This window comes from Alligator mississippiensis, chromosome 8 (assembly GCF_030867095.1).
Source record: "Alligator mississippiensis isolate rAllMis1 chromosome 8, rAllMis1, whole genome shotgun sequence".
Lineage (NCBI taxonomy): Eukaryota > Metazoa > Chordata > Crocodylia > Alligatoridae > Alligator > Alligator mississippiensis.
The window spans coordinates 35,443,027-35,563,689 of record NC_081831.1 but is presented as its reverse complement, the minus strand read 5'-3'; the positions used below and the strand labels follow the sequence as shown (position 1 = coordinate 35,563,689).

General features: G+C 45.4%; 1 protein-coding gene across 15 annotated transcripts; it reads right to left on the bottom strand.

Moving 5' to 3' along the window:
• Nucleotides 1-12,123: 12,123 nt before the first annotated feature.
• Nucleotides 12,124-103,992, bottom strand: ZNF185 (zinc finger protein 185 with LIM domain). 15 transcript variants are annotated; one of them, XM_059732623.1, is made up of 36 exons: nucleotides 103,751-103,988; nucleotides 80,252-80,365; nucleotides 79,853-79,897; nucleotides 77,145-77,220; nucleotides 73,448-73,583; nucleotides 69,987-70,031; nucleotides 69,292-69,330; nucleotides 68,300-68,374; nucleotides 67,449-67,523; nucleotides 66,618-66,698; nucleotides 65,351-65,434; nucleotides 64,100-64,138; nucleotides 63,167-63,250; nucleotides 59,825-59,902; nucleotides 59,007-59,087; nucleotides 57,268-57,336; nucleotides 54,288-54,377; nucleotides 52,301-52,384; nucleotides 45,323-45,427; nucleotides 44,566-44,661; nucleotides 43,938-44,036; nucleotides 42,909-43,004; nucleotides 40,070-40,168; nucleotides 38,928-39,050; nucleotides 37,141-37,233; nucleotides 32,210-32,299; nucleotides 31,809-31,910; nucleotides 30,531-30,677; nucleotides 29,628-29,723; nucleotides 29,245-29,343; nucleotides 27,931-28,032; nucleotides 21,348-21,416; nucleotides 19,233-19,313; nucleotides 18,660-18,762; nucleotides 17,916-18,014; nucleotides 12,124-17,079 (listed from the first exon to the last, which is right to left on the bottom strand). In XM_059732623.1, exons 4-35 carry the CDS (start codon nucleotides 77,167-77,169, stop codon nucleotides 17,916-17,918), a joined length of 2,784 nt encoding a protein of 927 aa, XP_059588606.1. In that variant the 5' UTR covers nucleotides 77,170-77,220; nucleotides 79,853-79,897; nucleotides 80,252-80,365; nucleotides 103,751-103,988; the 3' UTR covers nucleotides 12,124-17,079. The 15 variants fall into 15 exon arrangements, with proteins under 15 accessions (XP_059588606.1, XP_019337438.1, XP_014465432.1 ...); XM_019481893.2 differs by lacking the exon at nucleotides 79,853-79,897 and having other exon boundaries at nucleotides 29,245-29,340; nucleotides 103,751-103,990; XM_014609946.3 differs by lacking the exon at nucleotides 79,853-79,897 and having other exon boundaries at nucleotides 32,210-32,296; nucleotides 103,751-103,974.
• Nucleotides 103,993-120,663: the final 16,671 nt, after the last annotated feature.

Here is a 120,663-nt window from a genome sequence, read left to right as displayed (position 1 = left end):
ACTTGGGGGAAGGTTAAGGTGAGAGAGAGTTGAAGTGTAGGGAGTGAAAGTTGCCAGAACCAGGATTAGAACCAGTGGACTAGAGAGAAGCTGGCTGGGGAACTGAGGGTTGGGGTTATTTAAGGTCAAGTGGCTCCAGGGTTACTCAAGGTCACTGGTGCAAGGGGAAAATCCCGGTGGCAAGGAGGAAACAGCCAGAAAAGAGAGAGAGGCAGAAACCTGGGAGCTTGGGGCTGGAAGCCGAGGCAGAGAGGTAAGAGATTGGGGCTAGAAACTACCACAGACAGTAGAGGGAGTGGGCAGATAAGTGGTGGCAAGGAAGAAACAGTCAGGAAACAGACAAAAACCCACATCGGGGTTTCAAAATAACAGGTTTATTAACTAGACAACACACTATACAGCCCCTGAAGTTATTGGTTCCCACACACACACAAGCATTCACAATGGCATCAGGAGAAAGAGACTCAGTGGAAGGGTTGGAGTCCAGGTAAGGAAGAGAAACAGAGTCCAAGTCCTTGGCTGAAGGGAGGGTGGGGGTGATAGCTACCTCTCCAGGCTGGAAAGGGGTCCTTGTCCAGCAGGTGTTGTCCAGTGGGGGGTCACTGGCAGGGCCTCTGGGTGGATAGGTGGTGTGGCATGGTGCTAGTCCAGATGGAGAGGATGCCCCAAGGAGTCAGTCTTCACTACCCCTTTTTATGGGGCAGACTACCTCTGATCTCCTATGAGGAGGGCCTGCCTAGGCAATGTCAGTCTTGATCCAGAGGGTTCCAGGTGTTCTTACTGAGCATGTGCAGCCTCAGCACAATGGTGGGTTGTCTTATCTTTTGTTTCTTGAATGCTGAGGGTGGTTCCAATGGCTGGGTCATTGGTCCAGGTATTGGTGTTGATGGTTCAGTCATTCAGAGGGAGCTATTTTCAGATCTACTGCCATTGTCTCTCAAGCACCCTCATTCATCCCCATTCATTCAGGAACCAAGTTACATAGGAGGGGTAAATGTGAGTCATAGGTTACACAACGGGGCATGAAGAACAAGATGGAGACTTGAAAAAAAATGGAAACTTGACATGACTTATGCTAACTTACATATGTAGGCCTAAATTATATAGTACCAGCAAAACAATAATATAGAACAGTAAAATCAATATAAACATAATAATTATACAATATAAAGAAGGAGAAAAAACAAAACAAATACAACTTGTTACCAAAATAAAATGCTGAAGCTTATCCTATGTCTTAGCTCACTTATACTTATCTATGGGGAACAGAGAGGGAGAAACAAAGTCAGAAATGGTTGGGGAAGGGGAGGGAATGCATTAAAAAAAAAAAAGAAAAGAAAAAGAAAAACTGGGGGTTTTGCTACAATGCCTATAAAGAGGCTGTGCATAAGAGGTATAGGTTGAATCCAGATCATTTCAGGAAGAAGTTCTGCGGAACTGCCCCACAGCTGGGAAAGTCTATGGCTGAGTTCGTGGCCCAGTTGTGGGAGTCATTCCTTAAATAGGTAGAGGGAGCCCAAGCTGACAGAAGAGATAAGGTGCTGGACCTTATGGTGCAAGATCAATTCTATTTCAGGTGCTCTCAGGAGATTAAACACCTAGTCAGGGATAGGGAGCCCAAATCAGCCAGTGAAGCTGCCAACATTGCTAATTAGCTGTTGAAAAATCGAGAGGGGCTGGATGGAAGGCCTTCCCACTTTGGGAAGGACCAGAAAGGGTTCCAAAAAGAGGAGAAGGGAGAACCAGTCCCAAAATGGGAATTTGCCCTCACCTGTGGAGTGCAGGGCGGCCCTGGATTCAGCAATCCACCCAGATTAGATAGCAAGCGTTGCTTCAACTGCAGGGAGTCTGGTCACTTCAGGACCACCTGCCCAAAACTGAGCAACCTCAGTAAACCTATCAACTGAGCAACAGCTATGCGCAAAGAGAAGAGAATCCCCCTAACTGGGGCAGCCAGCTGACCACTGAGGGAACTGATGTTCCCCAGGGATAAGCTAAGAGATGGCCCTAGAGTGGGCCTGGTCAGTCAGTGGCAGAGGAAGTCAAGGCTCACAGGGAGGAGTTAAAGGAGAGCCCTGTGAAGGAAGGGGTACCCCTTGGGGAACCACTGGAGCTCCCTGCTGATTGCATAGCTGGGCAGGAGGAGTTTTAGCAGGAGGTTCTAGCAGATTCCAGCTTGGAAAAACTCTGACAGATGGCCCAGGAGCAAGAAAGAGTTAACCCCAGATAAGAGAGGACAGGTAGTCTGGGATAAGGGACTCCTTTATCTGCTATGGGTACCTAGGAACCATGCTGTATCCTGGGAGCCCTATTGCCAGCTCGTGGTACCACATAAATTCAGGCGACAGCTGCTCACCGTGGCTCTCAGTCTATCCTCTGCTGGTCACCTAGGCTCACCAGCAGCGGCTGGCAAACGTTTATTGGCCCAGATTAGCCCAGAATGTGACGGATTATTGGAGATCATATGAAACATGCCAGCGGATGGGCAAGAGTGGGGATAAGAGAAAAGCTCCCCTGCAGCCCCTCCCTATCATTGATCAGGTCTTCCAAAGAGTGGGATAGACATTGTGGGCCCTCTGAGGCATAAAACTCAGAGAAGGAAGCAAGGTATCTTAAGCCTTGTGTATTTTGCAATGTGGTACCCAGAGGCAATTGCCCTAGCCCAGGGGCTGGCAAAATATGGCATGTGGGCCATATCTGCCCCACCAACTCATTCTATCCAGCCCGTGGGACCTCTAAAAATTTTAGAAGATAAAACTTTATCTGCCCCTGGTTTCCTGTCAAAAATGACAGGCGGCCAGCGACAGCAGGACCCAACGGGAGCCTGTGCCTGAGCAGCAAGGCCAGCCCAGCTCCATCCCACCCCCAGCATCCTGCCCCCCCCCCCCCCCCCGCGCCCAGCCCCCAACTGGAAGCGTCCGTGGCTTTTGGCCTTTTGACTCTGGAGCGGTTCTCCCTCTCCCTCTGTCCAAGTGGTAAGATAGGATGGAGGGCAGGGAACCGCTGCAAACAGCCCAGTAGCAAGGAGCCCCATGGTGCTTCCTGGGATAGGCTGAAGCCAGAGCAGGAAGCAGCAGGTGGGAGGACAGAGGGAAGCAGCTGCAGTAGGGGGGACACGGGGTGTGGCAGAGGCTGCAGGGAGTGGCGCGGGAAGTGTCGTGGGCCGCAGGGAGTAGGGAGTGGCACTGGGAGTGGCACGGTGGGGGCCATGGTGAGCAGCACAGCAAGTGGCAGGGTAGGTAGGGAGTGGCATGGAAAGTGACAGGGGCTGTGGGGAGTGGAGTGGGAAGCAGCAGGAGCCACAGGGAGCAGTGCAGAGAGTGGCAGGGACCTCAGCAAGTGGTACAAAGTGATGCGGGCAGCAGGGAGCGGCGTGGTGAGCAGTGGGGGCCACAGGGAGCAGGGAGTGGCATGGGCTGTGGAGAGTGGCATGGGAAGTGGTAGGGGTCATGAGGAGTGGTACAGGAAGCGGCGGGGTCTGGAGGGAGCAGCATGGTGAGTGGCGCAGGATGCGGAGAGTGGTGGGGGCTGTGGAGAGTGCTGTGGGAAGCAGTGGGGGCCCTGGGGAGTGGCACAGAGAGTGGCAGGGACTGCAGGGAATGGTGGGGGCTGTAAGGAATGCCACAGGAAGTGTCAGGGGCTGCAGGAAGTGGCAGGGGCTGTGGAGAGCGGCACGGTGAGCAGTGGGGAGTGGCACAGGCCGCAGAGAGCAGTGGGCAAGTGTGTGGGATGGAATACAGGTAAACGGTGGTGGCGGGGGTGGGGGGAGGAGCCCGTGCAGGTGCCCTGGGACCAGCAGGGACTCAGGGTGGGGCAGCAAGAGCGCAGAGACTGAATGTGGGTCTGCCTGGCTGCATCGTGTGAGGCTCACACATGCTAGAGCTGCATGTGTTGGAGCCAGCACCCCAGCCCTGTCTCTTTCTCTCTCTCACCCCACCCACCGTAACCCCACACCCTCCCACAGGCCCCACCCCAACCATATACCCCATATCCCTCCACCATACCCACACCCCACCACACACACACACACACTCTTCCCAACTGCACCCCACCACATACACCCCCTTACTGCCCACACACAACATACAGTAAGACTGTATTTTGAGCTATTATGCAGTCACCTCTAGATGCACTTCATAAACACATAAATCAGTACAAAAATATTTTAAAATAAAATTAAAATAAGTTATAGTAGATTTTTATTTTTTTTGTATATAATTTGGGAATTTTCTGGTTTCAAGATTGCAGCACCCTTCCTCCCAAAAGGAGTACTTCTGGGGCAAAGGGAGGGACTTACAGTAGCAAAGGTCAAGGGTTGGGGGCAGGACTTCCACTTCCAATAAGGCAACTGGGGGGGGGAGGGGAACTGTCAAGGGGTGGGGCTACCCATGAGGCCCTCAACAGCTTCCCAAAACTCATTAAGTGGCCCTCCACCTGAAATAATTGCCCACCCCTGCCCTAGCCTCCATAGAGGCCCCCGTGGTCACTGATGCCCTAACGAAGAACTTTTTCCAGTTGGGTTTCCCCTCCAAGATCTTGACCTACAGGGGTGGGAACTTCCTAGCAGAGATGATGGAGCATCTGTGGAAGTGTTGTTGAACACCTCAAGACTACAGCCTATCACCCACAGACCAATTGGTTAGTAGAGAGGTTCAATGGAACCTGGAAGAGTGTGCTGAGGGTTTATGTGGACTCTCGCCCCAATGACTGAGATGAGCAGCTTCCACATCTGTTCTTTGCTTACAAGGAGGTATCCCAGGAGTTTTCTGGGTTGTCGTCCTTCGAGTTGATGTTTGGGAGGTGAGTCAGGAGCCCCCTTCATCTTATGAAAGAGAAGTGGGAAAGGAAGATCTCCTCCTCCAAAATATCTGTGGTAGAGTATGTGCTAGGCTTTCACCAGAAGCTGGCTGATATGATGAACATGGTGTGAGACTCCCTGGCCCAGGCCCAGGAGAAGCAGAGTGTTTGGTATGTCAAGGGGGCTAACTCGTGTACCTTTGTGCTGGGGGATAAGGTTATGGTTTTCCTGCCATTAAAGTCAGAAAAGCTTTGGGCAGTTTGGGAAGGTCTTCATATTATCCAGGACAAGTTGGATGATGTGATTTATGTTGTTGCCATGAATAAGTCAGGTAAAAAGCCTAGGGTGGTACATGTAAACTTGCTCAAACCTTACTATGACAGGAATGATGTCATACTTTAGATTTCTTCTGCTGATGAATTCCCTGAGGGACAAGAGGAGCCAGTCCTGTGTGCTGATTGGGAGGGGGAGGCAGGGGTAAAGGAGCTTCCCCTGCCTGATCATCTTCCCCCTCAGGACAGCAAGAAGCTGTAAAGCTCTCTGAGACTTTGAAACAGTGTTCTAGAACAAACTAGGTAGGGCAGACCTGGCAGTATACACTACAGACACTGGCAGCCATCGCTCCATCCATTCAATGCCCTACCCAGTCAACAGGAATGTGCTGGAGGAGATAAGATGTGAGCTCACTGACATGCTAGAGCTAGGGGTAATACGGCGTTCAACAAGTCCCTGGTACTCATCTGAAAGCAGGATGCGTCCATCAGGATCTGTGTGGACTATAGGCAGCTGAATGCAATCACCACCCCCAACACTTACCCTATGCCCAGGATGCACTCCCTGCTCAACACCCTGGGCCAAGCCAAATTCATTTCTACTCTGGATCTATCCAAAGGGTTCTAGCAGATGGCACTAGATCTGGATGCTACGGCCAAGTCTGCCTTCACCGTGCCTTTGGGACTGTTTGAGTTCACAGTCCTCCCTTTCAGTATAAACACTTCTCCTGCCTCCTTTAAAAGACTTATTAATAACTTGCTACAAGGATTTGAGAAATTTGCAGTGGCCTACATCGACGACATTGCCATCTTCAGCCAGGACTTTGACTCACCCCTGATTCTTCTAACCACTGTACTGGAAAGGATTACAGAGGCTGGACTGACAGTGAAAGCAAAAAATGGCAGTTGGCATTGCCTGAAGTGGTGTATTTGGGACACCAGATGGGTGGGGATGCAATCACCCTGATGTGGGACAAGATCAAAGCCATTAGAGACTGGCCACCCCCACAGACTAAGAAACAGGTCAGAGCTTTCCTCGGCCTGACTGGGTACTATAGAAGGCTCTTCTCCTCCTTTGGGGCCATAGCCAATCCCCTGCATGAGCTGACAAGACAGGCACACCCTGATTGGGTAAGCTGGGTGCAGGAATGTCAACAGGCGGTTGACTCCTTGAAAGCTGACCTGATCAGACAGCCGAAATTGAGGGCACCTTCTGCGTGATCACTGATGCCTTGGACAACGAACTTGGAGCTGTGCTCCTGCAGAAGCATGAAGGGACATGACACCCAGTGGCTTACTTAAGCAGGAAGTTGATTCCCCACAAGTGAAACCTATTGTTGGTGCAGAAGGAGTGTTTGGCAATCATCTGGGCACTGAACAACCTGAGGCCTTATATGTGGGGACAGCAGTTCGCTGTCCTAACAGACCATGCCCCATTTCAATGGCTGCAGAGAATTCAGAACACCAATGCCAAACTTCAGAGGTAGGCATGGCAGCTTCAGGAGTTCAACATGAAAGTGTTAACATAAAGGGATGTCAGAATTTGGTGGCAGACTCACTGTCCTAGAAAAGACTTTGGGTTACAGTCAGGAAACACAGGACCATCCCAAAGTGCTCTGGCACATGAAAACCTCAAATGTTCCTTGTGTTTTATGTGTATAGTCAAAATAGTTAGTTCTATGGGTTATGTGGTTTTCTTTTGTAACGAAAAACCTTCCTAGACATCGGGACGCCAGTGTCCATAACCCTGAAAAGCAATGGGCACAGGCTTTCGAAAAAAAAGGGGGGGTGGCAACGTGAAGAAATCCACTCCCCCTGTCTCTACCCCACAGCTGGGTCAACCCAAGCAACTTCTCTCCCGGTTTTCTTCTTGGTTCAGGCTGGTCAATCAGGAGACCTAGACAGATACATACTTAGGGGGAGGGGGGATTGCTCTCTTCCTTCCAGTGAGCATTTTGAAAGCAGCAAGCAAAGGCCCAAGGTGTTTGCCTGGAGATTTACTGTAAGTAAAAACCGGGAAACTAGCCTGGAGTTAGGAATTTTGTCTAAGCCAGTCACATCTTAAAAGGATCATTGTGTCCAATTTTTGTAAAGGCTCATGCATTTGTTTCCTCAAAGTGTATTCTGACTTCCTTGTTCTACCTCCCCCCCCCCCCATCAATAAAGGTGTCAAGTTACAGCTTGCCTTGTTGTGGTATTGTGCAGGGGGAGAGAGAGAGAGAAAGGGTTTGCACTCCTTTGCTTGGCCAGTTAAGGCTGTCTTTTTATTTTCCTTCAGTCCTACCTGATGCTATCTATCTTGGGATGCTTTGGGCTGAACAAAGCACCCAGAAATATTACTGTGGGCAAAGCAGCCCCAAGGTTCACAAGGTCTGTGCGCCCCAGGCTCCACAGAGCCCTACCAGAGACCAGTGCCCAGGTGGCGGCAGCATTACCAAGCCTGCAGGTGTTCTCCAGGAAGCGAGTCAGCTGGCTGTAGGGTCCCTGCTGGAGACTCCCAAAGCATGGTTTTAGACCTGGCAGGCTGGCACAGTGAAGGCAGATGGCTCTGCGTAGTAGTGCCTCCTAGTGTGCATGCCACAGCATGTGCCTCCCATGCCCCCTTCCTCGGGAGTGCATTCACCGGCAGGGTGCCATCCTCCCCTGCCACACCTTGGATGAGTCGCCTATGGCTCTGTCCTGCTTCCCCAGCCAAGCCCTGCATTCTTGTCCTGGCACCGGGTCCCATGCACCAGCTTGGCTGAGCAGCTAACCCCAGCCCTGCCCTACTCCCTTCCTCCCTCACCATGGGGGCCTCAATATGCCCTCTCCCCCATAGACGTACCTGGAGGGAGCTGTGGGAACTGCTCTCCATGCTTCCTGCACACAGCTGCTCCTGCCTGATCACCCTTTTCCCAATCCCTGCAGCCCCAAGCAGCCCCTGGCAAGGCTGGAACTCTGCCAGCTTGCAAGGGGAACCCACCATTTCCTACTTTTTTCTACTTTAAAGGAAAAGAATCTGCATTTTTCCACAACAAACAGAAAACCCAGATCCGTGTATAATCAGCTGACACTGTTGAGTGTCTTTGTGACCCCATTTTTAGGGCCATGCGAGTCTTCAGATTGTGCTTCGGATCCAGTGCCGCTTTGGATGCAGAAGCATCCAAAGCGGCATGCCCAGATTGAAGTACAGTCTCAGGCAAGCATCCAAAGCAGGTTGGAGCATCTGAAGTGCTTCGGATGCACTTCGGATAGCTTGACTTACAGTTAGAAGAGGGAGGGGGAGCAGGGGAGGGAGGGAGGGAGAGTGGGGGGGCGGGGAGCAGGAGGGAAGACTGACATGTGTAGGTGGCCAGTGAGAAGAATTTCTCCCTGGCTGCCTTTCCAATGGCAGGGTCTCTGGTGTGGGACTAGAAACAGCATAAAAGCCTCTGTTTGGAGGCATGCTGTATCTGTTCCCAGCTTGTTCCCTGTCAGCAACTGTGTGACGGAGGAACACTCAGACTGAGACTGAGATATTGTGGCTTCCTAGTTCAGCACTAGTTGAACTTGCTTGCTCCTTTTTCTTGTTACAAAGGAGTGGGTAGCTTACCTTATCTTAGCTTAGTTATTCTATTCAATTATTATTAGTATTACTATTCAATTTATTTCTTTGAATTTATATTTGCTCTTTTTTTTTTTGGAAACTTTGAAAAAAGAAAGGTGTGTTTTCCCTGCCAGTGTGATCTATCACTGTGCAGGTAGGCACAGACTGCTTGCACACACACACACAGACACACAGATACACAGACAATATAGAGAAAAATCAGATATTCATAGCAGAAGAAAACAGACAGACAGCACACAATTTTTACATAAACCTTAACACTGAAGCAAACAATCAAAGAAGAGGCCAGTGCATGCACGTAACAGAGGGAATAAAACACGCAATACAAAAGGGTTCACACACACACACAGACCTTTTGCAGCACAGGAAAGATAAATATGAAGCGTGCTGGAAAGGCAGGTGCCAGGTCTTCTGACAGGGGAGGGAGAAGGGGTAGGCAGAAAGCTAGAGCTGCAAGTCCCCCCGCCCAACACAGACACATTGTATTCCCAAGCTGCCATGACATCAGTGCTGCCAGTGGAAGCAAGGAGGTGGGAGCAGTGTCTGCACCTGACGTCCCTGAACATGTACCACCTCTGCTCAGTCCAGAAGTGGACACCAGAAGTGGAATCATCATCTCCTCCACCCCAATTTCAGCTGTCAGCGTGAGCCTCCCACTGCCAGAGGAGGAGCTGGAGCTGGAACCAGGGATGCTGAGCACGCTGGCTCAAGCAATTCTGAGGACTGAGGGGGAATCAGAGTTTGTGCTCCACACCCCTCAAGTTTCCCCTAGACCCAGGTCTCCTCCAGAAAGCAGCACCTCGGAAGAGGCTGCGGTTGTGGAGGCAAGTGGCTCAGCTGAGGCAGCTCCTCCTGCTCTTGAGCCTCCGTCTACTGAGAAGGGGGAAAAGGCAGGATCCTCACCATCGACCCAGAAGCGGGGGAGTAGCGTAGCGTGGGATCATTTTGAGGTGGCAGATGATCCCAGGTTTGCCATCTGCCAGCACTGCCGAAGGCACATGAGCCGTAGCAAGGACATGAGACACTTCTCCACCATGGCAATGCTGCTGCATCTGGGAAGGCACCAACCCCTTGCCCTTCTTCCTGCTCAGCGTGGCACCAGTGCAAGTGTGCCAAAAAGGAAGTCTCCCACTCACTCCAAATTCCCCTTTACCCCCAAAGCAGGGGCAGGCCACCCTGGATTAGTGGGGGAAAGGTGGACAGAAAGGGGGGCGCGTTCCCAAGGCGAGCGAGATCACCCAGAGCATTGGGGACATGCTTGCTCTGGATAACCAGTCCTTCTCCCTAGCTGCAGATGTGCAGGCGCTGGTGAGGCAGCTGAAGGAGAGCATCAGGAGACAGCTGGATCCTTTGCGGTCTAGTATGGTCCACATGATGGTGAGCATGTGCGACCCGAGGGTGAAGGGAAGCATGTGCACTGGCAGCCCCCAAACCCTTGATCACTGGATGCAGGTGCTGGTGAACAAAGTCAGGGAGGCCAAAGTGCAGAGGCGAGGTGATGTGGAAGAGGGGGATCCACTTTCCCATGCCAGCACTCCCAGCACCAGCTATGGCGCCAGCACCAGCCAGTTTCCTCCACACCAGCCACTGCCAATGTGGGCCATGGGCATGGCTTCAATGCTGGGGTCCAAATGCACCAGACCCCAGCCTTGGGCAGGTAGTGCCAAGGCTTTGGTAGCTACCTATCTCACTAAGGATGTGGAGCCACTGGACTGCGACCCCTTGGCTAAATGGGCAAGCCACAGCCAGATGTGGCAGGATCTGGCCACGGTTGCCCAGCAACACCTGTCCTGTCCACCAATCAGTGTTCCAAGCGAGAGGGTGTTCAGCATTGCTGGGGATGTCATTCCCCTGCCAGGATGAACTTGGAGGTATGGGATTGGGGCTATGGGAAAGGAGGGGGCCCCAGGTCCTGGGCATGACCACTAAAACTGCACCCTGCCAGGGTAGGGAGGCCTGGTGGGACTGCTGGCAGCACAGCAGCCCCGTAAATGCCAGGACCAATGATCCCCTGGTGAAAGGCTGGGTAGGAGGTGCCATAACCTCCAGCTAACGTACGCATGCACAAAGTCCTGGCTCAGGAACGCCCAGACCTGTCACGTCTTTGACACGCCTGACACTTGCTGGTTGCTGTGCAGTTGTGAGGCTCCTGGTGAGCTCAGCTTAGCTGCCCGGGATGCCAGCTTTAGGGTTGAAAACCCCTTTGTCAGGCTGAGGAAGTACCTGCAGTTGGTCCTGGATGGAAGGAATAGTAAAGAAGCCAGAGGCTGGCCTGACCTGCAATGCAGGCAAGAAAACCAGTGAAAATGGAAATGGAGGCTTGTGCGGGGAGGGAGGGGGGGGAAGGCAGGCGGGAAAGGGGGATGTAGCAGTGCAGGTAAAATTGCAGAGATGCCTGGGGTGTCAGATGCCCGGCAGGTCGCAGCGTGCCAGAACTCCACTGTGTATATTGAGTCCATGAGTTTCTGTACCTACTACCTAGGAAGCTGATGAAGTGCAGTTCATAGGCCCAGCTCTGAAAAGTTGTTTGCATTGTAATTTGTTCCCTCTCAGGATCAGGCCTGAGAGACTGGAGGCAGCGTTTTTTGGTGAGGAATGTGCCCCCACAGGTAGTTGGGTTTTGTTGTCTTTGATAGATTCTAGTGTGCAGTTTGTGGGGGTACTGGAGACAGTTGGCAGGTTTTGTGTTTTGAGCTGTAGGAAGTTGGCTTCAGTTCTGGTGATGAGGGTAGGTGCTTGTTTGAATGTACAAACTACTTTTCAGAACTGGGATGCAGTTCCCCTCAAACCCCTGCTCCTATCCTTTTTTGAAGCTTGGCAGGCTTCATGCTCTCAGCAGAGGCTACCACCCCTGCAAGCTGCACCCAAATTGGAGATGAAATAAGAAAGTTATAGATATTTAAGTGATCCCCCATTATAGCCTATAGCTGGATCTCTGAAGCTTCAGAGCCACTTTGGCCGGATTGGAGCTCCAGATCATATCACTGCCATCCAAAGTGGTCTGATCTGAAGCCGGATCGGATTGATGCTGACTCGCACAGACCTACCCATTTTTATTGTTGCAATCCCAAATGGGTCAGGGACCAATTGAGAGCATAATCTGTGGTAGACTCACACTCCTTTCTATACATTGACAATTATTTTTCAAATGGAGACTGCATGGAGTTTGGAAGGTTTGCAGCAAAACTTCTAATTTAGACTCCCCTGACTCGAAGGCAGCAGTGAGTTTATAGGGCAGTGTTTCTTCCAGACACAAGTAGCATGTGGAACACCAGTCTACACATGTGTTGAGCCTTTGTGACATGTCAATTTTGCCATCTCCTCTGAATATTTTCCATCTTAATTATTTCTACTCCTCTTTCTTGAGGCCCCACCCTTCATAAATTAGTGAAGAACTTTATTGATGGTAGTAGCCTCAGGCTTTTGAGAGAAAAAAATCCACAGTACAAAAAACAAAACAACTCCACTTTGCAACAAGAATGCATTTATATTCTGATGCAGATACATAAGTTACACATACTACCTTACTGTTTATTAGAACTGTACATGGAGTTTAAACAATTGATATAACAAATACAGTAACCAACAAAGATAAAGTAACACATATGATAAAAGCCTAGATCATACACATATTAGGAACTGTGGAATTAGTTATCATATTAGTTTTGCAAGTTTTTTTTTTCCAAAATGCATTTATAATCAAGTGTCAAGTGACACTGTATTTTAAATAAGCTCCTTGGATCTTGAGAATATAAACCTTGTAATAGGTGTCTTGCAACAAGAATTGTGTCCTATAATACATCTACTTTGCCAAAGCTGCGATACCAGAAAATCCCAATCAATTAGTATATGTACTATTAAAGAACTTCAGGCTGAGATTTTCAGCAGTGCATAGCAATTTGGGGTACCCAATCTGAGATATCTTGCAAATACCTGGATTTTCAGAAGGTGGATGCTGCTTTAAGAGCTTTCAACTTGGACACCTCAAAACTGAGGCACTCAACATCATTAGTCATCTTTGAAACCCATGCCTTTATGACCAATACCTTGAGCTCCTCCTTGCTTTAAGAATGCATTTCAATGCACCCTTAGGGTGCATCCAGACACGCACACATGTGCATTTCAATGGGGACAAATAGCAACAACACATAGTTGTGCCACTGCTACTTGTCCCAGGGGTATGCCCCTGCACGTGTGCTCTAGCACATGGCAAATTGCCCCCGGTGGGGTAGGGGAGGATGAGGTTCCAATGGAAGCTCCACTCATGGAGCATTTTGTAGGGGCGTGGACAAACATACTTTTTAGCTGCTTTTATAGGGGGGGAAGAACTGCTGGTCTGGAGGGCACATCAACTGTTACAATGTAACTGTTACCTTTGCCAGGTCCTATAGTGATATGTTTGCTAAATCACCCTAATTTAGATTGAAAGAAACAGGGCTAATGCTATAGCACAGTGGTCTCTGACCTTTATAAGCTGGAGACCACTTCTGGAATTTAAAAGGAATGGAAGGATCTACCCTATGCCGCTGCCACCCCCTCCCCCCCCGCCCGCCCCTCCCCAAGCAGGTAAGTCTGTGAGGAGGGAAGGCGAGGTGCAGATCAAAGCAGAGGGAGAAAAAATTATTTGGGAGCAAGCCTCAGCAGGTAAGTCTGTGGGGGAAGGGGTGGGGGGAGGGGGAAGATCAAGACCCCAGCCCTAGCCCTACTCCCTCTCTCACCTCTGGGGCCTCGATCTGTTCCCCTCCCCCCCGCCAAATGGTGGTGAGCAGGGAGCAAGGTTGGAACAGGGTCAGGCCCTGCACAGCCTGGGTTGGGTGGGATGGGATGCAGCCACGAGTGGCTCATCTGGGGGGTACGGGTAGAGGGGGGGACACACATCCCGGAAGGGCACGGGGTGGGTGTGCCCCCAGAACTGCGCAGGGCAGGGCAGGGTACAGCTGCCAGCTGAGGTCAGGCTGTTCCCAGCAGAGGTTGGGGCTGTGCAGTGGTGGCGGCAGCACTAGAAGCGAGGCTACAGGGGGCTGCAGCCACCTGAAAATTTTCTGTAGTGCCCTCAACTCCCGTCCCAGTGCCACCACTGCCCAGTCTGAGTGCAGGCCCCAGCCTCTGCTGGGAACAGCACTGCCTCCCAGCCCCAGCCAGCAGCAGCAACCTGCCCTCTCCCATGCAGATCCAGGGAACATGGCCCTCATGTCCTCAGGGGAAGGAGGGTGGAAGCAGTGTTGGGCTGTTCCTGCTGGAGGCCATGGTCGGGCTGGGTGGTGGAGGTGCTGAAAGGGGAGTTGGGGCCACTACAGTAAATTTTTGGGTGGTTGCAGGCCCCCAGAGCCCCACTCCCAGTGCCACCGCCACCACGTGGCCCCAGCCTCTGTCGGGAACAACCCAGACCCAGCCCACAGCTGCAGCCCACCCCGCCCTACCCCATGCAATTCTGGGGACATGTGCCCCCCCGGTGCCCTCCCACCCTGTGCCCCCTGGATGCGCTGTTTGCAGCTTCACCCCACCCCATCCCAGCTGTGCATAGCCTCCTCCTGCTCCAGCCCTGCTCCCTCCCTCACCCCTGCTGCAGCCACCCGTGCTGCCACACATCGGGGTGGGGGCACATGCCCCCTGATCTGTGCATGGCAGATGTGGTTCCTGCTGTGAGCTGGGTTTTGCACCCTGAGCCCCACCACAGTTGGCCCAGGAGCAGCCTGATGCCACATGTGTCCGGTCACTGGGTGGGCAGGGGAGGAGGCTTAGCCCAGGACAGGATGCATGTAGCATTGGGCTGCTCCCAGGCCAGCTGCAGTGGGGCTCAGGGCACAAAGCCCAGCCCACAGTGGGAGCTGCCTCTGCTGGACACAGATGGGGGGCAAGTGCCCCCTGGGGCCTCCACTTGGATGCACACAGCAGTGGGAGCCCTCCTCCCTCTCTGGATGAGCTGCCCAGACTCAATCCTCCCACCACCTGCCCAGCCAAGACCCCATTTACTGGGCTGCTCCTGAATCTGTCCCTCACTGCAAGGGCTTCGATTTGGCCTCCACCCCTTCCCCCACCAACTGATGTATTGGACATGCATGCGTGCCCTCAGCCCCCCCCAGCCCAGAATAAACGGGTCAATCCCAACTATCCAAACGGTGACCACTGCTATAGCAGTTTTTCTATCAGATCACTACAGAATCCTGCAGATGTAACAGTTACATCATAACAGCTTATATAGGTATCATTTGATATCAATACTATAGTTATGTCTATCTCTGTCTATATAAATCCCCACACCCCTCCCATCTGCCCTCACACCCCACAAACCACACACACACACACACACACACGTGTTGCCTGCACTGACTGCAGAAGAGGACGTGTTCCAGAGCCACACTCCCAAAATGCCACACAACTCCCCCCAACATACCCTGTGCCCCCCCCACAGCCACACCCTCTTACTAACTTCCCCTACCCTAAACACCCCCACACCCTCCATCCACACACATACACCCCATACCTCACTATACACCCCATCACACACTCCCACACAATATAAAAGACTAAGAATTTATTTTGAGTTATTATGCAATCACTTCTATATATAATATACAAACACAACTCATGATAAAGTATTTTTTGTAATAAAATTAAAATATGTTATAGTAGATGTTTGACTTTTAGTGTATGATTTGGTTTTTTCTGGTTCTAAGATGGCATCCCCCCACCCCCAAAAGGTAGGGACTTTTGGTGGCAAAAGTCAGGGGCTATGGGTGGGACATCCAGCCCTAAGATGGTGGCCAGGGATGGGGCACCTGTCAAGGGGTGGTCTACCCATGCAGCCCCTGACAGCTCACCAAACTTCATTAAGTGACCCTCTGCCTGAAATAATTGCCCACCCCAATATAAGATCATAACTTAGTCTGGTTAACAACTGACAGAGATGCCTGAAATCAATAGAAGGTATTGTTCTATAGAAAAGACTAAATTGCTAAGCATTCATATATATACCAGTCTCCATCACTCACAGCATTACATGGTTAATAATAATTTTTCAATTAATGCTTTTGCCATCATGTTTCCACACACAAGCTATTATATGACACAGGCTCTAGATTATTTGCTTTGCAGCTATTTCTAATGTTTTCTAGGATAAAACAATAAATCTTTGGCTGTACTTGCAGCTATACTTCAAGGCAGAAAGCATAACTTTTGAGGTTTTGGTGTTGAAGAACCCCAGCATAGCTCTCAACCTTACAAAGCTAAATGGGGGAGCTAAGATTACAAGAAATCCACATTTTTTCTGGGTGTGTCTACATGTGCATTAATGCACATTAAATCTAGTTACCTCCACTGTGAGGTATTCAGGCTAATGAGCCTTACCCTGGCTTAATGCATACTAACTAAAGCATTAATGCACATTGGCCTATTTTAATGCACATTATGTAAAAAGCATGGTTTTTACATGATGCTTTAATGTGCATTAAAATAGGCTAATGCACATTAAAGTGCATGTGTAGACATACCACGTACATCTGTTGTAACTTTTTGTAAGTCAGTATTTATGATCTAAATAAGGTACAGTAATAAAAAGAGACATTCAGCAGGTTTAGTAAGCAGAGGTAAATTTAGATTTAAAATAAGGGACACCCCCTGTAAAGAAGGTCAGCTGAAAAGCACGGTCCCTTGGCATGGTCAATAAGGCAATCAGAAACCACCCCCTCAGAAATCAAACTAGAATTCCAGGTAGAAAAGAGTGCAAGCACTCCAAAACCTTGAGCACACATGCTTGCTGAGGATAAAATCAACTGGGGAGAAGGAGAGGAAGGGAAATTAAAGCTGACATATGGTTAAGGCAAAGCGAGTCTGCAAGTGCTTCAGAATATTTCTGACAAGCAAATGGAAGGTAATCAATACTTGTAATCAGAATATGGGAGTGAAGTAAATAGACACTGGATTCACCTGCATTTTGGATCTTTCCAAGGCCCTGAGCTTGGCCTTCTACACCCTTAAGATCTACAAGTAGCTTGTTTTATGTCATTAGGTTCAAACCAGGATGTAGTCAACTTGTAAAAATCAAACAAAAGAATAAAAAAGGAATAGCAGTTTTTGAGAGCCATAAATAGTTTCTGCCTGATTTTTGTAGTGCTGAGTATACACAGATCCTATGGAAATGAATGGCAGCAGGAGGTGCCATTTGAAGAATCATGGCACTTAGCTGTTGTAGATGACACTGCCTTTTCTTTTTAATGTTGGCATTTGTATAGTGTGCAGCAAACAAAATAAAACTAGTGGCTGTTCAATTCATTCATTGTGATGAGGTGACAACAGAGAAAAAGAACTTCAGGAAAGTAGGGAAAAAGAGGTTTGCTATCTTAACAAGTCGAGAACTGTTAGGTGCATTCTGACATATACTGTTGAAGTCTTCCAACTGGCTGGCTCCTACAGCTCTGTAAAAACTAAAAGCAAATAGAAGGTGAGAACAAGAACTGGGTACAATACAGAAAACTGCATTACAGAAGTCAGTGGAGCAGATGAACATTCAGGAGTGGGATGCCACAGTTTGGCTAGTCACATTTAATCAAAAGTGACAAATAAAGCAGTCATGTATGTAGTAAAAAATTACAGTCATTGGAGAGAGAAGGAACTTTTTTTTTAAACTGTCACTGGAATGGCAGAGGCTTCTGATTTTATCTGATGGTCATGCCTTGTACTCCAACTGGCAAGCAAACAAAATGAAATAACTGAAATGTAGTTTCTGGCTAAAACACAGTGCAGTGCTTTGCACTTAATTTTTTCACAAGGCTTTTCATCTCAAAGGATCCCAGTGATCCTTGGAAACAGGATTCACTTCACCCACCACTGAAGTGCTGCCACCTCCAAGATGGAATGTAACAGCTGCTTAGCAGTGCACAGCAACATTAGATGATAGTTTAATAAAGGCACCGTGGAGGAATATGGTATCCTGTTAATACTGAAGCAGAGTAGCAAGGCAGAATTACTACTTGAGACAGTAAGCACAGCAGCTTTATGCTTGGTTTTATCAAATAAGACCTAGATTTCCTAGTTACTGGAATATAACCAGAAGAGGCAGGCCCTTGTAATGCAGATCCCAACCTAACTTTCTGTAGGTCCTTCACTGTCATTAGTCGAGTGCCTGCCAGTATAGATATACAAGGACATACTTGGGCTGACCACAGTCTTGGTTGCTCAGTGCTAGGGCTCCCTATTCTATGAGCTCTCCGTGTGCTACTGTCCATCCAGTTATGCTAACCTTAGCAAAGGTGGCACTCACCTAGAAAAGCTTCTCATAGCATTTATCACAGTGGACAATGTCACGATGAATGAATATTTTGTCCAGGAGATCTCCCATTGCCTTATGGCAAATTCCACACTGTGAAAACAAGCACAGGCAATTGGACAGGGGACAAAGCTCTATTTAGAAGAATATGTATGAAGAGGATAGAGAAATAAGTCGTAGTCTCTACATTTTAATGGTGGTGACAAATGCCAAGTTGAAAGCCCTGAATCCTAAACTCTTCTACTTCTATGAGGTGCAGCACAAGTCAGGTTAGTTCAGGTTTCCCCCACAGACCTGGAATTTCACCACACTGATCTATAAGCATAAGAGAAGTAGAAGAGAAGCTCTGTAAAACTTGAGAGGTGCTAAGTAGTTTGTGCAGTGGGATGGAGTTTGCCAAAAGACAGTTCTAGTATGTGGACTACAACAGGTAGGGGGAGAATTCATAATGAAAATGCCAGTATTCAATCCAAATGATAACACAAGAATATGTTTTGTCTATCATAAGGTCATCCAGAGATCAGAAGGTATACTTGTGTATACTGTCAAAACCTGTGGGAATGTGAGCTCCTAGTCAATGGTGGACACAGATCTCTTCACCCAAATGGAATACAGCATACTTTTACTTTGAAAGTTTTTAAGCAAATGCCCCAAGATTATGTCTTCACCCATGAGTCCCCTGCAGTTACTTTACACACTACGAAGTGGAGAATGACTGAAAGGAATAAGGTCCCTTACCCTAAAACAGTATTCATGACAGCAAATGTTGAGATGCTCTATCATTATCTTAGGGCAGTCTCGGATCTCACGGCCACAGTATGTGCAGATTCTATCAACTGCCCTGTGGAAATGGAGAAAAATGTACTTGTGAATCACCTTACCATGATGCCTCCATACCACAAGCAGTAGCAAAGATGGTTTTGTATCTAACACCAGCATTACCATTTCTTGTGGCCGTCTACCTCTGCAGTATGAAAGTTGATGTATATCTAGATATCAACTAGCTGTGCCAAGGGACAATACAAAAGGTAAAGGTGGGATTCCATGATTGCTAGAGTTCAAAGTTACTTCCAAAGCAGCATGGCAATGAGAAACACTGTTTCAATACTTTTTCTATGCCATTATGGTCAATGCTCTTTATTCTCTGACCGCTCTAACATTTTTCAAGGGAAGCTGAGGAAAAACACAAGATTCCTCTGAACACCTACAGATATTACAAAAATTACAGAAAGATCATGTACAATAAAGTCATAAAGAATACTTCTGTATATTGGTCTACTGAAACCATTCTGGTATAATTCATTGTCTTACCTTCTTGGGGCACCACTGTGTAGGTAGCAGGTGTTACTGTACCTTGCTCTCTCTCTGTCAGTCAAATCAACTAAGCTGCCACTGAAGAAGAGAGGAAGAGAAATACCATTGCTTGACAATGTTGTGTACAAGGAATGGTCCAAATGGTTAAATGAGCAGTGCAGGGCATCCCCAAATTCTGATTGGGGATGCCCTGCACAGTACTGCTTTGAGATTTTCTAGCCTCCTGCTCTTTTAAAGAGGGCTGTTCATTACCAACTAAAAATCAAAAGGCCTTTCCATAAAAGTAAGCAATGTGCTGGTTAGAGCCAGTGAACTTTCAAAGGAGAGTGAATCTTCTCTTTAGCTAGAGAAAAATACTGCATAGGGGACAACAGCAAGCTCCTCCAATCCATGCCCTGCCATCAGTGGTGCTCAGATTCTGACCCAAAGCACCACTTAGTGGTAACAAAAGATAATTTGGGCTCCATAGTCCACTCAGGCATTGACTATATTACAAAGTTCTGCCTGCATAGCTTTGTTGAAAATATGACAAAACCAAGCTGGCGAACCCGCGGGTGTGGACACAGCTCAGCTGAAAGATGATGGTTTCTGCTGGAAAGGCTTCTGTCATTTGAGGTACCTTGTGGCTATCTATTGACAGAAAAACTGCTAGCAGAACTGTCTTCAGAAGCAGGTTCTACTACTGTAGTTCTGCAACAACAGTTACAATGGCAGGATCTGCTTTGTGTAGATTAAACCTCCGTATTGCACCAGTGGAGCTAAATATAATAGTGAGAGTGCTAATCATAGAATCATGGAAAAGTAGGGCTGGAAGGAACCTCAGGAGGTCATTTTGTCCAGCCCCAGGCACAAGGAGGGACATCCCTATTCAAACCATCCTAGCTTATCTAACCTATTTCTAGAACTACACAAACAGCCTTGTTGCACAACTACAAGGCACGTAACGCAAAGGCACAAAGAATATTCTAACCTGCCACAAGGAAAGCAGTGGGATGAGGACACTGTCAACATGCTGCCACTGCAAGGGTTGTTAAATACTCTTGAGAAATCCAATTACGGCATATGATATTATGACATGAACATCTATGAACTGGACCAAAACCACCATCTTATTTTATACTGATCACCACGCAGGAGCAGTCTCAGCTCTCATGAACTAAGGGGCACAACTCTTTATGCCAGTTAGGCCAAGATGTTATACATGTCCTAAAAGCTATTTTAGGATATCATTGTTATTTTTATTCTATATAATTTAAAGGGCCTCAGACATTCTCCACACAAATAAGAGACATAAATCTCTGCCTCAATGCTTACCATTCATTGAATAGATCAGGCATTTCCTAACACTTCAGCTGCCTACTTTCCTTGAAAACTTTACTGTTAGAAATGCTGTGGTCCTCTAAGTAAATATCTGTGTTATTTCCAAAAATAGCACTGCATCTATTTGAGGGCATGTCACTGCAGCAGCTTTATGCATCCAGGCTCCTAAGCATTCCCCCTGTCCATATGCTACTGCCCACATGCTCCAAACCTGGAAATGCACCAGTGAGGCTACTCTTAGAACCCACCTCTAGTATGCCTGAGGGCATCTCTGGGGACTACCTTGAAGTAGTTGCATTAGTGTATTTCTGGGCTTGGAACATGCAAGTGGGATTGGATGGATAGAGAGCATTAGGGGATGTCATAACTGCGTCAGTGCCAGCATGGTGTGAGCATGTCAGCACAGAGGCCTGCTTTTGATATCAGACAAGCTAGAGGTTGATAACTAGAGTCCTCAGCCACAGCAGTGTTACAATCTGAATGAAGACAAAAATCACAGCAGGCAGGCATCTTAACAGGATGTTAATTGTTTCTTTGGCTCTACGAAGTCTAGGTTAACTGAACAAAACTTAACACGTGTTGACAGTTTAGGCTTAAAAAAAGGCAGTTTTACTCTCGAGTGAAAACCCACAAATACCTCCAGTTTTCTCACTGAATTAAACAATTTTTAAAAATATGCAATGAAATGCAGAGGCTTGGGAATTTAAGTATGACCCTTTCAGAGATTACCCCGATGGAGTGACCCAATTCATTCTTCACCCTGCCGAGAAGTTAACCAATGGCACCTCATACCTCGTGTAGCGTGGAGAGGATGAAAACTCACTGCTGTTCACATACTCCTTCACAAAGAGGATCCCTTTGCTAGAGAAAGAGGGAAACATCTATATCAATGGAGACATGAACTAAGCACTGTGAAAGTACAAATGTATGTTCAGGTTGATGTATATGTGGTGCACATGCATGCATGTACATGTGTAATAGGGGTATGCGAAGCAGGCCCTATTCAATTTGGATTTGGATTCAGCCCGAATCAGGGACAGTGATTTGATTCATTAATTCAGATCACTATCCCTAATTTGATTCAGCCAAATCCAAATCTGAAAATTCGATGCTGATTTGGAGAATCAGCAATTTGGACACAGACACAGCTTTAAATGTTTTTGCTACATACCTCTAGGTACCAGCATGGCTTGTGAACACTGCGATGGTGGGGCGGATGGAGTCCCACAGAAGTGTGGGCAGGGGGGCCTCCATGTCCTTGGTGGTGAACCCGGAAATACTTCTGGTCCGCTTCTGGGTCCACTGGGAAGTGCATTGGGGGGCCCCCCAGTGCCCCTCCCCCCCCCCGGCACAACGATCAGCTGCGGGGGGACCCAGGGTGCCCCCCTAGACCCAGGAGGCACCAGCCACTGAGCCAAGCGGGTGTGGGGGGGCCCCCCAGCAGACCTGGAAGTGGACCGGAAGTACTTCTGGTCCACTTCTGGGTCTGTTGCTGAGCATGCTGGGGAGCCCCCCCACGCTTCTGTGGGACACTCCATGCACCCCAGCATCGCAGCACTCATGAGCCACCTGCTATTTAGAGGTATGCAGAAAAAACATTTAAAGCCGTCTCTATGTCCAAATCTCCAAATCTTTCTGAATCTCTCCAAATAGATTCAGAGGGTCCCGATTCGATTTGGAGAGATTAAAGGATCCTCTGATTTGATTCAGATTTGGAGATTCAGCCACCAAATCAGGCTGAATCTCTGCCGAATTGAATCAGGGACCCAAGCTTCGTACAGCCCTAATGTGTACCACATATATCCACAGCAAGGGGGAATGGCTGGATGCAGCTGCTGTTGGATTGCTATGGAATTGCAAGCACCATTGATAAATATTGAATATAATAACTATAAAACCAAAGTCTAATGAAGTACATCAAAAAGTCAGATTAACAAGTGGAATGTAATAATAATGACACAATTGTTGCATCTAGTTTCATCCAGTTTGGCGAAGACAGAACCACCACTTTTATATGATATAAAGGTTTAATATGCAGGGAAAGATAATGGTTATGCCCTTTAACATGACACATTGTCTATTTTAGGATTACTCAGACTGGCTGTTTTGTCATTGAAAGACCTATATTTTTATATATTGCACACTGATGGTTGTCTATTTATTGTGCTGCATTATCTATTTACTGTGCTGAAGAGAAGAGAATTAGTCGCCTTTGTACCCATTCCTCCCTTTGAAATGCTATTTTTAGAATGACCTGCATACCACCTATCTGTTTGGAACTCTGTCAGATCCTCAGTGAGACATCATGCCCACCAGCTTGCTTCTAGGAGAGCAATGAACAATGGGAAAAAAAAACAAACCCAGAAGCTGAGTGCAAGTGACCTTTTTCCATTTTTTTTTCATCCCTGCCTTTAGGCTATGAATAATTCTTTCTTTCTATGTGAACAAATGACATGTGAGCACAAATGACACAGCTCAGAGCAATCCCAGCCAGGTCATGAGTGGTTACAGGGCTCTGGGAGCGGGGCTCATGGGGTTGGGGGTGCAGGTGTTTTTTTCCTTGATCCTTCCAGTTATGGGGCACGGGCAGAGGAGGGAGAGATGAATTGAGGCAGTAAACAGAAGACTGTGGCACTGGTGCCACTGTCAAGGCTTCAGTTTCTGTAACCACAGCCCGCTCTTCAGAAACAAAGGCAATGGTCTGTTGTGAAGAGATGGCCTCCACATCACTCCACTGGGGAAGAAGCTCTTCTCAGTCAGAATGGCTGACTTGCTCAACTGGGCTTTAAACTAAGCTTGCCAGGGGGTGGGTGGAAAACCATTGGAGCAAGCTCACCAAGCATCAACCGCAAAACCAGCAGGTTAGAATGCTTAAGGGAACCCGCTCTTACTCCACCCCAGGAACAGAGATTCTCCATAGGTACAAAGAAGCCTAGGGCCTCCAACGGCACACTTACATACTGTACACTAATGCTAGGAGTTTGGGGAATAAACAGGAGGACCTGGTCCTTCTGCTAAACAGAAATGACTATGATCTCATAGGGATCATGCAGACCTGGTGGGACTCCTCCTATGACTGGACACCTGGTATAAATGGCTATACTCTGTATAGGAGAGATCATGCTGAAAAAAGGGGCAGGGGTATAGCTCTCCATGTAAAAGAGAGATACACATCCCTACAAGCTGAGATTGGCACCCAAGGAGGACAACTGGAGACCCTTTGGGTTAGAATATGAGAAGAACATAGTGAAGGGAATACAATGGTGGGAGTCTACTACAGGCCTCCAAACCAGAAACAAGTGCTTGACCAAGAATTTGCCAGGGAACTGGCTGAGGCTACACACTCTCGGTGCATGGTCATCACGGGAGACTTAACTACTCGGACATCTCATGGGATGAGCACTTGACCAAATCCGATTGGTCACAAAGCTTCTTTGCATGCATGGATGAGCTCTATCTGTCCCAAGAAGTTTATAGGCCAACAAGAGGCAAGGCACTGCTGGACCTGGTACTGGCCAAAGAGGGCGATCTAATCAGTGATCTAAGAATCAAACGGAAGCTGGGTGACAGTGACCAGGAGTTGCTCACTTTCACTATCCATCGCAAAGCTGGCAAGTCCTTGACTTTAGGAAAGCTGACTTTCATAAACTCAGAGGGCTTGTTCTTGAGGCCCTGAGAGGCCATGATTTGACAGGGAGGGGAGTTCATGATGAGTGGGAGATCTTTAAGGAAGCAATCCTAGAAGCACAAGGGGAGTCCATCCCCACCCATAGGAAAGATGGTAAATGGGCTCAACAACCCCCTTGGCTCAACAGGAAACTCATGGACCTTCTACATCTAAAAAGAGAGGGTTATAAAGGATGGAAGACAGGAAACACCACTAAGGAGAAGTATACTGAACTGGCCTGCACCTGTAGGTGTGTGTGACTGGTGCCTCCTGAATCTGGGGGGGCACCTGCAGAAGCTGCCAACAGCAGCCCTGTTGGGGGGCACCAGCCCTTCTGACAGCATCAGTGTCTGCTATTGGGGGGGCCCCCCACCAGCCCCATCGGGGGGGCACATGTGCCCCTGTTCATCCCTTACCAGTCGCCTATGCCTGCAGGGAAGGAACTAGAAAAGCCAAGGCTACAACTTAACTCCATCTGGCTACACAAATCAAGGACAATAAAAAGTCCTTCTTCAGATACATGGGGAGTTGAAAGAAAAACAAGAGCAACGTTGGACCCCTGCTAAAGCAGCTGGGGCAGCTGACTACCGACACCCAGGAAAAAGCCAATCTGCTTAATGATTACTTTGCATTGGTTTTTCACCAGCCCAAAGGGACCACCCTGCCTAACATGATGTGGGATGACCAGGGTGAAGATGAATATATGCCCACCATTGGCATTGATCTTGTAAGGGAGCATCTTGAGAGGCAGGACCCCCATAAATCAGTTGGTTCGGATAAGTTGCACCCAAGAGTGCTAAAGGAACTGACAGACATCATAGCGCAGCCACTGGTGAGGATATTTGAGAACTTGTGGCACTCAGGCAAAGTATCTGAAGATTGGAAGAGGGCCAATGTGGTGCCCATCTTCAAGAAAGGGAGGAAATAAAACCCGGGAAACTACAGGCCATTCAGTTTGAACTCAATCCCTGGGAAGATTTGCAAAAAAATTATCAAAGAAACCATTCTTGGCAGGCTAACAGAAGGCAACATTCTGAGGGACAGCCAGCACGGGTTTGTTGTGGGCAGGTCTTGCTCGACTAATCTCATTTCCTTCTATGACCAGGTGATGTATCACCTGGACAAGAGAGAAGAGGTTGATGTCATATATTTGGACTTTAAAAAAGCTTTTGACCTGGTGTCCCAGGATGTCCTCATGGAAAAATTGGGCAACTGTGGCCTCAACTACTCCACAGTCCAATAGCTGGAGAACTGGCTCCGAGGTCAAACCCAAAGAGCTGTAGTTGACAGAACAAAATCAACACTGCACTCGGTGATGATTGGTGTCCCCCAAGGCTCTGTTCTTGGACCTGTACTCTTTAATATCTTCATAAACAATCTGGACACTGGTGTCTAAAGTGGACTGGCCAGGTTCACTGACAACACCAGACTTTGGGGATGAGTCTCCACACTTGAGGATAGGCTGGTGATCCAGGCCAATCTCTGTAGGTTTGCAAGGTGGGCGGATGAAAACCTGATGGCATTCAATATGGAGAAATGCAATGTGCTCCACCTCAGGAACAAAGATCTGCATCACACTTATAGGCTCGGCAATGCTACACTTGCTAGCACCATGACCAAAAGAGACTTGTGGGTCACGATTGACCACGAGATGAATATGAGGCACCAATTGGATACTGCAGCTGGCAAAGTGAACAAAACTCTAGTTTGCATCTACCGATGCATCTCGAGCAAGACCTAGGATGTCACTCTCCTGCTGTATTTGGCTTTGGTGAGACTGCAGCTGGAGTACTGCATCCATTTCTGAGCTCCACAATTTAGGAAGGACGTGGAGAAGCTTGAAAGAGTCCAAAGGAGAGCCATGTGCATGATCAGAGGGCATGAGAACAGGCCTTATGAAGAGAGGCTGTGAGCTATGGGACTCTTCAGCTGGGATAAGTGCAGAATCAGGGGTGACTTGGTGGCATCCTATAAGTACATAAGAGGTGTGCATCAGGATCTGGAGGAACACCTGTTCATCAGAGCACCCCAGGGGATGACAAGGTCCAATGGTCACGAACTCCTGCAAGACTGTTTTAGGCTGGGCATAAGGAAAAACGTTACTGTCTGAGCCCCAAGTCCTGGAACAAACTCCCCCTAGAGGTGGTGCAAGCACCTACTCTGGACTCTTGCAAAAAATATTTGGATGTTTATCTTGCTGGGATCCTTTGACCTTAGCTGACTTCCTGCCCCTTGGGCAGGGGACTGGATCCAGTGATCTTATGAGGTGCCTTCTAGCCCTAGCGTCTATAAAATCTATTAAATAAAATCAAGCTTTGTTATGGAAAGAACATTTTTATTTTGCATAGACACTCCCCAGGGCAAGTATCTCAAATGAGGTGTCAGTCCTTATACAGTTATTGTTCTGTTAAACAGCATAAGATTATGCCAGCCACCCCCAAACACTGCCCAGAAGAGACCCTCATTAACATCTTGCTAAAAGGTTGAATTTGCATAAAATAGAAGGTAAGGAGAGAAAACTATGGGTTTCAGCATGTAAAGTTGTAGTGCAGCCACTTGCATCTGGATGGGATACAGGTAAGGGCACACATAGGTTCCACAGAGTGTATTTTGGCCTCTCAATGAATTCTGTAGCCTGCATAGACTGTGTCCTTTTCCTCAGAGAAGCAGTGCAAAGGAGCTAATTTTAAAGGAGTGAGCTGTGAATGAAATGGAATTAAGAGTATCCCTCCAGGAACCCCAGTCCAGTAATGAAGAGCAGGAAGGCCTGCATACTAGATCACTTCCTTGTTTCATTTCATATTTCATGGATCATGAAGTACTTATTAGCTAAAGTAAACATAAGAAGTTCAATCTACTCACTGGGTCAGATTCTAGCTTTATCTTCTCCTATATAGCTTCTCCCATAGCTCGCAGCCTCTTTTCATAAGGCCTGTTCTCATGCCTTCTGATCATGCACGTGGCTCTCCTTTGGACTCTTTCAAGCTTCTCCACGTCCTTCCTAAATTGTCTATCTAAGGGTATGTCTAGGCTGCTCTTTAGGGTTCTAAGGGTATATCTAGGCTGCTCTTTAGGGTTAACCGTGAGTCATTTTTAAATAAGCCATGTGAATCATCCTTCTCCATCTATATCATATCTCATAGTTCACAAAGCTGTCTATATTATCCTTCTTGTTTTTTAGTGCAGCACTGAGATATATCCCTTATGGAGCCCTTCCAAGAAGTAATCTGCAGACTTGTCTCTTCCTTAGGGCTTGTCTAAACTTACAGGCAGTAGAGAGAAGACATGGAATACAGAAGGGATGGAAGTCAGAAACAGGGGATTGTAGGATTGCTGCTGGTAGACTTCCTGCGCTAGAGGTTTGCATGTCCATCTAAGTTTGAGATACTCTTCAGGGGGAAGTGGGCATGGAGGTGGAGTAGTGTTGGGGTCAATCTCACACATCAAATTTCAAAGTTTCCAGGGTCTGACTGGATTTTTGTTAAGGTGAAACAGGTAATTACAGTGTCAATGACCTTATGGCTGACACTAATGATCAGTGTAGACATAACCTGTGCTGCTGGTACACCTATCCACGTGTCCCATTTTACTTCAAATAGTGTAATTCACAGGACTGTAAAACAGACTGGAGCCCATTATGAAAATTTACACAAGATTCTAAAAAGTGTTCATGATAACAACCACAAAGTCATTCCTTTCCCCATTTACCTTGCAATGTTGGGATCAGACTCACACCTTTTGGCTAACAAACTGCTGTAATGAGAGGTAGCAGGAGAGATGGAGGGCCTCTCACTTGAGTTTGGAGGAAGCCTGGAAAGAGGAGGAAAGTCTAGGAACTCCACAGACCTGAACAACAACAGGAGTCAAGTCTATGTGCTGAGAAGAGGGGACAACTAGGAATGTAAAAATCTTTACTAAAAGTTAGTTAAATTGGACCAGTATTAAGGTCTTCACTTGCATGGACTAAAATGTTCTTTTGTCCTTTGTCACATGTAGCAGAGACTTGACAGGAAGAATTGGCTTCTCAGAGAAGTGATCCTTGGGTACAATTAAAGGTAGATCAAGTAAGATCTTGACAAGACCAAAGATCATGCAGCAACATCTCTGAGGTGGGAGGAGCAGAGCCAGATAGACAACTATACACAGCACTCTGAACAACAGCAATGGGAGAAGAAAATATCTGGCCATGGTCAACAGCATAAACTTTTATCCTTATAAAATGAAAACATTGGGATCATGTGTGTCTGCAGAGAGTAGACAGAGTCAAGGTTGTTATGGTGTCACTAGAATCAACCATGCTTAGCAACCTGTATAGGATTTATGCTTATTTTGCCTTGGACAGATGAAAAGCTGAGTTGACCCTGCCTTCAAGAAAAAATGTGGCTCCAAGGTATCTATGAATCCCATGTCCAATGCCCATACTCATTGCAACCCGCTTTGGGTAAATTGCAGACCAGATACTCATAGTCTACAATGTGTACATCTCATTTGTACAGACTTACTGTCTGTGAAAAACTGTAGAAAAAATTTGGGTTAGGCTATATCTCCAGCTACTTCCCATAGCTCAGAAGACTTCCTAGAGCTAGCTAACACTCAAATGTTAGATTTCTGAAGATAGTGTACTGTAGGTTCCTGATCTTCTGTTGCCTACCCTGGGATTCTTTCTTTTTCCCCATGATCTTTCTCCACGAGTTTCAACTAGCCTTGTACTACACACACAAAGTCCCCATGTAGAATGGCAGTATATCTCCACCAAGCATTGTACATCGGACACCTGTCACAACCTGGTCCCTTGTAGCATTTCCAGGGACAATTAATGTTGATGAAAGACAGCTCTGTGCATACCAGCAGATACCAGTGGTGCTTGTCATTACAAATCAACCCTCATTCACAGGACACCAATCTTTTCACTTTAATTTTTTCTGCTTTGAGCCACTGGTTTAAAATCTCAACTCAGCTTTCTGGCTCCCATCCCAAAGCATTTGCTTTCCTTCATGCCCCATACCAGCCCTATCCTTTTACCTTCTGGTATTGTAGTCTGAGCTGTCTGCATAGAATGGCACCCTGTGACTTCTCTGGGACATGGTTTCAGTGCTCTCTCTAGGATAGGAGTAGTGCCTGCTAAGAAAAAGAAGAGCCATGGTCAAACAATGAACTTTGTCAATGGTGGATAATCTACAAACAATCAAATATTCACTGAAACTTCCCCTCCTCATGTCCCCAATACTGACCTTGAAACCCACAAAACACTACAGTGATTTAAAATACATTTGTGTTAATAGCAATGCACTGAACATGCCTGTTTCAATTCAAAATAGTACCATGCACTTAAGATATCAAGCAAATAAAGTAGTAGGACATGATTTGTACTAACAAATAAGGCTTTCACCTCATTGAGTGCTTACCTTTCCATGGCAGGGTCAAAATCATTGGCCCTGCTGGCAGGTGGGCTCTCATACCTGGTATATCTGGGACTACTTTCTTCATAATCTGGGACAGACCTAAAAAAGCAAAAATTCTAATAATACCTCCCACACCAGTCTAGAAACATTACGGGTCTCAGGTTGATTCACTTATATTTTGGCTGAATAGTGATATTTTAATGTACTTCATGCCCCGCCCCCCCTTCCCCTCTCTCTGCAATTACAGCTAATCATTTGCAGTCCAGAAGCAATGTAAGCAATACCTGCAGGAGCCAACACCAACACCTCCTAATGAAGTTAAAGTTTCCTTGCCTAGTAGCCTGTAAGTGGGTTTGGGTTGAATGTGTTTGGATCATCCAGGGTTCACAAAAAAATACCACTACAACTTTTGCAGTTCCCAGATGCTGAGGAGCTGACCCTGATGTGGCAACCAAAACATTTCAAGCAGTCCAGGATGGATCCAATTGGGGAATATTTTTAAACTGCAGGCAGACCTCTGTTTTTTTCAGATAACGTAGAATTTTCAGAAATTCTTATTCTTCTCTTGGAAGTTCTTTGGGGGACAGATCATGTCTGTACTGCACCCATACTTCACCCAAAGTCTCGGAGGAAGCACAATGGCAGATCCCCTGAATCTATGTCCAGAACCTCACCAGCTACCAGGCCATCCTTCTTCTCCATGTTCTAGGATAGCTGGTCATGCTAATCCACATGTCACTTATCCCACCATGTATAAAAGTGGCTTCCATAGTCAGTTTCACATTTCTATATAATAGTTCCCAAGCCTGGACCAGAGTTAAGTACTTTCAAATTTGCCTTCAGACACCTCCCTAAGCACCTCACTTAGTTTTCCCTGTGTATTTTCCTCATTCCCAATCTCCATACCTTCCAACATTGTATACTGGTCTTTCTAGGTAGGATGATATCCTGTGATTGGGCTCTGACATAATGAAATTTTGTTTCTGGCTGTCCATATGTGAGGACATCACATGATGGGTACTGACAACATTCTCCTTAGAGTAAGAGCTGGACCTGTTAAAGAATTAGAGATACCACAGCCTTTAAAGTCCTCCAGAGAATGGATTTCTTTTTTCTGATTAGTAATTGTTATCTCATTCATATTCTATACTTTCTCCTATGATGCTAGAGTAGATATTCCCTAGATGGTAAATGAATACACAATTAATAGTGTTATAAGTAGTGCTTGCAGTTAATCATATGACTGGGAATAAAGATGAACAAACATGCTGAGGGGGAAATAGTCTTGCCCTACTATTATCATTATTGTAAATAGTTTTATATTACAAGCAGAACTCCATGGCTAACATAGGCAGCCACTTAATTCATAAAAATAACAGGTACCGTTTGCCATCTCCCATTGATATACATATTAAATGCTCTGTTTAAGCTGCATTAAGTTAACTGACTAGTGCCTACAGAAACAGTATGTATTCCGCTGTTTGCGCCTCCTTCTGCCTTCTTACAGAGCAATTGCTTTGCTATTCACAGGTTGCAAAGCTCAATTAATAACTCCATTGCTAGTCAGTTTCAGAGCCATTATTGACAGCCCTGAAATAGACTGATGCTAATCAGTTTCATAGCCCCCTATTAAAAACAGAGACACTGGGCACATCTGCACATGCATTAATGCACAGTAGTTACTGCATATTCAGTTTAGTACCTATAACAACAGGTACTAAACTTAATCTGCAGTAACCAGCACTACTGCATGGTAGCACTGGCACATGCCTTTTATGTGACTATAATGTGCAGTAGACATTCTACTATGCATTAGTGCAGTAGCATGGCTTTTGCCATGATGTGCTAATGTGTAGTAGAACTAGTCTACTGCGTATTTAGTGTTTGTGTAGATGTGTCCATTGACTACCAGCTATTAGTTTTAGTGCTTTGCTCTTTCCTGCCATGTTTGGTGCTACAACCATAAAACTGACAATAATACACAGCACTGAAAGAGGCTGAGATGTGCTACAAGGTTTAGCTGCCCATTGCACATATTAGGCAGCCAGCTTTTTGTCATATGAGCATTTGGAGTTTTTCCATTAACTCTAATACAGCTAGAATTTTACTCAGAGTACAAATCAACGAATGGGGGTGACAGGACATAAGGATTCAAGAACCATCCGTATGGTACTGGCTTCTTACTTTGCTGTGTTCAGATTAGGCTCATTGTGACTCATGGCTCTAGGACTGTCATGACTGGTCCCCGCTGGGGTGGAAAGTCTCTCTTCATAATCTGGGGAAGTCCTGATAAAGAAGGAAAAGGCTTATCATCACCTTCAGCACCTGTTCCTGACACAATTTGCTGAGAAAGTGAGATCAAACAAGGTTATTAAAAATTGACTCCATTAGTAGCAGTGTGTCAATATGTGGTGTGTTACTGCCGTGGTATCTTTTTTTAGAACATCTTAATGTACACCCTTCTCTTCCTAATGGTGAAGAAACAGGCATTTGCACTGTCTCTGTTGAAACTAAGGTGGGACTAGATCATGAGGATACAAGATGTAAACACAATACATGTGTGGGCTTAGTCTCAGCCTCCTTACCTTGACACATTCAAATCAGGTTCATTGTGCTCTACATGTTGGATCTCTGAAGTACAGATGCTGCTTTCTCTAGATGTGGGGCTAGATCTGCTAAAGAAGGAGAGTCATTACAGTCTGCAAATTGTTTTTGATTTTGTGGCAGTGCACCTTTGGGTCTTGGGCATGACCTCAAACTGCACCCTGCTGGGATAGGGATGCCTGGCAGGACTGCCACTGGCATGGCAGACCCACTCAAATACCAGGACCACTCACCTCCCCAGTGAAAGGCAAGTTGGGGCACCTTAATAACCCCAGCCCCCACAACACTGTGGGTAAGGTGGCCAGGCACAGCTATGGCCACCTGAGCCCCAGGGGGTATAAGATCCCAGGAAAGGAGTGGGGGCAGTCATGGCTGTGGCCACCTGAACCCACAGGGGTGAAAGACCTCAGAGGCCCCAGCAGGAGATAGCCAGAAAGGCAGCACATGGGCCAACCCTGATGAAATTGAGTTGTAGGGTGTGAAGATCCCAGTAAGGGGCTAGGATAGAGTTAGCCCTCCATTTGGTGAATTGACTAGCCACTACCCAGGTAAGGGTCATGAGAGAAGCCCAAAAGACTGCATGTCACCACCCGAGGTGTGACTTCAATAAGCCTGATGGCCTATGGGGCTGCTCAAGGGAGCAGGGCAGAGTGAAAGGGGCACAGTATTGTGCGGTGAGCAAGAGACTCTGTGAGAGAGGGTGGACTGCAGGAGGCCCCAGTGAGAGTGGGCAGTATGAGTGAATGAGACCTGACATAGGACTAAGCTGGCCCAGCTTTAGGCCAGGAGCATAGTGATACACTGAATGCCATCTGCGAGGCATGAGCCATGGTGTAGGGGTAGTACAGAGTCATGGATAGTGCCTCCTGGCATCAGGGCATGTAATGGGCAGCCTCCCAGATTTACTACTAGCTTAGTGTAATAACAAAGTCATGGCAGGAGAGACTGGGTGGCCTGCCCCCATGGACAGGTGGGTGGGCCAGCTCGAGAGCCAGCCCTGAGCATGCCCCCTGTCACAGATACTAGCTGGGAGAATCTGACTGTGAAGAAGCAAACTGTCTTACAAAGGATCTGCCTCAGAAATATGTGAGATCCCAGTGTGGCAAGAAGCCAATATACTGCACAGTGATGTGGAAGAGAAAGGAAAAAAAGTATCTGAATTCAGGGTCCGTGTTAAAAACTGTTTCTAGGTTGAACATTTGAAAATTTGACCCTGAAAGAAGAGAGAAAAGATATGGCCTAATTAATATGAATTCCCTGTTCATTCTCACCATCACATGAGGGTTACTTAATCAGTGACTGTTATTGCTGAACTAGTACATCTACATCTAGCCTTACAATGGTAACTTTTCTTAGACTCTGTTTACTAAAGGAATATAAACTGACCATATTGGATACTGATCATAGGAGAATATATATCGTATTTCCTGGCCCACCAAGGAGGGTTTCTCCCTGCTGGAATTACTCCAAGGAGATCTCTCTCTCTCTCTCAAAAATTCTTGTACTTAGTTGGGGTGGCACTTCACAAATATTCATTAGCATTCCCTGGATCATTAGGATTTCCTGACATAAAACGAAGTTCCTTTGCTCTAAAGACTTAAACAGAAACAAATACAGGGAGTCCTCGACTTACATTGTTTCAACTTACAGTGATTCGCACTTGCGATGATGATCTGCCATTTACAACCATGTTATTACTTACAGCACTGGATCCTCACACTTACGGCACGACAGCAACTCAGGCAGCGCTCAAACATCATGCCGTCATGCCGTAAGTGAGAGGATCCAGTGCTGTAAGTAATAACATGGTGGTAAATGGTGGAGCGCTGCAAGTGTGAATTGCTGTAAGTGGCCCTAAGTCTCCCCAAAAATCTCCCCAAAGAAGCCCATCCCATAATCCTGGTGAAGGTGTTCTTTCACCTTCTGATTAAATAAAATTAAATAGCTGATTTAAATATGCTGTTTATGGTCATTTCTATAAAAAGTTGGGCATCAGGCCCTTGGTCAGGAAAGTAACCCCCCTATTATAACATTTTTTCTATGGGAAAATCAGATTCGACTTACATCGTTTTGACTTACAATGCCTTTTCCAGGAACATAACCCACCGTAAGTGTGAGGACTGCCTATATTGCTAGTTTCTATTGGAGAGGATAAAACAACTCAAGAGGAGATGATTACAATAATTAATTTAACCAGAAACATGGACACCTTATATCTAGCCAAATTCAGTTCAGGCTCAAAGTGCTATGTAGCTGTAGGATATTCATATTTGTTTCCTGTGGGTTTGACAGTGCCACCTCTAGACCACGAGTTGGATCTTTCAAAGGAAAGACATTAAAATCCGTTAAGTGCATCCAAGATTTTTTTGGTGCAATCACAGTTAGAAGAAAAATTCCTTGCGACAGTTCTTCACTGGAGAAGGTCAATAAGGAAACACTTGGGAGAATGAGACATAGGGGATTTGGAAGTATTGTATTATGTCATATACACACTTTTTCTCCCAAAATTGCTATGTGTGTTTTAAGCGGGGAAGCTATTTTCTTCACTGTGCATGCCATGCAGCTGCCAGGGTGATTACCAAGATGGTAGAGTCCTGTGTTAACCCTCTCATAGCTATAGCTGTTGACTGAAAACTGTAGGTTGTACCTCAAGAAGCAAGTGAGCTGCTGGTAGTATCTTGATGAGGCTTGTGATGTGGAAAAAATAGTTGATATACAGGAACTTATATAAAGAACTACTTATGGTAAAAGTTTGTACTGCCCTTACAAGAATCTGGGGCTCAGCCAGGTGTGACAAAGTAAGTCCTTTTGGAAACAGTGTTCAGGAAGTGTGGCATCCCAAAAGATACTCTGTCACACCAGCAATTTCCTGCCACCTGCTCCCTCACCATTGCCACCAGTCAGCATTGACTCTGGAAAGATTTTTTTTTTTTATCTTCCAAAATTAGGTGTGTGTTTTATTCAGAGGCATATTGTATGCAAGAAAATATAATAGTTTGCCTTGCAGACAGACTCTTCCATAAATGCCCATTTTAAGCTTTTTTTAACCTTCACGTCTGAGGAATATACTGGTTCAGTCTACTATCAGAGATAGGATATTGGATCAAATAGATCACTAGGGATGTGTCCCTACGATCAGGAATGTGTTCCCTTAGGGACAAACAGCAATGGCACAATATGTGCTGCTGCTACTTGTCCCCAGGGAATGCCCATACCACATGCACTTTGGCGCATGGCATGTTGCCCTGGTTGGGGTACAGGAAGTTGAGGTCAGCAATTATGCTGGCTGCAGCAGCCTTACCTGGGGTCCGGGGAGCTTCTGGGAGCTGCAGCCATGGTGATCCTGCAACAGATCGGCAGCCAGAGCATGGCTCCAGCTGGCCATGGTCTGGTTTTGGACAGCATCCAGTGCCACCATGTGCATCACCCTACTTTTTTTAGACCTGGGTTTTTTTGATCCTGGGTCAAAAAACACCCCCATGCTGCAAATTAGCAGTGCAGGGAATGCCTGAATGTGCAGCATGTGTTGCGTGCAGTGCTGCATATGGGCCTGCAGTGCCATATATTGCAAGCCCACACTTGTCTGGATGCGCTCAAGGGGAGCATCCAGACAATCATACACATGCTGGTACATAAATACCAGTGACACATATTTGTGCTGCTGCTTTGTTTCCCAGGGCATGACACTGCATGTGTGCTCCAGCATGTGTAATTGTCCTGGGTAGGATAGGGGAGGCTGGGGCCAGCATGTGTCCTGGGGGCCTCCCAGGGCAGCAGCAGCACTGATCTGGCTGTACAGGGCCTGACTCTGGACAGCCAGGCTCCATTTCTGGCAGCACATGCTGCTGCTGTGTGTACCAGACCACTTTTTTGTGGCAGTTTTTTTGAAACCAGGATCTCCTGGTGTCAAATTTTGATACCATGGTGCAAGTTAGCAGCACAATGAATGGTTGCACGTGTGCTGCATGCAGTTAGAGATGCTACAAACCACATATGCGCACTCCTCTGGATGTGCCCTAGTAAGTTCTAAAATGATTATTACAATGATCCATTTCTGGTACAGGAAGCTTGATATCCCATGTTAATGTGGAAAGATCTGAAAATAGGATGGATTCCTGCATGGAAAATTAATTTATTTTGGCATTTGGGGACATCAAATCTTAAGATGCTGTTGGTGTTTCTATCCTGGAGTCTTAGTGGGGTAGTTAGTAGCCATTACTTCCTAACTGCTAACACTATTGTGGGTTTCCCATCTAACATGAATAGTAGTACACTTAGTTGGAGATAGTTACGTATAATGTATCAGCAAAAAAAGAAAAATGCTACTTTCTTTTATAACCAAATGTCATATATCTTTTTATAACACAAGGGAAAAGCTATAGAGATCTTTGTATACCAATATCCATATTTCTAGCAAGAATACTAATAGTCACTGGACACATCTATATGAGACGCTGACTGTGTAGTAGCCTGATACTACTGTACAGTAGCATCTTGTGGCAAAAACCGTGCTGAGATGCGACTGCGCAGCAATATTGGCTGCTATGCAGTAGCATCACTTGAAAGGCATTCGTTGGTGCTACTGTGCAGTAACTCCAGTTACTGTGCATTTATTTAGTACTTGCTTATACCAGTAATAAATAAATATGCAGTAACCACTGCACAGTAGCATCTCATGTAGACACACCCAGCAAACGTGACTATTCACTCACTATAGACTCTCACTAGTTTAGGATTTTCTGGCTTGCTGACATGAGAGAAGATATGTTATTTTGGGACTTTCTGTTCTATACTTGCCTGGTGCTAAAAGTTAACACAAGAAACAGGTATTTCCAGGCTAAAAAAACAGAACAAAACACAAGTATGGTTTAGAAAAGCTGCAGTCATGCATTTAGTACTCCTGACTGCTTACTTTGTTAAGCTTAGTTTCTGCTCATTGCCCCCTGTCAACCTCTCATATCTTGTGTCTCTGCTAATGCTTCTCTCTTTGTTAACTGGGATATATCTGTAAAGAAGAAAAAGATAAAGTATTTGGTATTGGAATAAACTTAGAAGTCAGTTCTGAGCATGAAGAAGTGGCTAAATAGGGATATTATATCAGCATTCCAATAGGGAGATTAAGCAATAGCTAATTACAGAGTGGGAGGAGTTATTTGACATGGGCTTTATGTGATGTTTAGTCACCTCTCTCAATTCACTGAATGGGACTGGTAAGCAAGAGATAGGCTTCTCTTACAAACTGTTATGCAAATGGATTTGGCTTGAACTCCAATGACTCCTGTAGAAGCCAGAAAAATTCACACCACAGTACTCTGCATCATCTTATGAAGGCCAATGCATCCTGCATTATCTGGTGTCCCCCTTCCATTTGTTACTACTGCCTACAGGTACAGAAGACTGTACCTGTCTTGCAGAAGACAACACTTGATGACCCTCAACCACAAACCAGGTTTTAAGATTCTCAAATCTGTTTTAAGGCTCCGTTTCTTCCCTTCCAAAATATCTTGCACCAAATGTCTCTTGCCCTTGCATACTCTTTTTGTCATAACTACACCACTGTTCCACCTACCCCTGGGAGTCAGCTTCTGAACACTCCACGTGGGATGAGACCCCACTGTTAATGCTCGTGCTAGTGATGGTGCTGCCCCTGGGGCATGACATGGATATGAGGAAAAAGATCAGTATGACTTCTGGGAAAAAGAGCTGCATTCCTGCTTTGTTGCATTGTAGCATGACAAGAGTAGCTTTCAGGATAAAACTTTTACATTGAAAAACAGGGATGACAAGAAGGCAACCAGAATAGGCTCTGGAATATCAGTGTGTTCAGCAGACTCAACACAACAGGTTTATATAGGGAATCAAAATAAAGGTCAAGATATAGGCCCAGAAAGGGTTCCTATTGGTACATTTGTCTGTATATCCTTTTGGACCAAATCCTATCTTCAGTTGCATTCAAGTAGCTCCATTAAAGTCAGGGGAGATTTAGGGGGCAAGTGGGATCCTTTATAATGGGAAGTGAGAACAAGGAATTCATACTTTATTCAAAGTGGCCTAAAGCATAGCCAGAAAGCTAACTGAAGCACGTGAAGTTCTAAATTGCAATCTGCAGCCCTCACCATTTGAAGAATGGAGGTACTTCTGCAGAGAGTGTGAGAGTCACAACATACATTGCCTATTGGGATAGATCTCCACAGGCAGCCCCTCAGCTGTCTTTGAGAAACAGGCAGTGACATTTTGCTCCACACTGTGAGCACAGGGAGGACCCTGAGGCTTTGGGCAAATTGCCAAAGCAGTCCCTGACCTGGCAATATTTGAATGTCTCTGATTTAATTAATACAAATGACATAGATATTTCTCTCCAACTATAGCTTATCATGCACGAGGCAGGGGAGAGATGTATCTTACAGATTAATTGAATCAGTGAGCAACAGCTCACATCTAGCATCTGATTATGCAAGCTTATGAATCTCCGATTCAGTTAATCTATAAGGTGCGTCTCTACCTCCCCTTCTTCTGACTTCAGAGTAACGCAGGTATCTGCCTCTCATCATACACTGATAACAGTGTCAGCCAGCAAACAAACAGCCAGGGAAAGGTCTGCATTTGTTTATGTACATGGCGCAAATGCAATAAATTAATCCCTGCTATTTTGGGCTGAGACGTAACAAAAGACAGGGGATCCATTCCTTCACTTCTTACTTTGCCATGTTCGGGTCAGGCTTAGCATGCTTTCTGGCAGGTAGAGGCTCACTTTGAGTGTCATTTGTAGCAGGTACTTTCAGATTCTCAGTATCTTCAGTATTGCTCCTGAAACTGGAAAACCTATGGGGAAAAAAAATCAAGAGTGTTTGTTTAAGGATGTGTGAAAAATGACTAGCTTGAACTGTGTGAAAATCCATTCTCAAAGCAGAATCATCAGGCTGGAAGCTGGAAAAATAGTTAGCTAAACCTGAGATTTAAAAGCTGCCCTAGGGATTTAGAAGCACATTTTCTAACTGAAACTGATGCAAGTTGTGCATGTAAATCCCTCAGCTGGACTTCAAAATTTCAGCTTGATATCTATGATCTGTGACGGTTTCAGATGGAATGTACTAGCCACTGAAGCATGTCTAAGTGTCAGATTTAGTGTTGCCATGACTCTTTCACTTGATACATGCTCCCACATAAACACACACGCATTAAACATACAGTCTTAGTAACATCATTGCAGGCCTGGGTTATTTTGGGATAAGTCTCTGTAACCCAAGACGTTCTGTTTTTCCTTGCTGATATCAGTAGGGTTGCAGGATATAAGCGACTCAAAGTAAAAAACTTGCTATTTGACTTTTCTTTAGACACTATGAGCTCCTATATACATGTGCAGAGACTGCTCCAACACGCTGGAAATCCAGCGCGTTGGAACAGACTCAATCAAGTCCGCTGGAGCACAGAAATCGATGCACTCTGGCAGCCTTCCGCGTCATGTGTATCAGTGTTCTTGTACTAAAAAAAAAAATGGTGGCGGGGCACTTTGAAATAAAACACATTTGATGAGCTTTAAAGTGCACCACCACCATTTTTTCAGCGTGGGGATTCTGACACACGATACACAGGTGCTTTTAATTAGCATGGTTTTCCAATTAAAGGGCCCAGTGCTGCATCCCAAAGCGTGTGTAAAAATGCCCTAGTTGAATATTCATTGTCCAAACTTCCCTCCCATGATTCTGGAGTTAAAGTTGCCTATCACAGAGCATCATGAAAAATAAAAAAGCCTCACTACAAAACAATGGGATACTTATATATTTTTGGTTAGGATAGGATGGAAGAATTAGTCAGTCAAATAAAACCTATTGGCTCCCTACCCTCTTGTGCTCATTTCTGCTGTGTAGTAATCTGTTGCTTGAGTCTTCTCCTGTCCTCTCTCTTTGCTAGTGCTTCCCTCTTCATAAGCTGGGATAGAGCTGGCAAAGAAAGAGAAATCCCTTTAATACAGTTACTGTCAGTACCTAAACTACTGGAGGGCTAAATGCAATGTACACAGGAGAATTCAGTGAAGATCCTGTTTCAATAGAAGATATTTCAAGGATTGCTGCTTCATTCTAGGATACTAAAGTTGTGATAAAAGTGCCTAATACTATAAAGCATGGAATGTTTCCCAAGAGGTGCTGAACATCTTCATTTGCTATGGAGTTCAATACCAGAGTAGAGACCTTATCATAAGACAAGTCAACTGCTTGCGTATCACACACTTGGTTTTTGTCCTGTTGTTCTATATCAAAGTAGCTCCTTTCTGATTATACCTGAGCTTTATCAGGATCCTACCTAGAATTCTCTTGATTTCCTGGAAATTAATGCACTTCTGCTTCATGCTCAGTACTGACTTTATAATACCATAAGAGCTATAAATATGTTCCACAGAATTTCTAGTTTAGTGTCCAAATACTGTGAACTTGGAACTGTGAAGAGTGCCAATGAAAAGCTGAAGAGACCTTTACCCTATATGCTGGCCTGCTTACTTCTGACTAAAAGAATTCTTTAAAAGCAGAGGAGGACAACCCCCATAGCAGTAAATAATGAAAGAGGAGGGACTACATACATAATGAGTGATTAGTATGTATTTATGTAACCCTTCTAGCATACCAGTTATGTGCCATGCAGTCATAATACATAAAAACATAGTAAACTGTGACCTGTTTGTTCTGCATTTGCCTGAGACAAATGACAATGACTCGTCCCCTAGAGTTGTCCACTGAATTATGGATTCTCAGATGGTCACCTTGGATAGCTGTGCTTCTGACAGCTAAAACAATCATTTGTACAATGGTAACAGCTTTAACTAATCCTAGCTGGTATATCCCAGGTGCTATATCTTTTAGCCTTGACAAATGAATGATGGTTTTCAGGTCTTCCCAGACGAGCCAATTGTAGGTTTTCCCCTTGTCCTCTGATTTTTTTGTCATAATACCAAATACTGAACTCCTCTTTCATGATCAAACTGAGCATCATTTGCTTACATCTGGCCTTTATAATTGCTGTCTATGGCAGTGACTTTGTTCTCTTGAGAATGAGAGCTGGAACTGCTAAAGAGACGAAAGACATTATGGAAACAATCTAAAGAAATGAGCTCCTTAGTAAAAGATTTTCATGAGAACAGTGTTATAGTATAATGTAAGCGATGGGGAATTAATATAAATGATGAAGTCTCGTTTCATAAAACAAAATTAGCATGGATTTCTTCAGAGAAGAATGTTTAATTTCAAATGTTTATAACGTTGAAGAGCTCAGTGTTTTATTAAAATTTTAGTTTCTTGGGTAGATGTCCACAATGGTGAGAAGAGAGCTTCAAATGAAGGGATATTGGCCAGATAAGTCTGCTATAGTGTCTCACTTCAATGCACACACACTGAACATAGTGTTCTGCACAAAAGGAAGTTGTTACTGTACTCTGCTTACATACATATCAGATAACTACATAATTCACTAAACTGCATAACACAAAGCCAGTTCCAAATCTTTGCCCTTGGCTTACATTACAACAAACACTGATTTCCTGAATATTAGTTAAATGCATAAATCACTTAAGAGCATGGCATCTTTTGGCTCTACTCTAGCTAACTGCATAATAATAAAGGGGAGGCAGCTGTTAAAGGGCCAATACTAGAAGTCTTGAAAGTGATGGCAGCTGGTAGTTTCAGGCAGCAGCAGAGCTAAGGGTGGGTGACCAGGGCATGAGCCTCAGGCACCAATTCATAGAAGGTGCTGCCATACCATGTTGCCAAATTCAGTTTCCCTGTTGCCCCTTTTTGCTGATGCTGGAAGTTAGCAGCACTAGAGGAAGAGTTGGGCCAGGGCCAGTTTCAAGCTTTGGTCATAGGGAGCGTGGACATGAGACATTCACATCTGATGTGGTAGTTTAAGGTGTGCAGAGGTTGTGCTGCAATAGTCCCAGTCGTAAAAATCATGCCTCCCCTCCCCCTGTCAAGGGAGAGGCCACTGCTGCAGAGGATGTGATATTGGTGCAGCCAGCAGGTTAACTGTCCCTCTACTGTAGCTGTTGGCTTTGTAGCCACTGAATTTAGTGCTGTCCATCATTGGTAGAGATGGCAATTGGCATCACAGGAGTGAGCAGCAGTAGTGGCTGCAGTAAAGGGCTGCAAGAGGGTCCCTGCTGTATTAACCCTTTAGCTACTGGCCATGCTGACATCTCCCCCTGAAGCAGCAGTGTCTCCCACTGCTTCAGAGGAAGGGGAAAGGAACAGGGAGGGGTGAAAGGGTGCTGATGAGGGCATTATGACCTCTAGGATGTAACCCCCAGGCTGCCCAGGACACATGCTTTGCTGGTTATGTTTCTGGTTTCAAGACTACAAATGCCACAGCTCTGACAACAGTGGAGATGTGGCATTGTGTACTTAATTAGGATTGCTTATTTAAGTTTAGGTAACTATATACCCTAGATAAGGGCAAAGCCTCTTTTCAGGATGGAGGCTATGCACTTAAATCAAAGATACTGTATGTGATATCTGATTATTTATTGGGAATTGGACAACAGGAAGCATTTTGTCAATCACAACTGTGATGGTGCTTGTTAAGTCACAGTCCCATTTCTACTTCCAAGACTTACTGCTGAGTATCCTATTGCTATTCCTTGCCCTCAGTTTCGCTGACTGGTGACATTAAAAAACAGTCCCATCTCTCCTTTACCTTTTAAGATCAAATTCTTCATCATCCAGATGCACAGGGACTTTGTATCGAACCTCTTGGGTAATAGTGCTGCTCTCTCTTTCAGAAGTGCTCAGCCTGCCAAAGAAGGAGGGTTACTCCATTACATAAAGTGCCTTGGAGACCAAATGGTGGGATTAGAATCTGAAGGGACTAAATCCTTTGCAAAATATTTGCACAGAATGATTCATTTTGGGGGATGTATAGACAATAAGTATGGATTATGGAACCCCCTTGTTAAGCATCTGGGGTTTTCCTTCCCACAGTACTGTCATGATTGTCACTAGTGGAAAGTATCACCCAGAGAAATCTGACCCAGGGTCAGACTAGAAGGGAGGATGTATAAAGGTGCAGTATTTGGAATGAGAAGATATCCTCTCTTCTTAACTCTCCCACACATTTACTGTGTGTCATTTGGCAAGACGCTCTTAGCTCACTATATCTCGGTTTCTTCCTGGGTGAAATAAGGGTAATAAATATTTGTTTATCTCCCACAGAAGATTAAGAGGCAAAGAACATCCCTGTTTGCAAAATGCATCAAAGTTCTAGGGTGCAGGGTTCTACAGAAATAGCCATTATTAGTACTTCTGCTGGAGTTCATAAAGGAATCTCAGCACAGGCACATACCCCCAAGCCTAATTCTAACAAGCATTACATTTGTGTAAGCTCCACAGAAGTCACAGGGAGTTCTGAATGGGCTGGAATGTGCCAAAGATATACATGTAATGGACAGATCATGGAGATACTGTATTGCTCTTGGGAAATAGAAAATCATTTCACTGCAGGATTTGATTTTTGTATTGGATATTGTATGAATATTTGTTGTTTTAACTGACATCCTTGGCAGTGAACTTGGAACTGCAGTATCTAATTGACCAGAATATAATGTTCTGGACTTTCCTCATACTAAGGGGTTAGTAAGTAACAGATACAAGCTTTGGGCAAAAGAAGAACTGAATATAGTGTCAAAATTCATCCCAGCAAACAGGTTCTTGCCCCTTGGCTCCTTACTCTGCGCCATTCCGATCAGGTTCTTCATGTTCTGTGGCTCTAGGACTCCTGTATCTGGCATCTTGGGTGCTGCTTCTCTCCTCATCATCTGGGACAGCTCTGGTAAGCAAGGAAAAGCCCACTTAACTACAACCTCAGAGAGCTGAATTACGTCCTGAACCAGTTCTATGCGCTGAGGACAAAGAAAGATTCTTTTTGTGCCCAGTTGCACTGTTTAAAGGATCTTTCTATGGGGATCATTTCATGGGCTTAATTGCATTTCAATGTACTCATATTTCAGTCACCCTTCAACACCTCTGTTGCCATTGCAACATTGTATTGTAGACCATATCCTCTCCATATTAGTCTTGGTTAAAATCTAAGGGATCTAATCTGTCTAAGCGCACATCCACAGGAGAAAAGAGCCAGAGTGTTAAATCTGAGCATGCAGAGAAGGGCTACAACCCAGACCTTATTCAATGTCTTGCAGCTGGGATGCAGACTTTTGAACAGTTTCCATTATCCCAGTTCTTGACTGATAGTAATAAAAAGACTGAGTCCTTTTATGCCTTTCCAGAGCAGCTGGACTTCACATTTTCCACGGTCTTCATATTCTCTGGTAGATTCAGTAAACCCAGTGCTTTCTTACCTTTTAATATTATATTCTGTACCATTCTGATGTGCAGGGACTTTGTATCTGGTGTCGTTAGGAGACGGAGGGATATCCGCAGACTGTGAGCTGGACCTGTCAAAAGTGGAGAATTATTAAATTGCTTCACTGGTTGGTGAAAGTTGTTCAAGTGGTTCTCAGATGGCATTCATAGGAATTACTGTTAGGAGTAACAAGCCTACACTTTTCAAGCCTAACAAGCCTAGAAAAATAGCAAGTAACTTGAGTTAGAGTACTGATTTCCTTTTAGAAAAGCATTCCTGCTACCTCTACCCGACAAAAATAGAGACTTCTAGAAAACACATGAGGTACTTATGTCTCAAACAGAGCAGCTCCTCTTTTGGTTCCCTCCTCCTATTCATCAAAGACTTTGAAGCCTGCTGATAAAGCCCAGAAAGAATCTCTTAGGGGACTGTTAGCCTGCATGGCTAGCAACAACTCCAAGGCTTCTTCTTGGAGTAGAGTTCCTAACATGCATCTGCGTTTGTCTTCCATCCACAAAAAGGTTAGAATGGTGTCACAAGACCACACTTAACTTCTGAGACCCTTTAGTGGGACAAAGTAAGGAATTAAGACACAAAGTGAGGGACTCAGGAAAAGAAAAATGCTGGCTGTAGGTAGATTAAATCTTCTAGCCTGGTTGATTCTCCAGTAGAAAATCTGAGTAGAGATGATTTATTATTAATATAATCAAATCTATACTCATGGCATGATGAATGCACTCCAAAGCTCTTACCTTGTGAGGTTTGAATTTGTGTCCTCCAGGTGCACAGGGACTTTGTACCAGTGGCACAGCTCAGTTGTAGCATCAGCAGCACCAATCCCATAATGGGAACTGGACCTGCAAAGAGAGAGAGAGATTCATGGCACCTTAGAAGAGAGACCGGTAAGAGTCCAAAGTTACAATATCATTGATAAACAATATATTCCTCTAGCTCCTTTACAGACATGTAACTACCCATCAGCTATATTGTGCACAGCAGACTGCACATTATGACATTGCATTGTTCAAGACAGTTTCTGGATGCGAGTCCAAGAGACAAATGCCAGCATGGGAAAGGAGATGAAGGACCATAACATATTGTGAAATGATGGGACAGAAGGTGGTGGTATGAAGTGGGTATGGGGATTCAAGCAAAGATATTTCCAAATATGTTGGGGCATTCTACAGACCCTAGTTTCTACGCCTACAGATATGCACACAGTGAAGGAGCTGCTCTGTACTCCTTCTGGCTTATTTCAGGGGAGATGATAATGTGTGGAACTTCAGGTCTTTGGTCCAACACTGTATTTGTCTGTTTTATTGCTTGGTCTCTGTAGGAAGCAATAAAGCATATCAGTAAATAGCTTGTTTTGACCTCCTGCTCCTCAGTACCCCATATCCTGCCTTGGTAATCATTTCTTCAATTGTGCTCCATGACACAAATGTTCTTCCCCTCTGACTATACAAGTATTATTGTACTAGAATGCTTCACAGCCACTAGTGGATTTATCTTCACAACAGCCCCATATGGTAGGGAAGTATAATTAGTCTTATTCAATAAATGGTGAATTGAGACAGTAGAATAAGGATATGTCTACAAAGCACATTGCAGCATCTGGGTAAGTTAGTGCTATGATGTTAATGTGACTACACCATTTCTAGTGAGCTATTTCAGATACTTCTATCCGGCACTACCCTAAGTGACTTCCCGAAGGTCACAGAGAATCTGCGACAAAGATGAGAATAGAAATCAGGCCTTCCAAGATTTGTCACAGAGCTATACAGTGCTATGATGACATGATTATATTTTCCAGAGGTAATTAAGGCAACAATGAGAAGATAACAAACATTGATCTGGAAGGGATAAGTGAAGATGTGACAACGTGGAAGGAGATGGAAGGCTGTAATTAAGGTGGTTATAGCCACCCCCATCCCCGCCCATCCAAAGCCTGTGAGACCAGAGAGAAAGAAAAGAGATCACTAAATGTTACTGGCACGGAAATCAAATTCATATGTTGTCCTCCCCGATCCTTTTGAGCTAATATCCCTTACAGAATAGAGTATTCTCTATTCCGCAATGTTGCACTGGCACAATTCAAAACTGAAGGGGGTTTAATATATCACTTCTTTAAAAGCTGCTTTCCACAAGGGAAGAAATTCTGTGGCATGGTTACTAATTAAAATGACAATGGACCTCTGAGGATATCTGAGTCAGGGTCCTCTCCTGCTGTTCAAGTTAAGAACCCATCTGTCATATTCTTTATATCGACTAAAGAGATTGCTCCCAATTCAGAGGCATCAAAGGAATGCTACCTCTTGTCAGAGGAAATGGGATCATGTTTTTCGTCATGCACGGTTGGTCTGGGGATGCTTTCCTTCTTTCTATCATAGGAAAAAAAAGTGACAATGAATGAAGAGACTTCAGTCTTTGTTTTTGTGCCTCCCATTCACCTTCCTATCATTAGACAAGCTCACCTTCAAGAATAGGGTAAAAAACATACAAAGACAGCTATGTAATCAGTTCTTCTAAGTAAAGAGAGTCTGGTTTATTTTCATAGATTCATAGACATTAGGGCTGGAAGGGACCTCGGAAGATCATCAAGTCCAGCCCCCTGCCCCAGGGGCAGGAAGTCAGCTGGGGTCATAGGATCCCAGCAAGATAAGCATCCAAATGTCTCTTGAAGGTGTTCAAAGTAGGTGCTTGAACCACCTCCGGTGACAATCTATTACAAACATTGGGGGCTAGGACAATAAAGAAGTTCTTCCTTACGTTCAGCCTGAAACGGTCATGGAGGAGTTTAGGACCATTCGACCTTGTCATCCCTTGGGGCGCTCTGGTGAACAGACATTCCTTGTGAGCACCCCTGATAAACTTATAGGTGGCCACCAGATTACCCCTGAGCCTGCACTTTTCCAGGCTGAAGAGTCCCATGGCTCTCAGCCTCTCATCATAAGGTCTGTTTTCCTGACCTCTGATCATGCACATGGCTCTCCTCTGCACCCTCTCAAACTTCTCCACATCCTTTTTGAATTGTGGAGCCCAAAACTGGATGCAGTACTCCAGCTGTGGCCTCACCAAGACCAAGTACAATGGGAGAATGACATCCTGGGACTTGCTTGAGAAGCATCTATGGATGCAAGCCAGCATTTTGCTTGCTTTACTAGCTGCAGCATCACATTGAAGGCTCATGTTCATCTTGTGGTCAGTCATGACCCCCAAGTCCCTTTCGTCTGAAGTGCTAGCCAGTGTAGTACTGCTGAGCCTATAAGCATGCTGCGGGTTTTTCCTCCCAAGGTGGAGAACCTTGCATTTTTTGGTGTTAAATGCCATCAGGTTCTTGTTTGCCCACTTCTTGAGACTGTTGAGGTCAACCTGGATTGCCCTCCTGTCCTCAGGTGTGGACACTTTACCCCAGAGTTTGGTGTCATCGGTGAACTTGGCCAGTTCACTTCTGACACCAATGTCTACATCATCAATGAAGATGTTAAATAGTATAGACCCTAGGACAGAGTCTTGAAGGACCCCACTGGTCACAGGGCACCACAACAATTGACTTCTGTCAACCACCATCCTCTGGGTCCAACCACGGAGCCAATTCCCCAGCCAATGAATCGTGGTGAGGCCAAGGTCGCAGTTAGCCAGTTTTGCCAAGAGGTGATCATGGGATACCAGATCGAAGGCTTTTTTAAAGTCAATATATAGGACAATCTCTTCTCCCTTGTCCAGGTGATAAGTCACCTGGTTGTAAAAGGAAATAAGATTGGTCAAGCAAGACCTACCTGCAACAAATCCGTGCTGGCTATCCCTCAGGATGCTGCTGTCAGCCAGACTGTTAAGAATAGCCTCTTTGATAATCTTTTCCAAGACTTCCCTGGGATAGAGGTCAGGCTGATGGGCCTGTAGTTTGCCAGATCCACTTTCCTCCCTTTCTTGAAGATAGGCATGACATTGGCCTTCTTCCAATCTTTGGGCACTTCACCAGAGCACCAGGAGCTCTCGAAGATCCATGCCAGGGGCTGAACTATGAAGCTTGCCAGGTCCTCGAGTACCCTGGGGTGTAAACTGTCAGGGCCGGCTGACTTGAAGGTATCCAGCCTCTCAAGGTGTTCCTTCATGAGGTCAGCATTGATGGAGGGTAAGGAATCTCCCTCACCTTGCCCTGTCCCATAATGGGCAAGGGCATCTCTTGGGACTGGTGAAAAACCGACGCAAAGTGCCCATTTAACAAGCTGGCTTTTTCCTGGGTGCCGGTTGTCAGTTGTCCCATCTGGTTTAGCAAGGGTTCAATGTTACCCTTGCTTTTCTTCTGACTCCCCACATATCTAAAAAAGGACTTTTTATTGTCCTTGATACTTGCAGCTAGTTGGAGTTCCATTGCAGCCTTGGCTTTCCTGGTTTGCTCCCTGCAGGTCTGGACCAGAGCAGTGTATTCCTCCTTGGTGGTGGATCCCATCCTCCATCCTTTGTAGGTCTGTCTTTTTAGATGCAGCAGGAGGTCTGCTAGCTCCCTGAAGAGGCAAGGGGGCTGCTGTGCCCTTTTGCTGCCTTTCCTCTGAGACAGGATAGACTTTGCTTGCGCATCCAGGATTGAGCAACCACTCATCCTGAACTCCCCTCCCCCTTGGGTTGTGGCCCTTTAGCGCCTGACTGACAAGCCTCCTTAGCTTGTTGAAGTCAGCTTTCCTGAAGTCGAGGACTTCTGTATTGCTCACTGACTTGCCAGCTTTACGGCAGATGGTGAAGGTAATCAGCTCATGGTTGCTGTCACCCAGCTTCCCTTCAATCATTAAGTCATTGATTAGGTCGTCCCCTCTTGCCAGTACCAGGTCAAGCAGCACTTTACCTCTCGTCGGCCCATCGACTTCCTGCATCAGATAGAGCTCATCCACCCACAAGAGAAAGCTTTGTGACCGCTCAGATTTGGCCAAGTGCTCTTCCCATGAGATGTCTGGGTAGTTGAAGTCTCCCATGACAACCATGCACCAGGAGCGTGTGGCCTCAGCCAATTCCCTGGTGAACTCCTGGTCAAGGTCTTGATCCTGGGTAGGAGGTCTGCAGTAGACTCCCACCATTGTGTCCCCTGTGCCATGTTCCCCATGGATTTTAACCCAGAGGGTCTCCAGTCGTCCACCCTGGGCAACAATGTCAGCTTGCAGGGATGCGTAGCTTTCCTTGACATAGAGAACTACACCCCCGCCCCTTTTGTCCACTTGATCTCTCCCGTACAGGGTATAGCCATCTATACCTGTGGCCCAGTCATGGGTGGAGTCCCACCAGGTCTCCGTTATCCCTATGACATCGTATTTATTTGCGTTTAGCAGGAGGACAAGTTCCTCCTGTTTATTCCCAAGCTCCTGGCATTGGTATACAGGCACGCCAATGGGGGGCCCTTGACTTGCCTATAGCTTGTTCCAAGGCTGGGGCAGGGGTAGCTCTCTTAAGTGCGTTGGCCTGTTGGCTTTGCAAGGGTTGCTCAGCGGGCCAGCAGTGGCAATAGTCCCCCCATCCCCCGGCAGGCTTAGTTTAAAGCCTGGTGGAGCAGATCAGCCAGTCTGACTGAGAAGAGCCTCCTTCCCAGCAGAGAGAGGTGGAAGCCATCCCTTCCCAGCAGCTCACTGTTTTATATTTTATAAATATAAAACGGTTATATTTTAATAGGTTGTGATTTTGTGAAGAGTGAAGAAGGCAGAATTGACAGTCAGTTTATCCACAGTACAGAAACTTTCATTGCAAGCTTCCATCATGTGCTTCTTCACAAACCAGTTTTGATAGAGAGACAACTTTTAGGAATAACAAGAGAGTTGGTTGGGAATTGCTGGCCCCTCCCTGGCTGAGCTGGTAAAGGGTTAATGCTTTTCACTGTTCTGGAAGGAAAAGAAAATACTGAAAACATTGGTTCTACTAGGCAATAGTTTAGTACAGGGCTTGAAGGGGGACCTGATAGCTGTTCCTCCTAAGAGGAGAAGCCATATAAATGAGTCAAGTCTTTTAAGGTGTGAGTGGGGGAGAGGGAAATCAGAGATATTTCTAGAAAGGAACAGGTATATCTGTGGGGAGGGCAACATTTCATCCATCACCTCTGGGTCAGGGGTATCCTCCCTGTTTATGCCTGGGCCTGCAATCTGCAACCTTCCTCCTTTCTCTTTCTTCAGCAAGGAAGAATCAGGCATATAAAACTACTTTGGGATCTTTCTTGATGAAACATGATATACAAATAAAAAGTTTGATGCCCATCTGATGCTTATTCAAACTTACATAAAGGGTAAGAAGAACAGTGACAAACCACTTTCATTTAGAGGTATCGACAGAACACCCATAACAACAATTCTGAATACAATACTGTAACAGGAGGGCGGACAGGGTTGCTGTGCTCTCCCTTGCCGCCTCCTTACCATGCCAAGCTGCTGACTAGCACCCTCAAATTCTCGCCCACCACGACTTTGATGTCATATATATTTTATGGAGGCTGCCTTTCGTCCTCTTGGCCACAGTTCTCCTGTTATCACTAGTCCCATTCGTGTATTGGGTGTTCTGTGCACCCCAGCCTTATGGACTATGTGTGGCTCCAACCACCCCTGTCCCACGCCCCAAGCCTCGCAGATGGAACTGACGTTGTTCAGTCTCTCTCCACGCCCTCTCTAGCGCTCGGGCCCTCCGCAGCCCCATCTCGCACTGTGCCCTCTCTGGCGCTTGGCAATTGCTGCCCCCTCTCTCTTGGGGACTGGGGTTCTCATGTTGCTGCAGGTCCCCTATGAGGCCTCCTCCATCCCCTCTTAGCCTCACCCAAACTGCCGGTCACAACAACAAACATAACACAAGCCCCTGGGCTATAACATAAATCTAAGCCATCTGGCTCCAACCTTGTTCTCGCCACACCAGAGTTGCTTCATCTGTCCCCAGTCTCAGGCCATACCTGCAGTTTGGTCTCTACGCATTACTCATTCCAGCAGGGTTCCTTCCCCCCTTGGCTGCCAGCAGGGAACTCCCTCCATGGCCTCCAGCCTGTGATTTATATAGGAGCCAGGTCCTACCTCTTCTGGTCAGCTGACTAGGCAGGTGTGGGTCACTAGTTCCCTCTAGTTGCCACAGCAACCGACACCTGAGGAGTTATCCCGGCTCCAAGTAGCAGGCACCTTACTGCCCTGCTACAAATATGTTTCCTGGGTAAGGGCGGGCTCTAAGCAGTACATCAACTGAGAACCAGGTCAGAACCCCATCCTGGTTACATCTCTCTCGCCAGATTGTTGGAATAAGCCTGATTTACTTGAATGATATTTCATTAGAGGGAATCCGACATAGGCATAAGGCAAGTTAAATGGAAAGCCTGATAGACAGAGTAAGGCAATAGGCTAAGGTTATGTGGAGAACAGAAAATCTATTTAATGAAGGACTTTTAGATTTCAAAATTTATTTTAGTTTTGGAGTAAATCCTACAAATGTATGCATTCTCTGTGAAAGATAACTGTGAAAAAATGGTTTGCTCACAATGTTTCAATTTTGACTTTTTATATTAAAATAAGGAAACATTTTCAAAGGAAAGAAGCTACAGTATTTTGTTTCAGAAGTGTTATAATGGACCATTCCATTTTCCTCCTAAATGAAATCTAATTGACATTTTTGCAATTCCATGAAGCATTTCAATTGACCTGTATTTCCTGAAAGCTCCAGAGCACATGTTCCACGAGAAGCACAATGCTCATTTCACTGCAGGCATTTTACACTGACTCTACCTTTGACTTGCAGAAAAGGTTGTGGCTTTGGTAACCAATTCATCCCAGGAGATCAGATCAGGCTCCTCCTTAACCAAGTAATCACTAGGAACAGAAACATAATAAGACTTGACCATATAATATTTGTGTGATAATATAATCCGTCTGAATCTCTGATTCTCTGAATCAGCATCAAATCTTCGGATTTGGCCAAATCGAATCTGGGACAGTAAGCCGAATCAACTAATTGAATCACTGTCCCCAATTCAGGCCGTATCCAAATCCAAATTGAATAGGGCCCGTTTCACATACCCCTACTGTTCATAACAGTAAGAGTATAGTAAAGAACTGTCACGGTATGCTAGAGTATAGCCTACTCTGCCAGACCATAGACTTAAGTTACTGTGTCCATTTCCCCCTTTGCCAATTGTTCCCTATAGTGTATTTTTCCCCTCAGGCTTTATCCTTTCTGGGATCAACTGAGTTCAACTTATTTCCTTTGGGGAACCAGCTCACAGTCTAAAGGGTTCAACTGTTATGAATGGTAGGGGTGTTTGAAACGGGCCCTATTCAATTTGGATTCAGATTCGACCTGAATTGGGGACAGCGATTCAATTAGTTGATTTGGATTACTGTCCCAGATTCGATTTGGCCAAATCCAGATCTGAAGATTTGATGCTGATTCAGAGAATCAGCGATTCAGACAGACACAGCTTTAAATGTTTTTTCTACATACCACGAGGTACCCGACATGGCTTGTGAACATTGCAATGCTGGGGCAGACAGAGCATACCTCAGGAGTTCAGGGGGGGCCTGCGTGCTCAGTGGGGAACCCAGAAGTGGACCGGAAGTACTTCCGGTCCACTGGGGAGCACGCGGGGCGGCTCCCAGCATCTCCCCTGCTCAGCGATCGGCCGTGGGGGGACCCTGGGTGCTCCCTAGACCCATGAGGCACCAGTCGCTGAGCCCAGGGGGTGTGTGGGGGGGGGAGCCCCCAGCACGCTCTCTGGCGGACCCAGAAGTGAACCAAAAGTGCTTCTGGGCCACTTCCGGGTCTGCTGTCGAGTGTGCTGGGGACCCCCCCTGTGCTCCTGTGGGATGCTCCATGTGCCCCAGCATCACAGCATTCACGAGCCACCTGCTACCTAGAGGTATATACAAAAAACATTTAAAGCTGCGTCTATGTTCGAATCGCTGAATCTCTCCGATTCAATTTGGAGAGATTAAAGGGTCCTCTGATTAGATTCAGATTTGGGAATTCGGCCACCGAATCAGGCTGAATCTCCACTGAATCAAATCAGGGACCAAAGCTTCGCACAGCCTTAATGAATGGCTGTGTCACTGAGCCAGTGAGTTAACTGACCATAACCACAAGAAGCACATTCAGACAAGCGCAGTCAATGTGGTATGTGGCACTGCAAAACTTGCTTGTAGCACCATAAACCGGACAGTCTGTTGTTCTCCATGCTGTAAGAGTGTGCTGCCTGAGCGTGCCCTGTGCCCTTTTATTTTTCTGCAGGTTTTTCTGACTCCTGGATATCCAGGGATCAAAAATTAAAAAAGAGCAGAAAAAAATTTGGCTCAGATCAGGCTCAGGCAGCATGTTCTGCTAACAAGCAGAGCCAGGCCACCCGGAGCCACACTGCAGCTGCCAGCCAGGCTCTGAAAACAGGATTGCTGTGGCTGCAGCCCCAGGACCCCAGGTAAGGCTGCTGGGGCCAACAGTGCTCGCCCCAGCCTCCCCTACCACCCCTAAAGGGAGAAGCCATATCAATGAGTCAAGTACTTGGCACACGCCAAAGTGTGCATGGCACAGGTGTTCCCTGGGAACAAGTAGCTGTGCTGGAAAGTGCACCGCTGCTATGTGTCCCTTGGGAAACCAAACATCCCCGTACATCTGGATGTGCCCAAGGGGTGTTCTACAATCGTGCATTTGCTATAATAACAAAACACAGAAATGTATTTATGGATTCCCACTAAACAGATATCAAAGTAGTCTAAACTCTACCTTTTCGTCAGAGATGTAGTAGCTGTGAACTTTTCTTCACTTGGAGGCATTGATTGGGGGGCACTGCTCACACTTTCTTCACAGGTAGAGCTAGTTACAAAGAGAGGTACAATTAACCTGACATGATGTCACAGATATATTTGGTATGTCCAAGGTTCTTACAGTTATTTAAGTTCAACAGAGCAAAGGAAGACTGAATTTAGGAAGCAAGGCCCAGATCTGAAGTCTACCTTTGACACCAGAAGTACCTTTCATTAAGGGGTTTTGCCATCTCAGAACCAGAAAAATATCAAATTATATTCTAAAAAGTGAACATCTAAAACATTCATTAATTTCATTTCAAAAAATATTTTTGCCCTGGTTTACACGTGTTTGTGTAGCATACATAGAGGTGATTACACAATAGCTTAAAAGGAAGTCTGACGCTTGTATATTGTGGGGGGAGGGTATAGGTTTGTGGGGGGCTGTAGGTGTGTGGGTTTCTGGGGTGAGGAAGCATGTAGATGTGTGTGTGGATATGTGGGGTGTGGGTGGGTATGGGATTTGTGGGGGATTGTGTGTGGGGGAGGGTGGCTGGGGTGTGTGAGGGGTGTGAGTGTCTGCGTGCATGGCAGTGCAAGGGATGTATGGGTGCATGTGTATCATGGGGGTGTATGTGGGACTCGCCCTACAAACACACACACACCCACACATGTGCGCATCCTCTGCCTCACCTGCGCGTGCCTTGTGCCCCCGCCTGCGTGTGCATGTGCACACCCTCTGTGCCACTGCCTGCCCCAAGCATAGCCCATCCCAGCCCCCACTGAGCAGAGCCTGGTGTGGCCTCTGGCCACAGCAGCAGCCCGAAGCAGCAGGAGCTGTACACCCGGGGTTCCCTCCAAGGTATGCGCATGATTTGAAAACTTTTTAATGCTGCACACCAGCCCGGAGAGGAGCTGGGCGCAGAGGGTGGCAGAGGCATCAGGGCTAGCGCGGGACATTTACCAGACATTTACTCAGGCAACAGCTCCTCCCCAAGCTGAGGCAAGGCGGAGGTGGGGATGGGGGATGGGGCAGGGGCAGACTGTCTCCTTGTGGCACTGGGGAACTGCACGGCTGTTTTTTTACCTTGTTGCTGCCTCCGCTGCCTCCAGTGTGCCGGGACATTAATTTAGCTACCGGCTGAGTGGGGGAGGAGTTCCTGGCTCTGCTCCTGCTCTGGCCCTGGCCCCAGCCCTGGGGGAGGATCAGGGGGTCCCCAGAACTACATTTTGTAGGGGGTCCCCAAAGATTATGGGCCAGCCCCGCATGTGATTTCCCTCTCATACAAGTTTTACACCACTGTAATTTTCTATTTTTCAATTAAGTCACTGCTGATTTGCAAAGGCACAGATGAAAAGAAAATATGGGCATATAAACACCATAGAAGGAAACCATTGCATATAAGCAGTTCACATAACTTCTAGTGGTGCACAGAACTCTTTTAGTGCTTTCTTTATTTTACTTTTCTTTGGCACAATGTTTGGGTAAAGCTATTTAATTCAACATGTAAGTACCTATAGGAATTTCTTCATCAATACACACTCAAGTATTCAGGTTATGTTGGTATCTGATTTTGTGTGAGGGGAATCAGACCCAAACCCTCTAGCTGTTTGTGACAACTGACAATTTTAACTCTTAAATCTGTTCATGAATGTCTAATACCCCATAAATGCAATACCTTGCTGCTGTCCTTGACACACATTGCAGAGCCCCATCAGGCTTATTCAAACAATACATAAGAGTGCTTAAGCAGAACTCAATTACTATTTGAGTGGTCATATGTTTGTTACACTATTTACAGGACTGAACCAAAGCGGCGCGCTCCTTATACCTTACACCGCTACACATTAGAGGGAACATTGTGTGCACCCTGTCCCACACCCCACCCTGGCTGTGCAGTGCCTGCCCCAGCCCCAGCCTTACTCCCTCCCTCATCACTGGCGGGGGGTCCAGACTGAGGCCCAACTCACCCTAGCCCATGTTCTTGCCTGTGCTCTGCTCCCTCCCTCATGGCTGGGGCCTCAAATCTGCCACCCCGCCCATGGCCCTTTCCACTGCCCCCACCAATTTACCTGCTGCCAATCACAAAAGAGTGAATTTACCTCGCATATAACGAATTTTGGGTAGAAAAGGGGTCATTGCATAAAAACGAATTTGCATATACAAAACCTACATAAGGGGAAACCTTTATCTCATTCAGGGCAGTCCAGCTATGATAAACCTGCAGGTTGTATGTGGCCCACATGGGATTAAGTTGCAGCCCCCAGGATCCTGCCAGGCCCCTGCTTCCTCCATTGCTTATTACACCTGGAGACTCTGGGCTCCCCTTCCCTCCTCCAGCTTTAACTGCCTTCCCCTGCCCCAGCGGGCAGGAAGTGAAAATGTGTTTCAGCCAGGGTAGATGAGGGTGAACCTGGGGCCATGCAAGCATGTGTTGCAGTTGGGGGGACTGGGAGTGTTCATGATGCAGCAATGGGGAGGGTGTACAGTGCAGCAAGGTGGGGTGTCCGCATAGCATGCAGCCTAGGGGGAGCCCATGGCTCACCCAATAGCAGCTCCTCGATGTGAGACTCTCACTGATTCAGTCAATGGGGTATTCAGCCCTCAGTTGCTTAGAAGTTGGACAGTCCTGATCTATTTGATAGACGGATTCAGAATCAGCACTGGAAGAAGCCACAGTAATTCAAGCTCTAAGCACCTCTTCTCTCTGTAATTGGCAGATGCACTCTCACTATTTCCACCAGCAAGCTTTGTATCAGACTAAGTAGGTCCTGAAAAGAGTAAGCCAAATAGGAGGTCTTGTGAGGGAGAAAGAGGAAGGAATAGAAAATCTTGATTAAGTGCAACTCAGCCATTATGAAGGATGGCCTGGGTGCATGACTCTCCAGCAACCACTGACAGGTGCTAGTTCTGAATGTTTTGTGTTAAGCAGCACAGATTATCCTTCATAACTCATTACCTTTTCCCATACTGAGACCTGATTTCTGCTGAGGACTTCTCATTAGGGGCCTGTCTGTCTTCACCATTTCTGCAAGTAAAATGCAATACAAATCAGTCAGAGCAGGTGCTGGAGCAAGACAGGGGGGAGGAAGTAGTTTATTAGGTTTATGATATACACAGTGCAGGGATCAGGTTAAAATGAAAGCCCATTTAGTTTAGGAGACATAAACTGCATTTTTTTGTGCTGACTTCTTAGCTGAAGGAGACAGGTGCTGTTTACTGAGGCCCTAAATAGCAGAGGGCCTCATTATACCTGATGCTGTGAGCCACACAAATGTTGAATGGCTTAGTGTTTTGGAGCAGTCACACCTTCAACTTGGTCAGCATATCTGTGGGAAGTGGCCACACCTCAATGGAACAGGAGCTGGGTTGTGCAGATCTAGAGATAACCCTGCCTTGGAGTTATGTAACTTTGAACTGCAAAACAAGTGTTTTAAGACAGCGTTTCTCAACCCATGGGTTGCAGCCCAAAAGTGGATCGCAAGAATATTTCAAAGGGTTGTGAGCTGCGGCAGGGCAGGGGGTGGTGGGAAGGCACCTACCCCTTCTAGTGGGCGAAGGGGGTGGGGGAGAGTTGTGTGACCAGGCTGGCATCACTGGGGCCAGTGCCTATGGTAACGGGTGTGGGGAGGCCCAAAGATGCTGCTGGGGCAGTAGGAGGGGCCATGACCAGGCTGCCTGGCCCCGTGCAGTAGCCCCAGCCTAAGACCGGGGCAGGGGAGTGCCACAAGCCTCTCCTCCTTCTCCCTCCATCCTGTGCTGGGGCTGGACTTGCTCTACTGCTGCTCACATGAGCCAGAGTTGCCACAGCCACCATGCTCTGGCCTGAGTAGGATGGGGCAGCTAGGGGCCCCTCTGGCAGGGCTGGGGGGGCAGGGGTCTGGAGTGAGGGACACCAGCATATAGTGACATAGCAAGAAAGTTTGGAGCCTGGGGCAAACCTGCAGTGGCAGCCTGCCCTCGCCCTATGCACAAATCTGGGGGGCACATGCCCCCCATGCTTGCCTGGGGATACATGCAGGGGCCCCACACCCTTGCCCCCCAAATGAGCTGCTTGTGACTCTGTCCCATGCCTCGCCCCAACTGAGCAATGCCTGTTGGCGCCCCTTCGCTTTGGCACCTGGGGCAGTCATCCTTCTTGCCCCTCCCTTGCTACAGTACTGCCAGCATGGCCCGGGGTGCAGTGGGTCAGACACCGGCAAGGCCAAGAGGGTCTGGCCATGGATCTTTGCAAATAGGTCCTGGTAGGAAAAAGGTTGAGAACCACTGCTTTAAGACACTTCAAGATGTTAATGTGCAGACAATCCAGGGGTTAAGAGCTCTAGAAGCCACCCAAAATTACTGTGCAACAAGGTCCAGAGCTGCTGGCTACCTACAGTCCTTACTGGCTTTAGTTTGCAGTGTGGGTGTTCTGGGTACTTGCTACCACTTAGCTTATCTTGAAACAGACTCATATCAGAGACATTTAAATTAAAACATTAACTCTTTAATAACATTATAAAATGCCTCCTCAGTTCCCTCTTTAGTGTTACAGCCACCAGACTACGGAATTTATTGTTTCATGACTGCACTGTACCGCAGTCATGCGGCTCACATACAAGCAAATTTTCTATCAACGTGATGAAAACCCAGTCCCATTGGTGGTGTGTTTCAGTTGCTATGTATTATGGTTCAAACAACATAACTTAAGCACTGTACCTGTGTTCAGTAGAACTGGAGCTCCTCAATTTAGTTTCACTCCAGGTTCTGGTTGTTTGGCTTTTACTGCCTGCATCAGTGCTACAAAATAGAGCAAAGAAGACAGTGTAGCTGCCAAGCAAAATAATTCAGCAGTGCAGCTGGTCAAAACTGTTGTGAGCATAAAGGTTTTTTTCTAGTCACATTTTTAAAAAGTAATTTTTCATTTAAAAAAAATTCTGGAAAAAGCTATGCCAATATTAACCATTTTCATTAAAAATTAATTGAAACCATTATAAAAATAATAATTTACCAAATCACTTTATTTCCAGCAAATAACAATTCTCAGTTACCCTTTCAACAATATCTCTGATGACAGAATCAGGAATTTCAAAAAACTCAAGTGAAGGAAAACAGTTCCACCCGAAGCAGATGGTAATAAAAACACATTCAAAAGCTAGATTTCCACCCTGCCCCCCCCACCCCCCACCCCCCAAAAAAAAACCCACAGAAAAACCCCTCTGGACTTTTCAACTCCTTTACTTGGGATAATTTTGGATTCTTGCAGGAAATATGCCTTAGGGAGCCGTGTTTCAGCTGACAGCAGGCAGCCATGTCTCATACAGCTCCCCCTGATCTGGTGAGAGTGCCTCCTGCACAGAAGGAACGTGCTAGGCTAGACTGTAGCACTTTATGCTTGAAATGAATTGGAGGAGTGAATACAACAGCAGAGGCTGAAGGGACAGGCTGGTGTCAGTTATGTGGGTCAAAAAGGCATCTTCTCAGAAGGAGCCTGAGAGACTTCTGTTCTCACAGGTTATCTGAGCTGTCAGACCTACCTCTCTGTGGAAACAGCAGTTTTTGCCCTTGGCTCATTACAGGGAGATTCTGCTGGGCTCTTTTTCACCCTATTAGTACTGATAAAAAATAAAGTGTTAAGAGCTATCTATCTTACAGTTTTGGGACTATCTAATCGTCTTCCTTTACAAAGAGAGGACAGAGGTACAAAGAAGTTAAGTGACTCACTCAAGGTCACCTGCAGGTCTGTGGCAGAAAAGGGAATTGAACCTAGGTCTCTTCGGTAATAATAGGCTAGCAGCCAAAACATCAGATCTTTCCATCTGCAAGCCCCAGGCTTAACAGTGACAGCCTAATAACCAACAAAAAGCCATAATCCTGTAATATGAGACTCATGTGAAGACACCGGTGCCCATGTACATGCTCAATGAAGTTATGTGCAGTTCTGAGTCTTTCAACATGCATCACATTTCTGTCAAAAGTTTTTTATTTACAGAAAATTACTTTTTCAACAAAACAAAATTTGCATGACAAATGCCTGCTGCTACTGAACATTTCCAGGGTCTCACTTGAAAAACCAATCCCTGAACACCTTTAGACAACGACCACTATCTATAAAAAAAATATTTTCACTTTCCAGTCAAGACAGAGTTGTGGTTATGTACCCCAGAGAAATGAAGCTGCATCACAACTTTGTAATGCAAACGCACCTATTTCCTCCCAGAAGATAAAGTCTTTCTGCCTGTCAGCTTTAACTCCTGGACACTGCTCCCTGTCCATGAGGCTTAAAAACCTTGGAGAAGTCAGGAGTGCTGACACCTGGCAACAAGCTTCTTGTTCAAGTGGAAATAAATAACTGAATCCTAATCTGAAAGAATCCCTTGTGAAAAACAGCAGAGTTTTTCCCCTCTGGGGACAGGTGGTGCCTCCCTTTCCATAGCTTTTTTATTCAGCACACCTCCTCTGAAGCCCCAAATCACACCCAACACTTTTTCAATCAACATGGCTTAGATGACACTACCACTGCTGGTCTTTTAACTTAGACAGCACTATTCATTGGGTTCCATGTAGGATGATAAAAGTGCATTGGTCAGTAATGTAACAAGGGGTGGATGAATGGGGCAGCAGCTCCAGTAGGCCACTTAGGTGGGTGCATCTGAAAGGTGTCTGTGGTGCTGTAGCAGCAGCCCCATGCCATGGCTTTTGCAGCAGCAACTACCAGGGCTAAGGAGACTGCTGTGCTCTGCACCAGTAAGAACCAAGGAGTTTGAGTTCCTGGGGCAGGTACCTTTTCCCCACCAAGGCAAGGGAAACCTCTGGCGTTGGTCCCCTTTCCATGAAATGGTGTACAGTTTACACTTTACAGTAAGATGTGCATTTGGTTGGTAGTTTGAAATTAGGGTAAACCTTGCCACTCCAGCAAAGATCAATTTAAAGACAATAAATAGCTTGAATCTTTATGGACAGACTGATTTTATGCTACCACTGTCAAGGTAGATTAATTAAATTTAAAGTCCTACAAAAGGGGACAGTTGGCTCAGGAGACTGGAAATAATAAGATATTGAGTCATTTATTTCTAGATAGCAGGGATAGTTCATCCAGCCACGACTGCTAGTAAAAGAAAATCCTTATTGTCTGACGGCTGTTCACTCGATAGGAGCTTCTTTTGTCTGCTTAGGTATTTATGCCATGTTCATCACTGGGGCTTATGAGCTCTTCAGTGAGATGAGGTCAAAAATGAATGAGCTCCCAAGACTGAACTCTTCTCACATCTTTAGATCAAAAGAGAAACATAGTGTGGGTTTGGTATGAGCTTGCACTGACATTACCCATGTTATAGCATGTCTGTAATTAAATACAGGATGACCATCTCCAGGCCTGTCATTGTAAAACCTTCCAACTCATTTGACCTCATTCATACCCTTGCTCTTTTTCCTCCCATAACATGTTTAGACTGGAGTAATTGACCTTTATACTGGTGTAAAAAAGGAGCAGATGTAGAACTCTGTATTGGTGTAACGTAATTGAATCTAGTGAAGAACTGTCCTAGGAAAAAATCAGGAGTAAAATTACACAACTGTAAATGTCATCTGTCTGCACTGTATCCCAGGATACTGGTTTGCTCAAGGGAAGCAGTCTTTTACCTGCTCCGCACCACTTAGTGGTAGGTGCTGTAATTATTACATGCTGCATGTACTATGCTGGGACACCTATCTCTGTTCTGGATTCTGGCCTAATGTACACAGCTGTAGAAAACCTATGTAAGTAACACTGGCATAAATAAGTAGCATGTGCAGGTGCTCAGTTGCATTTCAGTCCCTTTCTTCTCAAGTTTGCAGATGATATTAAGTTAAGGGGAAAATCAGTCATCCTAGGGGATAGGATGCAGATCCAAGTGAAACTGAACAAGCTGGAAAGGTGGGCAGAGCAGAACTGGTTACAGTTCAATAAGGATAAATGCAGTGCTTCATTTGGGGAGAAGTAACCAGCAACATGAATATAGGTTAGAAGGAAATGTCCTGGCCAGCACGATGGCAGGACCTCAAGGTTATGGCAGATCACAGAATAAACATGAGCTGCCAGGGTGACGCTGTAGTCAACAAAGCTAATAGCATACTGGGATGCATTAGCTGATGTGTCATGAGCAGGGCTGAGGAAGTGATTCTTCCTCTCTACTTGGTGCTGGTGAGACCCCAGCTGGAGTATTGTGTCCAGTTCTAGGTGCCGCACTTCAAAAAAGACATGGAGAATCTTAAAAGGGTCCAGAGAAGGACCACAAGAATGATTAAGGGCCTGGAGGACAAACCTTATGTGGAAAGACTAAGGGATCTGGAACTGTTCAGCCTGGGGAAGAGAAGACTGGAGGGGGGGAGGAGGGGAGGGGGACTTGGCTGTCTATAAGTATGTAAGGGGTGAATATCAGGAGCTGAGAGAAAAAAACTGTTCACTAGGGCACCCCAGGGGAGGACAAGGAACAATGGTCATAAACTGGTTTCAGGTTGGATATAAGAAAGAACTTCTTTACAGTAAGGGTGACCAGAATCTGGAATAGATTTCCCAAGGAGGTGGTGCAGTCCCCAACCCTGGAAGTCAAGAAGAGACTAGACAGACACCTCACTGGGATCATTTGATTTCAGCAGTATTCCTGCCCAGACCAGGGGGGTTGTACTTGATGATCTTTCAAGGTACTTCCAGCCCTTATTTTCTATTAGGAATGACAAATGATGTTCTTATGGGTGGGCCCTTTTGGGGCATCTCTGTCTTAACTGTGATCAGAGTCATATTTGATACCAGACTAGAAGACAAACTAAGAAATGCCTTCAGCCCCCCCCGCCCCCCCCCCCCGTTTCTCCCTTCTATAATCAAGAGGTGAAGACACTACCTGATGTCACCAGCACTAAACCTTGATGAAGCAGCTAAACTCTGACTCTTGTGGTGTGGCATTTCTTCCTCCTCAATTTCAACTCTTTCAGGAAACAAAATAAAAACACGATGATTACATTGTTTCCATTTCACACAAACACACATACACAATTATTTTAGCTTTTTATTTCTGTTTCCCCTTGTGTTGATGATTTTTTTCATCTCAAAGGAAAACTTTGTTTCTGTTCCTTGGAACTCCACCAGCTGCATTATAGGGAAATGTGTTGTTAATGGACTGAAGCCTACGCATTTCTGAATGACTTAGTTTATAAGGTACCACCTTTCCCCTCCTTCTGATGGGAACAAAGCCATTCAAATCAAATAGATGATATTTCACTATTTGTCTGTCACAAGGTAACTTTGAAGATGCCTTCACATCAATTCCAACCTTGCTGGAAGTGTTCTAGGAAGGATCAGTTGGAATCTTAATTTTGGTGAAAATCAGAAAACCAGGAAAATCTGACCACCACTAACTGCATTGTTATGATTATGTGGGTTCTTTATACAGATGTGAGGTATTGACTTTATAGTTAGGGTTAGAAGCATCCTCTTTTCCACAATTTCTTTGTGGGACTGTCTGCTTAGAAAGTTAAAAAAGCAGTGGTGGACTTTTCTGCAGGAACCAGTCTTTCCCGGAAGAGTAAGGGAAGTCAGTCCCTATTATTCTCCCCACATTTTAGGTTTCCTGGCAAACCAGATCATTACCATCAGTCCCTTACTTGACTCAACCCAGTCAGGTGGGCTAACCGTATCTTGGGACTTTCCCTGCTCTCAGTCTGACACCATCTGGAAACTTCAACCCCCTAACACTTAGGAGCAGCCCAAATATTAAGACTATATTTTAAAAGAGCAGCTTCAATATAATTTATGGAGCACATAGCCAAGGACTCACCTCTTGGCAAATAAAGGTGGCAGCTCTTGTGTAGGACTTCTGTAAAAGAGACAGAAGAACAGTAGTTACATGAAATCAGTAGGCAAATTCAGATCCTGTATAGAGACAGTTTTCATGGGACAAATTCAGCTGGGACCTGAAGGGCAATGTTAGCATTTAAACATAGGGCAACTGGGGTTAAGTGGCATTTTGCACAGATTTGGCCTTGACTCAACATGCAAAAACCATGCAATTTATACAGAAGAAGGGTGAAATCAGTGTAAAGTCTCCACAAATATCCACTTCTTATTTTCTACCTTTCTCATAGTGCGTTTTTATTACACATGTGCCTATCCTCTTGTCATATAATATACTTGTTTAGCCCACCAACTGAATTGTATACAGTGCAGTCTACCCTGTCTTATCATCCTTGGGTAACTTAAATTACCATTTATATTCCTGCTCAATTTGACCAGTGTCTATCACAGCAGACTTATTCCTTGGCTCTCCTATTCCTTCCCATGTGCTGACACCCTCCCTGCTGCCTCACTGTACTATCCTGAGTTATACCAGGAGAAAAAAATGATAACACAAGTCTAAGTAACAGAGATTGAGGTCAGTATTCCTGAGAGATCAATCTTACTTCAGCTATTGACACCTGCCATTACTGCCCACATGAAAGAGAAGGATGGAGGAGTCTCATACACCAGAAATATTTTATGCATCCACATATTTACTGCTACAGCTTTTGTTTTTCAGTAGTGTCAAGGGGCTATAACTGAAATGAGGGCCACATCATTCTATGCACTATTCATGTAGAGAGTGAAAACTGTTCTTTTCCCCAAAGAGCTTATGTGAACTGGATCCAAATCCTCCTAGGATTCCAGTTTCTTAGAAAGTGGTTGGGTGTCCCATACTGGTTTTTTACCAATCCTTTCTCTCCTGCTATCTTTTGCAATAATACTGGTTTGGGAAAAACAAGTTGTTAACATTGTTACTGAGACATCAAACCTGAAGATATGGATCTAGTATAGTGTTAAAAAGATGATGATTTTCTTTCCATAAATGTTTTCCCCTCTCTGGTAGGCAGAACTTTTAAGATCTCCAGGGTATGGAGTGCAAGCTCTCATTGGTGTTTCTCATCAAGGGATTCAGGAAATTAATGTTAAGACTCTCATTGCCTTTAATAGTGCTTTGGGTTGGACCATAGCTATGTGGACACTGATGAATAGTTTCTCTTTCAGTCCCTCCAAACCTGCCCTAGAAACTCACCCACTGCTTTTCTTGGCAGCTGACAGGACATAAGCACGCTCCTTGCTAGCTGTGCGCTTCAGCACATTGTTGGCTGCCTCTGTTCTGTAAAGGAAGGAAAAGGACAAATTTTAATGATGTTGCTGAAAGACAGAAAGCAGAGAATACAGAGGACTAAAAGTAAACAAGCCACTGAAGGCTGGTCTCCAACTCTGAAAGGCCAGGCGCTGGAAAGGGCCTAAATCAAGTAAAAGTCAAGAGCAGTAACAATGTTATATCCATCTCTATTCTTTATCTAGCTATGGAACCCAGTGCAAAGATATTAATTACATCCCTTATGACATTTATGCTGTGCCATGAGTGTACATAGAGCTTTGCAATGCATGAAAGGTCAAAAAACAGAGTCCCTATCACAAGGAATTACTGCCCAAGGACACAAAGAGTTTACAGGATGCAGGCATGTGAGGATGCAATATATTAGTACATAATACAACAGAACAAGTACAGAGAATGGGGTATTGGCCTCATAGCTGGAATATTGCAAAGACTGGGTGTCTCTATAGATTCACTCAAAAGGTTCACCGCCCAATGTCGGGGCAGGGGAAGCATGGATGTGTGAGTAAGATGTGGAATTTTTTGCCCACATTGGGCTGGTCACTCTGTTTTTCAATCCTTTCCCTGAAGCAAGGTATTTCTGCTAATCTTACATAAAGTATCAGGAACTCTGATTGTCTGTCTTTGAGGCAGTATCTCAAGAACAACTTCATTATGGAGGAAACACATTTCCTAACAATGATGTGAAAACTAAATAGGGGCCTGAGCTATACAGTTCTAATTTGAAGTATATTCAAATCCAAAAATGTTCTGATTTGAGATCCTGCCATAAGGAGGGCATGGATACTGGTACACTGCTCACCGCACTGCCAGAATATTTCTATGCCTATGCACCATTATTTCCATACTTTAACTTATACAGCCTGCAGCTGATGGGTTCTCTGCTCCCCCCTCACCAGCTAGGAAATTAATTGTGCCATGCTGTCATTTTGAATCATGTCAGGCTTTTAATTATATTTTGTTAGGAGCCCTGCTGCCTGTGGCACTGATGTGCTCTATATAGAAATGTATTATTATTATTATTATTATTACATTGCAATCAGTCCCAATAGCTCAGCTAAAATTTTCATAAGCTTGACCCTTACAGTAATGAAGAGTTATACTCAGCAGGGTCTATTTGCCCCAAAGCCCCACAACCACTGCTTGAAAATAGATCGACTCCAGCAGTTTGTACCTCTTTTTGTGTTCATCTGGACTAAAAGGTAGCTCCTCTTCATCTAAATCTGCTGATGTTGGCTTCACATTATACGCAGCCCTGAAATCCGAGGGAGAAGGGGAGAGGTACATTAATGGTTTTGCTTCTGTAAGCAGTCTTAAAGGAATTGAAAACAGCAGGCATTAAACAACAGATTTTGAAGCAGCCTAGAGCAAGGCAAATGAACAGATTTGATGGTTTGGGGTAAACTTCAGCACAGTACAGAGGGGTAGGATTCATCTACTGTAATCCTCACCATAGTTTGAGAGGCACTTTAATTTCCCATGCACCACAATGAAAACATGCCTTTAGGATTTTCCTGATATATACAGGGCTTTAGCCTCAAAAGATAGGAATGCCGCATGCTCAGCTACTTCTCAGGGATTCTTCAGATCATAGCCAACCATGATCTAAAAAAATTAGGCTGAAATTGTCATGGCTCTGCTAAGGGATTTCTGCATTTTCCTGGTTTCAGGAAGGCCAGCAATACTATGGAGCAAGCTCCCTTTTGTGGGGGGCCTCTGCCTACTGTCCCAGCTGGAGTCGCTAGGGATGGTAGTCACCTCAGGCAGAAGGCCAGTAGAAGGTCAAGGTGCCATGTAAGTCTCAATCAAGCCCTGAGGAAGTACTAGGCAGCAGTTTCCTTTATAATGAAGGGTGCTGGAACAGTTCAGCAAATGGAATGATTGGCCTGACTGGGCATTTATTCACAGGTGGCTTCATTATCCAGGTTACTGTGCCAAGCTATGGCCTGGAGGCAGCTGTTTAGCACTTGGATAAGGAGAGCACTGCTCCTCTCAGTACACTCACAGTTCCTTGTAATCCTCAGTTGTCATCTTGAATCTGGAGGAGACACGGGGGAGGCTGGCACTCTTAGCTGCAGTGCTGTAGACAAACACAGATCAACATCTATTAACATGACACTCATGACCTCTTACCCTCCTGCCAATGTCTCCCCCAAGCACACCTGAGAACATTTCACAAGAAAAGAGTGATCCAGTGGATTCTACCTATGAGTTTAGCTAACAGTGTTCAAAGTATGGAAGCACATTGGTCTTTTAAGGTGTCCTGGGCTGAGATTTGAGATCTAAGCACCTCTGAGAATTATCCTATTTGACCCAGGAATCCCTACCCATCAAATTATGCTACCTTATTTCAAAGACAGATAATGTCCTGGCAGCAGAGACCTCTTTTAACAGTGCTTTCTTTTGGACAATAAAGGGATTAATTCATAGGTGCACTGTGGCTTTCAAGCACTCAATTTACCTTGTTCTGGGAAGAGAGACCCTTCTAAATGATCAGGGTTAGTTCAGTTGTCTTTGCATCACTTGACCCCATCCACAACAATTTGCTAAATTTAGTATAATTATGCAAGTAGTTTCAATTGACCAGAGTTTTGTGTTTTTTACTGTATAAAATATTGTAGGGTTTGTTTCCAGTTTCCTTCACTTTGTCTAATCTATGTGATTATTAACAGGCTTCATCCTATGTGAATTATAGGAGGTGGTGGAAATGAGGCTTTCCTTTAAATAGCCCCCTGTTCCAGAATTTAATGAAGATCCGTGGGAACCCATATACACTGTCCAAAATCAAAACCTGATTCTTAGTGAATGTTGAATAATAGCTCAAGCAGACCTTGACTGAGAACAGGTCAGACAAACCTTTTTTGTGCTCCGTTAAAAGAAGGGGAAGTCATCTGGGGAAGAGTCTTATCAACAGTCTTGGTGAAAACTCCTCTGGCAAAACAGGAGAATGGTAGTTAGTTACCCGGCCAGTTACAGAACCAAGATTAGAGGGAGACCGAGGAAGCCACTTAGGCTGTGGGGGAGAGGACCATGTTAAAGTGACATCTGAATTAGTCTCTCCATTAAAACAATCTAGCTTATAAACTGCAGGACTTTGTTCCCATGGCAGTTATGTGAGTGGCTGTGAACAGCACCAGTGCCTCATGGATGTATAATCTCTGTCCACGACTAAGGTACACTCCCCAGCCTAGCATTCTAGTTAAGCATGATGACCTTATGACTCTTAATGTGTACCAGTACTCACCCAGCACTTTAGGGTGTAGTAGAATAATGGTTAGGAGGTAAATACATCTATTATTTTGGCTAATGGACACAGATGAAATAGGATCTGCTCCCCTGAAAGAGTCAGTTTGGGGGGAGAAAACCCTGCTTTTCCATCCCAGAGTTTTAGTCAACATTGTAAAATCATCTCCCATATGAAAGTCCCATGAAAGTCAGATGGAGGAAGACAGGATTTGTGATCCTGTACGAGACTGTGGGTCCACCATTTCTACTATGAGTTAATACACAGTTCCTCATTGGAAAATGTTGCCCACACTGTCACTGAACGCCAATGCAATGCTCTGTAAGAGGGACAGGGGAATCCCTTTCTGACACCCCCAATGCTAGGATTGTCTATTGCCCAGTTTATTAGATCTGATTTCCCATTATCACGAAAGATGCCATTAAACTTCTCATTAAGCACTGAAACATCTACTCTCAGGGGCTATCCTCTGCCAGGAACCACCATGTCCCTAATCTAAGAGTAGAAGCTCAAGTAATATTGATATTTCCCAAATCTTCCATCTATTTTGTCTACAGCCCAAGTATTTCCTCTCCTAGGAGGACTGAGGACTCTGCATACCAACCTGATAAGGTAACCAGAGGGAGGCTTGGAACCTGGACACCTGCACAGGGAACAGATATCAGTAAATCAAAATTGTCAAGGAAAAGCAGCAGTGGTAATATCAGTCACACAGGGAAATAGCCATAGTATACAAGGCTGTCCGTTCAGCAAGGAGTTCCGATGCTATCCAAAGCCACTAAAGTAGAAGTCCAGTCAAGTGCGCTCTGTGATACATCTTAGAATCACATCTGACAGTTGTGATTGGAAATAACCCTTAATGGTTTCTTTATGGAACAGTGTCAGGACACACTGGTCATGGTTACATGGGATGCTAAATGCACACTAGATTAATTATTCTTACTGCACATTAGCACAGCTTTTGCCATGATGCGTTAATGTGCAGTAGAATTAGTCTACCATGCATTAACATCACTAAAAAGGCCATGCGCTGGCGATTACTGCGCAGTAGCAATGGTTACCACACATTGAATTAGTACCTGTTTTTACAGATACCAAACTTAATGCACAGTAACAACAGCATATTAATGCATGTGTAGAAATGGCCAGTATGTCCTGAACTGAACTTTTTAGAATTAGTGAAGTGAAGAAATCGCTATGACAGTGCCCCCTTAAACAAATCTGCATGCTCAAATGGAGAGGAAAGAGAAGGAAACTGTCAGTGTAGTTAATGTTTTATCTTTTACAGAAAGAACTCACTTGTCTGAATGGCCATTTGCAAAAGGTGACTGTGGTTTAGGTTTCCTAGGGAAACAGGAAAGAAACACCATCAGCTGGAGTTAGAACCCCAAAATATGATGCAACAACATGATAGTCACATAATTTGTTAAACAATGAAGCCTATTGACTCTAGAATCAGGCTGTGTGTGAAACAAAGGAGCAAGCAGACCCATAAGAATCAGGACACTAGTATCTAGACCAAGGTTTTTAGAAGACGCTCATCATTTGAGACTGGAATTTCCATCTCAATTTTGCAGTGCCCAACTTTGCAGAGGCCTGGTTTTTAGAGGCTGGGTGCCCACTACTTTGTAAAAATGAGATCCATTTAAATACTTCAGGCTGGGCAATTATAAACAGAGACATTGCAAATCAGTTGACATCTGAAAATCTTGACTTATTATTATTGATAATAGTACCACATTTGAGCACACAGCATGGACCAGAACCCTATTGTCCTAGGGTTTGTACAAACAGAAACCAAAAAAAGCTTACAATATAAGTAACCAAGATTTCCACCTACCTCACTCACTAGGTACATACTAACGTATTTGTATGGTCCTTATAGCCATAGTTCTGATAGTCTTTGGGTTCAAAGACTGCAGCTGCTCTCTAGTCTTCAATCTGTGGCATGCTCAAAAGTGACTGTAAGAGATGTCCGCAAGTGCCTTCACAGGCATTCTGGATTTGACTCACGTGAGGTGGAGCATTTGGGTAGGGTTTGCTCAGGGGGATCCATCACTGACAGTGCCAGACACATGGTATGGCTGTATCCTTGGTCTCCCCATTATTCATCTTCAGTAGATTTCAGCTTCTCACATGTCAGGGTGAAGTGAAAATGCCCCCTCAAGGCACCATGCTCCCGAGGTCACACATGTTGCTATTATTATTTATACATCCCTGATATGCGAGATGCTGTGGAGGCTAGGAGGAAAGTAAGGACTCTGCCTGGGAAGTCCTGTTGTCTAACTGAGAGACATGGTATAATGAGAATTGACATGAGGCTGTGTAGGGGAAGCAGTAGTAAAACTGATCATGAGTTATTTACAAAAAAAATCGAAAGAGGTGAGGCCTCTTGCTCCTCACCCATCCCATATATTTATGTTGATAGGTCCTAACCCTGCAACCTCACAGGTGCAGGTGGATTCCTGTGTCAGCAGGTGTGTCTATGTGAGATGCTTTACTGTGGAGTAGACTAATCTACTCCACAGTAAAGCATCAGGGTCTACACATGCACACATTTATGGCACAGTAAATTAGTCTACTGCACAGTTAGTTACGATCCATAAATATAGGTAGTAAACTAACTGCGCAGTAGATACTGCACAGTAGTGCATGTCTGGGAAGAAATTTACTCCTGGTCAGCCCCTACACTAGGGGGGCGAAAGGGGACAGGGGATTCCCCCAGTCCTGGCACTATTGGGAGCTGAATAGCACTCGGACAGGGTAGCTCTCTGCTCACTCCGCTATCCTGGTGCTGCTCAACTCCTGGTTCCCCACAGGAGTTGGGAGCTGAACAGCACCAGGGCTCAGGAGCTCCCTGCTTCCCTGGTCAGCCTGGGACTGGCCAGGAACTGTCCTGTTTGGTGGCAGGTCCCAGCCAGCTCTGGGCTGCATGGAGAGTTCCCCACTCAGCCCCAAGGCTGGCCGGGAACTGTCATATTCTGGTGTGCAGCCCAGAGCTGACTGGGACCTGCCCCAGAACGGGACAGTTCCTGGCCAGTCCCAGGCTGCACAGGGAAGTCCTGTTGGGCACAGGGCTTGTCCCCATGTGCATGGGACATGAAAGCTCTGCAGCAGTAGCTGTATCCTGGCCCCATGCACATCAGGCCCCGAACAATGTACAGGGCCAGGAGACAGCTGCTGCTGCTGCAGCTGGCAAAGTTCTCCTGTCCTTGTGTGCATGGGGACCGGCCCGTGCTCCCTGCTAGCTCCTGGGCTAGCACCCAGGGGGAGCAGCCCTGTACCAGGTTGCTCCCATTGGCCACATCCAGATGAGCACGGACATTTGGTTCCCCGGGGACAAGTAGCAGTAGCACACCTTGAGCTGCAGCTACTTCTCCCATGGGAACACCTGTGCCACACATGCTTTGACATGCAGAAAGTTAGCCTGGGGGTGGTAGGGGAGACTGGGGCCAGCACTGTGCAGGCCCCTGCAGCCTTACCTGGGGTCCTGAGGCCCTCCTGGGACTGCAACAGTGGTGTGGCTCCAAGTGGCCTGGCTCTGCTTTTCAGTGGTGTGTGCTACCCGTGTGTTTGCTGCTCCAGTTTTTTTCCCATGGGTTTTTTTGACCCCTGGTTACCCACAGAAAAAAAGGCCAGAGTAGCACACACACAGGCAGTGTGCCCTTTCAGCATGGAGAACACCTGACCGTGTGGTATGTGGTGCTGCAGATGTGTTTGCAGCACCACATACCGCATGACCGCGTTCGTCTGGACACACCCATTGGAAGCACATCTGCTCCCAAGAGTGAGCATTTGTAGACATGATCCTGGGTAGACTTACTGCACAGTCAGCCTACTTCAAATTAATATCACATGTAGATGTCCCCAGTAAGATGCTCTGACCACAGAGCTGGTACAGGGATCTAGTTCTCTCCTGAGCTTGCAGGATCAGGCTGTCTAATGCTTCCTGGTAGCTCAGGTGCTCTAGATGCAGGAGTAGCTTTAGAGATGAGTAGACAGAAAATCAGAAAGTCTCCACTTCTAAGCCAGAGTTAGGTGTGGGCAGCCTGCGACTACCAGGCAGGTCCCAACTTGCTGATATGCTAAGGTTTCTACACATGCTCCTCAGTGTTAAGGTGATAGAAACATTAGCTTTTGAAAGGCTTGTTTGGAGAAGAATGACTTCTATTTGTTTCTGTTTTTAATTAAACAATGTCGTAAATTGGACCTTCAGGGCAAATGGTGCAGAGCTTCACTCAATGCCTCATGCAAAGGGTGAGTAGCTAAAGGTGGCTGTATGCTCTGATGCTGGGGCAAGGGTAAGGCAAAGCTAGCTGTGCCAGTTCCATATCATTTAGAGATTCTCCACCAATGGAATCTGCATCTATTTAAACAAGGCAGCTTTATAGACCCTTTTTGCCTTCCCAGCAACCAGAGAGCAAAATCTGGCCCCATGAGTTCAGCTGATTTTGTTCTGTTTCCTGAAGCTTAACAATTCCTCTGAGCTGCTGGCTCCATGGCTCCCTGGAAAAGTCATTTCTACAGCATTCCCTCCAACGTGCATTTATCAAAAATAAATAAAAGTAATGTGCCTATGTTACTGAAATTCACAGCCAGCAGCAGGACCCTGTAACCTGGCAAGGAGCTCCAGACAGAGATGGGGGTGTCTAGGACTTCAGTGAGTTTGGGGAATGAGGTGTCCTAAAACAGCTCAGTTTGAGGGGGAAGGGAGAGGGGAAAGACAGGGACAAAAAGCTGGCAGGGGTAATCCCACTTACAATGGACTCTTTCTTTCATCCTCAGAATCTGAGTTCGGCGGGTTGATCCAACTCTTGTCCCCTTTTAATGTGGTGCGCACCTTCATCTGCCTGATGATCTTCCTGCGATCTTCCTCAGTAGGTGGAATGACACCATCTAATACCAAACAAGAGGAAATGATTTAGTGGAGGTGGAGGATGGAGGGACTGAATTTGTTGATTAAGGGTAAGAAATCCCACTCTCAATCGATGCAGCCAACAGTCAGTTCAAGTTAAAACAGAAATCAGACTCCATTTCCTATTCTAATAGATTTACAACAATAAGGGAATGTTTGACCCACTCAGACAGACTTTAGCAGAAGGCATTAGGCAGCCAGCAAAGTCAGAAGCAAACTTCAAAGTGGATTTCAGTGTCACTTTACACTGGATATCCTAGTTCATAGCACCCTCTGCTGAAATATATACAACTCATTTGCTTGTGCTCCTGTAAGAGTAGGGTTGAACTTTAATGAATTGTCTTCCTAGAGCAGAACACCAGGAGCATTTAGGTGACAGTCTGATCAAACATTTAAAAGGTAGTATTTCCCTTTGCATCACTGGTATCTATTATGAGTAGTTCTAGCTATGGCAAGTGTGAGACTGGGGAAAAATGTGTTTCTGATTTGCAGAAGTAGCTTGATATTTCTGTAGATTGGGGGTGAGCCAAGTTTAGGATATGCTTTATCAAGGGCAAATAAAACTTATGCATCCTAGGTGTCACCTTTGTCTAGTGTCAGGTCTGAATTAGAGGGAAAGGAGACACCTTTCAACTGCTTATTGTGAGTTTTTGATTACTTATTGTTACTTCAACTACAAATATGATGAAACATGTCTATCTAAATATATGTACAGCACCTAGCACAGTGTGGCTCTGAGTCTGAATGGAGCCTCCAAAAACAATTGCTATGGGTGTCCTATCAGGCTCCATGAGGAAGAATCGTCACTGCTGCAGCCCCAGGAAGCTCCCAGGACCCCAGATAAGGCTGTTGGGGCCAGCCCAGTGCTGGCCCCAGCCTCCCCTACCACCTCCAGGGTAACCTGACGCACACCAGAGCACATGTGGCATGGGTGTGCCCTGGGAACAACTAGTGACAGTGCAAAATGTGCCGCTGCTAGTTGTCCCTGGGGAACCAAATGTCCATACCATGTGTGGACATGGCCATAGGTTTAGACAACCAATTCAGGTTGTCTAAACATCCAGAAAAGAACAGAATGCCACTCTCAGTTTTTATAGTAGTATATCTATATTGCATCTTCACTTCTTTTATTCCCACCCCTCACTTCCACAGTGATGAACGGGCCAAATGAAGACTCGCTATTCATTTAATTTCTATGTCCTTATATGCACCAAGAGCCAATCCCATTTAATCTTTATTATGCTGCCCAAAATAGAATAGAAGAGGTGGGGATCCTCCCACATTTTTTGCTCAATAACCTAATGGTTAGAACACTTGCCTAGGGAGTGGGAGTCCCACGTTCTAGGTCTCCTCCTCACTCCGAAAGGGTCTGATCCTTCATCTCCCATTTCCCAGCTAAGTGCTGTAACACCAGGCCATAGGCTAGGCATTATCCAGAGTGGCCTCCTCTTAAAGTTCACCACTGGGCTGCCAAGCAGGAAGTTATGCAGGGCTAGGAGAGCAAGCTAAAAGGATTGTGGTTCAGTGAGATGACTGCTGCCCTTGAAAGGAAGAAACCCTTGTTTTTGACCCCTTCCAATGGCCTTGCTACACATTGCATTTAATATTCACTGGAGAAAAAGGATAAGCAATAGTGGGGATAGGGACCAGGTCCCTCATTCCAGTGCAGTGCCCATATCAGTGGGCTGCCCTCCTTTTGACTTGCTTTTCTCCAGGCCACATATCTACTTCTCTGTTGGCTGCACAGGGGGCCAGTTTCAGCAGGAGGATGTCCTAGAAAACACCTGACAGTTAAAACATTTTGCTAGGAAGTGGAAGATGCAGATTCAAAACCCCCTGGGTTCACAGACCTAGAACCTGGGTCCCTAAACCCCTGAGCATGGCCTTAACAGTCCCTTGCCTATTGGACTCAGAAGGTAGCAGTATCCCCTTCTCTTCCCACCCCTACCCTTGCCACCTGAGAAGCTCCTCAAGGTTTTTTCTCTGACCATGCTTTCAGAGACTTACACACTGTTAATGTGTATACCTGAGTGATCCTCTTCCACCACAGAGTCTACCCAGGGCCTTCTAAATATAGGTTAGTCCAGAGCAAGCACACCTATACAAGTTAAAACAGATTCTAAAATCTACACTAATGCCCCAAACATCTGTAACACAGCTATGTAAGTGGCTTTTAGAGGCACAAAGATGAAATAGGATTTGGCCCTAAGTCTTCAACCATGACTCCTTGCCTCAAATCTACAGCACCCAAAACTAATCCAATGTGATCTCCTATCTAAGTACTGGCTAGGTCCAGCTCTGCTTAATTTCCAAAGTCTGGTGCAAATGCATGTCCAGCATAGTTGCTCAACTACATCAGGTAAGGGGGTTGGTTTTTTACTTTAAAAAATCATATCAGAAGGGCCCCTAATGTGAGTGCAGTTATACAGCTCAAACCATACTTTGCATTGGTATAACTTAGTTTTTTTTCATTTAGGAATAACTGTATCAGAATATTTACCTTGATAACAGTATAACTGTACTCACAATAGGGAGATGTGCTCGCATAGTTATTTTGTGTGTAAATAAGTCCTTCATGCCAAACAGAAAATAATACTTTTACTCTTGAATATTGACACTTGAAAATAAAGGTGTTACTTTTATAAAAGTGAAAATAACACTTCTCAAAATGAGATTGTTGATTTTTGTTGTTAATAAAATGAATGTGACATTTCACGCTTCACAAAACTATTGTTTTAAGTTGCTTACAGATTTAGTAAATATCACATATGTTAAGATTTTACTTACATTTTAAAGGATCCATTAAAGTTTTGACTGCGGGGGTGAGATATGGCATTATTTAAAAAATGATACCTCACAGTTTGGTATCTAGGCAGATAGTATTGCTGAATGAAATATAGCCCCAAGAAGTTTATTGCACCCTCATTAAGTGAGGCAATCCAAGAGAAGGAGAGTCAGACTTATTTATGATGTAAATTAGTGTAGTGCCTAGAAGTTCTGATAACAGATTAGAACACCATTGTGCTACGTCCTGTACACATATAAAATAGGAGATAATGTATATCTTGTCCCAAAGACCTTTCTGATACAGGGGGAGCACAAGATGGAAATGAGACAATACTGGTTAATGTTATAGGCAGCAGCCCTAGCATATTGCAGGCCTAATTATAACCAATTTTTTTTGAGGAAACCAAAGGTTTTAATGGAAGATTTGAGGAAGGATAACACACAAACTTACTATTATTTTGTTCACCATAAAAATCAGGAAAGGTTGCCAGTTTTCCAGCTTTCTCAGTCTTTGTGGGCATTAGAATTCTAATTCAGTGAAATATCAAACTCAAAGAATTCTGTAGTTAGCTAATGATATTTAATGAATAAAGCTTATCTGAGCAGTAAGGAGTAGGGTATATGGAGTTTCACAAACTAAACAATAAATCAGGCAATCGAGGAAACTGAAATTCATGTCACTGAGCAAATATGATGAGAAAGTCTGAAGGAAGCAGAGAGCTGTTAAGAGGCTTATGCGGAGCTAAAGAGTTTACCTTTGCTGACACCAAGGGACAACATGGCTCTCAACTATGCTTCTACTTTCGTTCCAGTTCAAAGCAATGTGTACACCTGAAAAAAAATGAAAAAGGGAAGAAACTCAGTTTGTTCATCTGCTTATGAATGGTTTCAAATCCAGGTGCAGAGGAGTGTGTTATTCAGTACTGGTAAGGCCTCACCTGGAGTACTGAGTTCAGTTTCCGGTATTTCACTTCAAGGAAGGCATAGACAAATTAGAAAGAGTCCGGTGGAAGGCAACAACGATGGAGCAGCATTTAAAAATGGACCCACCCGAACAGAATGGGTAGAGCTGCCTGGCAGAGAGACAGAGTTTTTCCCAGAGGGGACACTGTAGGCTCTGAGAGCAAGTGAAGCTGTTTTGGAAGCAGCCCTGTTGGAAGTGGGAGGGGTGACCTAACCCCAGCCAAGTTTTGACATAGAGCCCATTAGCAAAAGCCCAGGAAGGGCCCTGAGCTGGGATTGGCTGAGAGGCTTGGATAAAAGGGGAGAGCAGTTTTCCCATGGGTGAGAACAAGAGAAAGAGAGAGAGAGAGAGGGGGCTGAGGGACAGGATGAAGGTCGGATTCAAAGTCTCAACACAGTGGTCCCTCGGAGAGCCTCTGGGAGTGCCCTGCGGAAGCTGCAGCAGAGGCTGGAAGGGGAGTGATACAGTATCTAGTTCTTCTCTCCCCCCCAGGGAGGCTGGCGGCAGGATCAGGCAGGGACTGCTTGTGTGGAAACTCAAGCCTACTTAGACCTGACTGCAGCCCGGTGTGGCCAGGTGAGCACAGCAGAGCTGGGGGGTGGGGGACTGCCCCAGTTTCCCTGATGGGTGAGGGGCCCCAGGGGCAGGCAAAGCCCAGGGGGGGCTGTGTTTGCCAGGGCTGTGAGGCTGTGCGGGACAGGAGGGTTGCTACAGCCTGCAGCCCAGACACTGCTCCCAGCAGGGAAGGGGGTCAAAGGCAGGAGAAGGCTGTCTTGCAGGGATTGCGGAGGAGCCGCTGCTTGCTGCCCAGAGGCCGCTTGTTGCCTGGAGACCCCAGGAGCACGGAGACGGATACCAGTGCCAGGGAGCGTCCACAGACCACGTGGAGGGACACAGACAGTCCTGCTTCCTGAGATACCCCACCAGGGGCAGTGCACACAGGATCCCTAGTACACAGTGTGCAAGTGAGAGACTGTGTAAATAAGTTCTTGAGGGTTTATTAGTCGGTATATCCATGTGCTTATTTAATGATTATTTGTTATATTGTAAATAATTAAATCTTGTAAATAGTTTGAGAATTGTCTGCAAGGGTGCTTGATTGTAAGGGGAGGCTCTCTGCTCAGGGGCACTGCAGCAGCTTCCCAGGGGGGCTGGGCAGGGCTACTGGCTACCAGGTACCCCAGAATCCCATTATTCAGGTGAGGGTGCATGTAGTGTTGTGCCCAGGGTTACAACAATTATTAGAGCCACAAAGAAATCATGACTTTCAAGGAAAGATGGGAAGACCTGGGATTATTTAGCCTGGACAAGAGATGACTGAGGGAGGACTTTACAAAACAGTTCTTAAATATATTAAGTGTTATCATAAAAAGGATGGTGATAGACTAATCTCTGTGTCCATAGGGAAAAAGGCTAGAAGTAATAGTTTTAAACTGCAGCAAGGGAAATCTAGGTTGGATATTAGGAAACAACAATTTTATGAACAGCATAATACAGTATTAACACAGTACCAGGAATTAAAGATGGGAAATGTGTTACCCCTTCTACTTCAATTAATCCTTTTGGCAGTCTTAGGTTCCTCCCCCACATAGTATACATTCAGGGACTGGTGTGAGAAAGTTGTCTAGAATTAATTCAATCACTTGGATTCATTTTCAGATCCATTAATTCCAGTCTAATCATAGCAGATCTACCCTTCCTACACAGGGAATAAGAGGCTTCCCAGGAACATATGCCTGGAAGCACTCAAAATCCAAGGAAACCCATACTAATGATATTATAACACCAAAATTCTTTCATAACACAGCACTTTCTGAAGAACTGACGACAACTTATTCCTTTGGTGATGACCTGCCAGCCATGCATATGGCTTGAAGCAGCCTATGGTTACCTTGTTCTATAGACACTTGCATGCGTAAGCATACACCCACACTAACAGATGCTTTCAGGAGTGTGCAAGTTAAACACCTCAGTGATGAAGAACTACATTACCTCTTTCATCCAAAGAGCTCTACATTCTTTATAGGCTGATTTTGGCTGAAGGGTTGTCTTTGAGCATAATCTTCTGTAGCAAAGTTCCCAGAAGCTTTTGTGAGTCAGCACAGAACCGGTGCACCTACACAGATGTTGGGCTGACCTTTCCACCTTCCCTAAATTCCTGGCCACTCATGGTCACTGGAAATGGGGTCATTTGATCCCAGCAGTCTTTCCTGCCCAAGTGCAGGGGGGCTGGACCCGATAATCTGTAAGATCCTTCCAGCATCTAACAACTATGAAGCTATGACATCCCATGGTATTTTTGGTCAGACTAAGATGTTATCATTGGGATCTTTGCTAAATTCTGGTTTGGTTAATTATACTCTGCTAGTCTGAATCCCCTCTGAAAAAAACTGCAGTTGGGCATATTTGCATCTTATCCTAAAGCAGCATGTGACAGGGTAACTGAAGTACCCTGCCACAGGAAAAACAGGGAGAAGGAGAAAAAAGAAGAAAACTTACCCCAAGACACAAGAAGAACCATGATGAATCCAGATGGGGAGAACGCTGTGGCACAGAAAATTAAAGGAGTCAGCTGGTGCCATGGCAGATGAAAGGCTGCCGTGGCAAACCCAGCTGCTGGGGCTCGAGCCCAGAGGGAAGAAACCAGTGTGGCCAAAGAGAGAAGAAAGAAACCGTGCCAAAGAGAGAGAAAAAATAGTTGCATCAAGCAGGCAGTGAACAGGGGGCTGCTACAGTGGACCCAGCTGGGGAAAGAGGAGACTTAACGGACACCGGCAGGGCAGCCCGGGGTCGGAAGGAGAGAGAGGGAGGCAGGAAGAAAAGCAGAAGGCAGGTGGGATCACCAGAGAGGGGAACCGACCCTGGAGCTTAAGGGAGAGCTCCAGTCCTCCGACTCACCTGGAGAAAACCAGGGAGGAATCTTCGCCAATGAGAAGAGTCGCTACAGGAGCTGAGGAAGCTGCTCGTCTGGCAAGTCCAGCCCCAGGGGGTGAAGGTAACCACTCTGGAAACCTGAAAGAAGATAGAGATATGGAAAAAGTTACACCCCAGGAGGGAGCGAGTCTGCCCTGACCCTGAAGATAAGGGCGGGATTAGACATAAGAAGGGCTGCCTTGGGACCCATGCAGGGAAGAATGGGGCAAGCAGCAGGTTCTCTCTCCCGCAGTTCCTCTGGCTGTGCCTGCCTCTCCCTGGGTGGGGGGGAGCTGTGGGAGAAGCCCCCACAGCTGCTCTGCCCAGCTCCATCCCCTGCCCAGATCCAGCCTCCTGGCATTAAAAAAAAAAAAAAAAAAGCCTCACACTCACCAGATGCAGGGGCTCTGGGGGCTCTAGAGCCTCCTGACAGAGCACCCCTGCACAGCCCCTGCTCCCCAATCTCCCCCCCCCCCGTCCCCGGCCATGCCCCTGATGGCCCCCCTGCCTGGCCCAAGCAGTCTGGGACTAAAAATCTCCAACCCCCTTCCTCTCCCCGCCACAAAAAAACAAAAAAGCATATTCGCCGGCAGTGGCCTCTGAGGCTGCATGGCAGAGCCCCCCCGCTGCATAGTCCCCATTCCCTGATCTCCCCGCCTGGCCCAGTCCCGCCCCAATGGCTGCCCCATCCAGCCCCAACATCCAGGCAATTATAAAAAAGCCCTGTGCTCACCAGCTCTGGCTGCAGGGATCAGAGCCTCTGAGGGCTCATGGCAGAGTCCCCTGCACACCGTGGGGCAGCGGGAGGCAGCAGGGATCGACCCCCCCACCTGGCACCTGTGCTGCAGCTGCCCCATGGCGTGGGTGCAGCATGGCTTGGCAGGGCACTGAGCGCTGCCTGGGAGCCGGGATGGCTCCATGTGTCAGCCAGAGCCCAGCACCATGCTGCCCCAGCTCCCAGACAACGTGCAGTGCCCTGCCAAGCCTCACTGCACCCACGCTATGGGGCAGCTGCCGTGGGGGTGCCAGGCAGGGGTTTGATCCCCACTGCCCCATGCTGTGCAGGGGGCTCTGCCAGGAGCCCCAAGAGGCCCCAATCGCTGCTGCTGCAGCCAGTGAGTGCAGGGCTTTTAAAATTATTATTGTATTTAATTGCCAGGATGCAATCGGAGAGCAGGGGCTGTGTGTGTGGAGGGGGGCTCTGCCATGTGGCCCCAGAGCCCCCACGGCCCCTGCTGCAGCCATTGGGTGAGGGGCTTTTTTTTTTTTTTTTTTAATGAAGTGCCAGGAAGCTGGGGCTGGGTGGGGGATGGGGCTGGGCAGGGCAACCATGGGGGCTTCTCCCGTGACTCCCCCCCAACCCAGGGAGAGGCAGACACAGCCAGGGAAGCCACAGGAGAACCTGTAGCTTCTCGGCTATGCCTGCTTCTTCCCAGTGGATCAGAATCTCCAAATCAGTGCTGAATCTCCAGTTCTGATTCAACCAAATCAAATGGGGACAATGATTCAAATCACCAAATTGAATCACTGTCCTCCAAATTGGACAAATCTAAATCAAATACTTCCCTGTTCGTACAGGCCTAGTGTCTACATGTGCATTGCAGTGCACTAAATAAACACAAGTACTATCCTGTGGCTGCATTACAAGTACTAATCTACCGTAGTGTTTATTAGTTTACTGTGGCCTAATAGGGCTGTATGTGTAGGCACTGAGACTCTACTGCAGAGCTAATTAGGCAGCTCTGCAGGAAATGTCTCATGTTGGTGTGCCCACTATGGGTGCTATTGCTTCAGCTGACTGCGGTTCTTACCAGAGCAGGCTCCGTTCAGCACTAAGTGCATTTTTACACATGCAAGTGCCCGGCACTGTGATGCTTGCTTGTAAATATGTAAGTGGCGAAATGTGGATCAGTGCTGAAAAAATGGTGGCGGCGGGCTTTTGAATTAAAACACATCAGAAGTGCTTTAGTTCAAAAGCACGCTGCAGCCATTTTCTGCGCGCTGACATGTATTTCACCACTTATGCAACTACACACAGCGCAGCACAATTTGCCTCAGATTGGGTGCGGAGCAGACTCGATTAATTGAGTCTGCTCCAAAGCAGCAGATCTCTAGTGCATCGCAGGACAGAAAAGTGTGTGTATAAATGCCCTAAGTGAAGTGTTTCCTATGCAGACAGTCTGTGAAGTGCTTTGGAATTAGGGTTGCGCGCCAGTTTTCAGTTGTGGGGCTAGATTAAAAAAAATGAAAACACACATTGTTTCAGGTCAACCCCAAAATGAAATTTGCTTTTGCATTTTGTATCTCCCCTAGTAGTTTGGTATTTTTATCTATTTGTGTGCCATGGCATTTGTAGCTTATATTTTATACTCCTCACCTTTCAACTTTCAACTAAATGTGTTTAGTTTCATAAGTAAGTTATACATTGTAACAATGTTAACAAGGGCAGGAATCAAACTGCCCTTCCCTGTATCAGGCTGGCCCCTGAAAGAGAGAGTGAATCAGTGATTGAATGTGTAACACTATAGCAGCAGACAGCAATTAACACCTGGAAGCTGCAGATCAGCCAAGGGAAGAACTCAATAGAAGACAATGTAACAACCGGTAAATCTCTAAACCTCACTGATCAAGGGCTAGAAGCCCTGGCCTGAGTTAATCAATGCCGGGGACCAACTTTTGGGCTGAGTATTTCCAGATCAACTGCTCCCAGAGCCCTATTCAAAATTCATCAATGGACTCCCAAACCTGCACGTACATGCGGATGACCTTTGGGGCTGACAGATGCCGTCCAGTAGCCACCGAGGGGGGGGGAGTCCCACGAGGGTCAATGACCCCTGGATTAGGCAAACCTGAAAACTGGGGAGTCACCAAAGTCTGCCAAGGACAGATAAAAGGCAGTGAAAAGTGACCCTCAGAGGCGCCCTCTTGGTCTCCAACTCAACCAGACCTGTCCAGCCAGAAGGACCAGCCGGTGACCCCCTTCTGGAAGATAACACCACGCTGAAAGAAGCCTCAACGACAGACTCCAGCACTTGTAGGATAGGTATACCTGACTCTGTAGCCTGCTACTGTGTGTGTGTATGTGTGTGCATGTGTGTGTGTGTGTGTGGGGACCAGCCCCAAGGTTTATGATTACAGTGTTTCAATCCGCCTAATAAACTAGAATTTTAAGGATCCCGAGTTGGACATTTGTAGCCAACACCACCACCGCTCTGGGTAACCTGTTCCACTGTTTTTCTACCCTCCTAGTGAGAAAATTCTTCCTAATATCTAACCTAAACTTCCCTTGCTGCAACTTGAGACCATTGCTCCTTGTTCTGTCATCTGCCACCAGTGAGATCAGTCTAGCTCCATCCTCTTTCAAACCCCCCCTTCAGGTTGTTGAAGACTGCTATTCAGTCTCCTGTTCTCTAGACTAAATAAACCCAGATCCCCCAATCCTTCCTCATAAGTCATGTCCTCCAGCCCGCTCACCATTTTTGTCACCCTCCACTGGACCCTCTCCAATTTGTCCACATCCTTTTTGTAGTGGGGGCCCCCAAAACTGAACACTGTACTCCAGATGTGGCCTCAGCAGTGCTGAATAGAGGGGAATAATCACTTCCCTGGATCTGCTGGCAACACACCTACCAATGCAGACCAGTATGCTGTTAGCCCTCTTTGCAACAAGGGCACACTGTTGGCTCATTCAGCTTATTGTCCACTGTAACCCCCAGGACCTTTTCTGCAGAGCTGCTGCCCAGCCAGTCAGCCCCCCACCTTTACTGGTGCATGGCATTGTTCTCCACTGTATCTACTACTCCCCACAGCTTGGTGTCATCTGCAAACTCACTGAAGGTGCACTCTGTGCCATCTGCCAGGTCATTGGTGAAGACATTAAACAAAATCGGCCCCAGGACCAACCCCCTGGGACACTCCACTTGACACTGGCTGACATCTAGATGTCGAGCCATTGATTACTACTCTCTGAGGCTGATGCTTCAGCCAGTTTTTTATCTACCTTACAGTACATTCATCCATTCTGTACTTCCTTAGCTTGCCTGCAAGAATGGTGTGAGAGACCATATCAAAAGCCTTGCTAAAGGCAAGGTACACCATATCATACTTATTGACAGACTGTGAGATTAAGATACAGAAACTATAACTGTGATGAAGAAACAAGTATGAACAGAGATACACAGGACACACCAAAGCAAACCAAAAACAGATAGACAGGTCAAAAAGTAAGGAGAAATGTTGAAAGCTCCAAACCAGCTCATTCTTCCACCGTCTTCCACATTACACCACTCATTTTCCTTGTATGTAACTTTGTAAAGGTGAATATCAAAGACTTAGAAATGAAATCATCTTGAAATCCCAAGTTATTAATGCAATGTGTTGTGCTTAGCCTTTAATAAGAATTCTATGAAGAGTGCTCCTCCCATGGAAATCAATGATATGTCAACACGGAGTGTTTCTGAATTAGGTCACGGCTACAGCACAAACTTTGGCCAGTGCAGTAATGTTGCTGAGGGGCAAGATTTTTCTTTAAACATATTTTTACTGGTAAAACCCTTAGCATAGATGCAGTTACACTGGCAAAGGAATTTTTGTTAATATAGTTTGTTTAATTTGGGGAATTACTACTATATCCCCACAGAAACTCTTTTGTAAGTATAAGCTTAGGAATGAGCTCCCCTGCATTCTGTGGCTATGGTTTGAGCCCCAAAGTAGTATTCCTCTCAGGAAGAATCATCTTGGAGTTTGGAATGCTACAACAATCTGTCTATGCCTACAGGGATTACAGATGGCCAGCTAGTGCATCATGAGGGTTAGTGCTATGTCTCTGGCTCTCTATAGCTTCCCTATACATTCTTCTGAAATCTAATCTCATCTCATTGCTACAGTCACTTTCCATACTGATTTTCAAAGACCACAGCAAATTCCTTTCTACTAAACAAGGAACAAACACTGAGCATGCAAACTGGCCTCTGTTCTGAGAAAAGACCTGGCAAATGGTGCCAATGCCAGGGGACTTGTGAGGTTCTCTCAGGGAAGTATGGAAAACTTGACATCTTTGCCCCATTTGCTTGTGCTACTCAAGAAAATCCAAGAAGAGCTTTAAAAATCTCTCAGAAATGGCTTCTGGTAAGAAGAAAGATGGGATAGGTACCATTGGACATTGTGATTGCAGTGTGGTTGGAAGGCAAAATTACAACCATCCTGAAATTGAAACAGTATGGCTTTTGAGGTCACTGCATCATTTCTGGTTTCAGCAGTGCTGTCCCTCACAGTCACTGGTCAACTGAAAGACCTTGAAATAAGTGCTAATGTAGCAAAAAATAAGCGAGAGCCTGTAGCAAGAATTAATGTGTGATAATCTGATTTGCTTTCAAATGCAGGTTTATCCAGAACAGACCAGTAGAGAGGCCCATTTTCTCAGAGTGGTGTTGGGAGTGAGAAGAATTAACTTGTTCAAAGTGTCATGGGAAGGAAATATTCAAATGTCTTCTTACTGTAGTGGTGTCAGGTAGAGGCCTGGCCTTTCAAGACATGTATCCTTAGGACAGCTGCAAGGAGAAGTAGAAGAACAAGAAGGAGATAGGACATGTATTTGGTGTGACTTTGGGCAATAAAGAAGATTTTCTGGGGAGACACTGAAGTGTCTTTGTGAATCTGTATGAGACAAACAACCCTGGTAAGAAGGGCTTAAGCTCCTAAAACCAACACTTACAGCAAGGCCAGCACAGAACACTAAGGCCCCAATTCTGTGCCTTTTCATCCTATTTTCCAATCTTGTAGGACAAAAATTTAGGAGAGAGAACTGTTAATAAGCTCTTAACTGTCACAGCTTGTTAATTTGTTACCCTGATTTCCTAAATGCAATACTTGTTTTTGAGAGGACAGGATTTTCTCCTTTCTAAGGGAGGCAAAAGGATGAACAGAATTCTGGCAGGAAACTATTTCCTTTCCTGTTTCACATCCTTGTGACAAGGTATTTAGCAGAACTCACAGATCTGTTGGAATCTGCCAGGACTGCGCCATAAATGCATATGTTGTGGCCTCAAACTTGCAACCTCGGGGCTGGCTGTTAACTTTGCACCTTGGCACCCACACCGCCCCAGCCCCCAGGAAGCTACTGTGTCCTAGGAGAGAATCCCAAGGATAGAGAGGACAGCGTAGAGAAGGCAAAAGAGCCCAAATTTCCCTGCAGGGAGTCTTCTCTATTCCTGCCAGGAACTAGGCAAGCCAGGATTGCAAAAAACTTGTTTGCTGTACAAAGGAGTCTGCAGAAACCCTGCCAAGAAAGCCTTCCTGCACGTCTTTACCTGTTGCCTTGGCAAAGTGCCTCTGCCTAGACAAACGTTCTCTAAGTTTCACCATCAGAATTAGTCTGCTATTCCACAGCCCCTTTCACCAATGGATTTCAATGCCCTTTACATAATCAGACTTGTTAAACTTTCATGATACCTAGCTCCAGATCATGTGCACTCATTACAGATCCCATGACAATTTTCTCCAGAATCCTGGATGCTTCACAGTTTGAGCCTAACTAGCGACTTCAAGTAGGCCTAGCATTGTGAATTATCTTCCCATCCACCTCCAGCCCCTCTCAGGCCAAGTACAGACAGTTTAAAAGACTGAGGCTGAATTGACTCAATCTTCACAGGTTAGCTTAAATTGCTCAGTTTGAATCAATAATATTACAGATTTGAACTGGTTTCTGATCACGTTTGCCAGGTTATGTGTAATTTCTGTCCCTAGCCTGACTTTTTGTCCTTCTAGTACCAACCTCACCCATCTTCCAGGCATATCTTCAATCTGCCATTCTTTCGTCATGCCCGTTCAGTCCCAAAAGCCTTTTCCCTTCCTGTTTCCTTGCTCATGTTGACTCTCTTGTTCCCATCACCTGTTCCCAATTAAATTAAACAGTAGAAGCAATGCAGTAGAAGCAACACAGCATGATGCCTAGAAAGAGTCTGATAATGGTTAAGTCACTGCTGTGCTAAATCACTGCATCTGATGTTGACTAATATTGTCCCATTATTTTGTTTTACTCCCCCATCTGCTTGAACCTGTTGTTTCTTGTTCTTAACTAAGATTGCAAACTTTTCAGGGCAGGGACCATATTTTCCTTCTGTGCTGGGACAATGCCTGATCCAGCAGGTCATGTATGCATGACTAAGGCTCCTAGACACTTCAGTAATACAATGTGATAGGCAGCACAGCATGTAAATAATAAAAGTATGCAGCAAATCAGTATCATCATCTCCACGCCTGTTATACTACCATCCTTAATCTTTTCTCCATTTTGGACTGTAAGTAGAATTAGTTGGGAATATTATTTCCCCATGAAAACATTTTGCTGAAAATGGACATTTTTTATCTTTATCATTAAAGTTTTTCATCATTTTTGAAAGATTGAAAATGTGAAAAATTGTCGACTTGAAAGTTTCTGGATTTGGGCACAAAGTAGGTTTTTTTACTGGAAAAAAGCTCTTTTTAACCCTCAAAAGTTTCAATAAAAATAACAACTTTACACAAAATATCCATTTCATTAAAAAAAAAAATGAACGATTCATATGGAAAAAGTTTCAACCACTTCTAACTGAAAATTCTTCAGAGCAGACTGTCTCTTTTTCCGTCCAGTCCACAGATCAATGGGACCTCATTCTTCACTTCCTTTCTAAACTGTTTTAGGCTGCCTAGAGATGAACTCATTCACATTCAAATTAGAGTGCTCCAGTGTTGCCTCACTGTCACCTGTATGAAGCCCCCCACTCCTATTTCAAAATGACTGTGGGAGAGCTTTAGTTAAAGTGCCCCATGGCCATTTTGAAACTGCAGGGGGCCTTAATACTGGTGACACTGAGCCATTTTAATTAGAACAGCTGCCTGGGAACCGCTCCAACTAAAAGTCCTCCCCCCCGCCTTGCCTCTAAGCACATGTATAGGTGGCCTCACAGGATATACCTGTATGCTGTCTTCTAGCTGTGAAGTTTCACTTCAAAGATGATTGTTTTGATGAACATGAATTAATTCTTTAAGATTCCTTTTGTATGAAATGTCACAGAGTTGGAATAAAGCTTACTGTTTTCAGATTACTCAAGTCTTTAAATAAAAGCTCAAATGAAGTTTGAAATATTAGCTCTAAAATGTGACTCTACTTTGAAAGGTGATCAAGTTGGCTCACTGTGTATATCACACTTGTATCTGCCAGGTTTAGTAGCACACAAATGATTTCCAGCCTTTTACTCCTGTTGAGCCAGCTCACCTCAAAGAAGCTTGAGTGTTTTAATTCTTGTTTACCTGTGACAGAACTGCTTACTATGTTTCAATTAGATAAATGCACTGGAGGCAAAGGAGGCATATGGGTGTGCCCAGGCAGAGCACAAATTTGAAGCTGAAGAGAGTAACACAAACCCTGAGAAACAAATTTAGCCTTTTAAAGATTAATCCTGAGAAGGAAAGAACCCAATGCAACTCTCAGATCTCAGGGGGAGTTTGCAAGATTGGCAGTGAGAAGACTTTTCACTAGTAAATAGAGAATTTCTCATATGGGGCACATCTACATGCAATGCTATGTTGCTGTAGCAATGAGCTATGGTGATGTAGCTCATCACTACAGCAATGTAGCACAAGCAGGTACTAACTGTGATGCTGCCACTACTGCGCAGTAGCAACAAGTTACTGTGCAGTAGGGTCAAAAATGACGTGCCACCAGGACTGTGCAGTAATGGCAGTTACTGCACAGTCATTTAGTACTTGCTTTAGTTAGTACTAAATGACTGCACAGTAACAACTGTACAATTGTGTGCATGTGTAGATGCACCCCTGTATCATTTTTATAGTTGTTTTTCAAAGCCAAGCTACACATTAAAATTAAGTCTCTCAACCTGCCTGTGAGCTAGGCAAATAGCGTCATGTCACAATTGGGACATCAAGGTATGATATTGCAAAGTAACGTCAAACAAAGTCACAGAACAAGTTAGTTGGAGAACCAGAAGTAAAATTGAAGACTCTCAAGTTATAGTCCCTTTTTCCCATACAGTAACTCTCCCTGCATTCATGATAATTATGTGAATGCCTCCATCTGGTCATCTGATTAATTATATTTTAGCAAAAAGAGAACACTGTGCACTTACCTAAGCACCTGCCCCATTTGTAAATCTCAGGCCAACCAGCCACTGGAAAGGACTTTTTCCCCCATGCTTCCTGTTTTGTATTGCCTCATCTGTTAACGTAAACACACGTGTGCCACACCTCTACAGAAACATCAAGTAAACAGACTGGTAAAATGCAGATTGTGTTTGATGACAGTGCCCAAATTCACCAACTGGAACAACTACTTTCCAATTCTCCTTAAGGGCTTGTTGGACCAATCATTACTCTTTCTTCTGTAGATAAATCACGTACAATACAACTGAAGCCCATAGTTTCCTAGAGCTTCACAGTAGCCATTGTCTCATATACAGTGCCAAGTTAAAATTTCCAGGCAAAGTGGGGATAGGACCCAGGTTCACTTGCTCCTTCTGACAGACCTCTGCCTATTGAATTCAGCAGAATCTCCCTCGGCATCTCTCTCCTCAACCCAATTCATTGTATGATCCATTTTCTTGCATAGAAGACACCGTGGAATGTAATACACACCTTGTTTTTGAAAGGCAGAGTGAAGAGGGGGTGGGGGTGGAAAAAGATCTTTCTTTGTAGTGAGTCACTGAGGGAGCCCAGCCAGCCCATTGTTCTGCTCCTTGATTGCTCCAGATTTTATTTTTGGTTTCACCCATTTAGGGGCAGAACCTGCTCTTACCATATTTCTCTCATGTAATACATACTCCAATTCTTAGCAGATGTATTTTAGAGAAAAGGTGCATGTTGCATGTGAGAAAGTATGGTAATACCTTATTTCCATTTCTTTTCATTGCAAACTGGAACAATATTTTAAAACTTAAAATTTGTCAATAAACCCCCCCACCAAAAAAAGAAAAGATTTTTTGCCCCCCCCAAGCAAAAAAAAATCAACCATGTTCTGGTCCTAAACATTTACTGGAAGACTAACCATACACTTTTTTAGAAGAGTTTCTTCATCAAAGGGAGCCAGGTGGAAGCAAATAAAACCAAGAGAGACACTTCAATCTGTATCATCCTTGAATGGAGAAAAATCATTTATTCTTCCCTGCCATGCCAACAAAGCTCAAACCAAATGCCTGTAAAACAATCTAGTTGATTCAGTGATCATTCCAGATATGATCTAATTTTTTGGCAGCCTACACTAGAAGGCATGTCTCCCCCAACTCTTTCTCCTATAAGCCCACAAAAGGTATCAAAAGTGAAGGTTAACAGAAGTGGGCAGAGTCAGCTGAATTCAACAGCAGTTGCTAGGAAACATGACCAAGGCCCTTGTTAGAATAAGGGGTCACATGAGGTGTGCTGTACTGAATTCATTTTGCTCTGTCCAAGCTAGCATTGCAAACATTCTCCACAACAGTCAAAGGGGGACCCAATTTGTCCCCCACTGTCTAACACAGCAGGGCTGTGATCTCCAGTAAATTAAATACCCCTGGGGTTCAGAAGACTTAGAAAAAGAGTATTTTCATTCAAGGGTTATTTCATTATGAAAGCAGAGCACTCCTAGCTTCAAAGCAGATTCTAAAAGCGCTGTCAAGCAAAATTGCAAAAAACTATTCATAACTGCCATTTTTACACATGATTATACATTCCAGGTGCCATGGCCAGACTCTAGGATCCTGTGTGAACAGGGAAATGAACACTAGTACAAATCATGCAACCAATGCCAATCTAGCTTCCCAAATAATTCCAAACAAAGTTTCTGTACACCACTGGCACCTGCAGATTTGGTCCTTAACCGGAATTCTGGATCCAAATATAATTTGTCTTGTGTAACAAGCATCCCACTCTGACTTATTCTGAGAAAATATGAATCTAGTATAGATTCCAGCTGGACAACTTGAGGTATACCTACACTGAAATCATTTCTGTAAAAACAGCTCCTGTAGAAGCACCAGAACTATCCTTAAATTAACCAGCTAGGCATGGTTAGCAGTGTAGCCATGCAAACACAGTGCTCAGAAAAGGGTAAACTCCCCAGTATTTACTTAAGCTTATTTGACGGGTTTTGAAGTCTATATGGAGCTTCATGGTATCACAGCTACACTAATAACTGTACTTCAGCTAGCTCATTTAAAACTGGATCATGTACATGACTACAGTGAGATTTAGGTATGACTGGTTCAATTCCCCCATGATGCAGGTGATCATGGTTGTTACACGTGCAGTCCTAAACTTTGGCATCTATGGGGTTCAAAAACCAAAACCAGACCTAGATTGGTGTGTAGATCTAAACTTTACAGATAGGCCAAAACAAAAGCCTGAATTCAAACACTCCCAGATTTGGGGGTGCAGGGTTCGGAAATCCAGATCTAGATTTTCTGGGTTGAATTCTTGCCCCTTGCCTTCACATGGAGTTGCACTATGTTGATCAAGCTACAATTTCATTTTGTTGTAACTCTATCTAGAAATAGCTTTACACCAAGTCACATGCCTTGATCTGTGACAAGGCTTAACATGAATTCAAGAGAATAAAATGATTTTGGTTTCACAGGTGCAATGTCATGACATGCCTGAGATAGTCAAGATAACTCTTCTGCAACATGTTTATGGAAGAGCCATATATTTTGATAAAAAGCTGAGAACATGATTCTTGTCTCACTTATACTGATGTAACTGCATTGATTTTAGTGGGGCTAACTCCTGACTTAAATCAGTAAAAGGAGAGAATAACCAGGTCCCCAGGCACTTTCCAAGACCGCTTACTAAAAGCAAGCTAAAAAACAGGCTCTGCATGCAACTCAGAACTGTACAGCAATCCCTAAAAATACCTGAGTCATTGCTTTTCAAAGCTGGTATTTCTAGCTTTGGCACAAATGTGTAGCGTAGCCACGGTAATACAATGCCCCCACAGAGACCCTTAGGGAGAATGCAGTGCTTGTGTGTTTGCAAGAATAGCACAATTAGTTATTTACAAAAAGCTAGTTTGATGCTTTGCATGCAAGTGGCTTTAAGAAGTCCTGCATCCTGTCTCCCTGGTGGCTTGTGCCAAGGTTGAATCAGCTTACAGTGAAAAAGGAAAGGGCCTTCATCATGCCTCTATTCTACAAACCTACATTTTATGTACCATGTAGTCATAAACCTTGCTGTGCATGGAAATTCTCTCTGAATGATAAAAGAAAGTAAGTGTAACACAGCCCTGCCCTGTTACTAAGGGTCCGGGGGAGTATGAACAGCCCCACACCCCAGAAGCACCTCTGCACACCCACCCGAGACCAGGGAGAGCTCACTGGAGGCTGGGGAACCAGGTCCTGGGAGGTAGCAAGCCCCACAGCAAGAGAGCTGACACAGGTGTGGGGACCTGAGCCCAGAGTGGGAAGGATAAAAGACACTGAAAGGAGCCTCAGGGGTCTGCAGCTGGCTAGGGAACAGGCTGCCTGGAGCATTGAGTTGTATGGGGTTAAACTGTCACCAGGAGAGCTCAGACTAGGGTTTTTTTCTGTTTGCTTGCTTGATCATTTGCTTTGTTGCACAAACCTGCAGGCTCTGCAAAACCTTGAAATGTAAGAGGCAGCCAGGGGGTGAAGCCTGGAAGAACCACTAGAAGATGGCTAAGTGCTAACTTATTTGTTTAACTTCCAAGCCTGGAGTGGCCTCTGGGTATTATCCACTAGCCCGGGTGCAGCAAAGGCAAGAGCCCTGAACAAGTGGGTCCTTGGCCAAAGCCTGCAGCAAAAGTAAAACTAGTCAGCTCAGCTAGCTAGACCCTGCTGTGATCTGCCCAGACTCTCCCAATAGCAGCCTACAGTAAGGCAGTGGAATAGCTGGCTTAGGCAAGGGAGTTGCCTTTAAAACTAGCCAAAATGGACTATTTATTTTACTGGCAATTTAATAATAATAATAAAAAAAAAAAAAAAAAAAAAAGCTGCTCTGGAATGAATATGTACCTTTGCAACTTTTTCAGCAAAGATACTCATTTCAGATTAAGCTAAATATTCTACTGTGAGCTTTTAAGAGAAAAGGAACTTTGAAAACACAAGCTATTTCCAGCTGGAAAATTAAAAAGGGTAAAATGTAGAAAGTGTCAAACTGTCTTGAATTTTTTCAATTTTTTTTTATTCCTAAAATGAAAAACTTGACAATTGATGGGTTACTGTGACAAACTTTCGTGTTTAGGGATCTATATTTTGCACAAGAAAAGGGTCGGGCAAAACATTTCCTCAGCTTTATTCTATACACAACATTTGAGACCAGGATCACATTCCTGAGCCCAATTAAACAAAGCTACGCTTTTCAGGGTCCACTCAAAGCAACCAATACAATAGCTTCTCTTGGCTAGTCTGAAATGAAGCACTCAAAAAGCTGCCTTCAGCCTGACTTTACTTGTAAGACTTGGCCCTTTCTTGCTAGCAATTCTACAAATCTCTGAACGTTGGTCCTAATTAATTACCCTGAATAAACCCCTTTTGCAGAGTGTTGGCTAAGCATTGACTTCAGGGATCAGTAACCCCCATCATACATGCCACAGCATGGCACGTGAGGCTGTTTTCTTTGGCATGCCACAGCCAGCCTGGGCTCTGGGCAACTGCCACTGGCCTCAGAGCCCACACTGCTTGCAGTAAGTGGCTTGGAGGCGGCAAGCAGCCAAGGAAGGCTCCATGGCAGGCAGTAGCTGCCCAGAGCCTGGGGGGACTGCAGCCAGGAGGCTGCAAACAGCTGCACGGGGCTCCTCAGCCCCAGCACTGGCTCTGTGGCTGCCTTGGCTGTGTGGCCCCTCCCCTACTGTCTGCCCAGAGGCATGCGTGCAGCCACTGCCAACAATAAGGATCAGGCCCCTCACGACTCTTACCTCTGGCATGCCAAGTCAAGACATGGGTGGAATTTAGGGTGTTTTTGGCATTCTAGCCAAAAATGTTGCTGACCCCTGATCTACTTAGTTTGGCCAAAGCCCGATTTTCCTTATGGACAAGGTTCATTTAAAAAAAAAAAAAAATCATGTTCCAAGTCAAATCAATTCCAAATCCATGAGTCAGTCCAGAACCATAAGTGGCCCTAATACCGGAAAACATCCTCCACCCCACCTCAGGCTTCAGATGTTTCCAAATCCTTTGGCAGGCATCCTATGTGCAGGCTCAAGCCCAGAGGCTTGGGGTTCGAATGCCCCTGAGTTTTGCTTGCCCTCAGCCATAAGTCCCCAGGAGCAAGCTAGGGAGGAGCCTCCCTTTTCCATAAAGTGGGCATAAAGCCAAGATCTTCCCACCAGAAGTGAAAGTGAGAGGTTAACTATATACTACCCTACCTCCGAGGGTATTACCCCATGCCAGGAGAGTGGTTTTCTCTGGGTGCGACTAGGAAAACCACCTTGTTGGTCATGGTGTTTCACAAACTCCTCCCTCCAGGGAGAGCTGTCCGATTGATGCCTTTCACACAGAGCAATAGGCACTGTCCAGGGTTCTCTGCTCAGTGTCACCTTCCAGTTCCCTTGATTTAAAATCATGACTTTCAATCCTGTCCTTGTTTCATTCAGTATTGTCCACTCACTTGTTGTTTCCTCAGTCCAGTTGCCCTCTCCCACCTGAGGATATAGGCCTTTAAGCCCGATAGGCTTCGTCCACTATTTTAGAATGTAAATAGGCTGACATCTTGCCTAAGTACCAACGTTGCTGAAAAATAGAGGTGCTTTTCCAGTGTAGAGCATGATGAGCAAGGAGCACGGTGGCTGTCTTGCACAAGCATTTTATGAGTAACTCTCACACTATACAACATTATTTTTTAATTCAGTTAATCTAGCTAGGTGCTCATATGCCTTCATTACTGGGATCCGAGCACCTCCCAGTAATTAAACTACGATTACAAATTAACTCCCTGTCCCTTCCGTGCCTCCTGAACAAAAGGTAGGATAGGAACAGAGGTGGGACTATATGGCAAGTGTTTTTGAGAGGGGAGGGGGGAAGCTATTAGGGAGAATGTATGTAGATGAACTGTGTTTGTTATTAAACCATGTAGTTAATTGCAGCAGTTACAACAGGAATGAGTTAGGCTTATTCATTAGGTTATAAAGACTGTGACACAGAGTCCTTTATAAGTCAGAAGTGCTTTCCCAGACCAGTCATCACCGCCCATTCCTCACTGCTTGATTTTAAGAATCTCTCATTTTGGGCACTCTGGGTGCTCATTTGTATCAGGGAATGAAGGGAGCCTGGAAATCCCTGCTCTTGACGCTGTCACTTTCAGCTGAAAATGTCATGGATAGGACTCACACCTACAAATTCTGTTATATTTTGGGATTTGGGGTAACAAGCAGAATACAAACTTCATCAAGGAACTTTTGGGGTTGGCAGCAAAATCAAAAGAATGGTAGAAGAGATTTTATCCACCACCCTGTTCAAATGTTCAATTTTTTTAAACACCATTTTGAGTCACACCGCTTAAGCAGATATATATACCAAATGTAACGTGCCAGACAGCGGTACCTTTAGTATGCTGTACTGCTTCATGTGGGCTGCCTCTTAAACTGAAGGTAGTGTAGTCATGTCTGCTCAGTGATGTAGGCAGTTTAATTTGCATTATGGACACACTAACGGGCACTGTTATTCAGTAGTGCTAATTAAGTTTCCCAAAACTCTGTGGACATGACTACACTGTTTCTATTTTGAAAAACAGCCTAAGTGAAACCAGGGTGTCTCGGTAAGCTTGCTATGTAGATGTACCCCTTGGCAAATGCACAAGCCTTGATCAGCAAAATATATTGTTGGGTTGTTAATAATAATAGTACTTACTAAAATCACTCCTTGTACAAAGAGCTGAGTAGTTAAACAAATAGGAAAGAGTTCTGGAACTGGTAGTTCTAACATATTGTCATTATATACCTGAGACTTTTTGTCCTGAAAGCTCCTCCCAAAAATTTTTGACCTTGGTGTAAGCCTAAAATAATAGCATAACCCATTTGTCACTGTTCCACATACACCTCTATACTTGATGTATAGGGGATACAAGACTATCTTATAGCTCTCAGATAGGGAACCTTGGGTCTCTAGTGCACGCTCCAACAACTCATGATTTTAACTCTGGAGGTCCCTGCTTCATTCTCTGGTGTCCACCATGATGGTAACTGTTCAAATAACAAAACAGCATAGGTAGAAAAAACACTTCTATTTAAAGCTTGACACAAGCTAAACTATCAAGGATACTGTTATAAGGAGAGGTACACAGAGGCTCTAGTCTAACATGACATCTGTGCCAGGATGCAGAACTACAGATGATTAAACTGGGTTATGCAGCAACTGATATAGATTTGACAGAAGCTACCTAACAAGTCACTGTGATCAGTCATTAATATGCCCAGGCAGCACATCAATATATACAACAGAAATTCTCAGAGCCATGTAATTACTGATGTAGCATCCAGGTATACTGCTAGCTATGATTGGACTTCAAACAGGAAACACAATTTTCATGTTTGGGCACCTTGATGCTAAAACTGGGACCCCATGTACCCAAAAAGCCATAGCCACTGAGGACACATCCTTCAAATTTAGTTAAGCAGCCAAACCCACATTTAGGATTGATTTTTCTGAGATACTGAACAGTCACAGTTCGATAGAAAATAATGGTGTTTAGGTCTCCGTTTGACTCACCTCCAAAAAGCTGTGTTTTACCAGATCATTTGTGGCACTCAGCTGCCTTGAGCAAACATAACTAAATTAATCCCCTAATTGGTGGCTCAACCTTGGGAAGGCATCACCCACTAGTGACCTCCTTCCCACAAAATTCCCTATGATGAAAACATTAACTCTGAAGATCCATGTCATGATAGTGAAAATGAGTAGCATCCAATAAATAAAAAGACAAGCTGAAAACTTGTTTAGATTTTCATCTTCAGGGCATGAATCTGAAGGCACAGAGCCAATTTAGCTCTTCCTATGGCCCAGATCTCTGGAGTGAACAAGATTCAGTTCAATTTTTTTTTAAATGAGATTAGCTTAGATGGCTTAGAATCATACTGAGATACAGAATCTTAAAATCGTAGAATCATACTGAAATACTGAATTTTTACCTATTTAACTATAGCTCAGGGCACCACAAAAAATGGAAAATCTTGTTCATGCTAGATGAGCGTGTGGAAATTTCAGTCCAGTTGCTTATGTACTGACAGCTGGTGCTACAAAACACACCATCTCAATGGATGCCATCACTGGTCCTCAGAACTGAGGAATTAATGGGCCACACAAAAATGAACTTGTCCATGGTGGAAGTGGTCTTGATTAATCAAAGCTGAGGTTCATTTAAAGGTCAACATGTGGGCAAAGACTAGCTGGCCTGCTTTGCAGCACCCATTCTGCAGACAAACAGATGACTTCAGTCTGCACAGACCAGTTTACAAACTGAACACTTTAGAAATCAGCAATATACTTCTGAACTGGAAATACTTCTTCTTTGGAAGCCAGTTAAAGATCTAATTATGACCCTGGAGACGAAGTACTCTGTAATCTTTTGAAGCTGGCTGAGGTTCCCATTACTTACAAACAAGGCAGAAAAAAACCCACTACCCAGCATTTCCCTTCTTGATGGCTCAACCACAACTTAAAAACATTAATAACAGGTTTTAAATCCACCTTTTTAAATAGCTTGTAGGATACACATGATAATTGCCCCCTCACACTTAATAGCTACCTTGTACTTCTATTTGTCTTGGCAATGAGCTGGATCCTTTGTTGGACAAAGTTCTGAGAAGAAAATGAATGCCTTGTGAAGGGAAACAGGGCTGCTTTGATCACTTAAATATAGCCTAACTGGAGAGTGCCACAGGGTGCCTTTATGGTTCTGGACTCTGTACTGAATTTGCTGCTTGGATTCAAATACACCCTTAGCATAAAGCTCAGCCCTGTAATTTTCATCTCTGATGCCTGGTGAAGTCCCTCAGATGTAGTATGGTCTTTTCATTCCTACTAATATCTCTTTTGGGACCTCAAGGGCTTGCAGTCTTTCTAAACAGGGGTAATACAGTCAACAACTCAGTTCTGTGCTTCCCGTATACTGAGATTGAGTCATGCCTCAGTGTTGCAGAACACATGCATGGCAATTCTCTGATGTGCACTCCCTGCTGGTGTGGAAAGGAGCTGAGATCCTGCTCAGTACATTTCACCAAGGGCTTTAAACAGAATGTGAATCCTGGGCTGTAGCTGCAAACTGAACACTGAGGCATCTGTTTGTTTTTTTGGGGGGCGGGGGGGGGGTGGGAATCCTTATGGTATAAAAAATAATTAATTAATCTTCCTGACCTCAGGAACAAAGACCCTCAATGCAATTAAAAAGCAGCAAACACACACCTAGGGAGAGGTCTGAGCATGACACCCTAGTGTGGTGATAATCCATGTTTCTGTAAGAGACTGAACCAGACACCTGATTTTGATAGAGTCCTGTTGAAGGGTTGAATCCTGGATTAAAAACAAGCAAGCCAGGCCCTTACTGTGTAAGACCAATAAAAGGAGAGAAGAGGCAAGAAAACACTTTCCTACAGTTTACAGTTAGCCAATGGAATTCCTGACCCAGAAGGTAACAAGTCACATACCATGGCCAGAAGAGATGGATAATTTCATAACTATTAATAGCACTTGCAACTATGGTGGCCAGAAATAAGGATAATCATAATGCAGGCCCTTGGGTGTAAACTGATAAAATATAATGTCCAGAGGGAATCCCCATCCCACCAACACGTGGGACTTGGTGCATTTATAGCTCTGACTTTTTCAAGTGTTTGAATTATCAACAGCTCTGGTCATTGCTGGAGACATAATTCAGGACTAGATTTGAAACACTTGATTGAACCACTTGATTGGAATCTGGCAAATCTACCTGCAGTTCTCTGACATGAGCCTTGGGTAAGAAGCATAATTACTACAGACTACAGAGAAGGAAGAAGCTTGTGCAGAACTGGATTGAGAATGGTGCTTAGAGACTACTGTGTTATGATGCAAGAATGGACAAAACCCCAACCAAAGGATAGTCACAACTAGGAGTGTCACAGTGAGTTTGATCATGCTAGACAATACTCACATAATTAATTTTTTATTAAGGAAAAAATTCCGCAGCCCCCTTTTTCTTCTCTGCATGGTATGATTTAACATTTTTATTACTAGACATGGGAGCACAAACATTGAAATTGAGAAACCTCTATTAAGGCTGCAAAGTCAAGCACTGAAATGTTAGGAAGTTCCAGAATTTAAGGTTGACTGTATAACTTTAATTTGCCCCTTTGTTCATATGCACAGACATAACTTACTTGAGAGGGAGAGAGAGAGAGAGAGAGAGAGAGAGAGAGAGCTTTGTGGCTGAAGCTGGAAGGTGCTCAGAGAATGAGACATGGGGGGACTGGAAGAAGTGAATGGGTGGCTAAGGCAGCTGAAGGCTGCTGTTGTGGACTGCAGTCTGTTTTGCCTCTGACACAAGATCCTTCTATGATGTCAGTCAAGTCACTTAAACCAAACCCTTAACATGTAGTCACTATCTACATTCTTCTTCTTTTGACTACTTAACTGGGGAGCCTGGGGCCTGAATTGCAGGAGTGCTAAATATTCACAGCTGAAGCTGAGGTCAGTAGTAGTTATGCTTTGAAAAAAATATATTGTTATGTAAGTACTTTGGCAAATCAGGTTTTGTCTGAAATTGGGCACTCAAAACTAGTGGACATGTTTCTGGTCTTAATCACTGTGACTCAGTTCCCCATTTGTAAAATGAAGAAAACCATAGCCTTTTATCTCACTGGGGAGCTGTGAAGATTAATGTTTTCAAAGCACTTGGATACAAAAAAAAGCCCATGAGGAAATTAATAATTCTGTCTTCAAAGGAGAGTTTGATTAGTACGCAGTAAATAAAGTATGGGCCACCCATTAAACACCAAGGTAGAAAAAAGTATTAAACAGCTGCTCTGAGTGCAAATCATCTAATTTATGCACTAAACAAGGCAGGAAAAATATCTGTGATCATATAAATAAAGACTGTATCATAATATAAGTCACAAGAGGGATAATTAAAGTTGCAAAAGTAACCTTAATTCTGGTACATTCTCACCTCTGAACATTCAACTTTTCAGCTTTAATAATGTTCTTGTGTGTGTTTGTATGTTAAATTTCCTTGAATTTAAAAAAAACTTGAAAAAACCCTATTTATCATGTAGTCTCATGATAATGGTTCATTAGTAGAATTAGGCCCTTTATTTTCATTGCACAGACCAGTCTCTTGAACTAATAAAATAACTCATAAATGACAGGTTCTCATTCTCTATGCACACTAGCCCTAGGACTCTTTGCCAGTAAGCTCCAGATACACCTGCTCAAAGGAAAGGATGGTAAGGATCAGGGATCCAATGCAGACCTGAAGGGAAGTATGCTGAAGTGGGCAGTCTTTTCTGCCCATCCCCACCCTACCCAAACTAAACTCCTCCAGCATTGTCTAATCTCAAACTGTTCCTGTTCAATTCCTATCCCTTTCCATGGCCCTGGGACCAGGTCCTGACTCCTGCCAGACCTATTCTTTCTTTCTTTGTTTTTTTTAAATACGAATTTTTTTTGTGTTCCAAGCCAAATCAATTCCCAATCTGTGAGTCAGTCAAGAACCATAAAATCCCAGCTTTCATGGTTTAGGTTTATCATCCTGGCTCTAGCCTCCAGGCTCAACAAGTCCTAGGCTATTCCTAGTCCTATTCCCCAGTCCTATTCCCCAAGTCCTAGTCCTATTCCCCAGTAGGTTCCCCCTAGTCTTTTTGTCCATTCTTTCCAATACTCCCTTTTTGGCTCCTTCCCTAATATATCTCTATCTTTGACTCTGGTGTGCAGTGACTACACCTACAGTTTCTCTTTCCCTCCCTGGGCTTCTTGTCCAGTGTTATTGTCCTTGCCCCTAATCACTTGACCCTGCCACTCCTTCTTTCCCAATGCCCCGACTCCTCCTCAGATCTCTCTTACCTCACCTTTCCTTCCCCGCCTCTTCTCCTCACCCAACTAGTTCTCAGGCACAGTCTTCCCAACGACATGAAGTCCCAGTTTCAGTCTTTCTGCATGCCCCCCTCCATCTCTTCCTACTGGCATTTTGTCCCAGCATGTGCCTTGTCCTTTCTGAACCATATCTGTGCTGCCTGGCACCATCAACAGTGAACCCCTTTGATATGGTCTGCCCACCACAACTGCCCCTTTGATATGGCCCTTCAGGAACAAAACTTTAAAACCCTCTGACCCTTGCACCACTGAAAGTCCCCATGCTATCCAGTTCACAAATGGAACAAACTGTTGATGGACACTGAGACTGAGGGAGAAATAGACTCCTTTTTTGTTGTCAGGTGAGGTGTCCAGACCCAGACCTGGCAGGGCAGACAGCAACTGCAGCCTGCAATTACAAGGACAGTTTGCTCAGTCCTGGGCTAGAGTGTGCACTAGGCAGTTAGCTCTGGGAAATTCAGCTACTCAAATTTCAGAAGTCTCTACTGAACATGTGAGAACTGTGATCATTCAAAGACTTGTAATTTGGCCAAATTTAGGTAGGTTTTCCCAAGAACAGAAAAAGGCATATCCATGGCACAAAGGCCACTTGTGACCAAGTCCCTGTTCCAAAGCACAGGTTTTGTTGGTAGAAATGGCTGGACTGTTTTGCCTGAAATTAAAAAAAAAAAAAAAAAAAAAAAAAAATCAGCCTGAGCCAGACACCCAGCCCCAGTTACATGCAACAGAAGTGTCTTACAAAGAGAAGGGTGGGGCAATCTTAATCCTCATGCTATACTATAATGCCAATTGTGCTGGGCATAAAAAAGGGCATTCCCTGACCAAAACACTTACTATCATTCTTGCCAATAGTACCAAAATATCTTTCACCAAATGGGGGGGCCATATCAACTACTGTAGTTACAAGTAATTAATTACTAATGATTCAACTAATTCCTTTATCAAAAATAAGGAGAGCAGTGCTCTTCATAACCTTATCTCTTTTAGCTTGAGGCCTAATCTCAATATAAACAAGGAAAGATACAGATTTCTGTGCTTTCAAAGCCAAACCTTGCCTATGCATTGCAATCGCAGATGAAGCTTCACAAAACAGAAACATATGGAACATTTTCAGTTGAAAACTTCTGAGATAGAAAATAATTTTAACAAAATAGGAGGCTTCCGGCAATGTGATGTCTGTCTTTTTCAGATTGTTGTAAAGACAATCCTGCCCCCCACCACACCAAACACACACCTTGAAACTGTGCTGAAAACTGTTAATAGGAGGTTGTTGGGGTTATTTAAAAAACAAAAAAAACTGAAGGAGAAAAAGATACATTTAGATGGCATTGTATTTTTTCAAGATGCAAAAATAAAACAAAACACCTAACAAAATAAAATAATAACAGATTCTAAAGCAGCAGTTCCCAAAGCATGACCTGTAAGCCAAGAATAGCCCATGAACCCCTTCGATATGGCCTGCCACCCACAACTGCCACTTTGACATGGCCCTTCAGGGACAAAAAACCTCTGACCCTTTCACCACCGAAAGCCCCCATGCTATTCAATTCACAAGTGGAACAAATGGGGCAGGGCTGGGTGACCTTGGTCTTCAGTTGGTGTCATTTGCATATTAAGCAGAGATCTAGGACATAGGATGGCAGGTGGGGTAAGAAAGATGTAACAAGTTGGAGGTATAATGGAGATGAGGCTCAGGAAGGTGCCTGTCTATACTATTCTGGCTGTACCCATGCTGCCAGTTCCATCCCTCTTTATCAAGAGGAAATAATTTCATTTTAATTGAGAAAGACAAAATCAGGCTCTGTAGGAGAAAGTATGATCCAGAAGCTTGTGGGGCAACATTTCCGTATGTGGAAACAAATTATCATTGTACTCCTTGTTTTACCACCTGCACACAAATCTCTCGCACATCAAGTCTAACACTCTATTTAACTCTAATCCTCTACCCTCCATAACAAAAGCAAAGGGAAGACAGACTCTAAGATAGAAATCTTAGTTAGGATGTGGGCTCAGGTAGGGTGGGGGGCAGGAATGCAGCGGTCATGCAAAGCAGGCAGAGGTATAAAGATCAGATGTAGGCCCATGCCACAAAGCCGAGCTCCATATCTACCTCCTCCCAGTACTCTGTTCCAGTTCTATTCTGTGATGCTTGTGGTGATATTGTACCCAGGTTTCAGTTCAGCCCATTATGGAAAATTAGGATTTCACATCCAGATCCTGAAAGCTCCTGGGAATGCTGGGATTTGGGTTTTGATTCATGTAGATGTCTGCCAAGGGCTAAAGCCTCTGGGTGCATGCCTGGACTGACAGGTTAGAAAAGGAGTGGGGTTGTAATTGTGACAGCCTTTTCCGGCAAAGGAGGAAGAGAAAAAGAACTGAAAGGCAGAGGATTTTGCTTTCCTACATGCCCTCTGGAATGAGGAACCCCTTTGTACCCCCCTACCTGTGACCGCTTCTCAGCTCTGATCTCCCCCAGAGGCCAATTTGGGAATGGTCAGGGACCCCAGATGTGGCTCCTGTGGTCTCTCCTCGGGTGTTCACAGCAGGTATCTCCAATCAAGTGCAGAGCAGCAGCGGCAGTGCATGAGGCAAAGCGGTTACCTGCTCAGGTTGACTGAGAGGGCTGGCTCCTGGGTGCCAAGTCTTGTTCTGAGGAGGAGACTTGGGTGTGTTCTGCCCTTGAGGAGAATTAAACAGGTTTCTCAGTGCAGAGGCCTGGCTCCGTCCTTGCTGCACATTCCTCACATTCCCGCTGAGTGCTACTTCACCGCCTGCACACAGGCTTGCGGACAGTAAAACTGTTTTTTTTGCCTTTCCCTCCTCTAAATTCTTTCTCCCATCAATTTGTTAGCACTGCCCAGGGTTTGATTGATCTACCTGCAACAAGGAGGAAGCGGCTCCTCAGTTTCACCACTCTCTCCTAATTACTAATTACTAGTCAATTACAGTGGAGGCTGAGAAAGCAGCATACGGGACTGCACTTTACTACAGCCCTGGTGCCGATGGCACAGGGATAGGAGCGGGGACTCAGACTGAAGTAATTACCACCCAACAGCTATGTGCTCATTCCAGTTCAGGCTTTGCATTGCCCAGTGAGTAGGGTAGGCGTTATCATCTCCATCTTACAGAACAGAAAGTAGGAAGTGGCAAGGTGCTTTCACCGAGGCTCCTCTTCTCATTTTATTTTTTTCCTGTTGTGGTAGGTGTCAAGGGAGTCTGATCTTGCTAGTGACTCCTAGACAGACTTGGGGGAGAACCAGCATCTTTGTGCCATCGCCCTCCTCTCCCATCAGTAACGCCCAGGTTGATGGCAGAGACAGTGGGCAAAGGAAACAGAATGCTTTGTCCTGATTTCCAAAGCCCCTGATGCCCACAATTCCCATTAGAGTCAATAGACGATGTAGGTCTTGAGTCGTTCTGAAAAATCAAGTCATCAACATCCTGCTGCACAGCATGACTCTCTCCCTTCTGTCTGTTCTGTTCTGTTCACCTGGAAATGAGGCACCAGCCTTTCCTTGAAGTACCACCAAGCGGCCATCAGACATGGTTTGGAAGGCATTAGGACTGGGAAGGAGGCAGCCTAATTTCATCCAGCTTGCTTTGGGACTCACTTGCTTTGGGACCTTGGGCAAATCACTAAAGTTCTTGGTTTCCCCCTCTGCCAATAAAGATGATAACTACCTGCCTCCCAGGAGAGTAGTGAGGCTAATGTTTGCAAAGCCCTGATATAAATTGTTATTGCAATCCCAGATCTGTATCACTGAGCTGTTTGGACTGCACTGCCAACACCAGTCAGGTGAGCCATCTTCCCTGGGGGCTCTTGGTGATACCATTTGAGACAGGGATGGAAGCTATGACCTAATCTTTATAAATACTACTAAACCCTGAGCTGGGAACGGAGGGAGAAAAAGCTGGTTCTGATTGTTAACATGAGGAAATAGCTTGTTAAAAAATCTCCCAAATTCCTGCCTCTGAAGACATACTCCCTGCTTCAGTACTCACACTTCAGGTTTTCCTTTCAGGCACAGCTAAAATACCATTATGACTCCTAAACCATCTTTATGGATTATCTAGGGCCTTTCCTGCTTTTTACTGCAATGAAAAGTTCCTCCCAAAACTCTGCTGAAATGCCTCAGCCCTGACTTATAGCTCCCCTTCTCCGCAACTGCTATTCCACTCATGGTGTCTCCAACTCTGCCCGTGCTCCTACTGACCATTTCACCTCTCAGGAACAATAGATTGCCACACTGAAGCAATGAGGATTCCCCAGGCTTTGCATCAAAAGGACATGTTTGTTTTCTCGGTGGATGTTGTTCTGCAGTGAATATGCACAAAGCACCCAACTGGATCACCTTAACAAAATGCATTTAGATAAAATTCCAAGAAAAGGAACAGTCCAGAGATCAATATGGCGACATGATAAATCTACTCTGTTACTGGACTGTGGAGAACTGTTTCCTATCCATTTCCCTTATCCGATCTGCTGCCCAGCTTTCTGTTCCCTGCCTTGTGTTCTCTGCCTGATCTGGTGCTCTGCTTTCTGTTCCCTGCCCTATCAGTGTGCTGTCTGTCTGCTCCCCAGTCTGCCATGTGGTGTAGACAGAGGCTGCCTATGCCATTTGTGGTACCCATGCTTCAGGTTGGCCACCATCAAGTTAGAAAGCTAGGTGATACACATGTATCAACCTATCTTCCTCAGACACTCCTAAACAATCAGAATATGGAAGACACCTGGTGTTCTGATCAACTTTGGCAAAATAGCTGCTGAAATAATTAATCCTTTAGTTCAGAGATTCTGAACCTGGGTGCCACTGTACACTGGGGTGCTTGAGATCCTTTTAAGAGTGCTGCAGGGTGCCATGCAAAATTGGCACTGTTAGCTGTACACACATGATTCACAGGATAAACCCAGAGATTTCAAATAAGAATCCATAGCGTTAAAAACATTCTGACCAGTTGTAGTCTTACTAAGGTATTTGCAACAGAAGAATTGTTCTATTATTTTTCCTTAGTCAAAAAACAAATTAAAATTAAGAGCTGGCATTCTCCTATGGGTGCCTTGAGTTTACAGAGGGGTGCTTTGAGTCTAACAGAGTTGAAAACCATTTCTTTAGTTACAAGGCTAAAATGTCAGTCTAGACATGTACATGAACTTCCAAACAATCATTTAAGCATGTATGGCTGTTGCAGAAATTCATGTGTACGATAACCAAGAATCTATTGCTGACTTAGTTTTTTAAGTTATGCATTTCAGTTTGATGAAAGTCTTGATAATGAATATGATGAAATGCTGCACAGGCTAGAGCCAAATGAGACAGAGAGGTCTACAACCACCTCCTTCTCCAATATTCTGGTGAAATGCCTCAGCCTTGACCTGCCCCAGCCCCTTCTGCCCCACAACTGCCATTCCACTCATAGTCTCCCCAACTCTGTTGATGCCCCTGTATCCTAGCAGTCAGCACCCCCTAGTATTTCAGTGCTGAATTTCTACACAGTTTTGACAATGTCCCTCAGTTCTGAAAGACAAAAGTCCCTACTATTCCAAATTTGGGCCTACGTCAACTCTGCCACTTTGTATCTCAGTAAGGCAGAATATATCACTCCCAGTGTACCATGCCACATATCACATTGGTCAAATACATCTATTGCCCGTTAGGAACGTTGGAATATACATGGGGATCTTGTTCAACATGGAATAATTCTACCGTGACAGAGATGTGAGGATAACTGTTCCATGTGGTCATTCAGTTTCAGAAGAAAAGTTACTTTATTCTGGTGCAATCCCCTCACTTCCAACCTTAATCTCATTTAAAACCATTACAGATATGTTATTATAATTATTATTATTATTATGGAGCCAGTAACATTTATGAATCACAGCCCTCTGGGTGGGAAGTAACCTGGGTCTCAGTAGTATAACTAGGTGTGGGTGAGCAGGGCACCAGCCCTGACACTGATTTAGAGGGGTTACAGAAATAGGGATTCCCAGGGTGCCACCATTGCGGCAGCAGGGGCTGCTGTACCAACAGCTCGCAGTTTAGCAGCAGTAGCAGCAATAGTGGCAGCAGTCTGCATATGGAAAGATCAGACTCTCCAACACTTGGCAGTCTTCCAACTTTCCCTGGTGCTTTCTGGTACTCGGCACCTCCTGCCCAAGGTGCCAAAATTCCTAGCTATACCTCTGATGGGTTTTCAGCTCTTTCTTCTCCTTTTGTCCGCCTATGGTAGTTACATGAACTAAGGTATTTGAGTACTTCACAATATTTTTGATATATGTAGGTCTTCACAATAGCCCTGGTAAGCAAGGAAGTGCCAAAATCCCAAGTTTACAGGTGGAGAATGAAGCAAAGGTGCTAAATAAGCAATTACCCAAAGACTCATGCTGAGTATGTGGTGGAACATGAACCTGAATATGTCCCCCAAGTCTTAGGCAAGCACTGTAACCAGTGGGCCATCCATGGTCAAGTTCTACAGTTGCAGTGAAGAATGAAACAGAAGCACCAGAGTGTAAGGCCTTGGTCATGACCACTTCCTACCCCCTCTCTCTCTCAGCTGTCTGGTAGCAAAGACTCCAGACTTTACTCTACTTGTGATTGCACCTAATGTCAATTCAAGTAGGCCTAATTCCTCTCTCACTAAAACCTCATTTAGAAACGTAACTCTGCTGAGTTCAATGGAGTGATTCTTTATTTATGCTGATATCATGATGAAGAGAAACAGGCATGCTGATGTCAGACACAGAGGTTTAGGGGATGGCACAGAGGGTCAATAAGAGCAGTGCTGTGCCCCTGAGGAGTAAGGCAGTCTACTCCACTTGAGAAGGAACTGGCTGCCTCATACCTGGTAGGGAGGAGAAGAAACAAACCCTTCCAGCTCTGGCTGTTGCTAGGGAGGAGCCAAGGAGGAGGGTGGGTGTTTGGGTTTGGTGCTCGTGACACATCTAGAGTTCTCAGGGAACAGGTTTTCCTTTTGCCATCAGGCGGGTTAGGAGGAGAGAGAAACTATGGGAGGGAAGCACTAGGAGTTGCTGGTCCTCCAGTGTTGATAGGGTGTGAAAAGGGAGCTTCTGTCCTCACAGCCAAATCACCTGCCCTTTGTGTACTTCAGTCAACTAAAGCTGGGTGGGGAAGGGTTTTATTGTCTTAGGGAATGTTCAAGATTACAAAAATGTTCCTGTTCTACAATGGATATAAACAAGATTTTAAGCAAGAAGAAAAGAGAAGAGACCTAAGCCCCAGCAGAACAGCTAAGCTGGTAGGTATCACCTTGGATGTACACAACGAAGGGCCTGATTCAGACCAGGATTTGAAGGTCAGTGTCCCCCATCCTAGGAGAGTTTCCTAACTACAAGGCTATTTATTGCCTAGCCTGCGGTGGGACTCTCCTGCTGAAGCTACTTCACTTTGTATCCATAACTAAATAGTCATTTCAGCAGAGATTTGAACCTGAATCTTCCATATCCCAGGCCAACACCTGAACTACTCAGCTACTGTGGGGTGGATCACTCCAGAAACCTCTCACTTTCAGAAACTCCATCTTGGACCTATGAAGCCTGGGCAACTTTTGCTGCAGTAACTGGTACCCACGTAGGCCACATACCTGCAAAAAGGCTCAGTTTCAACGAATCAATGTTTTCTGAGTGAAAAACTGTTAGCATTTTATCAGACAATTCCTGGACAGCTACACACACAGTCAAGAGAACTGGAAATCTGACCATAAGGGGAGAAAAAACCAGTCCACAACATAAACTAAAATCTCTCCATGAGCTGAGTTTCTCTGGGTAAATATTAGCCTTAGATAAATGTTAACCTTGTTTCCCCAGGGAATAACAAATAAAGCTTGGGACAGTATCAGAATGAACTCACAGTACCCTTTCCTACAGCCCTCATGACAGGACCCAGCTGCACCCAGGATAGCCCTAATTTGAGTCAACATGAAATGCAGTGTCCATTTGACTACTTCAAGTCAAAAATGAAGCTAATAGACCTAGTGCTCTGCCCTATCAGGGTGGTCCTGGTTTAAACTTAAGTGCTTATCTCTGTTATTAAAAAAGAGGTTTCACTGTACCTCCTTTCAGTTGATAATACAATAATCATGAGAGCTTACCTTGTAATTTGCTTTCAACATGATATCCAGACACTAAGCTTCATATCATCTCTGTAATCAGACAGAGCTATGTAAATAAGTAGGAGCTACAAATAAATCCATCAAGAATATTTGGTCAGTTGAAATACATGGATCTGCCAAGCACATCTTATGGTTTATTTTAATTCAGATGTCAGACACATTGAAGAGTAAAATACTCTCCATAGTGAGACTGAATCCCTGATTAATATTTTTCTTCCTTGTATTTATAGGTACAAATTATTTTTGATTAAAATGACAGCACATGCAAAAATAATGGCAGTGGCCAGAAAGAAGCACTCATGCCAGCTCGTGCTAAAGCCACCTATATATCAGGCCACAGCTCTCCTTGGTCTCTCTTCAGCATTGGGTTGTTTTGTGTAAGGGATAAATATACAAGGACTAGTGTAATCCAGGCTCTCTGTTTCCCTTTAGTAACAATATTACAGGACTTTTGGAGTCTGCCACTGTCTTACATCTAATAGAACTGGCCTTTTAGCATCAACTGTAGAAGCTCATGCTTTTCAAACCAGTGGTTCCAGGTTCAGTGACTGCTGCAGATGTGTTGTTGTATCAGGATGAAACAACCAAGCTTATGTTTATGAGCTAAACCACAGTTTGAAACAAAGTCTTTACAGGAATAGGATTATCCCACCATAAGGTGAATACCTTTAAAAGCAGATTCTGTGCCAGTCTGAGTCAATGAAAAAGTTACTCTTGATTTCAGTAATGCAGGATTAAAGCACCAGTGAAGCTGCTTTTGTCTGTGGAGTGATAAGACCACCAGAGTCTGTCCAAAAGACCACACAAAAATGCTGCATTTCTGGACCAACTCTATAGCTAATTTAACAATGGAGTGATTAATGCTGACATACCAGGTGTGCCCAGGAGACTAAAGCCAGACAGCCCGGCCCAAGTGTAGGTGGAATGTCCTACTGTTCTGTTTAAACAACTCAGCTGTCTACAGGGACATATGTACATTCCTGCAGCAGGGGAGGGAGGGATTAACAAGTTAATGGAGCCCTGCTTCCATCTACAGCCAGGAAACACTGTTCCTTTGACTGTCAGAGGTAAATCTCAGTCTGGAGTTCTGATTTTACCAGGAATGGATTCTGGCTACATCTCTATGTGATGAGGAAATGAGCTGACTCAATGTTGATTTTCCACAGTCCAGCTAGTAGTTGGCTGAGGCTTTTTTCTTAGACATGATTTTTTCTTTTTCCACAGAAAAAAAACTCAGAAGGCAGGAAAAAAAAAGTGTGTCTTTAGTCAGCTGCACACAGGAGATAATTTTCTGTGGGATCAGCAAAACATAAGAATGACCTAATACACGAATGAGCTGAAGCCAAAAAAATTATTCGAGGACTGAAGAAAATGTGTTATAGTGAGAAATTTAAGTAACTTAGTGTATTTAGTTTATCAAAAAGAGTGAGAGGCAATTTGATTATAGATGTTAACTCCTCCAGGGGCCCAAGTCACTATGTTGGCTCACCGAGCCACAGGAATTAACACAGCTATCGGTCACTCCACCACTGCTGAAGTGAGACCCCAGTGGGACTCTATATCCCATAATTTGGTGATGGGCCCATTTCCACTTGCCTCACCTCCCCCCCCCCCCCCCCCGGGCCCCATGGGCCAGGTGGCATGGCTATGCCGGCTAGATCCAGCCAATGGGTTACAGGGCATATGGACCTTTGCAGGGAACAAGCACGGAGTCCTAACAGGCTCTTTAACTTAGTGATGAGAGGCACCAACAGAACTAACAGCTGGAAACTGAAGCAAGACAAATACAAATTAGAAACCAGGCATTCTATTTATAAGAATGACCACTGAAACAAAGGAAATAGTGAATTCTACATTTTTGATTACTTTGAATCAAGACTAGAGGCCTTTCTGGAAGATGCATGTTACCATGTAAGTCATTAGGCTCATTGTATGGGTAACTGAATGAAATGCAGTGGCCTGTGACAGACAGTGGGTCAATCTAACAGGGAGCCAAAGGCCCCTATTACCAAAAAAGCAGAAGGCACAGCAGGCTAGCCTGGCTGTGAAGGCAGGCAGCTGGGCCAAGACTAGCTGCACAGTGATAAGCCGGAGAGGAGTGGTGGAGACTTTCAGGCAGCCAGAGGATAAAGGCTGCAAGCAGAGAGGAGAAGATGAAGCATGGAGGGGCAGGCTGCCCATTAGGCGAAAGGAGAACCCCCCCGTGCTTGATTAGGAAGTCACCTGATCAAAATGTGCAGGGCTCTGAGGTATAGAAGGCCATTCCTTGGAAGAAGATGGGCAGTCTGGTCTGATACACTGCGGGGAACAGAGCTATTAGCAGAGAGGAGCTGCAGGAGACACCCTAGTAGGCACCAAACCACTCTGGGAGGTGAGAGCTCCAAAGGAAGAAGGGCTGGCTAGATGTTTTTTATCCAGAGTGAGGTTTTTTGTTTGAAAGCAGTTGCTTATACTTTTATTGTAGTTAAATTTATAACTGGAGGACCAGGTGTAGCTATTAGGGGTGGTTAGGAGGCCAGACAGGGGTGCCAGAGGGTCATGCTAGAGTTAGACCCAGTGTGAAAGAGGGGACAAGAGACGAGCAAAAGCTGAAAGGGGAGCCTGAAGCCTGATCCAGAGAGTGAGTGCAGGTGTCCTTGGGCCAAATAAGGCTAGGGCCTGAGCCCTGAGAGGGTGACAAGGACCGGGTGATGGCTGATAATAAGGCTAGGACAGAGAAACCGAGCGAGTGCAAGCTAGCCCAGGCTTAGGAGTTCAGAGCTATTGTAACTGGGAGGTTGAGGCCAAGGGGGTTGAAGTCTGTACAACCAGATGTGAGAATCTGGAGTGACATCTGCAAGGTATGAGCATGGCTACAGGGGTTGATAGAGTCCATGAACAGAGTCTATAAATCACTTGGTGTCCTAGGACAGCGTTTCTCAACCCGTGGGTCGCGATCCAAAAGTGGGTTGCAATAATATATGAAAGGGTCATGAACAAACTTTTAAAATGGATTCTCCTTTAAAGGAGAAAAATGTGGGAAATTGTGGCTTTTCCCTTGGAGGCTGTCAGAGTTCCAGCCTGCAAGAGGCTTCCTGGGGCCCCCTGTGTCCTACACACACCCCACTGTACCCCACAGACTGACCCCCTGCCCCACGTACTGGGGGGCTGGGGCATTGGGGCAGGAGGCAGTGTGTCAGGAGTGAGAGGCACCAGGTCATGACTGGTCATCAGTGTTTACTAGTGGATCCTGGTACAAAAAAGGTTGAGAACCAATGTCCTAGGACATCAATAGGGCCAAACAATCCATAACTGATTGCCCAAGTAGCAAGTTTGCAGTGGATTGGACCCACTCTGAGCCCTCAGGACAACCTCCCAAACCCTTTGCACAACATCAAAGCATGGCATGTGAAGTAACGGGAGGCAGGGGGGCACCCAAAGGCATCAGAAGGATTGGGAGCCACGTATTCAAAAAAGGTCATCATGGCACCCCTGGGACATGGGTCCTATCACAGTCAGATCAGATGATCTAGTAGCCCTTTTAACTAAAGCTCAATGGGTACATCAATGCCACAGTCTTTTTGGCAGGGTAAAACCTGCACTGAGTTTCATGCTGCCACAGCTAGACTCCTACCAGAACATGAACCTTTTAAGGCTACTTAGAGCATATCTATAGTACACTGCTGTGTCCTGCTGTGACTCAGTGTAGACCCACTCTATGGTACTTAGAAAGTAACAAGCACCTGGCCTTTCAAAATGCAACTGATCAGTTATGGAGTGGAAATGGACAGTGATTCCAGTACCTTGGCTTTTATCATGGTAGATTTAGAATAAGCTGTAAAATTATCAGGTCCCTTCCAGCCATTGTATTTGGGTCAATGATCTCCAGCAGCAGAGGATTCCACTAGTGATTATGCATAGCACAAAGGAGCATTTCCTTTTATTTGCTATTTACTATCCTCTAATTTAATTAGGGGTCCCTTGGTATTAAATTTTAAAAGAAGGTAATTGATCAGTCTCTCAGTTTGGGCCTACGCCAGGATGACAGGTAACTAAGGTCTTTATTCACCAAGTAGAGTGAATGGAGCTGTGATGAGTAGAAGGGTGTATAAACCACGACACTTGTTTGTTGCAAGGAATCAGACTGGTTTTTCATGAGCTGTCATTACTGAGCTCTGCCTAATTCCTGACCTCATCTCTCTAACAGGAAGCCGAACCAGGTCTTGTACCCTTGCCTACCTAGGTCCTGTATACAGAAATCTCACCAACTCTTGTTTGTGTCTGGGATCCTCCCATTCTTGTAAGGGCACTCCCCTTCAGCAGTGGGTGAAGAGATTCTGGTGTTAAAGTGGTATGATCTTCTTGCTGCCAATGGACACAGGACATAAGAAAGGGGCCTGGCCAGTAAGGTGGCACTACTAGAGATGGTAAAGAAAGCAGCCACTCCAAACTCCATCAGCATATAGGTGGACAGAAGGAGTTATGCTCTGGCACTGCTACTGGGGCACTAGAAGGAGGCACAAAAGGGCAACAAGGTGGAGTGAAAGATGGCCATTAAAGATGTAACAAAATCAGAACAGGTTTAAGAGAGTTTTTTCCCAAGAATATCACAAGTGGCTATCTAGACTGTAGTATAGTTCTTAACTCATACTGTGTTTCTTCAAGCCCAAAGGGCCATATAGGTACAGCTCCCATTCTTCCCTTCATATGCTCAAATCTGGTACTTAGCGTACTTCTTTTCTATAAGAATGACAGGCCCAATGGAGCCAAGTTTTAATGACAGATTTAAAGATGTTTTTTAGTTCTAATTGTCTTGGGATTGGAGTCAAACCTAGTGCTCTCCTTCTTCAACAATATAGAGCAAATTACACCACCAGCTTTGATGACATCAAAGGGCTTGCACAGGTAGCTGAAAGCTGATAAACCATTCTGTTGATGATGCACAAAAAAAGGAACAGACTCCTACCCACTCACTCTTCCTTATACTGGCTCTGCAAGGGTAACAGGTGTAAAAAAGTACCACAGCACCAGTATGAGGGTGGCAATAAATCCAGAAGAGGTGACTGATACATGCAGGGATCTGTTGAATAAGAAGGGGCATTGCTGTGCCATGAATGACCTTGTACCAGAGATAAGAGTAAATGACAGACAGCATTCCCCCAGGGGGTGATGAGATCTCTACACAAACTGGGTTGAGCACTTTGATTATTCTCCACCTGAAACCTCCCACATACCCATCCTGGGCTTGACCCCTAAACCAGTCCCCATACCTTTTTGCTTGCACAGCATGTAATTCAGCAGCAGGAACATTGCTGATTTACTTTGTCCTAATTACTCTTTTCAAGTGTTTCTAGCTGTTAAACATTTTCCCTAGCACGCTTTTGCCTTTTTTGGCTGCGAGGTGTGTCTGCACTAAATCTCTACAACAACTCTGACTCAGAAGTCAAAACTGAAAGGAATTCTTAACACCACAAAGCACCCCTCAAACAACCCAACCCAATGAACTCTTGTCTCTTTCATGAGATGAGCAGAGGAGTCTCCTTTGTGTCATTGTTTCAACCCCTCTCAGGGATCTGGGTTTTCCATTCACCATGGAAAAATGTTGTAAAATGTGGATTCTTATTTTAAGGAGAAAATCCCAGATTTTCTCCTTTAAAGAAAAAAAATATAGGAAATGATGGGTTTCCCCTTGCAGGCTGGCAGAGTTCCAAACTGCAAGGTGCTGGGGGGAGCGGGAGGAGGGCGGTCAGGCAGGAGGCACCATGTGCACCTGCACACATACACATGCACGTGGCTGCTCAGCAGTCTACAGAACAGCTCCTACAGGTAAGCTGGGTGGGGCGGGGGAGGGAATTGAAGCCCCCATAGTGAGGGAGGGAGGGAGGGAGTTGGGCAGGGCTGGGGCTGGCTCTGGGCTAGGGCTGCTGCCCAGCCAGGGTGCTGCATGGGGCTTGGGGCCTGGGGCTGGAATGCGTGGCCACAGGGCCCAGGTGAGGAGTGGGATGGAGCCATGGGCAGCTCGGTCACAGGGCGGGGAGAGAGAGGGTGAAGGAGAGGGGCTGGCTTCTCGCTGCTGTGTGCGCTCCTAGGGGTGGCAATGGAGGGCCCATGCCCCCCTAGATTTTCCACAGGATGGGGCCAGTGCAGGCTGCCTGCTGCAGGCTTGGGGCTCCCTGCACTACAGCTCTCCCTCAAGGGGCCTCTGTAGTCCAGCGAGTGTGACCTGGTGCAGCAGTGCAGAGTAGGGTGGGAAAGCTCAGTGCCACCTTTGTAAGCCCCACATCACCATGGCGAAGAGCTCCCTGCCCACCTGGCAGCAGTGGGGCTGACAGTGTGAGTTATGACCCTTGCTGCTGTTGGGCAGGCAGGGGGGCACCTCTCCATGGAGGCCCAGTGCTCCTGGTGGTGGCACTGAGCTTCCCCACCCAGTCCCGCTCTGTCCGGCTGCACTGGGTCTCACCCACTGGGCCATGGAAGCCTCAGGGGAGGGCAGCAGGGCGGGGAGCCCCAAGTCCTCAATGCACAGCCCGCATCTGCCCCCCACTCCCCCGGCTCTGCGCCAGCTGTGCCACCTGGAGGGGAAGAGGAGCCAGGCTTCATGCTCCGCCACAGCAGCTGCCACCTCCTGTGGGTGGCAGGTAGGGCTCAGGCATTGCTAGGAGGGACAGGGGGCTGTGGACCCGGGTCCCTGGCCCCTTTGGCAGGGCTGGGTGGAGCAGGGGATTGTGGATGGGGAGCAAGGGGCACTAGCGTGGGTGGAGGAACTGTGGGTGGGAAGCGAGGGGCACCTGAAGGGTTAGAGGGCTGTGGGTGGGCAGTGAGGGGCAATGGCGTGGGAAGGGCACTGGCATATCAGGGCTGCTCAGCACAAACAAAGCAGTGGGTGCAGGGAAGGGACAGCCACAGCTGGACTCATGTCCTTGTGAGTGAAGGGGGCAGGGACAGCTCTGATTTTCCATGATAAAAAACCCAAAATCAAATGCCAAAGTTTATAAGTATTTAGAATTAATTTTATTATAGTGAGTGAGGCATTGGTAGGCTTCCAAATTGCTTTAAAATTGTAAATATATCAATAAAACATTTTGTTCAATCAATACCTGTATATATAGTGGCATTTCATTTTAATCCTGGAAAAATGCAGAGTTTGGGGGTTTAAATCAGAGAATTTGTGATTTTTTTATCAGAGAATCTGAAATTTTTAAACAAAAAAACCCCAGGATCCCTGTTAATAATCCACAAGGCTACTGTGCTTCCTCTCATAGAAAAATACAGCTCCTCTATTCCTGCTCAAATAAACAAAACTTCTGTGCTTTGAGGTCTTAAATCAGTGAAGATAAGAAGAACAAATAGCCAAGGAAGTAAAGCAAGTCTAGAAAAAAGGCACAGGTGAGAGTACTCTAGTCGAGGACACTGTGAAGGTTTCTGTATCCCTTCTGCTTGGCTCTTAGAAAACTTTGCAGGCAGCAGCTCCATTTCACCCCAGGAAGCCAAATAGAACTTGTGACAGATGCAATTTTTTACTTTTATCTACAAGCAACAAAGACATTATTCTGAGCAGGAGAGATGAAGAATTGATTATGTTGCAGTCAAAAGTGAGATTTAAACCTAGTGCACTTAAGGATTGACATGACACCTCATTCGATTGACAGAAAGGCTTTAAAACTATACCACAACTGAGCTATAAAACTAAATGACAGAAAAAAAGACTCTTTCCCAATACTCAGTGAAAGAGCTATCACAAAAGTTCTACTATATGGCTGCTGCAAGAGCATCTCTCACCAATGCAGGCAGGAAGTGGTTTCAGTCTTTACAGCTTTCACTAGGCCAGGATCAACAGCCTGGAAGTGATGATCAGAAGGGCTGTGCAAAATGGAAGCGCTCTGATTCAACCAGTGTTTCCATGTTTGATGGAACAGTGTTTTGTTTCGACTTTTGTTTCAAGTCGAAATGTCTGTTCCGTTCCGTTCCATCGAAACGTTTCGCCCTTTTGACCCTGTTTCGACATTTTGCCCAAAGGATATAATGGGGAAGGTAAAAAAAGGCTATAACTTTGTTATTTATGGCCGGATTTGGATGAAACTTGCAGGAATGGTAGTTCCTTCTGAGAGCATGAAGCATGCCAAGTTTCAAGAAGATAGATACAGGAGGTTCAGAGAAACTGCACTCCAAAATCTTGAGAGCAAAATCCATGTCACGTGTATGTGTTAAGCCACAGAGGGGTTAAACTGCAGGAATGGCAGCCCCTGCTGAGGCAACAAAGACTTTCAAGTTTCAAGGAGATAGGTGCAGGCGGTTCAGGGAAACTGCACCTCAAAATCTTGAAAGCAAAACTCATGTCATGTGTACATGTTAAGCCACAGCAGGGTCAAAACTGCAGGCATGCTAACCCCTGCTGAGGCCATGAAGCCTGCCAAGTTTCAAGGAGATAGGTGCAGGGGTTTGGGGAAAACGGCACCTCAAGCTGCAGACAAGGAAAACTTGTGACATGGGTGACACTGTGTGTGTTAAGGTGCAGCAAGGTGAAAGCTGCAGACCTGCTAGCCCCTGCTGAGGCCAGGAAGCCTGCCAGCTGTCAAGGAGATAGGTGCAGGGGTTCTGGGTTCTGGGGCCCTGCACCTCTGGCCACAGACAGGGAAAACTGGTGTCATGGGTGCTTGTGCAACTGTCTCTCTTGGGGCAGAGGTGTGGGGGAAACCACTGCAGGCCTGGCTGCTAGGCCCTGCTGCGGCCACAAAGCCTGCCAGAGTATTGTTGGCCCTGCTGGCTACAGCATCGCACTGCCGGCTCATGTTCATACTGTGGTCAATTATTACCCCCAGGTCTGTGGTGGCAAGTGATGGGGGATCTTCAGTCCTGCTGCCTGATGAGAGGCAGCAGTTGCACAAGCACCCATGTCATGAGTTTTGCCTGTCAGCAGCCAGAGGTGTAAGGCCCCAGAACTCAGAAGTCCCTGCACCTATCTCCTCGACAGCTGGCAGGCTTCATGGCCTCAGCAGGGGCTAGCAGGTCTGCAGCTTTCACCCTGCTGCGCCTTAACACACACAGTGTCACCCATGTCACAAGTTTTGCTTGTCCAGAGCTTGAGGTGCGGTTTCCCCCAAACCCCTGAAAGTATCTCCTTGAAATTTGGCACGCTTCGTGGCATCCTCAGGGGATAGCATCCCTGCAGTTTTGACCCTGCTGTAGCTTAACACATACATGACATGAGTTTTGCTTTCAAGATTTTGGGGTGCAGTTTCTCCAACCCCCCCCCCCCCACACCTATCTTCTTGAAACTTGAAAGGCCTTGTTGCCTCAGCAGGTGCTACCATTCCTGCAAATTTCATCCAAATCTGGCCAGAAATGACAAATTTAAGGGCTGTTTTAACCTTCCCCATTATAGCCTATGGGCAAAACGTCAAAACAGCGTTGAAATGGCAAAACATTTCAACTTGCCTCGTTTTGTTTTGAGGCTGTTTCAACCATATCTGTTCCATTTCGATTTTGCTGTTTCGACTTCGAAACAGGTTGAAACAGCCTCGAAACAAAACCGGTGGCGAAATTTCGCACAGCCCTAATGATCAGCTGGGTGCAGGTACAATGTTGCAATGATTTCTCTCTCTCTCCTGGAGTGCACACTTTGCTGGCAACTGTTTCATTCTTATACCATTCCATTGTATAGCTTCAAAGCATTCTTCCTTGATAGTTGGTCAATTAAAGTCTGAACAAAGCAGGACCATCACAGTACATTTGCTAACTGCTTGGATCCTGTTTTGGGTCATCCAGGTGTGAAACTTGTTTTTCCAAGCTTTGATCAGCCCAGAGGTTACACTTCAGTCAAATGGGGTGGGTCTTGATTGACTGCATGGGATACCTTGGGGCACTGATCACAGGACACTGCTTTCGGTAGTTGTTTTAAGGATGGGGCAGAATTAGCAAAAGTCTGCACCAGTGATAGTCCATGAATGGGGCAGAATCCGCAATAGTCTGCAGCCGTGATAGTCTATGGAGACATTTACAAAACTCCAGACAGACACTGAATGCCTGTTCTGATAAATATGCCTTAATCAAGGGATGATGTCTTAACAAGGAGGGTATAGTCACATAGGGATATGCAGTTATTTATGAATGGTTTAGCACAGGAGTGGGCAAAATATGGCCTGCTTTGGGTCTTTGTCCATCCTGCGGTGGGTCTCTTGGTCCCACCTGGCCCAGGCACTGCCTGGCAGCTGTACAACCTGCTGCCCCCTGGGCCTGCAGCAGGGCTGGGGTGGTTCCGCAGCTAGACTGCCTTTCTAGGCAGCCCAGGTGACAGGTGACTCCTTCTGGCTGCCGCCAGCCAGAGCCCCGCAGTACTGGCAGGGACCTGTGTGCACAGCCCCGACCCCATGCACCCTGCTCCTGCTCAGGCTCTATGCACACCCCACCATACCCACAAACATGAATGACTGGTGCCTCCCAAGACTGGGGGGCACCATGGCAGTGAGCAGTGAATGGGTATGGCTGCTGGCTCCATGCACTGCTACACTCACACACCCCACCACACACACACGCACCCACACGCCCCAACACAGACCACCAGCCACCCTCCCCCTCCACACACCCCACAGCCCCCCAGAAACCCAATACCCACTCACCCTTACCACCACTCCTCCACACCCCCCCCACAATATACCAGAGTAAGACTTCATTTTGAGCTATTATGCAATCACCTCTATATATACAATAAAACACACAAACCAGAACAAAAATATATTTTTAAATAAAATTAAAATATGCTATTGTCAATGTATGATTTTTAATATATAATTTTTTTCCCATTCCAACATGTTGAACCCCCTTCCCAGAAGGAGTACTTCTGGAGGCAGGAGGAGGAACTTCCGGTGGCAAAGGTCAGAGGTTAGGTGATGTGGAGGTGTGGGGACTTCCAGCCCCAAGGTGGCGACCAGGAAGCGGGGCTCCTGTCAAGGGACAGGGCTAAGCTTGCAGCCCTCAAATGCTTGCCAAAACTCATTAAACAGCCCTCCAGCCAAAATAATTGCCCACCCCTGGTTTAGCATGATAAATCATTTACATTGGGTACATTTGCAACTAGCACAGGAGATGAAATCAATTGGGATTGCTTAATTTTTGCCTGGTCCCAGCCATGATCTTGCATTCTAGTGCAAGATGCACTGTTATTTTAATATGGTTATTTACATTTCATGTGTCCATCTGGCCAAGCTTTCACAGTCATTAGATTACACAAGGTACCCAAAGGAAGAGTACACA

Bases quoted from the DNA above. Each gene is read 5' to 3' on its own strand.
- ZNF185 (XM_059732623.1), bottom strand. From the start codon at position 77,169: ATGTTGTCCCTTGGTGTCAGCAAAG. The intron at 73,584-77,144 runs GTAAACTCTTTA...GTTTGGTATTAG, and splicing joins GTCCCTTGGTGTCAGCAAAG to ATGGTGTCATTCCACCTACT. The intron at 68,375-69,291 runs GTTGGTATGCAG...CTGTTTTGCCAG, and splicing joins CCCTCTGGTTACCTTATCAG to AGGAGTTTTCACCAAGACTG.